Source organism: Anabas testudineus, chromosome 10 (assembly GCF_900324465.2).
Source record: "Anabas testudineus chromosome 10, fAnaTes1.2, whole genome shotgun sequence".
Taxonomy (NCBI): Eukaryota; Metazoa; Chordata; class Actinopteri; order Anabantiformes; family Anabantidae; genus Anabas; species Anabas testudineus.
Genome location: NC_046619.1, coordinates 9,716,439 through 9,837,271, shown reverse-complemented (window position 1 = coordinate 9,837,271; position 120,833 = coordinate 9,716,439). Strand labels below are relative to the sequence as shown.

The following is a 120,833-nucleotide window of genomic DNA, read 5'->3' as shown; positions in this document are numbered from 1 at the left end:
ATGGTTCAGAGATTTGAAATGACAACACAGATTGTCACAAATGCAGGCATGTATGAAATATCGGCGAATGAACCCCGATGCTTATACAAAAGGTATCTTTGTTGTACTTAAATGACAGTTTCACAATTGTTTTAAAAGTTTGTTTTAAACCAATAGGCAAGTGCCTATATGAGCACCGAAACAGGTTCTCTTGCTCTATATTAGTCTGTCTATAGAGAATAGAGTAAGTGACAGGACAAAATCCTCAGTCCTCTCTGTGTAAAATACACGAACAGGTTTATCTCAAAAATAAGTTACAAGCTTTCTGACTCAATAAGGAGCCACTGTTCAGCAAAACACAAAGAGAGAATTGTTAAAGCAAAAAACTATTTAAATTTGGAAGATATCCACGTTTTTATTAAGTTAAGACTGCTGAAACACATTTGAATACAATTTCAAACCACTGTGGATTTTGGCCACCATCTTTTTCATTAAAGGGTCGATCCAGTGTCCATAAGCCTGAAGATTGTAATTATTACCATTGTAGCTACCTTTAAGAAAATCCTCAGATCACCTACAAAAAAATAGGTCATCTTCTTAATGGTGAGGTTTTATTTCACAACAGACAAAGCAATGCTTGTAAATTTTTCAGAGCTTCCTGTTGAAGTCAAAAATTTTGATCAGAGACTGAGGTAAAGCAGCTTCTTGCACAGATGGCACGCGTGTAGGATGCCTTCTACTTCCTCATGTTGACATATGTTGCCTTTTCCAGAACAGGCTGCCAAGCTTGTTTTAACAGACCAGGTTTGCACTGGGTCACTCAGGCATTGGACTTAAATTTAAATTTCAGACACATTTATAGTCATGTAGCAATAAAGCTACATGGACCTGGTTAGTATAAAACACACATGGATGCATCATTGGAAAACTGTTTTAAAATGGAGAGGGGCAGACATCTGTTCTCTTTGCCATGCTCACACTTGAAGGTGTCTATTATGAGTCAAAAAATTAAAACAATTTCCCGTTTCGTCCTTGAACAGCTGACACACGCAGGTGTCTGCTGGCAGCTCAGTGTGTTTTTCCATCACATGCGCGTGCAGCAGGGGAGTGGCGTGATTCAAGTGTGCCAGACTCAACCTCTCACCCGTCCCAGTCGGCTCTGGCTGGGTTTGGCTTGGCTGACACAACGACTGCAGGGTGGCGCAGCTGTGTGTCCACACCGCGTGCACACACACACACACACACACACACACACACACACACACACACACACACACACACACACACACACACACACACACACACACACACACACACACAGACATATAACTCACTTTTGAGAAAAAAAACACACAGGCATTTTTGCATTTCTAATTCCTGCAGTGAGATGGAAACTCTACAAAGCAGAAAGAATGTGGCTTATTTCTCCTCCCAACAACAACAGTATCATTTTTGAAAAGAAGGAAGATGGTGAGAGACAATTTACCGCAAACCGTCTGTGTGTTGTAGTAAGATGATACTGTACATCTGTTCTTCTGAGGAAGAAAAGTAACGTAAAGCTAGATTTTACTGCCAGGAAGAGCCTGAAACAAAGTCCTTGCACTTTATGTTGTGTTGCATCAGCTTTTACAAGTCTTTGCATTTTTAGGTAGTTTTTACAACCAGAAAAATCACACACACACACACACACACACACACACACACACACACACACACACACACACACACACACACACAGAGGCCATGTGCAGTCCTATTCATGGGATGGTTCAGCCTCATCTTTTACACCTGCTATAAAACCCTCTCTACATATTTGAGTTTAAACTATTTAACAAACAAAACATAATGTTCATCAGACATTTCCTTAGGTAAAACATCCTCCGTGTGTTGGTGTCATATTGTGTTCATTCTGTTTCTATTAGTCTATTATTAAACATTACACATTAGTCCCTGATGGAACAAAATCCATTTTTTAAATATACAGTACTTTTACACCATCACATATTCAACAGCATCCATTTAAGGGGTGTAACAGTGGGCAGAGTGCCGTTGGTTTGCTGAGCGAAAGGAGAACATAACATGAGAGGTTGAGGCATGGATGGATGGATGAATTCTTGCTCTTTATTGTCTCCTTTTTATTTGTAGCTGGTGCTTTGGCCCCCGTAGCCAGCAGGCCACAGTTGAGTCCACAAAGTGCATGCATATCTATGGCTCTCTGCATTAATGTCCCCCGAGGCTGGGGCCGGCGCTCAGCCCTGCTCAGACCCCAGTCGAGCCCATCTCAGCACAGACCACCACCGCGGCCTCTCGCTCTGACTACTCTGCCTCTACATCCATTATGCAGCCGACAGTCTCCAGCTGCAGCCTTAGCATCTCTCTGTTCACCCCCACATTTGTTTTTCTGGTTTTTACTACTCTGTCCCTGTGTCTGGTTTAATTGTTCACTCACTCGTTCAGACACTCAGTAATCAGCCCCACATTCATACAGGACACATAAACCTGCCGCCTGTGTATTCTGTTATTGAAGTGATAGACTGAATTGAGTTTAATTTGAATTTAGATACATCTTCATATTTGCTGACAATCATTACACAAGATATTTACAGTCATTATGAAATATTACAATTGGAATTTACAGAAACTTTGTACAAAATATGCCTGACTTCAATGCCTGGATAGTGGGGTCCTTGTTAAGTCGTTTCTGGAGAACAAAACATTGACCCAAAAGTCACTGGTGTCTGGAAGTGCTTTAGCTTCAGCAAGTAGATGCTTTTAGAGTCCATTAAAAAGAAGAAGCGAGAGAAAAAGTCCAAAAAGTACAGAGTCAGCAAAGTTGTGAATTTGTGTTTTCTTTTTTCCTCAGTTAAATTGCTCTTTTATTATTCTGACTGAATGGATCATTTGATCTGTAATTTAACTGCAAAAACAACAACAGAGACCCATTTAAATAGAATAAATCCATAATATTTACACAATAATGTGAGTATAGATGTATAAAAATGATTTATCTCTTTTTCTTTAAACATGATTTATGTTTATCTACAGTTTTTTTTTAAAACAGAAACCTAATCACAATGGAACGCGTCATACTTCTATCATTCAATTCTACTGATAATGAAGATTGTGGATTGCCATATTTATGCAGCAACTCTGGTTGCAATGAAACTCAGCTTGTCTATCAGCAAAGTTCGCACACCAGCTTTTAAAGCCATTCTCCGCCCTCTGAAGCTCCACACACGATGGCAGAAGGTACAGAGGAGTCACATGTTCTCTCTAAAAAATATAACATGTCGTGAAATGGATTTAATTCTCAGCACAGCAAAAAGCGTAAAACAGAAACTTGGCCAAAGCGTCAGAGTCCAACAGTCCCACTCTTTCGCAGGATAATATGAGACCTTCAACAACTGAGGAAGTTTTTTGTAATTTTTTTTTTTTTTTATGTTCAGCATTGGCACCATTAAAGCCCCACAGGGATATCCAGAGAAAAGAGCGCCCCCTGCTGTCCAACAGTTGTCATCCAGAGATGCTCAAACCATCCACTCAGGTGGGCCGAGCTTGGACAAAGCTGCAAAATGGTAACTGACATACTAACGTCAACTAGTAAAACTAAAATGCTTTGCACTCCATCATCAACATGGCTGAGATTCAAATGAAATCAAACAGAAGCATGCTTTTAAAGGATGTTTTTGATATACAGTAATTATAGGAAAATAGACTATCAAGGATGACTCTTTTTAAATCATTAATAAAGCTTTCCTGGATGCAGACAGCTCGGCTACGAAGTAAATAGATACTAAACAAAACAAATCCTTAAAGTATATGCAAACACAAGCATAAATATTTGATCCACAGAGAGTTAAGCTACGAATGACAAATATTAGTGATATATTGAAATTCTGGAACAGGCACCATTTCTGTCTTTTTAAAACTCGCTCTTCTTCTTCTTCGAGTGTTTATAAGTCTTTGTAAGGTGTTTCCCAAATCCTAAAAGAGTCACTGCTGACTGAAGTGTTGGGTGCTGCTGCAGTCCATCCACAAGTCTTTGCATCCTTCCCACATTCTCTAAAATGAACCAGCTCAAAAAGTTGGTGCACTGTTCATGTCTCAATCTCTCTCATACATCCCCTCTCATTCCTCTTTCTTGGTTTCTCTCATCTCCCCTATATCCCCCTTCTCCACCCTCCCTCCCTTCTATATATATGCCTGCCACACGCTGGCCACCAGACGCTGCCGGGTTTAATGGACGTAGTAGAGCCAGTAGACCACATTGAAGAAGGAGAAGACGGTGGGGAAGATCATCCTGGACCACTTGTCGATAGAGTTCACGTCGGACAGGTCTGGGATGTTCACCTTGAGCTGGGAGGCCCGTCTCCGTAGGCGCGACTTCTTCTGGGCATGGCGCTCCAAGGCGCTGTGGCCATAGTTCTGGCGAGCCATGGCTGCTCTGCGGTACTGTAGTGTTGAGCTATCATAGGCCAGCATGGTGTTGCGGGGGTCTCCGGGTGCTCCCAGGCCCCGCGACAGATCCCCGGCACCACCCATCTCATTCTTCATCTCCAGGGTGCTGAACAGGATGTTGTCGTCGGGGGTCATCTGTGTGAGGGTGTAAAAACATGTGGAGCCATGAGAAGTCACTGCCGAAGGGACATTTTAGAGTGTATTTAAATTCAAACTAAGACTATCAGTAAAACTATCATTCAAAGTAGAGCTACAATGATCATTAAGTAATTTACTGTGTAAAAAAATACTGATGAGGTGCTAGAATGGGTAATGCAAATGAGTAAAAACTGTGTTACTTACAGTGAAGAAAGTTTTAAGCACTTTATAAGAACTGAATAAATAGCTGATTATCTGTCAATCAATATCTGAGCAACAATATGGCCACAAGACTATGAGATAACATTCCTGGAAGAGCACAGCGCGCTCCACAAATTAAGTCTCATGGAGAAATCTTCATTGTCATCAGAATTTCAACCAGAGTTTGGTTAAAATTCTGTCGAGTCACAAGACAAACTGAATAAAAAAAGAGAAAAGCAAAGGAAAAAAAAGTGACAGGAGAAGGTTGAGAGAAATAGTAAGGACTTTGCAAAGATGGAGGAGAGGCTAAAAAGGGTTCAGGGCAGTTCAGGAAAGACGTGGGAATTGAATTCGGATCAACATTTCTTCATCCATAGCCTGACTTCTGAGGAAAAACGTACCTATAATCCAATCCTGTCCTGATGTAAATGGAGCTTGTGTTATTTTGTTGTTTTTTTAGTGTAACTCACTTTGAAGCGAAGCCACTTAGTTGGCACCATTCATCAAACTGCAAATGATCTCTCTGTTATCTGACGATCCATTTTTTTCACTTAGTCTTACGAGATTCATCAACTGGCTTCAACTGAGTTTTGAGAGTATTTGTACTTAAATGTTTTCATTTTTTTTGTCATTTTTCTGCAATTTCGATGTACAGCCCAGGTTAAGATTAACCTCGTGTCTGCAGAAATCAAACTGCTAAGCCATGTTTGTCAGGAAAATGCATGAAGAGCAAACCAAGAGAGGGAAAAACACAATGGTGGGAGTGATGATCAAAGTTGCCTTAAAAATCTATAAAAAATCAAAGAAATGCACAAAGACTACAGCATTTTCCTCTGATCTGGATTGATTCAGATTGATGACATAGTTAGTTTTGACTTTCAAAACCTCCAGTACCTTATTTCTTTGCTCGCCTAGTCCTAATGCGGCATCGTCCACAAAGATGGGATCCCACATCGAGTCATATGCGTCAATTTCCCTCTGTTTCATTCTGGCATACAGAGCATCATCTCTCTGAACTACATTTCCCACCAGCCACTGCAAGCATACAAAATCAGCACTGTTACTTGGGGGAAATCGTAGCTTGCAACACTCAGAAGGAAAGGGTGTTTGATTTTTTCCTGCTGTCTTTAGCAGCTGAATAAAGTTTAAAGGGAAGGCTTTGGCACCACAGCCAGTGATTTTTCCTCGGTACCTTGTCCTTTCAGAGACACAGAAATATGGAGATAAAGTAAAATCCAGTCATTGCTTCTGCATTCACACTTTCAGATCCTTGTCTGAGTTATAAAGTTGATATACAAGGCTAAACCATTGAGAAACGCAGAGCTAGAGCAGGAGTAAAAAGTGCTGGTAAAGGACATCAAGCATAGATCACAGCATCACATTGACCTTGAGAGGAGAAGAAGTAATTTGCTGCCACAGAAAGAAACACGCACATTAACCGACAGCACAGATACCTCCAGACAAAGTTTCCCTGCACACCTACCTTGTTGGGGTCAGGCCTCAGCTTCTCGTTATTGGCCGTAGCCGCTTTCTCGGCTGCCTTCTTCTGCCTCTGGGGCCCCTGGCCGAAGAAGATGTAGTTGACAAAGGCGTACTCCAACAGGGCCAGGAAGACAAACACAAAGCAGCCCATCAGGTACATGTCAATAGCCTTCACGTAGGGGATCTTAGGGAGCGTCTCTCGCAAGTGGGTGTTGATTGTGGTCATAGTCAGCACCGTAGTGATCCCTGGAGATCAGCGGAGTCACACGTTTAGAAAGAAAGTGAAGTTGCTGTAAGACAATTTTACCATTTGTACATTTCAAAATTAAAGTGCTCAGTTTGAATAGATTAGATTCTAGCCATGCGAGCAGCACGAATATGAGAGGGCCCTTTTTTTTCAAGCTGAATTACTACAACTACTACAACTCCAAAAGGTTGACATTTGTGGTTTTGACTAAAATGTCTGTAACTGTTGGCTGGATCGCCATGAAATGTTGCATTTTATTTATTTGATTAATAATCAGGTTTAATTAACTGATTGTGTGTAAGTATGTGCCTAATACATGACATGCCTATAGCTTAAGCTGAGCTTTGTCTTAAGTGCAATTACCGTAGTTCGTTTATGCTAATTACACAAACGTGTAATTAGTTAATGTACTGTACCTGGCATGCTAACATGCTAAACTAAATTGATGAACATGTTTCATTCGGCATGTTAGTGTTGTCATTGTGAGCACATTATCATGCTGATGTTAACATTTAGCTCAAAGCACCACTGCTGCACATCCTCACAGAGCCTCTAGCACAGCTGTGGACTCTGTCTGGATTCACAGTGCACAGTTTTTACCATCCACCATTTTATTCGAGTGTCTCTGGAATTTTATCCAATCTTTAGTTCCTAACAGCTCCAGACAGGATAAAGAAAATCTGCCTAAAATCCTACAATGCAAGTTCTGCATTTTATTTATGTGGTAATAACTTTTGTGCATGTGACACAAAAGCAGAATTCACAAGTGTGCACAGATGCTCCCAATGTGTTCTGTGTTTGAGAGCATGTGTTCATTTTTATCGTGTAGAATATACAGTATGTAGCCTATTTAAATATAGCAAACGTTTCTCAAAATGTCCTGAGACCAAGACTGTGTGCGTGTGTGTTTCTCATATGAGTAAGGCTTATGCCCAATCATGTATCCAAATGGACACAAAACAAACTGTAGGCTAAACAAAAAGCACAACATTACCACTGTAAACATCTGCTATTAGTCACAGCACAGTTCACCTTTTAGTCTTTCTTTTTTTTTTTTACATACGCACAGTGTGTTTGATACATTAGTCATCTGCATGCACAATCTGCATTTGGTTAGATTCACATGTATTATAAATAACTCGGCAGGCAGCAGTGTCACTGTCAAGCATCGTCTCTCATTGGCTGCGTTTGCCTGCTGCACATTCTCAGGAAGCTGAGAGCGGGCACATCTTTAAATCACGTTACCCTCCGAACGCACCGTCTAGGGCTCCGACCCGCATGTGTCCCACTTCAGAAAACAAATGGTGTGTGACAAGAAGGACACACATAAAGCTCAAAGCCATTTCCTCTGGTGCTCTGCCCTGTCATACCCAACTTAAACACTAAAGGGAGCTTCGCAGCATCTCTTTGTGGCAGCAGTAGTTTGACATTGGTGCAAAAATATGAACTCTAATGCATTAGATGCATAGTTTGCATCCTTAATTCAGCTGTAATTTAACTGTGATCTGGCGCCGATAAGCTGCTGATGATCTGCAACCAGCGAGAGGCTCCGATAGACAGACAGGCAGAGAGAAAGACAGCACGCTTCAAGGTCGAGCTGCAGTGCTTCTCACTCTGCATGAGTCATGCATATAGTCATCTCTGAACAACAGACATTTAGCCAGGCAGCCTATCGCACACTGCTTTCACTCACATGCTCAGAGCTAATGAGAAAACAAGTAAATGCTGGGAAAATCCGGTAAACAGCCAAAACTGACACCAGGCACATGACACACATACACACAATACTTAAATCAAGCCTGTATGCAAAAGAATTGATGTGTGTGAAATAGGTCTTCATTTAGCTCTGGGTTATTTCCCAGGGTCACTTTTCGGCAGCGGTGAGGCAATCCTACCCAGGGCCACTCTGGCAGCCGAGGCGTCGTAGTTGATCCAAAAGGAGACCCACGAGAGGATGGTAATCAGGATGGAAGGCATGTATGTCTGCAGGATGAAGTAACCAATGTTCCTCTTTAGTTTGAAGCTGAGGGACAGGCGGGGGTAGGAACCTGAAGGAAGCACAGGGACAGAGGAAGTGGGATAGAAATAGATTTTCCTCAATGACGCCCACTAAAAGCTTTATTTTCCTTGACAGTGAAGAGCCTGCCATATCCATATCCAATGCTCCTGTCAAGTTTATATTTTAATCTTAAAAAATGATCCTACGCAACCATATTTTAATTTGTAATAATGGTCTTACAGTGCACATGAAAACCCACAATTAAAAAATTCAAAGGACCAACAAAGGTTGGCTGTTGCATTGTATACCTGTAGAGAAGACCACGTTCTTGGAGATGAGTTTGTAATCGACAATAGAGAACTGAGGCAGCTCTATTCTGTCAACCCCGGAAACTGCACCATCTCCACCTCGCCAGTAAAACTCAATATCGTCTGTGGTGTATCCATCTGCAGAAGAGAAACCAAAGCCTGAACACTTAAAGAAACATTATCATAGTCCATTAAAGCTCTGCAGGACTTCATAATGTAGTGCAGCAAAGTTAAACGATAAATGCATTTTAGCTGATTCACTCCAAATACTGCAAACCATTTTCTGGAGCAGATCCTAACGTCTGATGATGAGATGTCATAAAGAAAAACATTTCTGCTATGTTAAATGATGTTTACTTTTAGGGCTGTCTGTCCTTGCTTTGTTCTCCTGAAATAGTACTGTATAGCTTCTCTGTGGCTCTTTAGTGTGCAGCTGAGCAGTTTTTACATAACTGCACACTGTTTGTAGTAGAGAAAAATCAAGCAACTCATATAACAAACTAATAAATGATTTAGGAGCAAAACACTCTGCACTTGCAGCTCTGTATGTTTAGAACCGGGGCATGTTTCCTTTGTGAAATGTGTTTACAGCATATTGGGACAAACTTGTGCTATTTAAAAAGCCACATAGCAGCAGCAGAGATTTGGAGCATGATGTGTTCGGTGCACATGGATGGAAACCGTTCGGGGACTCCAGTGTTGCAGACTGTCTGTCTCTGACATGAACATTGTTGCAGGCAAACAGGGAGCAGACTAGCACTCAAAATAGATGCAGTGACCTATTCAGATGTGATGAATAATTAAACTCAAAGGCTTTGATTTTTAAAAAAGAACACATAATTCATTTTGGTTGTGGCACTGACATTCAAGGTGAAGTTAGTCATGGTGCTCGTGCTGCATTGTTACTGGTTAGACAGGCAGCTGACTTCAACAGTAGGACATTTGCACAGCAGATATTTTGATTTGTCCTAAATGGAAAAGCAATGGGAAACTTGAACACATCACACGCCCCGTGCAGCTGTGGATCATAATGTTTACGGAGATGAACTCGGACACCAGCAGATAGGCTGTCCCTCCATGTCTGCAATATGAACATCCCAGCCTTGTGCCTCCCTGCACCAACCCAATTAGAGCCAAGTCGACTGTGCAGCTGTTTTGTTGTGAGTCCAGTTTTGATCAGTCATGACAGTCCAGGATGTTGAGTAGTTTGGGTATCATTAAGTATCATTAAAGAAGCATTTCATGACCTGAACATAACTGATCAGCCTGTTTGTCGCTCCATTAGTTCTGGATCATCGCCTCCATGTTTCCTGAAAGATGTCAATGTATAACATCACCAGACTGATCCCGGGCTGTGAGTCTCCCGAGATGAGCAGAGAAACAATTCTCTAAGAGTTCCTAAAGATGCATACACATGTGAGTGTGTGTCTGTGCATGTGTATGTGAGCAATAGATCTTTAAGGTTAGAGGAGTAGAAATCAATTATTGCACAGTGCAGTCCAGTATGTAAGACCACTGGCCTGATCCACAGCAGTGAGCTGCTGATGTATCAGGGGATCCTGTGTCTGTTAAAAATGCATCAAGTTTATCGAGGGGTGTTAGAGTTCTCTGGGCTCATTAGTCTGAATAAAATAGCACGCTCTGGCATGAAGCGATTTCGATGTTAAAACTGTTGCCAGTTAATCCACATGAGAGTAGATATTGCCTGGTGATCAAAACTGGAGCTGTGTGTGTGTGTGTGTGTGTGTGTGTGTGTGTGTGTGTGTGTGTGTGTGTGTGTGTGTGTGGAGGACCACGAGGAAAAAAAGAGTGATGGAGAGAGAGATAAAGAGGCTGGCAGGGGAAAAAAAGAAGAGGATGAGACTGTGCAAAGAAAGGAGATGAGAAACGGAAAGAGGCAGAGATGAGGAAAAAGATGGCGAGCATAATGGGAGAGGTGCAGCGAGAGCCAGTTCTGACCCACACTGTTGTTGTGCTGCTGAGCGCTGCTGGCTACAGTGTGATCAAACCCAGAAAGACTGAGCCCTACACCACATCCCAGCCCATAATCCTTTTCTCCGGGGACCCAGACAAAGCACGGAGAGGACCTTGTCTTTCTCTCTCATGTTTCTCCACGCTCCCCCCGTTGACTCGTACCGTTACAAACTCTATGTGATATGAGCTCTTTGTGCTGCACAAACATGGAGGCCGTTTCTGAAGAAAGCTGCACATACAGTAACATCCACAATCAGCATACCCCTGAAACACTGGACTTAATCAGGCTGCTCCACGCCTTGGGAAGCCACAGCAGTTGAATTAATTAGGCTGGATGTTATCAGTCAGTGAGCTATTAGTGATGTTCTTCTTCTTGATGTGTATCTCTTGATATCTCATCAGCCTTTCTCAGCATTTTACATGCCGCCTTATCAACCTCCCTTCTACCTTACATTAACAGACTGTTCTCAAACCAGATTTTGGAGCTGCATGTGTACGTGGGATCTGTTTAATTCCACGTCTAAGTGTGGGTGCGAGAGCTGGTTGTCAGGGACAACGGTACTTACAGCTTTCAATCTCCAGGGTGCAGTTTTGTTCATCTAGAGGGTAGCGGCGCAGGTCCATCATGCAGGCTGCAGTGGTGGTGATTCTAGAAACAGAGTGGGTCAGAAAACAAAGGCTTCATCATCACAGAGCCTTCAGAGGCAGCCACGACAGGCAGTTCATTTCATTTGACCTTCGGTGCAAAGTACGACACGCATGTCGAATCAGGATGATGATAAACCTGTACAAGTTAACACCACCTGACATGAAGCAAGAGTAAAACAACAGGTTCAAATCGAAAATGTCAGCTAATATCAAGAGTAATTCAAAATAAGGGGCGGAACCAGAGGTGCAGACCGGGCCAACGAATTTAATCATTTTTTTAATAGATTCCAGGTTGAGCCTCAGAACCTACCTGCACTTCAGCTTTACTACAGGATCCTCAGTCCCTACCCCACACGAGGGCACTCAGCCAGCACCCACAAGATGTCCATCTCAACAGATCAGGTGAGGAGAGAGCTGAACAGGCTTCACCCCACAGAGGCAGGGACAGATGGAATCAGCCCAAGGCTGCTAAAAGCCTGTGCTCCCCAGCTATGCAGCGTTCTCCAGCATATTTTCAGTTTTAGCCTGTGTCTGGAGAGAGTTCCCCTTGGGTGGAAAAAGTTGTGCTTAGTCCCCGTGACTAAGAAGTCACGTCCCAGTGTCCTCAATGACTACAGACCTCACAAATTATGAAGGTTTTTGAGAGGCTGATCCTGGAGTTCCTCCGACCTCTGGTCAAACCCTCACTTGACCCCCTCCATCATACATCTGCTCCATCACACCTACACCCACCTGGAGAAGCCTGGGGGCTTAGTGAGGATCATGTTTTTTGATTTCTACAGTGCATTTAACACGATTCGGGCTGCACTGCCTGGAGACAAATTAAAAAACCTGCAGGTTACCCCTACCCTGAGTTCGTTGATCATGGACTACCTAACCACCCGCCCACAGTTGGTCCCCTGCAGAACTGTGTTTCTGAACTGTGAGCTGTAGCAGAGGTGCTTCACACAGTTGTAAGATGTATTCAGGGTTGAGACTTCACAGAGGCCCCTCAGTTTCTGGACTGATGTGGGCTCAACCATCTCACATTTAACAATGGTAAAACAAAGGAGCTGGTGATGGACTTCAGAGTCCTGTCACCCGTCTCTCTCTACAAGGGATGAGGTGTAGGTCATATCAGAGGAACTCATCAGAAAGAACTCATCAGCACTTTACAAAAAGGTTTATGTACTTTCTGAAAAAGTCATGCCAGTGGAACTTTTTTTCACACAGTGGTGACAAAAAAACCACAGATAAATAAATTGATCGTGCAGCAGATTTACTCTTTTGGATTTCTAAAGTGTTATTTCCTGTTTTGAGGGTCTCAGATGAAACCTTGTCTGCTTTTCTAAAACAGTTCTCCTTTTTGCTGTTGTAACCCATCACGTTTGATCCGTGCACTGGGCCCTAGCTCCTGGTCCTCCTACAAAACTTTTAAAAAACAAATCTTTCCACTTCTTTTAGACCAGTTTATTGGTTGTTTGCACCGTAGATTTTAATGTTTGTTAAATGTTAGATTTCTGTTTCAGCCTTCATTATTAGTACCATTGGAACAATCCCTATACATAAAGGTCATGTATAAACAAACTAATTGAATTACAAAGTTAGCATTAGCTGTTTGTTACCAGGAAGTTAGAGCTCTTTAAATCTTGAAATCACTAAAACTAGAATAAAATGTTAAAAATACCTTTATTGATGATAAAGTAACTGTGTGAACAGAATCAACTACAATTAGTACTATATTAACTATAAATGAGAGAGACCACACTAGTTTTACGTTTATCACATACTGTATACAGACAACACAAGAGAAGGGTTCAACCTCTGGTCATATAGTTCCTTAATAAAGACTCGCCAAGTGTGAGCCAGTCACGTCCGACAGGTTCACTCAGAGCGACGCATTACCCACTACACACACGACAAGTTGGCCAGAGCCGAGACGGGCTGGCACCCGGCCGTGCCAGACCCCTGAGGCTGTCTGAGGGAGACTGGACACACAATCGAACTGGAAATGTGAAATGGACTAAAGCTAGCATCCTAGACTTGTAAGACAGAGCAATACACAAACACACACACACACACACACACACACACACTGACTGAAAACGAGATAACTTTATGAAACCATGAATAATAATTGTAGACTGTGGATAAAACATATTTATCAAGACCACTTACTACTATTTTGTGGTTCATTCATTTATGCATGACGGTTAAAACCAGTAGCAGTTAATAGTAGTGAATATTATATTCATTCTATATTATTATAAAAATGTCATTTCACAAAGCAAGTCCAAGTAATGTGTGATCTTTAGTTAAATACTGCTTACTGTTCATTTTCAGCATTGCACACAGTGACCTAACCCTCACAAAGATATCTGCCCTTGTATAAAAATGTGCAGCAAAATCTCAAGCACAAGACAAAGTCATGTCGTTTGGTGGGATATATCATCATAAGAGCCCGGCCTAGATTTCCTGTGATGTATAAACACCTTGCGACGTGGCCACTTTTGAGCCTGTTTTTTCAAAAACTCTTTCCTGCTTAGCAAATAAAGATGAACCGCTGTGCTGCGGAGCGTAAGGATACTGTAGCAGTAAAAACTAAATCACAATATGTTTCCTCTCTTAACTTCAACTACAAACTTATCTTGAAAAGTGCTTTGTCTTTAATAATTAAGAGCAAAAGTTTATTTCACAATCCTTCTGCATAAGTCTTCTTCCACCTCCCCTGGGTCTAGCCAGGCGAGTTTGGGATTTCATTTTTGCGAGACGTAGAGTCTTTCTTTCTTACACACTCAGTCTCTCTGTCTCTCTCTGCCTCCTTTTTCTTGCTCTCTGGGCTCTTATGTAAGAGCTAGTTAGCAGGGCCATGGTGCACTGGGGGATTAACACAGGAGTCCTATTTCTGTCCTAGTTTACCTCTTTTATGGTCACAATTTGCCGGGATGCTGTGTTCACCTGCTTGTCACTCATCACTCACCATCACCACCATCACCACCATTAAATCATCGCTGTGGCAAAAGAAGCACAGGGGAAAAGTGGAAATGAGGCCAAAATGGCAGGAGTAAAAATAACAGCCTATTTATAGCCCACCTACATCATCAGCAGAAGTCTCAAAGCTTTTTTTTGCCTGAGACTCTGCATCACTGATCAAGAGCTGCTTCTGCATCCCCCGGCCCAGCTAGCATGTCCGATACCCGCGCTAACAATTAATAAACAGTTGATAATGAGTAAGGAGGCGAGACGGGCGAGGAGTTCTCTGCAGGATTCCCTCCCCATCTTTGCCTCTCCTCCTCTTCCTCATCGTCATCATCACTGCAGCGAGAGTCTGCTGTGGACCTCTGCAGCAGCAGCAGCAGCAGCAGCAGCAACAGCAGTGATCAAGAAGCACAGGCTTGTTTGCTCTTCATCAACATCAGTACCGGCCCCTCTCTCTTATCCCAACCTGCCGGAGGAGAGGCCAAGCTTCAGCAGATCATGCGGATTCAAACACGCTACATTTGCTCTGCGTCTGAGCTAATAGGACATGGAGTTCTAAAAAAGGGCTGTTTGTTTTTTTTCTCTCTTGTGCATGTTCCCTCACAGTTCAGTCCAGGCTCTATGTGTGTGTGTGTGTGTGTGTGTGTGTGTGTGTATGTGTGTGTGGAACACCCTAAGGCAGCCTGTGCACCTTTATTCCAAATGACCTTGTTTACGGACATAACACAACCACCACAAATTCCCAGACAGAATCTAATTTCGAGGGAGCGTCACGCAGCAGAGACCCAGTGCAGAGAGAGAGAGAAAGATCTTTGCAAGCAGGCTGCAAACCGGGCATAGTATTAGATATTATAATGTTTTCTGGAAGTTAAACTAAGATGGAGAAGCTTCCTCCATTTTGGATTGAGAGCCCATGTTGAGATGAGGAAACATGAAGCACGCAGGACTGTCTCCCCCTGCTCGGGCACTGTTGCCAAATTTAAAAGAAAATGTCTGCAGTGGTTGAACAAAGAGGCTCCTATGTGTGTTAAAGCATGTCAAATCAAAGGAGAGGTCCCTTAATTTTAAAATACAGCCCCATCCAAATGCATACATACATACAGACTAGACATCCTGCCTGATCAGTAGTTCGAGAGAGCGGTGAATAACTTTCAAGGCGATGCTAAGCTTGTTTTGATTTTATTGACAGGAAGAATGGCTTATTTAAAATCCCTCTCTTCCTCCACTCAGCGGCTTTCTCCTCCTGGCCATGCAATGTCATCTATTGAGGCGCAGAGTGCAACACTCCTCGGCCTGACAAAGGAGGAAGTCCGTCTTCATAGCACAAGGATGTGTCCTCTCACAAAAGGAGTTACAAAATTCACAGAGAGAGAGAGAGAGGCAGCAGAGGGGAGGGGGACGAGAGTGAGGGGAGGGAGAATCCTAATAATTTCTCCATTTTGAATGAAGTCTGACCTTCATGTCTTTTTCTCTCTTCTCAGTCCGTCTCTGTGAGAAACATGCATCAGGAGTCATGCACTGAATGTCTTTGCTTCCCCTCTCTCTCTCTTTCTTTCTCTCTTCCTGCATAAAATGAAAAGCTAAGTGGAGTTTGTGTTATTTCCTGTCATTTGTGTATGTGTGTCTCTTTTCTCGCAGCCTGGGCGGCATCCGTGTTATTGGCTGAGCCTTTTCAGGGGCTGGGTAATTAGATCAGACTGCCTCTCCCCGAGAGTCAAACCGAGCTCTAAAGTGACGGGAGCACTGTTGTAATTTTCTGCTCCTCTTGGTAATTGAAGCCCAGGATTTGGCAGGATTGGGATGCACTAAATATCCAGGGAATAAGGAGTAAACAACACCCTAACCCTTTCTCCTCTGCACGAACCCCAAAAATAACACTCGCCCGCTCATACACCCACCCATAGACACGGATCCCACGCACACAAACATCTAATGCCTCCTGCACACTAAACAACACTAATGTGCTGGTGTTCCCCCAGCACCAACTCATCTTCACCTTCAAGGTGTTTACTTATTCCAGTTAATATGCAAGAATTTAGCATTTAGAATTTCTTATAGATAACATATTTATTCATTTAATAACATATTTACTAGTTTTTTATAGAAATATTTTGTGTTTGTGATGTTTGAAGAAAAGGTAACAAGCAATAAAATTATGTAATTTCAAAAAATAGTAGTTGCTTGTACACTCTTAATGGATAATTTAGACAAGCATACAGGAGCCAATGAATACTGCATTTAATACTTATTGTACTTTTTTAGTCATCTTATGTTAAATCACAATATTTTAATTCTAAATCTCAAATGAGCAAAGAGTAAATACTTTTTAACTCTAAATAGATGCAATTGTCCAGAGATAACTAATGTACAGGTGCAACTAAGTACATAAATACAACTTTAAGATACTTAATTGCTTTTTTTATGCTACTGGCATAACTACTTTTTAGAGGTAAAATAAAGTACTTTTACCTGCAGTAGTTACTACAGTTACAATTACATGTAAACAGAAATAGTCAAATTAAGCTCCACCTCAACCGACTACAACAGTAATAATACTAATACTAATACTATTACTATTACTACTACTACTACTACTACTACTACTAATAATAATAATAATAATAATAATAATAATACATATTTTATTGTTGATATTTGAGCTACTTTTGACTGCAGGAGTATTATTACATTGTGGTATTGTGGCAGCCTTCTCTAGAGTTGCAGTACTTTTTCTACCACTGCTGACCTTTACACTGATGATAATGATTCAAATTAATTCATAGCCCAACAGATAATGACACAGTCATGTGTGTCAGACCCTCTGACAGGACGTGCGTTCACATACATCCTGCTTTTCCACTGAATACTCTACGACTCTTCTCAGTTAGCCATCATCTACCAGCCCTGCTGTTGCAACCAGCCGACCCGTCTCCACAGGTATGTGTCAGTGTGCTCAGAGCGCGCAGGCATCTGGCCGGGCTGACTCTGACAGCAGCTTGTGTCTGGACTTGCTAGCATCAAATAAAACCTGGACCAAACCCATGAACCAAATAATGGAGAAGCCGGGAGGCACCGGCACTGACAAGGACAACGTATCTGAGGTAACATCCAATGTCTCGCTGCTGCACGCACACTCTCCTAGCCTCCATTCCTTTTTGGCTGTTATGCAAAAATATGTGTTGGGCTTATATAATTCAGACAGAGCGTTATAAATTGCAATTCTCAAGTGCTGAAACAAAATGGAGTGATGAATAATCTGGTGCAGTGCAGATACTTAAATTTTTTAAGCTGTCTTTGCGCAAGAAGGGCATCTCCGTCTAGAGAGAGAATGACTGAATGCTGCAATATCTTGAATTAGCAACAATAATCTCATCTGTTAAATGTGGACACTAATCTGAGATCCTCTGCGCACACGCACAAACACACAAGCAGACACAAGGAGGAGGTGACAGATCGGTGGAGGCAGTAGCACTGTGATAGACGGGCTGTGCTAGCTTGTGCAGTCAAATTCGCAGCATCAGTACAAATATAGATTCAGTGTTTGTATTGAACTGCTACATTATTGATAATAGGACATCAATTATGCATGGCAGTCTCCTCAGAGGCATCGCAGTCCAACACCACAAAGCAACGTCTTGCGGACGGCCTGAAACACTCTGCACAATCAGACCCAGCACGGCTGTTTGTAGCACGCTGCTTCATTATTGATCACGACCAATTAATTATTGACACTGATGATCAGCAGGGGATGCGAGAGGCCAAAATATGAAGAAATATACTTCATATACACATCTGGTAACAATTCCACTCTATTACAACTATAGTATTATCATAGTTGTGTACTGGTCACGATATTACAGTACCTTCACTGCTGAAAGTCCTGTGTACATGGCGACTTTACAACAACAGTTTATCCAACATTTTACATCCAAACAAAACTGACACAGTCACAGGCCTCGTGTGTTTACTTCAACTACAAAATGCTGCACAAATGACCCTCTAAAAGCAAAAACAAAACCAGATCAGCAATCTTCAGATCTTCAGGACGGCTTTGTACAAATTATTTATTTGGAGAACCATCCAGCTTTTCTGAATTTGGGTCCTGCTTTGCAGCCCCAAACCCGGCAGCATTTGAAAATACAATGTGAAAAACATTTTGTTTCATAACTTATTTAAAGGCTTCAAATGTTTCTGTTTTTGTACTTTTGTAATTCATCTCTTGCACTGAACTGTAACTTGATTGTGGTGTTATACTTAATTTTAACCTCTGTATTTATTACCCTATTAAAATTGTTTAAATGTGTTATGTTTGGCTTGTATTTCTTTTATATATTGTCTTAATGCCTTTTATGTACATCAGGAATTGCTATTAAAAGGACACATATAAATCTTCCTTGCAGTACAGTGTCCTCCTTTCCCCCAATTTTGTGTATTTGAAGCTCTGATCAAAACCTCTTCATTTGTTACACGCATCCAAAATGGCTACAATCATCCCTCCATCTTCTAGAAAAACTATGTGCACATGTATGTAGCACAAGTATGTTAATATCTAGATATTGAAAGTACGGTTGCTAAATGCTTTTGTGACCCAAAGAAGAAAAAGAGACCAAAGCTCTATTAAAGCAGAATTGTGCTTTAAATATTCTCACACACTCACGTTGAACAGTAAATAAAGAACTAACGTAATATTTTGAATTCAAACCTGTTGTTCATTAAGGCTAGTCCAGACATGATGCACCAGGTACAATATCATCCCTCCAGAGCTTATTATGATCAATATATGATGATGGCACACTAAACAGGCAGCTGTAAAAAAAACTTACCTGAGTCCATAAAGCACCGTGCCATCCGGATGCAGACGGATCATCCTGTTCTTGACTGTGACGCCATGAACGAAGGACTTTTTGTCATTGAGGAAGTAGGTGTCTGGGACCCACAGCTGATCGGCCACTCGGTTATCCAGTGTCAGGTTATAGGCAATCTCAGAATAGGACAGACGCTTGTCCCGCCATGCTTGTTGGAAATACATGGTCAAGGTGTAGTCCTGAAGGACAGAGATGGGGAAATCCAGTTAGTGAAGCTAGTAGAGGGCGATAATGCACCACGGTAACAATTACTCTACAAACAGGAGCAGTTTTATTTATCAAGCATCAAGAGCATTCAGTTATTCTGCACTTCCATATGACGAAGACTCCATCGATGTGTCCCAGCACGTTGTACAGGCTGTGCATAATGAGAAGGTCAGCCAAAAGGTCACTGGTGGTCTGAAAGGCCACAGCCTGTACTAGGGGCTATCGTGGTAAGAGTTCAGGGTTAATATTCAACTATCCTTTCTTAATTTTGGGACCATAACCAGAGGGAATCTTTCTCAGCTGGCTGACTATTGTCTTGCTCTAAAAATATCTGCCTTCTGGTTTACAGAGATAGTACTGCCTCTAATCCAAAGAGCCATCAGACTTTTGCAGCTGGGGCTCCCCGGCTGTCTCTTTTCCTCTTGATTTAGCTTCTAATGATTTGTAATCAGACAATCAGAACTACGGAGATATAGGAAAGAGATTTCCAGATTTAACCTCGGTGGAAAAAAACAAAAACGGCGTTTACACTGTACAGTTTGTTTTTACACATGCTCCGAGATGTAGCGGTAAACTGTACCCCGTCCTCTCTCGCTCTCTCTGTCTCGTTTCTCTGCTTCTCGCTCTTAAAAAAAGACTTAACACCCACACAGCAACAGTAAAACACAGCACTGCAGTTGGTGATGTGCTCGGCTGCAGCGTTTTGCAGAGCAATCGATGAGCGAGAAAACAAATGAAAAAATACAGTCTGTGAAACAAGGCCCTTGAGCTTTTACTCCAAGCAGCCATCATCATTACTTATCATTGTGTTTCTATGATTCCAAGCCTTTTTATTTCCACCCTCTTATCATCACACACTGGTGTGACACTGCAAAGAATTTGCCACTTTCACTCTTAAACTCTTATCATTCATTGCATGCGCTGTGAGCAACCGAAACACTGCGTAAAAGGGCATCTAAAAATACATGAGCTGCTGCCATGTTGATTTTTTCAGGAGAGGAAAGTCAAGCGAGGACGGCTGCACTCTTATCCCGCCGTACAAGAGTTCCCACTGAACCTTCCCCTTCCCCTCGCCTCCCTCTCTGTCTCATTATCAGCCTGTCGATCGGACATCTCTATCACCTTCAGAAGCGTTCGTTAGCGGCTGCCTGCAGCCTCAGTGTACATCACCCACTCAGGCAGCATCTCCCGCAACAACACTGCAATCCCTGCCTTCAGAGCGGCCCATCGCCATATTGATGAAGGAACACGGATGCACAATAATGTGGAACAGTGGGAGAGGAGAAGGTGGTATCTCTCTGACTAAATGAGAAAAATTAAGCAAATGACATGAACTAGAGCCCTGTCTGAACAATCTGAGCAGCGCTGCTATTAAAATGTCTCCGTGAGCTGTCAGAGACCTTCCACAACAACGTGTCTGTGTTTTTACTTTCTGCTCTCGCTTTCTACTCTTGTTTTGATGTAAGCGGAGTGAAACGTCCTTTGACATTTGGGTGGATACAAGCGTGAGTGTGTCTGGTGCGTCACACGCTCATTTTGGATTTTTAATATTTGCATCTGTGGCTCTTTATTTGTATATTACGTTAACAAGAAGGCTGCACACAAATGATTATGAGTACTGCCCACTGCTGTAACCAAAATCTGTCCAAATCTCCTCAAAACCACATTGACATATTACAGCTGCAACCAGAAAATCTCTTTCACGAACTGAAGCCAGAGAACAGCAGAGGCACCAAATCTTTGTCGTCATGGCACGAAGCAACTTTTAGGGAAAGATCACTGTTCAGTTTCAACTTCTCCATTACTTTGTTGTCATAGTTACAATAACAAATGTGGTTAAAGTTGTGGAACAGTCATAAATTAAAGGAACAAGAAACACAGGCGTCAGGAATAAAATGAAGCTGCAGGTGGGAATAATGTGTTTGCATAGGGATGATTTTTAGAGGAGGGCAGTGTCCAAACCACAGCCGCTACTAATAACACTGATGATGTTTGTTCTTGCTGAATTAGCTGAGCTTGGATTCCTGCTCTCATTTTGGATTTGTGTGTGTGTGTGTGTGTGTGTGTGTGTGTGTGTGTGTGTGTGTTGCTGTTTAGATTCGGGGTTAAAGAATATAGAGATGCACAGAGAACACCTGGGCCTGCATGCTGCCTCCTGGCTGTGCTGCGAAATGGCAGCGTAATTACGGCCTCGCAGATGGTGCTGTTTACCTTCCCTCGGACATCACTTGAGCTTAGAGAGCAGCACAAATTACAGCTTTATCCTCTCTTCCACATTACTGAAGTTATTTTTCACAGCAAAACAAATCTGCAACATGGTCTACTGTACGTCAGGGACTACATTTGGTTTTTGTTACTGGTGCAGAAAAATCATGTGGATTTCTCACAAACAAGGGAGCTCCTAATCATCTAAATGTTATTTTAAAATCATTTCAAATAAGAATATTGTAGTGTAAATTATTAATTATAGTGTAAAAAAAAAAATCTGTTCATAATATTTATGTAATAAAATTAAGCAAAACTCATCAATATTGTGCAGCATTATTCTCAATATGTGGAGGAAAATGTCTGATTAAAGTATTATGCTGCTATTAAAAGTTGGAGAGTCTTATTTGATTTAACATTTCATCCCATGGATCAAAAGTGATGTTGTGTTAATTGAGGAAACTCTTTTCCTCAAAACACCAAAGATGGAGAAGGAGAAGCAGGTGAGCTGGAGAGAACTGCGAGACGGCGTGTCCTACCAAAGCGACCTTCACTCTCCTTGTCACAAGCAATGCTCAGAAGCAACATTAACATCACACAGACAGCTCGGTGAGCATCAGTGAGGGAGACATCTTGTGGAGAGCACCAACATTTAAAAGAGGGATATATATATAAAAAAAAAAAAAGAAAAAGCAGAGTATGACAGCAATGTAAATGTGACGATACACACAGGCCCCAGCTAGCTTAAGAAACATCATGGCTGGTTGCACAGTGACAGAGTCTCACTACAGAGACAGTGTTTCTGGGCTAACAAACCTCCATTAAGAATCTGACAGAACGACAAGGAGTACATTTGTGTTTGCCTGGGAAATCTGACAAGCTACGGCTGTTACACGACCACCATTACAACTACATCAGCTGTCACAAGCGACATGGGAGGAAGCTGCCAATAGACGAGCTTAACACGACACACGCTGCCGTTTGGAGATTCACGTTTGAAGAAACAGCCGACGTTAATGCATTCACTTTTTGCCAGTGTGAAACTGTCTCGCCAGTTTGATTTGCTGCTCAGTCTGGAAAACACAAAGATCCACCATTATAAACACTCTCATTTGAATTTTCTGTATCTGACTTTAAAAAGTGGTCCCATCGTTGTGCTTGTCACCCTAGGAGTCCCCTTTAGCAGCTTAAAAACATCTCTCATATTGTGTTACAGCTTGACACCTCATGACTTTTCCAAAATGTATGAGAATTCCTTGTAAATACAATTTTAAAAAAATGACCAACAGTAGTATTTCATGCAACGCCACACATCCACTGCTGTCCAATACCTCTGGGATTAACCTGGGATTCCAAACATTATTCATGTCAGGATAATATTTCTTAGTTTAATAAAACAAAATAAAGATGCATTTTATTCGTGTGCATGCAATATGCACAGCAAATATTAACTTTAGGACATCATCAGCTACTAAAGACAACTTGTCAAAATATCTGCATGTATTTGTTCTCTATTAAGAAATACATAAGACAGAGACTAAGATACTTTGTGGAACGTAGTGGCTACAGTTTCAGGAACTTTACTTCATAGTGGTGTTGGTACCACGCTGTGTGTGCGCTTTTGTCTCCTCTGTACAGCTTTACATGACCGGAAAGAGCAGAGACAGGGAAGACGCATGTCTACTGTCCTACAGTGGAGACAATTCAACAAGCTCGTCTGCAGACGTCCCAGTCTGCTGTTGTCTCCAAAGCACATTAACTAGTCAAGCTGAGTTTTGTTGTGCTCATTCTGTGTCTGGTTAAGAACGGGCTTCAAATTAAATGCTAGAGGGGAGTTAGTGTATTCTGAATGAGCTGCTGGACATACACATCCCCAGGGAAGTGACAACATGGGTGCTTTTATTACTCCATTTCCAATGGGTCATTTTTCAGCTACTTAGCTTCAGTGGACAAAGTGCCTGACAGAATCATTAAGGGAACCATCAACACATAAAAAGGCTTTTAATAGAGCGGGCTTAACTTACTCCCTGTTTAAAGACATGCAGCTATTTTGTTCCCATCGCAGCCATAATGAAACAATATTATGACTAATTTAAAGTTGACATTCCTTCGCAAGGCATCACGAACAAGGTACAAACAGGATTACTCTTTCATTATAAATATGATTGAGCTTGATGAAGTGCATTAAAAGTAATGCATTTAGGAATGTGATTCACAAATGTGTAACACAAAATTAACAAATGACTGTCTATACTATACCACTGACTATATGATATGCATATTTTAGGCTCATTTAGTCATGAATACTAATAACCTGTAGTTATTATAAACCTTTCTCCACCAAGTTCTACTTTCTAATATACTGTAATTATGTTTTGTAAAGCTCATTTTCTTCCAGTGACACTGTTTTATCTACAAATGAACCCCACTGCCACACACAAAACATTATGCAGAGAACCCAGTGTGCATGCAAGAAAGCTGCAGGATTAAGTGTTGTTCTTGTGTTGTAATTATGCTGCTGACCATATTAATCTGTTACTCCGTGTGTCCACTCAGCATAACTAATGAGATTGTTCTGGACAACCTGCATTCTTGTCTTAAGCTTTTTGGAAAGCTCTGCGGAGCAAACCGAGCATGCACAATCAAAGCAGCACACGAACACAGAGGCGAAATCTTAAAAAGTGTAACTATAGTGTGTTTCTATAAAAATTTTCAAGTTTTAATTAATATTTTTTGCAACATGAAATATGTAGATAATATTTAAGATCAGAGCTGCAACAACTGGTGAGTTTATTTATTGGCTGAAAATCAATCAGCAGCAATATAATACTTGACTGCTGTTTATTATGCAAACACATTTCATAGAGTAGAAGTTAAAATGACCAAATAATAATAAACATAATTGATGGTTGAAGACTATTTTGAGAAACTAGAACATCTTGGGATGTTTGTTGCATCATCAGCATTTATTAAAAATGCACAACATCAGCAGAAAATAAAAACTAGAAAAGACAGAACACACTTCACCTTGATAACAAATGTAAAAAAAAAAAAAAAAAACCTTGGAAAACTCCCTAGAAAACGAGGCCTCATTTATTTTTCCTTGACTTTCCTAGATTCACCAAAAAAAAAAAAAAAAAAAGAAAGAAGCTGCGTTGTCTTGGCAACACTGAGTAAAAATAACACAAGCTTATTTTCCCACAAACTGAAAATAAAATGGAACGGGATCAGTTTGGACAAACAAGATCAAAATGGTTGCTAATTCACAGACACGAGAAGCAGCTCTCTCGCGGGGGGGGGTGCAGTTTAACGTCGAGGCCTGCGCTCTGTCACCTCTGGTCATCGGCTCCCGTTATCTGACGGCCGGATCCCCTAACTCATGCACAGAATCCAGTGCTTGTCAGGATAATGATCGTAATAAAGGGAACGCTCACGCCCCACTAATTCCTCCATCCCAGAAGCCACCACAGCTGGTTTGTTTAAATCTTTTAATTCACAGCCAGCTAATTAACATTCAGAGAGCAGTATTATAGTACAGGCAGTGCCTCTTAACAACCACCAACCTCAGGTATTTTACATGTAATTAACAAGCAGGATGAAGAAAAAACCAAGAGTGAAAATACTCATTTACCTGTCTCCTTATTCCAGCACAGCTTTACTCAACATAACGCTGAAGACGTTATCATGCAGCACTGATGCATGGTTGAAACAACAGACTCGACTTTTATTTAATCAGCTGCGCTGGATGTGTGCAGAACACTTTTTAATGCACCGCGACTGAGGTTCGGTTCCCGGATCTGTGGTTTCAGCAAAAAGCAAACAGCATTATGCAAATGCAATTTCAGCTGCTAAGTCGGGGAGGTGAGTGACGGAGCGGGATGCCAGCGCTCAAACAGACGGACAGGCAGATGCAAACAGTGCTGCAGCATCAGGATGGGGGTGGGAGGTGTGTGTGTGTGGAGGAGGGGGGGGGGGTATCGACCATGATATCATATCTGTGCCATATTTTGCACTAACCTCTGTGAGTCAGCACAGCCCACCCAGCGAGGATGTGTGGTCACACCTTGGACTCGGAGGACCTCTCAAAATAGCACATTTGTAATGTCATGCAGCCGAGGCTGCAACAACGATGCTGACTGACCTGCACATTTTCATTGCCTGACAACATGACTGACCTTTGAGCCTCGATGGGCTATCTTTGCGAATCACGTAAGAATGCACAAAGATGACTGCACCTTGGCATGCAGACATGTGAGCCCACGTCATGCGTGTGTACATCACATACAGAGAAAAGCTACAAATTCTAGTCCATACTCAAGAACCGCTGCAATGCCACATGCCCTTCATGTCAGCATAGAAAAAAAAATGTCACAATGGCTTCAATCAGCCCCGACCAAAATGCAGAGTTCATTCTCCACCAGGGGCACTTTTATCTTTAATTAGAGGAGTGAGCAGCTGTCTTCAACCCAAACCTGTCACTGCCACGATGGCAGGCCTGCACACAAAACGCTTATTTCAAATCTAGTCGTATTATTTCACTTCTCACAGCCAATTCCTCCATCAAGTCTGAATTCTGTAGATGTCAAAGTCAGCATTCACTTAGAGAGTAACTGTAGTGGATGCTGCGGCGGCTCGTGGGACCATAGAGAAAGGGTTCAGCTGTCTTTAAAAACAGCTCGAGTGAATCTGAATTTAGTTTTTACCATTTCTGCACTGATTAAGTCCAGCGCAAAAAATTAGCTCGACAAAATAAAAGCTCTGGGTGTGACTTCTCTCCTTGATCTGCTCAGGATTGCTTCTCTTTTTCTGTGACCAGCCTTTCATCTTCAAGAGCTCCGAAAGGTTTCAGGGAGAGTGACTCAGCATTTATCTTCTGTGCTCTTTTTTATTAAATTCTTAGTAATTGAAATTGTTTTGTATGCCTCGCTGAATCACCAGAGACCGTTTCACATTTTGAGCAACCGAGTGTTGTTCAAGCCCTCGGTGCGGTGGAGACTGATGGAGGTAACCTTGACCTCTCTCCCACCCTGCTTTTCACTCTCTCCGTGTTGTTTTCCCTCTCAGCACTTTCATCTTAAAAGCAGCTGCCCCTGATGAGGAAGATCAAAGCAGCCACGCACCAACCACAGGCCACCAACCCCGTCCTCGTGATCACGGTGCACAGAGTGATATTATTGATTTCTCTCAGAGGTCAATCTCGTCAGCTGCCGTATCCTCCGTCGTGTCAAAGAGAGATGGACACGAACAAGGAAAAGAGGAAAAGGAGGAGATTCTGTCCTGTTACGTAAGTTGCCGGGGGAATTTTTCACAAGGTAACAACAACATGTGGAACACAAGTCCACTGAGGTCTCGGATGTTTTTTTGTTTTTTACAACTTCATGCCTAAATTTGCACGTCGTGAGACGGCTGCACCGACCTGGCACAGAGGGCTTTTTCGAGAAATGATGGAGATGAATGCTCTCTCATAGCCACAGGGGTTTGCATGACGTCAGTCGCCATTCAATGTTTGTGCACAGTTTTGTGTTTTGTTACACACACACACACACACACACACAGGCTGATGTATGAAGCAGTGTTTTTTTCCAGATGAATGCCTGCATAGATGCCCAGTTCTTAAGTAAGATAACCCTTTGGAGCAAGGCAGAGGTGGATTACATGGCTGCTGAGCCCAGAGTCACAGCCAGGGATCCAGTCAAAGTGGTGGGAGGGAAGGATGGAGGAAGAAGAGAGAGAAAAGGAGAGAGAGAGAGAGACGAAAGCGAGTGAGGGGTTTCTATTTCAAATCTCCCCGGACCCCCAAGGCACTTCCGTTCTAGCTGCATCCTCCACCAAAATAAATAATTTCCATCAAAAGAGAAATTCGGACCATTCAGAGCTTTTCTGTGGCCAAAAACTAAATCACATCTGCTGCTGTATTTGCTAAAAACCGCATTCAGTGCAGATTCAAATGGCCACCAGATACACAGATCTGACGGGCGGCCAAATCACAATCTGACAGGCGACATTAACAAGACATCAAACTAAAACTGGCTCATTTAATAATAGAAAACCCATCTAATTCCATTCCTAGTGGCAAAGTTGTTTTTGTGCTCTTATATAACATCTCTGTTATGTTGGGCTTTGTAAATGATCCTTTTGCACTTTTCTGAGATTCTCTGCTAAAACTGCACCTAATGTGTTTTTTACCCCCCCCCCCCCCAAAAAAAATCCCATGAGCAAAACACGCTCAATGAAGTATATTTAATGCAGCACAGCCACAAAACACCACTGAAGCAGATAACACTGCCGTCAGTTTCATGCCTGCCAGTCCCACAGATCAATAGGTGGTGCTCTTGCATGGGCTGCTGAACTTTTCCCCCTGTACTCTCCATGACGCACATGTCCTTCATCTGTGTGCATCCACTAAAGAAGTTTTTTTTTTTTTTTTTAATGCTGACTGACCAGACATTTATTAGGAACTAATTGTTTACATATATCACAAGGATGTGATTGGACGCCGAATTAAAAATAAATAAATAAATACACAAGATTCCGGTTTGGAAGTCAGCGGGGTGTTTTTATTCATTAAGTAGGTAAGTGCAAGAAGAGGAGGGAGGGTGCGTGTCAACAAAATTACACCACCACCGAGGCTCACACACACACACACACGCACACGCGCACACACACACACACACACACGCACGCACACACACACGCACGCGCGCATGCAGCTCTCCGCTCGCGCAGCCGGGTGCTGTGCGTCCGAGTGCGCCAGTGAGTGTGTGTTTTGAATTCAAATGCAGCAACACACCAGAGCTGCAAATGCGGAGAGAGGAGAGGAGAGGAGAGGAGAGGAGAGGAGAGGAGAGGCAGGATGGCGATGGTGATGTGCTCGGGAGCTGAAGCCTTCATTTTGTTTTACCCGAGTAAAGCGCATTCACAAGATGTCTCAAACCTTTGCTCAGGTTAGCCCGGCTCTCTCTCTCTCTCTCTGTCACACACACACACACACACACACACACACACTGACCCGTGATAAGTAGCCCACTTCAACCGTGCCAGGTGAGATACAGCTGCCAGCATTAAGCGGTGTGATAATCAAGATGCACCTACCATATTGACTTCAGAGACCATGTCTATGCTGGCTATGTCTATGTTCATCCCCACGGCCACCGGCGCACCTGGGAAGGAAAGCAGGCGTTAACAGCAGACACATGAACGACTTTCTCATCATGGACATTTAACAAATTCGTGACGCGCGCACAGGTTCCTCTCTGCTCCCCTCCACCTACAGGAGAGTTGTGCATCATCACCCCCAGAAGCAGAAAATCCTAATGTTTAACACGCAGATGAGCTCCAATGCTGCTAATTAGATTTTTTTAGTGGATTAATCAAACATTGATGAGCGGAATCGATCACGTTAAAAGCCCATCTTATCTCCCCATCAAATGAAATATGCACATCATCATCATCTCTCATAGCCTAATTGAAAAGGCCTATTTGGCTGTGAAGGGACGATTAAGTAAATTCAAGCAGATTAGTCAGTTTATTAAACATGCATTGCACGTAAGGAGGCAGCGAAAACATGACATCCCCGTTTTCAGTTTGCTCATTACCTCCGAAATCTGGCCTCAACCGAATGTCGTATCCTTTCATCAGTCTGTCCACTGTTTCTTTTACCAGAGGCATATTGCTCGGATCTTTGATATCCTTGACGCTGTGAAGAAAAAGATGGTGTAATGCAAAACAGCTTATTAATATCACACGCCAGGCGCGCGTTAACAGAGGCTACATGACAAGCGAGACAGATGACCAGAAGGTGCAAACATTTACCTCTGAGCCCAGACAAAAGTCACTAGTAAGGAAAAAGTCAAAATCCCAAAGTGGTTTTTCCTGATCCTCCCCATCGCAACAGTTTTTGAGGTGGTTTCGGGATGCGAGTGAGGAGAGCGCACATCCAACTTACTCCAGGCAGTGCAGAGGAGCCAATGAGGGGCGCATGCGTACAGCCAGCCCAAGATCAAAGAGTGGAGACTGATGATGGTGGATGAGCAGTTTTCATTGCAGAGGAAAATATTAAAGGGACAAGTGGATGTGCGTAATGAAGAAACAAGCATTTACACAGGGAGTGAAAAGAACAAAAACAATGTCAATTTTAGGATCATTTTATCATTACTTTTATTTATTATATGGAAGATCAGTTTGTCAACATCCTGACAAGGTCAAACTATTGGATACACTTTAAAAAGGACACATCTTCAAGTTAAGACCGAGTTTATTTCTTCTGTCTTTATGCTACTGAACATGTTAAGTAGCTAAAAAGAGACGTTCACACCTTATATACGAATATCTGTGCCCAGCAATCATGCATCATCCATACAGAAATAGAAAATCAGTGTCAACACCCAGTGGTGGCCTTCTTCGCAATGCTTCCACAGAACCTGCCGTAGATCTGCAAATGCAAATGGGGGCGCCACAGCAGAAAGCTGGGATGGAAAACACAGTCCCACGATTCATTTTTACCAGGTTTGGGTATAATTTCGGAAGCAGCTAGTAAGGATGCGAGCCTCCTCTAAATTGTCTTTGATCTTGCTGTAGTGGGAGCTGTGCTTCTGTAGAGGGCAGGCTTCTGATAGCATTGGTTCACTGTTGCATCACCACCAGTTACAGCCAGCATAGATTATATCATCCATTTCTTTTTGATGTGTTTTTTTTTTGGGGGGGGGGGGGTTGTGTGTGTATATCTGAGCGTCATACATACTGCATGCTCTGTGTGGCGCGTGCCTCGTCCCAGGCCCCGAGAAGCGTGTATGCGGCAGGTTTAAAGTGATCGAGGCCCATGAAGGGCAGCTCTTCAGCCACTGATCACAACACAAGTGGGCAGTAGTCACAGCCTGTGAAATGAATAGATGTGCAGCGGGAGAATAAATGAGTTTCTGATTCATTTCCTCTGTCAGATGAGAGCAGATTGAATGCTGAGAGATTGTACATGGACAGAGAGGGAGGGGGTGAGGTGAGGCTGGTTTGCTGGATGCTGAAGGTCTCTCTGGGTGCACATGCCCTTTTCCAGCTCCTCTTAGTTTGTAAGACCCATGTCCCTGCAAGACCAGAATACAGCAGAGCACAAAATGTGAGAGGAGCATACAGAGATTCTCTATCTGCAGTATACCGCACAGCCCAAACAGATACTGTGCTCCCTGTCTTCTCACTGCCTTCATCAAAAGTACCCAGCGAGAGACGTGGCGAAAATACGGAGAGGGAGTCGACGCGATGCAGCTGTTCCCATGCTCTCCATCTTGTCTCTTTCATTATTCCACAGAACATTCTAAACAAAACCACCATAAAAATCTTTGACAGGAACATGAGGAGCTTGATAAGCAGATTTACACTCTCCAGTGTTACATAACGGAGCTCTCTCTCCCCTGTCTCTCTTTTTACACTGTGCCTCGCTTTATTCTTTCTTGGACAGGGAGCTTTCTGTTCTATAAGTGGCTCAGTTAAAAGCACGGAAATTAATAGTCATTTTTTCCATGTGGTTAATGTACACATTAATACATATATATATATATATATATATATTCTTAAGCCTTCTTTGTATTGTAATGTAAGCTATGATGATGATAAAAGCCACAGTGCAGGCATCAATGCAGCAACCACGACACCTAGTATCCTAGTATTCTTCTTCTTCTTCTTTTGTTTCATCCTACAACTCCGGAGACTGTTTCACTATTAGAAATTACTGTAGTCTTTGCTGCCTGTATAAAAGCATTTGCCAAAGACTATGCTTAGTCATTGTTCACTCTCTCCGTGCTGAATTGATCACGATTAAAGCTGAGAGAGACCCAAACTATGTGTGCATAAAGCACCAGGCATCCATTGTCAGATATTTTCATGCTGGATGCTCTCCAACTGTAGCTCAGCTAGTTTTTTACTATTTTGCTTGAAAGGTCATTTGGATCTTCTGCCCTGACATGGATGACACCAAAGGTTGAAGGTTAAACTCCAAAAGGGAATCTTACTGTAAGTTATACAGTAAACAAGGCTACAAAGACTAGTAATGTGTCGTAGTCTGTCCCAAAGCTGTATATAGCTGAGGGTTTTAAAGGAATAAAGCACACAGCATGTCGTCAGTGTTGTTTCTGGCTTCTCCCTAATTTTTCAAACCCTAACAGCTGGCCATTTAACTAAATGTTACTCCAATTTTACTCCAATAGGAGTGAAATTAATGGGGACTATTTTCAGGTGCTGGTTTTAATACACATTTGGTGTTGAAGTGTATATTTATGGCATAACCAGGGCAGAGAACAGTACACTGTATTTCAAAACTGTGCCAACGTTACTCATAATAAAGGAGCATGCCAACCAGTTTGTATTTGCTGATATAATAATGATAATAATAATAAGAAGAGAAATACAGAATTCCACCAGGCCTGTATTACAGAATCAGTTTTTACCTGGCACTCTCCATGGGGTCGCTGGCTAGGTAGGTATACCAGTAGATTAAATTGAAGAGGGCGAAGGTCAGGGGGAACAGTATGCGGGAGTACATGTCGATGGGACTGGTGCCGGCCAGCTGCGGGATCTGGGGAAAAGCTGAGCCCTGCTGGAGGAAAATCAACAGCGGCGGGGCTTCTCCTGGATCACTGCGACACACGGAGTGGTTTCTCCTCTTCAGGCCATCTTGAGGACTGCTGTCCAGCTGGGTGGCAGGGGGTGGTGGGAGGGGTTCGGAGGTAGAGGAAGAGGTGAGGTTAGATTGAGCTTCGTGGTGCACAGTTAGAGATAATAAAAAGGTAGGAGACAGTTAGTTTGTAATTCTAGTTTGATGTCCAACATTCTTATGTTTCTTGGTTTAACATTGGCTTCGATTACAGCATGCATTCACTGCTGCATCGTTTCAATACGGTTGTGTTTTGTCATTTGCAGTTTATTAAATGATGGAAATACCTGCTCATTCGGTACATTCAGTTAGTCAGCTGATCTCACTGAGTTTCCAGCTGATACATATTAATCACTGCAGTAAGTAATGTTTGTTCCCATAGGAACTTTCTCGGGATGGCTTGCCAACATCTCCATAAAACACAGCAGGTCGCTGCTGGATGCCCATAGGATCGTTAACAGATTATGCAGAGAGGAGTGCTGGAGTTGCTCTCTCCTCTCACACTGAGGCTATTTTTAAAGCATTTAACCATGAGCCTTACACGTGAGGCAGATCCCAGGAGGATGCTGGGATAGCTTACTGTATTAGCATAAAGCATATAGCTGGAGATAAGAGCCCTACAACTGCACGTATGTGTGGTGTGTGCTGGATGGTAGGATTCTCTACTCAGAAGTCCATAGAAAAAGATCTCCAATTAGGGGCATGATTTCTTTTTATCTTTATCTGAGTCTGGAGTTGCTGTGTCCTCTTCATCATTAACATCACTCATCTCTCTTCACTGTTATTAGCTATGTACACGCATTTGAGATGCAAGGTGAAAGAAATCACAGACCTTCAAGTGACTGCAAAAACTGAGCAGGTTGCTCTCATACAAACGTTTGGACAAAATCCACTATCCTACAGTCAGTTGTTACAGTAATAACTGTAGTGGTACAGATACAATATTCCTGTTCTGACATGTACAGCTAACTTTTATAACAAATAGTCAGATTTTACAAGAAAGATTTGTGGATTCAAGAAATCTGTCAATTTTAACTTTTAACTTTGGGAAGTGTGTTTATTTACTTTCTTGGTGAGCTTTAGGCAAGAAGATTGATGCTACTGTCATGTCTGTAGCTGCTAAATATATATCTTAACTCATCTTAATATAAAGACATGGGTAAACAGCTATATGATGTTAAAGTATTCATTGAACCTTTAAAATATATCCATGATTCTGGGTTTTGTATTTTTTTGTTTTCAGATAACAGTCCTTCCTTAAAGAATGGACTATTCTCTGAATACAATTTTCATATTTGATTATTCTGTAATTTCACAATCTTCAATGCAGGGGTTGAACCTGTGCTTCTCAAGTGCTGCAGCCCTGCATGTTTTATAACAGTCCTGTCAGAAGCTGGGGATGATGATGGGGGAGAAACAGCTTAAAAGTGGTCATTTTCATATGCACTGACTTTAATTAAAATAAAATACTGCACTGAATTAAGTGATGAACATATTCTGATTCTAATGTTACCTGGTGATAATTACCTGGTTGAATAATGTTTCAAACTAAAGAAACTTTAGTTTGAATTTAACTCACTTTTTGGACACAAAGTCAGCTACTCACCGAAACATTGTCCTCATCATCGCTGCCGGCTGCCAACACTTCAAGCTTGTCTTGTCTAGCTTTCTGCTTCCTCAGTCGGTTGGCCTGGAGGGTGGCAAAGTAGTTCACTGCTGCAAACTCAACAAGAGCCGACGCCACAAAGGCAAAACACACAGCAATGAACCAATCCATGGCGGTTGCATAGGCTACTTTGGGAAGGGACTGACGGGCGCTGATGCTTAATGTGGTCATGGTCAGCACTGTGGTGATGCCTGAAAGAGAATAAAACATGTATACACATAGACGCTGACAAACATGCAGTGCATGCCACATGCTGCATATTGTATGTGTACTGTACTGTATATTGCCTGCTGTTGGTGAAAAAAGGAGCATACCAGCAACTGTGCGTGCAGGAACTGATTCTTTGTTGATCCAAAAAGAGACTTGTGACAGCACCACAACCATAATAAGAGGGATGTAGGTTTGTATGAGATAATAACCAAGCTTCCTCTGGAGGTGGAAATGGACCACCTGCACAGAGTAGCGACCTGCAAGATAAATAGCACGTGTGAGCAGAGCAACCCCAGGGGATGAAGCAGGGCAGCACAGAATGGATGCCCTTGCTTGCCCTTGAAAAAGAATAGTTTCTAAGAGGAACATGTACAGTAGATATGCTGCTGCTGTTAAAACTGGAGTAGTCCAGTAACAGTAAGACACAGATGAGAAAGAGAAAAGAAAGAAAGAGCACAGGACAACAAGGAGGAGTAACGAAGGAGGTATCACATCAGACATTTGGAAATGGGATAAAGGAGGAGGAAGTAGTGAGTGAGGAGGGGGCAAGAAGAGAGCATGCAGTGTCACTATGCGTAACACTGCCCTGCTCTGTCTGAACACATGCATGCAGACATTCACAGACCGAAAACATGCTGCATCATGCACACACACACACACCTACGCACACACCCACACACACACACAGTTTTCTAAATGGATATCATCTCCACAGCCTGCCTTTTCCTCTCTATTCCAGGAATCTGCTGGGTTCACAGCAGGGGGAGCACACGGGAGAAAATACACCCATACAAAGACACACTACTCTATCCTTCATCTTCTCTGTCAGTGCACTGTCAGGGCTTTAAACCCCATAGTTCTTTTTCAAGACACAACATACACATTAGTCTAAGTTAAGCGTCTTAGATAGCTGCTCAAGGAAGCTTTTACATCTGCTCAATTGCAGGGGAGCACTGGACAGTAGTGCAGCATTTGGAGGGACTTGCTTGTCCTGTTTGCACAATTTATCATATCATGAGACAAACTAAATTTTTAAGTGAGGGTACAACTGCAATAGTGTCCCTAAAAGAAAAATAAATGTTGAGAATGAATGTTACCTGTGTTTGATTTGAAAATCTCATTTGACAAAGTCTGTCCCACCAGATCATACTGCAGAAGACTTATGGACTCTTTGGGACACTCAACAGAAGCCACTGGCCCCTTCCTCCAAGTGAAAATGATTTCACTGCTTGTGTAGGCAACTGAAATAGAAAAAAAAAAAAAACATGCACAAATCAAAGGTTGATCACATGTGCAAATTTGGACATGTTTTGAAGACATACTCACAGCTTCCAAACTTGAGAGGACAGGAATGCCCATCCATAGGAAAGTTCATCAGACTCATTGGACATTCTGCATTGATTGTCAATCTAATAACAAGATAGCACACAATTCAGTCTTTTGAACTTTGTCAGAAGACGAAGCATACTTTAATAATAGCTGTATCACCTCATGGTGTACAGGACCGTTCCATTCTTCATTATACGAAAGAGCTTGTTGGGTGTCGTCATGTTATGGGAAATGGACTTCTTGGAGTTTCTGAAGAAAGTGTCTGGGGTCCAGATCTTGTCCACCATACGGTTGTTCAGCCGCAGGATGTCAACGGGACCCTCAAATTTCAACCGCTCATCAACCCACATCTGGCGAAAAAACATGTCCGTGGTGTACTCCTGATGCACAAATATAAGATGTAAGTGGGTATGAATCCTTCTGATCCACAGACCTACAACTCCAAAACACTTTAAATTTAGATCTTTGATCATTTGTAAGTCACTGTCATTCATCATCATGCATATGCTGCTGAGACATTTCAACTTGCAGTAGAAGGTGAGGACAGATGATGAGGCAATGATGGATGCCACTCATCCCAGATAATCATTAACCATTCATTCAGCCATTCCCTCCATCTGACATGTTGTCATATTGATTTAGAGGCCATCAATAATGGAGTTATAGGGCTGGTCAAACAGATTAAAGCTCATTAGATGGTCTCATGGCAGATTGCCCATAAGGCAGGCTTTGAGTGGTCACTAAAGCACTGCTATCTAACTACAGTCAGCACATATACATCTCCTTACAGAATTACTATCTTACCATATCAACATCTGAAACAGGTCCAAAGCTGGTGACAAAAATGTCTGTTTTCACCTCTGTAACACCACCTGTAACAATAATCAGCAAATGTGGGATGTGTACAAAAACAGAAGATGCACAGAAACAGTCTAGATATATACTGTATATTTAGAGGTTGAAGTCTGATTTACCTCCAGATCCAGGTCGCAGTCTGTTGTCATAACCATTCAAAAGCTGATCCAAAATGCGGGTAATGTTGTCTGAGTAACTCTTGTCATGACCACATACACCGTCAAGACTGCAGAGGAAAAAGTAAATTAAACTCAGAGGTTCAATAAGCTCTCATACAAGCTGAAACACAAAACTTACCTTATTAAGCAGATAAAAGCGACTGAAGCAAGCAACAGGTCAGCCATGCTTCACAGCAATGGTCACCGAAGTTTCACTCAAATTTATGAGCAACACCTGCTGTATAAAATAGTGTGAAAGAGGAGTAGAACAAAATGAGGTAGAGTCTAAGTGTGGTTAAAGAGACTGATCAGTACACTTGAGGACACAGGAAGCACTACAGTAATCTAATTAACAGATTAGTAAATCCTCTCCATTTTTATACAAACAGTGTTAGTTTCAGGTCGTAGCCAAATTAAGATAAATAAAGAATTACAAATCGTGAAATCGAGACAACAAATGAAAACAAAAATAACATTTAAATAACTATAAAGTCTGCGACAAAATGCCCATCTCGAGGGTTTTTCCTTGATGTAGTTCATAGTATCAGACGACGGGTGGCGCTGCTGCCACAACGCTGCTTACAACCGGAAGTGCAACACACTGAGGGAAGAAGAAGAAGAAGTTTAGGGGAAAACATACAGTTAACTTAAAAACAATATAAACACCAAATACTTCACTGGGTAGCTGTAATCTAATTATTCTCAAGAATACTCGTTTTCAGTAGCCACTTCATAAATTGTGGTAAAGATAAAAAAAAGTGCTGGGAAAACCTCTCTGCTGGTCACATATAGTAGCTATAGCTTAAAGTTAGTTAGCCGACGCTAGCCGACCTGTCAGCCGGTGTGAAGCCGCAGCATGTCGGTGCACTTCGAAGAGAGGAGCGGTGTCGTGCCCTGCAAAACACCTTGGGGCTCCTGGTACCAGACCATGGAGGAGGTTTTTATCGAAGTCGATGTCCCTCACGGGACGTCTGCTAAAGAAGTCAAGTGCCATTTGGGATCCAGGGACATCGAGCTGCACGTCAAGGGAAAGGAAATATTCAAGGTTAGCATCTGATGTGATCCTCTGCACCTCTCCCTTCTGTTTGTTCTGAATTTGGTTAAAACTGAGATATGAATAATAAAGTCCATTCACTGTTCCTTTTGCTAATCACTATGTGACCAAAAACACATACCACATAATCTTAACTAGCAAAGTGATCTTTGTACAGTACAGACTTAAAGGTTTCTTAAATCTGTTATTACAGGTGTATGTAATAATTTTATTGAAGTGTGTATTTAGTTTGAGTGATCCAGTCCCAAAGTTTGTGTAAAAGGTGTTTTGGGAAAGCGTCCAGATGTGAAACGAGTTTGCTCTCCAGTGATTACAGCACTCCACATTTCTTTTCAGCTGAATAATTGCAACCCAACTCATAATGTTTGCTCTTTTTTTGTGACCCGAAGTTCTCACTTGTCATCACTGACATATGAACAAATAAATTAACTTCTTAATCTTTGTCTCTTTTCATTCTGACAGGGAAAACTGTTTGAGACAACTGTGTCTGACGAGGCTACATGGACTCTGGGTGGGTTTTAGTCCTTGAAGTAAGATACTAAAACTAACTTTAACCTTTTAGTTGCAAAAGTCATCCTTATGTGACGCTTTTATTCGATTTACTTCCACAGAAGATAAGTGTTTAATCCGGATCATTCTGATGAAGACTAATAGAGAGGCAGGGAATTGTTGGTCGTCCCTGTTGGAGGGGGAGTATTGTGCAAATGCCTGGATCCAGGATCAGATGCAAAGGAAGCTCACTCTCGAGAGGTTTCAGCGGGAGGTCGGTTCAGTTTAATGACATGTTAAGGGTTAAGGTGTATGTTTCCAGGACAGTACTATGATACTATACTACATAGTTCAAATGCACACCTGTCTCCTGCTACACAGGGTCAAATCACTACTACCACTTTTGTGTAAGGCACATTTATTAAGGGTTTGTACTGTTTATTGTAACATTTAGCTTTAGTAGTGATTTATTCATCATATGCTAAAGCCTTATTTAGTCATTTAGCAGACGCTTTTATCCAAAGCGACTTACAAGTCATTACAAGGTACAAGGTTAGGCAGGGCAGCGTGAGGAGGTCTTGCCTAAGGCCTTATATGTAGATATGTACTGTAGTTGTAGGGTTGGCAGAATGGTAAAAAAGTACTTAATAAAATATTGCAAGAGTTTCTTGACACACATTGTGTTGGGAAGTGGCACAAGGGTTTCTGCTTATGAATTCATTGTGCTTCTCTTTTTTAGAATCCTGGATTTGACTTCAGCGGTGCAGACATTTCTGGGAATTTTGCTGGTGGTGGTCCGGACTTTTCCAGTCTGCAGAAGTGACCGTTGCCACCAAATGTTCCCTCTCCTTAATGAATACTCCTGAGGACTTTAAGCCATGCAGAGGGACAGTGGATTCCTCAGGTCTCATGTGAGAAGTGAAAGAAAAAGTCTCCACAAGAACTCAAATATTGGTGTGTTTGAAAGACTTGTTTCACACAGCAGCCTGCTACTTGGTCTTTTCTTGATCATGGAGGACTGATGTTATGCTTCATTTGGCTTTTTGCAAGCCCCCATTTTACAGGCAGACCAAGAGCTGCTGGTGACTGTTCATTTTGATCATAAGAAGCCTTTGGGATGTGTTGTCATTTAGTAATTGAACGAAGGCACAGAGCAGTTGCTTTTCAATAAACTTTTATTGAAAGGTACAAGTACATAGGTTAATCAGATGGTGTATTCAATTAGCCATTTTCAATTTTGAGGACACATTTGTCACTAAAGTAAACTTATGCTAGTCAGAGAAGAAACTGGCAAAGAAAATACAAATTGCAATCCACATTTTCACTGCAATGACCTTTTTTCAGTGTTCTCTGTATAATTGACAACTAAAAATCAATCAATACATGTGGTGCTTCACTCACAGTGTCTGCAAATCAGTGAAAACAATTCATCTGTAACCGCTGATGACATTTCAGCTTAAACAGTATGGTTAGCCATACATGATGAGATCGTGGAGAAATCCAGAGCTCCCTCGCCATATCAAAATAAAAATAAAAAATCATCACCTTGGGTAGGAGTGTGCATTCAGGACAGCTTAGCAACCTAGGGTGGGAGTTAAGGATTCCGGGCCCGATTTCTTGGTTCCTTTTTTGTTGTTCACAAAATCCTTCTCCCTCCTCTTCCACATGGTGGACTGAGGACCTAGGTGGTTCTCTACTTATTAGCTTAAAACCAGCAACCCGTTCCAGGAAATACCAAACACCTTGGTACGGATTTAAACAAGAACATACTGTACACTTGTGCAAGCAACTCAACCAGGAAAGTAAAATTTAGCAGGATGGCAGTACATTGACCATTCTGACAAAGCATTACTCCTTGTTACTGGGGAAGATAAGATACAGTGCGCTTGATGACCAACTTGAGGAAAATGGTTATATTTAGCTTTTACTTAAAGAAATCCATCATCACTGATGAAGATCTGTAAGGAAAAATACCTGGAGCTGCATGTCGGTGACCTACTGCAAAAATTACATTCAGAGAACAAATATAATTTTAGGGACAGTTGTAATTTTCCTTTGCGTCTGAGGTCACCCACCCAGGTTTTAACAAGCTGACTCAGGTATGGTGGGAAGATGAGTGATCTTGTAGTAGCTGTGCTTCAGCTGACGTGCAGTTCTTCCCGAAATAATCCAGCGAAGTCTCTGGCTGTTAGGCTTTGAGCACTTTGTTGTGGCATATTCAGCCAGGCATTTTCCAACAAACTCGCGCACACAGAGCAAGTCTCCATCTCTGATCTGCAGAAAAGACAGATGCAAAGAAAATGTACGGTTTATGCAGAACGTCTTTTATATCTTTATCATTTCATATTTTGCATTTAAAGCCAGTTAAAGCCAAATTATTGCTTTTCAGTTTAGTACAGCACACAGATTTAGGATTGTACGAGTCTGTTCTTACGTTCAGCAGCTGCTGCAGACTTATCAAAACCTCTGATATTTTGTCAGTGTATTCAGGGTCATGTTGTTCCTGGACCTCAAAACACAAGAGAGCCATGGCAAGAAGAGAAGGCTGCAGAAAGACAGGAGAATCAGAAAAAAGTTACCAACACAGTGGCCAATTTTTTGTAAGAAAACCAGCAAGACAATTGAACAAATGCCTGAACTTCCATCACAAATGATTACAATGCAGTGTGAAAGCTGTGCAAAATGCTACCTTGGCATTATAAATATATTCTAATTACTACAGTATCATTCTAACGGGGAATACTGCAAGTTATCTTCTAAAGTGTTAGGAGACGTGTTCTTTTGGTATACCTTTATTTTGGAGAAGACAAATGAGCAGTGACAAGCTTTCAGCTGAGACTCCAGTCTCTCAAGGCTCAGTATCTTCTTGCTGCAAAAAGAAAATGCTTTTAGGTTTGTGATTGCCACTTTTATATTGGTTGGATTTAAAGCAGTAGATCAGTAGATTGGAAATTAATCTGCTTTAGTCAATTTAGAGACAGAAAAACAAAATGTATTTTAATAATTTTGAGTACAAAACAATGACCAGGAGATTTTCACATTTGTTTTCTAGCACATTGTCATGTCTAAAAATCATCATGATTTCAAATAGACCTCTGCCTGTTGGCCTTAAAATATTTTTGGCTAGTGTTCTCTTTAAAGCCAAATATGAGAAGACACATTTTAGAAGAGCAAATGTAATTTTGTTGAGTCATGGTTAAGCCCTGCAGGTTGATGTGACCATCTGTCCTTACCTCTCAGCGTCGAGCTGCTCCTGGATGTGGCTGTGAAAAAGGCGGAGAAAGCGAAGAGCTGTGGGGGCCTTCACCTTCCAGTAGAGCTTCTCCATGATGATCTTCTCCATCCTCATCATGTCAGACACAGTGAAGCGATTCTGACTGATGCGGATCAGGTCATTGGCCAAAGGCACGTTCTTCTCCTCTTCTGAGGACTTCACAGCAATGTAGAAACAGCAGAGGCCCACACAGGACAGATGCTTTGGCTGAATCTGAATAGGACAGGAAGGGAAAATAAGATTACAAAACAACTGTTTAAATAATCAAATAGTATACTAGTCAAATGTGTAAATTTGCATCATTACTGCGTACAGACCTTCATTACAGAGAGGAATCGATCTAGCAAGCTGATGGCCAGTGAGAAGGTCTCTGAGCTAAAACCAAAGAACCTGGTGAGAGACAGCAGGTCCTTCACTTCCAGCTCCCTCAGTCTGCTGGTCATCCTAAGGCCATTGTCCTGGGCACTCTCAATGAGCCTCAAGCCACTCAACTTTGGTTGGTATCGGGCCTCAAGATCTGTTAGGGCCTTCAGCTGAACTGCAAAAGACTGTGCTCCGGGTCCTGTGACTGTATCAATCATCTGGGCAAACAGAAAAACAAAACTATTCAATTCAAATTGAATAATACTGACTAAATCACAATATTTTTTGACTACATGTCTCAGTTCTGATAATGACAACACTGTGTACACGTGTGCATGATTGTTGATAACCATATATGTGCAATACTTAATACCTACAGGTATGGCAAATATCTGAAATAGTTGACAATTTGCCTAGAAGCCCAAACCTATTCAGCTATAATGTTAGTGTGTCTATAGGTTCTTTAAAATGTTTGCAGGGTGATGTAACTTTTCATAACAGTCAGATAGGTTACAAATTTTCATTTGTGAACTAAGATGATAGAAGGAAAGCAGTTACACATTTTGATAACCAAATCCCAGACTCTATCCTATCCAGTCTTTTTGATGCACATATTTTTAAAGATAAATCTTCTTCTGCCAATGCAATTTTTATACCACATGGAGAAAAGTATGTATAAAATAATCAATATGGACCCAATATACAGTCTCTTAATAACTACAGTTATTGTGTTGTATTTGTTATACAATTTTCACGTTAGATGCTATTCTCTTAAGGTTAGCCATGGATTAGGCCTGTGTGTTGCTCTGAAGTATCTGAGACATCGTAGTGTTTCCATATTTGTAGGTTATTCAGTAACAAGCCTTCCCCCAACAGCTGTCATTGAACTGGACTCAACTGGACTAGTCAGGGAGTGGTGAAACCCCAATACGTAACTTAAGTTTCACACAATGTGTTATACGTGTTATCATATTTAGTTAAATTAGTAGTCAAATATATGATCCAATATGTTTTATAAACACTAGGCTTCTTATGAAAGCAGAAGGCCGTGTGTGTGTTAGTAGGACAGGACCTGCGTCATGTCGGGACATGTCCCTGCCATACACACTAACGGGGAACGAAGCACAGCCACAAACCCAACAGATAACACTGTTTAACCTGCTAAACTGTGGATAAAACTGTTAGTCACAACACTGTTGTTATTACGTATACGAGCTTTTATAACTTTACTTTAACAAAGTGACGGGGAAATGATAGCTAAACTAATTTGACGTAACGCTAACCGTTAGCTACAAGGGCTAACACTAGCTAACTCAAATTTCCAATGTCGGCGTTAATTCCTGTACTTTTCAGATGACTGGCAACCGCGGAGCAGTGTGTTTTATAGTTATAAACACCACTGTAAGTATAAAATGAGGTTAGTTAATTTGACAAAGAAAGAAGACTGCTTAACTTACCTTGGCTTGAGTTACTGCCTTTAAAATGATCAAAAATCAGAAGTGGGGGGGGAAAGCTTTCACACGCTTTAAATAAGCGAGTGAGAAAAGAAGTAAAATACGGAAAAGTGTAAGTATGAACTTTCACTAAAGAAAGTTTTAAGCATAGGTTAATTTCTGCCTATGCACACCCCCTACCCTTGGTAATAGGCGATGGGGAAAAGGGCAGTTTTCCTTTTAATGGAGGCTTAACACCAAGCCCAGGCACAAAAAGACTGAGCTGTCATTGGCTATCGCGCGATGACGTTCGTAATTCTAAGGCTCAATTGGATGTTTATGCAGCCATTCACGACTAGAGCCCGCCCTTTACACGATGGAGAACCAATCGCATGTGAGCAGGCGGGACGTGACCAAAAGTGTGACTCTAATGTGTTTTTCTAATGTCAATAAAATAATTCACTACACGTTGAAGACATATTTATATCTGCAGCAAGAATAAAGAGCATATACATTTAATATCCATATGAATAGGTTTCCTATTGTTTTAGCTCGTAAATAGAAACAAGCAAGGGACATTTTACACTGCAAGGCAAGGCTGGGAAAGAAAACAAAAGCCAAATAGTACCTTTTCTCAAAAACAGGATTTCTTAAAATTTAATTTACCCAATTTTCACATGCCGTTGTCATAGGCCAGACATGATCACAATATGCTATCCCGCTTTTCTTTTGTTTATGGACACTACTGACAGGTTTCTGGAACAATCTGGAAGAAACCTGAACCTGCTGAAACCACAGCTTACACAGCCTGTTTTCTGTCAAATGGATTTTGAAATTATGGAGAGAACAAGACACATTTTCAATAAAGAAACTCTTTTATTACATCAGGATATACAAATGTGCGAGCAGGCTGATACAGACCCATTATATACCACTGACATTAATGGGTTTAATCCTGAATTGATATATAGTACATCCTGAATTCTTTTTTTCATATGGAAACAGTACATATATTAATAATACTTCTAACTAGTACTTTTAGAGACAACATAGGGGCTGACGTGTAAGTATGACAGGATGCCTTAATAATGTTCAAAGGTACTAGTTTTACTATGATAAAGTGCTTCTAAATCATAATATATATATATATATATATATACTGTATAATGTAAAATCCATACAATCTCCAACAGCAATATTATTTCACTTATAATTTCACAGTGTAAATTGTCATGATTGGAAAACTACAAGCGTTACATGACAGACATTTAGTACAAAAACAGAAATTTGGTAATGGGGATATTTTAATACTTGTTGAAATGAAGGTTAGGATGCAGAGACCATGCTACAGAACACTGTTTAAAACCTTCAAGGTAAGTTTAGTAGACGTGGAAGGCTCCGGGCTGACTCACTTCCAGGGATATTAAATGTATTTCTATAAAATTATCATTTCACACTGTAAAAATAATACACTTGATTATTGGTCTGTGATCTTTTGATGTAGTAGAAAGTCTTCTAATTCAAATTCCTTCCTGAGGTTAAGGAACACGCAGATGGAAGACTAAAGAAGCTAAGAAAAGGAAAGAAAAGCCATGTCATTTGTCTTATCAGCATAAATTCACAAATGCATTACTAACATTTAGTGCAAATGATAAAGTTTTGTTATTAGTTGTGTTTGTTGCCACTGAGTAAATACAAAAGCAAAACTGAAACTTGAATAAACAGTTAACACAAAATCCAGAGCTATCAGAAAACTGTATTGAGCTATGTAGTGATGACAAGAAGTCCAATATGAAATGATACGAGTGATGGATGTTGATGAAGTCTCAATGGGAACGGGAATGGATTCTGCTAACCAAAAGATGAATTGCTACTGTGTTTGGTTTTACATTATCATTCTTTATTTCATTGTAAACTCAGGTAAAATCTCATCTTATTTCCAGACTCACTAAAAATAACATTAGTTCTGTTATTTATAATTTTGCATAGCATGGTGGTTAGACAATTCAATTATCTGACCTCAAACTACCAACAATAACAAAACCTTCTGTACCAAAAAAACCCACAGAAGACCATTGAAACTGGAAACATTTAACAGAAAACCTTCCTTCATATTAATACATGACATTACATGACATTACTTGTAATCATCAGTTAAAGTCAATCAAACTGTCTCCTGTTTCTATTAAGTCTGGGCCTTAAATATATATATTAGAATTTTACAACATGAGATGAACACACATTCATGGAAAGAACATGAAATAACACAAGCTACACGTTATGAAAACAGTCCAAGGATTTGCTATTGTGTGTCTGGCAGAGTCAGCATTAGGGAGAAATTAAATACACTGAGCAAAGCTACCTTTTGATCCATAAAAACACAGTGGCTTACAGCCATCACATTTTTCACACATACGTGCATAGTCACTGTGTCACTGTGTCCACACATACAGTGTCAGTAAGTTATGTCAGATATTCATGCTGATGGCAGACACATTCCTGGTTTCTGGATGTTTGATCTACAAATCAACTGAAAGGGGAAAAGAAATTAGACAACATATGGGGGGGAAAGAAAGAATGCAGGATTTGAAGTATGGTAGAAATTAAAGTAAAAATGAATGAGATGAAAATGCAACAATGTTTGGAGATTCACTTTTATTCTTATGTCCTTCCCGTGGAAATCTATCTGGGTTTTAGTCCACATGAACATGTGGACTGAAACAAGATTACATTTGTAAAGATGTTTCTCAATATGATCACATGGTTTAAACTGTCTTGAAGGTCATATCCAACAAGACGCCCAACACTGACACCATGAAGTAACGTTATAACACCACCAGCATGAAGGGCTGAATACATCATACCTGCAACTAGATTTTTCTATTGTATTAAGAAAGAGTGTCTATTCAATGAGACCTTTTGCACAATCATCACACCTTAAAGTTTAATTATAACATTCAAAGTTATCATATTTTAATGCTGATGAATAATTTAAAAGATGTCTAAATGGATATAGACTTTCAGATTCAAATAAGGCAAAGAAAGAGTTTATGCATTATCACATTTAAATTGTATTACAGCATTACATTTCAAATGTTATATTCCTGTTTGACACATATATTTACCGTAGTTTAATAATCCATTCATTGTTAGGTCTAACACTATAGTCAAAATGATTACTGGCTGCAGAAGAGATGAAGCATAGGCCCCGAGTTGGAATCACAACTAGTGCTCTACACTGGCATACAGTCTTTGTTACCCATAGTATTTTCAGATACATTCGAAAGCCCATTGATACAGACAAGCCCAGGCTTTCATTTCTTAGTGTTTTATCATATTTTATTTAATAAGACAGTTTTGTGACTGCAGATTTCAACAGGTAATTTTGAGCTTCAAATTGTGTATGTGTGTTTTGAGCATGCATATTCCTCACTGATATATAATGTATCTACCTGCAGAAAAGATGACGGTTCTAGGTGGGATGTCTGAGTATCATCTGCGTTACACATGGGGCGAGTATCAGTGAGACAAGTCGAATGTAAACAGAACTGCCCCTGCCTGAGATACAGTCTGGCAGGTGAGCCTGCAGAGATGTAGCAATCAGGCTGTGTCATGCAAGCTGTGACCCTTCCCACTGTGTTTGGGCACACAGTGTCAGTCTAAATCTGTCCCTGCATCATTTTCTGAGCCAACATAACTTCTGTGAAGACAACACTATGTTATTAATCACATTGTACTGGTTTGGAGAATACGCGTCTGTGACCTGTGACCTGTGACTATGCTGCATGTGTGATATTTAACCAGTTATCCATCAGTCATTTGAGAGAATTTAGTACTAGCCCTATTAAGTGGCACGGACACTTGCTCTGACAACGATAGTGCATGAAGGAACCCAGAATAGAAATCAAATTCACACACAGAGAAGCAGACTTACTTCTTTTTGTCCTTGTCCTTCTTGAATGGCTGTTGTGAGCAGCCTTGAAGTGCCTGTCCCATCAGTGTCTCAGCTGCAACCTTTCTCCTGTTGAAGGCGTTCATCTCCTCCTCTAGTTCTCGCCTTTTCTCCTCCAAATTCCTTTTTTCGTCCTGGTGCATCCGCTTGAGCTGCTCAAACCTGTCATGAAGCTAGAGATGGTGATGTGACAGGACACAATGTCAGACAAATTAAATGTGTTATATTAGCAGTGACTAGGGTTTTATGCTGATGTCAGTCTTCACCTCTTTTTCCTTTTCTTTCAGCTCAGCTTCTGTTTCCTTCACTTTGTTGACAAACATCTGCCTCATTTCTTCCTCCTTGCGCTGTAGCTCCAGAAGGAACTCCTTCCTCTTGGATTCATATGTTTCCTGGAGGCTGAAAATCAGGGGAAAACAATGTTAAGCTCATTGTGAAGCCCTGAAGTAGCATAACATGCCCTGAAGGAATTACACTCATCTGTACAGAAATATCATCAACTCAAACAAACATGGATTATAAGGTTCCAATAAGTCATTTTATCAGCACAGTTTTTTTTTTCACTAAAATGAATTGCCATGATACATTACACCGCTGCTATCCCTAATTTCACCTGAATGACTGGCTGTCTGGGTCTGTGTCCTTGAAGCCCATCTCTTCCAGCTTGCAGCGACGGTAGAGTTCATAGTGTCGAGCGTGTGTTTGCTCCCGGAGATCCTCCATGTTCACACGCAATAGCATCTCCCTGAGCTTTACAAAATCACAATGGTTTTCATTCTCCACTGGAAAAAAAGGACAAGGCGTTTAGTCTTCCTGAATATCATAACTGACCACCACTGCTCATAAATGAGCATGAATTATACAATGAATTATATAATATTTAAACACCATGGATCTAACTTAGCACCTCCACTGTTTAGAAGACTTATATGATGCTTGTCAAATACAGTTCAGCGCACTCACCCTGTACTGATCCCCAGGGGTACAGTCTTGCTTTCACCATCTTATTTCCTACTTTAATGTCTTCTAAGCTCCCAACTACAGCAAAGGGCAGATGACTCTGGAACAATATTGTTACAATATGGTCAAATATATGGTTAAATACTACTTTTGTTAATGCCTGTATATGTGTCTTTGTAGATCTCACATTCATGGAGGAGTTGATTTCTGCAACAGCTTCGTCCTCTGTTGGGAACTGATAAATCTGCACTCCATTGCTGACCAGCTCACTCATAATCTTGATCTTTAATTTGTCCAGTTCACTCTTGGATACCGTGTCTGCCTTTGCAATAACAGGGATAATGTTCACCTGCATGGAAAAGCACAATGAGTGACGCGAGAGACTGTGGAACAAGTAACATTAAATACTGAAACATACAGTGCCAAATTCTTGCTTGTCACCTTGCTGTCCAGTTTCTTCATTGTGACCAGATCCAGAGACTTCAGAGAGTGTCCAGTGGGAGCAATGAAATACAGGCAGATGTGGATTCTTGTGTCGTGGTAATTAAATAGGGAGCGTTTTATTTTTAGCTCCTCTTCAAGGTAACTTTCAAACTGGGCATCAATATACTCAAGAATAGGTTTATAGCTGCGCAAAAAAAGCAAAATACACAAATTACCCATTAAAAACTTTGTTATTTTATCCATACATGTATAAACATTATACTTTACATTGCTTTTCTAGTTGTTTGGGAGTCGCATTGGCATCCTGGTTACAAACTCTGCCCCTCTGCTCTAGTCAAGAATCTCCAGTTTTTATACTCCCTGCTGCTGGAGCACACAAATGTCTATTGAGATTGCATTCGTTCTACCAGTCATTCCCTTATTTCCTTTCATCCCTTCCAATTCACATGCCAACAACAGGCAAGATCTCTTTCAGAATTTCATAAGTGTGTAGGCTGAACTACCACAAGCAAGGGAGAGAAAAGATTCATTGTTGGTGTTGTGCTGATATACCCATAAGAAATGTCAACTGCCAGCTCTGACTTTTTAAATATTGTATCGGTATTAAAGCCACTTGGAAATTCCTTTTGACAGGTTTCCAACAACACCAATCCATGTTGTATTTTTTGCAGCACTGTTTCGAAGTATATTCTTCTCATTTTCACCATGTATAGCTCATTAAAACTAAAAGAATGAGCATAAACAGGATTCAGTACCTTTGTTCTCTGTTGATCTGGTCTCCAAACCCTACAGTGTGCACAATGGTCAGCTTGAGGTTGACGTTGCTCTCCTGCAGATCATACGTTTGAGGGCGTAGGTGTACCTCACTCTCATAGTGGCTGGCTTCCTCATTTTCAAATGTTGTATTGAAAAGTGTGTTCATTAATGTGGATTTGCCTATCCCTGTCTCACCTGAGAAAAATAAATGAAAGTGAACAGAGATGAAGGAAAAACTGTATGACTCATTGACAATCCAAATTTTAAATGATTATATGTTTCATTATTACTGCTCATACTTTAAATCATGAATTCTTCATATGTTCAGACATACCTACACAGAGGATGTTGAAGCAGAATCCCTGCGCAACAGATTTGCTGACCAGCTGATCTGGAAGACTGTCAAAGCCAACATGCCCCCCGAGCTCCAGGTTTCGCTTTTCTTCATTCTGAGGTATTTGGAAACAGGCAGGACAAAGACTAAATTAGGCCAAATGACTTGTCTTACATTATTATTTCAGTATAGCGGCCTGGGCAGTAAATATCAGATGAAAAAGAAAAATCAATAAAAGGAATAAGTTTGAAACGTCTTTCTGCCAGGTCCCTTCACCACCGTCTCCTCCTTTCAAGCCTAAAAGCATTCTTTGCAAATGAGGTCATCGCTCTCTTCCACTTAGCACGGAGAATAGTCCAACCTATGAAAAGTGTCTGTCTGAGCATCACAAATCAAATTCCTCTAGTTAACGTATACAAAACTAGGTAGAATTTTTTCTTTGATGCAGATAGTCAGGGCTTGTGTCACATTATTGTGAGTACTCTGTGAGTTACTTTTTTCTTAAATCATTGCGTGCCAGAAAACATTAACATTAACACTCTAACACAGTTGACTTTTGTTCAAACAACTACACAGTGTTTAAAAAAGCAAAAAAAACAAACAAAAGAAAAAACATTAATTTTGTAAAGATGTGGCCAAAACATATTTATTTAAAGCAATTATTGATTATCAAAATATCATTTGGTTATTTAAATATTATTTTAGAGATTCGTCGATGAAGTAATCGATTGTGGACATTGAGTTAAACAATAAAGCACAGATTTCCCCATCATGATGTTATTTGGACTTTGATGTAAATTAGCATAATGCTGAAAAAATCTAAACTATTTGAGCTGGGAGATGGTTCATTCCTCCTATAGAGAACACACCCCGGGATGCTGGCATCTTTTCAAAGGGTTCAACATGAGGACCAGGATGTGTTCAGTGCAACAATCATCAGTTTCTGTCTCCCTCTCTTCACACACACACACACACACACACACACACACACACACACACACACACACACACACACACACACACACACACACACACACAAAGAGCTCTTTATCTAGATGTTATTTCACAGGGTGAGGGGACGTCCAGGCTGCTAGCTGCCCTGGTACCCACAGCCCACCTTCACAACTATACAAACAGTTTTCCAGACTTGGCAATGTCACCTGTAAATAATAAACTCGACGCCAAACACGTTATGATGGCTTTTTAATCACCGCAATGTCACAAATCACAAATCACACCCTTGAATGACACACGCTGGGATTTTCTCTGAGCTATGAGATGGTGTATGTGGAGGATCTAGGAGCCAAGACTTGAAGAGGCTGCTACTTTTGTTTATCCTCTTAACTTAGTCTCCTGCTGCTCCGTGTTTATTCTGATGCATGGCCCTGTTTCAGCACCTGTCAGAGGAGCTGACATGTAAACACCGGAGTGTTGATGCACAGATTTCATGCTGCTCCATGCACGACAGCTAAAGTGCGCTTTTTCTAACACGTCTCCACAGATTGTTCATCAAAACTGAATTATCATTATTATATATCTATCTATATATATTATAATAAAGCACAGCTGAAAACCCGCTCTCATCCAACGTAACAAGCTTTCTCATCACCGCATCGATGTTGCTGCATTCCTGACACATATCCCAGCATCATCATCACCATCATCATCACCATCACCTTGCTCTTGCGCACACCTCTACACACGCAGCTTGTCGGGTTCCTATTTACAGCCCGGTCTGAGGACGTCAAATCAGGCAGTAGATCATCGTACTTACTGCGAACACATCCATCTCATTGGCCGCCATCGTCAGAAGTGGCTGTGTGGAGGAATGATGCGTCTTCACCCAGACCTGCTCTCCACATCACGCAGACACCGACTCACACTCTTTTCAATATGGCCACTTGGAGGCAACACCCCCTCGGTGCTGGAGGGCGACATTACAGCTCTAAATAGCCTGTTTAACATTCTGGTTTTGTGTTTTGTTTTGTTTTTTGTTCACGTTTATTAATTTCGTTATTGCTTTAAGACAGTCCATATGTCTAGATTACTTCAACTTCAGCATTAAAACAGTGAATTTTTGTTTTCTATTTTCAGAGGCTGCAAGTTCATTCAATAGTTGGACACCAGCTGTCTCCTAGCAATGAAGTTCAATGACCATGAACTTGATGTAAAGTACACTGAAGTACTTTAGTACACTGAAGTACTTTAGTACACTGTAGTAGCCTACTTTAGTACATGTGCTGTACTAGAGTAATACTTAGGTGCCCTTACTCTGTTATATTTATTTGACAATTATTTGATCATCTCAATTTTATTAACATAAGTGTGTGAACATGCAAACTATGTAGTCATAAACCACCTTACTGAAGTATCCAGTCAAATGAAGGGTGCAAGACATGATGGGGAGCATTACACTGAGATTTAGCTGTTTTCAATAAGGCAAAGACACTTTCAGTGCATAAGAGCAAATAAAAAGACATGTTAAAGGTTGACAAATCCTGTAGAATATTATTATTGCTGTGTTTGTTATGCTCGAGATGTCTCATAAATATATTCAAATGTATTTTTAGCCTTCAAAATAAGGTTTGGGAGTATATGAATGACAGAAGGTTGGTGCAGCTCGGGCTTAAAGTGGATATACTCAACCAGACTGAAATAATAATTAAAGTAACATCATAAAGATATGCATTCAACTAACTTATAGTGTTATTTCCTTAAATAACCGGTTGGATCTCAAGGAATGTTATAGTGGAAGATTTAAGATTTGCAAAATCTAACTGTATAGAGATATAAATCTACGGATATAAATTACATTCGTGTTATATTTGTTTAACCACATTGATCCACAGTGACTTTACAGTCAGTCTGCAGTGTCCTTGCAGCTCCTCTTACCGGGGAGTGCCAGAATGAAAACCGGCTGAATTGATTTGGAGAGGCGCCGGAAGCAGCAGGTTGGTGGAGGACAACAGAGAAGAGAGCACGGAGAGCCAGGAGATTATCCCCCGGGCGTCACAGAGGAGACCTGTTTGTCTGCAGCACAAAATGGATTTAACCCAAGAATCGGTTTTGTCTTTTTTACTCGAGCGCGGAGGCAAAGTGAAAAACTCGGAGCTGCTGAACAATTTCAGGAGTCAGATCAACAGCAGTGATCCCGCGGAAAAGCAGCACAATAGGGAGCTTTTCAAGAAGCTGGTCAACAGCGTCGCTGTGGTCAAACAGATCGACGGGGTGAAGTTTGTAGTGGTGAAGAAAAGGTATCAGGACTTTGTTAAGGAGGTGGCACATGATGCGTCGCAGAAAACGCAGACGGATGACAGCTTCTCGAGCCAAAACACCAGCTTTTCGTTCACATCTCCTCATCGAGCCGAGGCAGCCAGGGTGATTTATTCAGACTTGGAAAACAACAACATGTGCTATGCATCAAACATAAATGAGAATTATTATGGTGGTGCTAAACTCGTGGCTTTGGGAAGGACGCAGGACGCGAGGCCGTCATCGGTGAACCCCAATGTGGACACGGGCACTGTCAAAGTCCTCCTGAATATCCCTGGAGATCAGACGAGCAGAGCTAGGAAGTCTGGAGCTGTGTTCGCTGTGGTGGCAGTAAAATCCCCACCGAGAGACACAACACAGGATGGATTGCGTCTCCAAGTGAATCAGCATAAAACCTCAGACAAGCCTGTCACGTTGGGAGCTGAAGTTTCTACACCATCTGTGCCAAGCCTGAACTGTGACTTTCAAGCTTGTAGGGAGGATGCATTAACAAGTGCCAAACAAAATGGGAAAAACAGCCAAACAGAGTGCATGCAACCCCCAGGATTTCCACATGCCAGACCCCAAAACAAGAGCACAAGGCAGGCAGATGATGTGAGGTACTCGGAGTCTGTGCCTTTGGAGCCTTTAGCCCACCAGTGGTTGGTAAAGTGTGCTGCTGGACTGTGGGGGCAAATCTATGCTTTACTGCTGCTGGACACTCGCTTAGCACAGAGAAAAGACTTCATGTCAGGTTTCACAGCACTGCACTGGGCTGCCAAGGACGGCAACAGCGAGATGATACACAAGCTTATAGAAATCTCAAGGAAAAGAGGCACTTATATCAACATCAACAGTAAAGCACATGGAGGATACACACCTTTGCACATCGCAGCCATACACGGCCACACCGAGGTAATGGCTTTGCTTGTGCAAGACTATGGAGCAGATGTTAATGCAAGAGACAATGGTGGCAAGAAGGCGTTCCACTATCTGGACAATGGTGCATCAGCCGAGATCAGAGCACTTCTGGGAGGACTGCAACAGAGTAAGTGCAGGGAGAAGACAGAAGACGAGGAGTACAGAGACCACCTGAAGGGCTTCAACACTATTAGTAAATTGTTCCAGCCTCACATAGGGAAGAAACAAAAGGCATCAGCTAAGTATGCACATGACTGGTGAGAATGACATAGCTCACTGTGAGATGGACAATATTAAAATCGTAAGAGATAGCACTGTCCTAATATAAAACAACATAAACTGTTGTTAATGATAGATAACTTAAACTGTATAACCGAATTACAAATGTGTAGCCACTCACTACACACAGTACGACAAAGTTCAAGTTGTCCCGTTCAGTGTATCATTGTTGGATGGACTATAAACTGTATTTATAATTTTAGTTGAATTCTGAGTATTAACAGAAAATGGTATATTTTGCATCATTTGTAATTTATTCTAACACAACCTGTAATAGCAATCAGCTGACTTTTATTACCAAATGTGTAATAAATCTGTTTCAATTCTTCATTCATGAGTTCAGAGTCTGGGGAAGATATGAAATCAGACCACACCTGAGACGAGTTACTATAAGAACTGGTGTGAAAAGTATCATTGTGTTGCTAGCATGGAATACTACCAACAGACCACATATGTATGACAATTTGATCATTAAAATTAAATCAGTTGAAGTCGTTTAAAGCAAACATAATACAGAGACAAGATTTTGTGGTGTTGTTCCAAAACAAAAACACAAAAAAAACTCTGGTAGATAATATGTTATATTTCACTCTGTCAGTTACCTCTGTAAAAGCAAAGGGGACCTCTGTGGGTCTGGTTATGCAAAGCAGGCATATAACCGGGGTATAGGAATGTCTCCTTTATCAAATTCTTTGTGAATTTGACTTGTAATGGAAAGCAGGGGCCTTTTGTGGGTTGTACGGGCCCCATTTCTGAACTGCTGCATTTAAAAAAAGACACAAGTTGGACAACATGGCCCCGAAAACACATAACTGTAATTAAAATTCAAGATTGTGTCTCCAGAGCTGTTCAGCTTGTTTGATAAGTTATTGAGGTAAAAATACAAATGATTTTTGTCACTCTTTGTCTAAATTGACATAACTTGCATTACACAACAATTAGTAAGCACAATGATCTGTGTGATCTGTGACATTGGCTCATAAGGCATAATCAAACCGATAAAAACTAAATCTAAGCTAAAAACACTTTTTCCCAGCTCACACAAGCATGAAAATACCATTCAGTCTTTTTTTGTGCAGTACAAAACACTGTTTCTATCGTAATGTGACCTAGAGAAAAACGGTCCCTAATGACGTGAAAAGAGTTTACACAATGGAGCCACAACTAAAACAGTGCTAGAACAATGTCCTTTGTCTTGTAGTCTGGAAAAGAAGCAGTCTGCATAATGAAGCTGAAAAGGGGCAACTGCAGCAGCAACTATTGAGCACAGTTTTTATTCATCCCACCTTCTTTAATACTGCAAGAGAACTAAATGATTCCAAAAGGAAATCGACCACAGAAAGGCTTCCTGTGTCTATTCTCTGATGGCTGACACAAAATTTCCAATCATCAAACAATCTCAAACAATAGTGTGCTGTGGTCCAGGTGTTGTAGAGTTTCCTGTTAGTACAAAAAGCTGATGTACATACATTTCTTGTCCAGTAACAGTCGCTTTAAATTGAATAAACATTTAGTACATATTTACTGTTAATCTGTGAAACTAGGCCACAGCTACAACTGTCTAGTTTTCAGCCACTGATAGTTACAATTAGATAATTACAATTTTAGTCTTTTAATGTCACCAGAGTTAAAGTTGATCCTGCTGACAAATTTAAATAATACAATCTTTGTGAATCTGCTTTCGACAATTGCTGAGCAGACCAAGTAGTAGGTAATTTGTTAATTTGTTAATGACTTCTTAGTTTGTTCTATGGACAATTGTCTTAGTATTTTTAGTTACAGTTTACATTTTAGCCCAGTAGAGGGCATTTTTTTATTACAGTGAAAAATACTACAACATCTCTCAGAACATGAAACTAAATTATAGGCTGCTTACCACATCATCTGCCAAGGACAGAACACAACAAAATATAAACCTTCACTTGGCCGTGGCTTGGCACAAATTTTAAATTTTACATGCTCCATGCACAAAACACTCAACTTACTACAACTTATATGTTATAATAAATCAGTCATGTTGAATATGTATGTGTAGGTAAAACATGATATAGTAGTGTGCATACAGTCCATGATCCTTTTTGTTTGTTTTGGAGCACACACTTTGTCCTCTAGTGGCCAGAGCTTTAAAATAGCTGCCTTTACTTTGTATTTTGTCCCCTTGTGAAATGCTGAGTAGTCCCTTGTTACCTATTTTAAGTGACCCAATGTGAATTAAAATAGGCTGCTTGGAAAAAACACAATTAATCAATGGAAGCCTAAGGTATGCATTTTGATTATGGGTCCATCAGCAAATTTATACTGTCAGGGCTGAGCTGTGCAGATGCTATTTTAGAGATCTGTCACTTAATAGTCTAGTTTGAAACTAAGATCAGCTTTTCTCATAATATATATTCTGTAAACAAATCATCGTTCATAGTGAAATCTCGGACTAATTCAATCAAAACAAGTCGAGTTAATAAAAGAGGAAACGTAGTGTCGTCGAGCCAACACCTGGACCAATCAGATCTGCGATCAGGTGAGCTCCGGGCGTTTCCCGTCATGCTTTGAGCTCGACGGACAGTCAGGCTCCAACACCTGCTGACGCAGACATGACGTCAGAGCAGGTCGGGGACCAGGTCGGACCGCGGGTCCTGTGTCGCGTGAGCCTGATGACTCATAAAGTTGATTGCCAACACCTGCGCGTGTTGATCAGCGGCGGCACGTGCGTGATGCTGTCGACCTCGAGCGCTCAGCGGGGAGTCTCTCTACGTTTTGACTGGTTTCGTTGTTTCTAATGGAAAACCAAATGCTGATGTCAGCCGTCCTTCGTTGTTTTCGCACAGCTCTCCTGCTGCTGCTGATCACCTGCTGCTGTCCGCTGGTTCGATCCTCTCTGGCCGCCTCCGGTGCGCTGCACAGCCTGGGCGACTTCACGTACCCGTACGGCAGCATCTTCTCGCCGCTGCTCAAAGGTCTGTCAGAGCACGGAGGCTCGAGGTGGAACCCAGGCTTGAAGAAGAAGATGAAACCCGAGCACAGGTACATGACGTATCTGACGCAAGTTTACCAGACGTCCTCCAGAGTGCAGAGGAGTTTGGATGGGAGTAAAGTCTACAACACAGTCCGACTGATCAAGCCGCAAGATGAATGTGTGGCAAAAAGTATTAAAGGTGAGCGACTGCAACAGACCCTGACAGCCCAGCTAACAATATGGACAGCATACACCTTCACAGAACTGGGGATTGTTGGAATATTAAACTATTATATTAAGTTTTGTAGAAACACATGATGCTATTCAGTAGCACCCAAAAGCAAAAATAACCCCTTAGGCTGTAATATTGAGCTCCCATGTTTCGGGTTTGGTTTACAGCACCATAATTGATGTGGGGCAATGTTAAATTAGCTGGAGGGCTATGGCTCCACGAACCCCAGATTCATTCAGTGGATGGATGGATGGATGGAGATGGATGGAGTCCTGTTAACCTGCCCAATGTTTTTGTTGCTTGTTGTTTTTTGTTGCCTGTTGTTCTTTTCTCTCTCTTCTTTCCACTGACCCAACTGGTCGAGGCAGATGGCCGTCCACCATGAGCCTGGTTCAGCTTGAGGTTTCTTTCTCTAAAGGCAGTTTTTTTTCTCCACTAAAACTTGCTCAAATGGGATTGTTGGGTCTTGAGATGCCTTCTGTTGTGATGTGGCACTATACAAATAAGATTGAATTGAAATGAACAAACAGCAAAACTATTCTCAACTATGCTGAGATGAATGTTCAGTACCAAGAAAGAAATGCATCCAATGCAATATAATGAAGTTTATAACTGCCAATAGGTAAACTGTTTGAGCAGAGCTCTCCACTGTCTGAATATAGTCATCATACAGGGTGATGGCCGTCGGCAGGAATGACTTCCTATACTTTTATCTTATTACAGCAAAGTTGGAGAAGTCTCTGACTAAAACTGCTCTGTTGTTTGACTAGCTGGCTGTGGAGAGGATGCAACCTGCTCTTCATGATGTTCAGCAGTTTGCTCAGCATCCTCCTCTCCACAACCTGCTCCAAGAGTTCCAGTGAAGTCCCAAGCACAGAGCCAGGATGGAAACGGCGTTCATTTAAACTGTGTCCAGTGTCTTTGGATTGCTGTTTACTTGAAGACCTTGCTGACTGAATTATTGTCAGCACAGTCATTTGACAATATATGCTAACCAATTAAATTTCATATTGTCATGAGCTCATAGACATTTGACATTTCTCTTTTACGAGTTTTACACACTGAATGATAGTGACTCGGTGTCTAATGCTTTCTCATTCTCCTTCAGAAAGTTTTATGCAGGATCTTTCCTACAGCCTTGATCAAGTAAGAAGAAAAGAGCAGCTTCTGAAGTCAGCCCTGCTGTATTACTTTGACCATGACCACCCAGCACCTGGGAGCTCTGTGTGCTACCTGAGTATCAAGAAGCAGGAGCTGTCAAATCAGTGTCAGCTGTGTCCTGGGGTCCACCACGCTGTGAACTTTACGGCCAGTGCTGATAAGAGGAGGAGAAGGAGGAACTGGGTGGAAGTTGATGTCACCTCATTTCTCCAACCTCTCTTTAAGTTTCAGAAGACGAAAATACACCTGCTCGTTAATGTCACCTGCCCAGAGGAGCAAAGAGCCAAAGGAGATGGTAGCAGAGGTCCACTCGAGTTCACCCTAAGGTCCCCTCCTCTGCTGCTTTATCTCAATGACACCAGCAAACCTGCCCACCAGAGGTTAACCATCAATGCCAAAGCAGGTCAGAGGCCATTCAGTGCAGCGAGCACTTTTCACAAGCAGATGGTGTTCAAACCAGAGAAGAGGTTGGGGCGCAAGAGGAGATGGAAGAGAGAATCTCAGAAGAGCAAACGAGGTGATAAAGGCCTGGATATCCACCTGCCTGAGCTTCTTCCCAGCTCTGAATTCCCAACAAGTGACTGTGCCTTGTATGATTTCAGGGTGCGATTCAGCCAGCTCAAACTGGATCACTGGATTGTTTTTCCACCAAAGTACAACCCCAGGTACTGCAGAGGGATCTGCCCGAGGACCATGGGCTTCATCTACGGTTCACCTGTTCACACCATGGTGCAAAACATCATCTATGAGAAGCTTGACTCCTCTGTGCCCAGGCCATCGTGTATCCCCTCCCATTACAGTCCCCTGAGTGTCATGATCTTTGAAGAGGATGGCTCCTACGTCTACAAGGAGTTTGAAGACATGGTTGCTACCAGGTGCACATGTCGCTAAGCCAGCTACCAGCATGTCTGTTGTTTAGTTTTTTTTTTCCCTCTTTTACAGGCTGAAGAGAACATTGCCCACAACCCTGGATTCGTCCTCCGAGTGTCTCCTCATCATCCAAGTATCAGATATTCTGACCAGGCTCAGTGATTTCATGAATTTATAAAATTGTTGTGCATGATCTGGAGCAGGTGTGTTTACTTAAAGTATTTTATCCTAATGAAAAATGTGGAAACGTGAAATTAATTTCCTTTTTGTTAAGGTATGAAAAGAATAGATGCAAATGCATCTTGTTCTTCAACTTACTGTTGCAATATAGCCCTGAATCTAACACACTTGAAGAGGAAAATGTGTGATGTATGATTTGTATTATTTATTTTAAGTTATTTTTTGTTAACTTATTTTTTGGTGGGTGGTCTGTCATTATTCTTTAATTTAACACAATTGCCAAGTTTTAAGTAGCCCTGTTCTGCACAAAAGATGGAAAAAAGCTGCCAAAAACTCTTATCAAACCTTTTACATATCGTTTTATTCATGGCAATTACAGGCAGCTGTCTGAACGGTAGCTGTCTTCATAATGTCCAGAATGAAGTTGTCAAGGTTTCAGTGTATATTTATTACTTCTGGTCACTGAGTGACTGCATTTGTATGAATTGACTGCATACGTATGGATTTGTACTGGTTGAATGTGACTAAATGCATGTCATGTCTGTTTATACAAATTGAATGAATTCAGCGTGTGTCTTGCTCAGCATAAAGAAAAGAAAATGAAAATATGTAGACATGTTCTCTGAAAAGTTGGAAAATAAAAAAAACATAGCAGGCATAAATGTTTCTTTGTCTGCATACAGCTGGTGGAAGTCCTAATGCATCATTTAGAAAACGTGCACTAAAGAAGTGAGAAACATTTTGATCCTGGAATGTTGTCTCTGTCCTGTGAGTGTCCTCATCAAGTACCTTTCGTACTTGTTAAGTTACGTGCATATAAATTTCTAAAAGAATGAGTCCAGAACCTTATTAGAGAAAAGAGATGGAGTTATGTGACATTTGCCGTACTGAAAGAAGTACCAATACACCAATCTAGACGTGATTATAAGTATAGTTCTGGCATTTAAATACTACTAAAGAGAAAGTACAGTAAGTATTATCAACTAAATGTAATCGTAAGAGTACTTGTTTAGCAGAAAATCAGTTCTGATATTTCAGTGTTTCCCAAATAAGGGTGCTAGTTGTGAACTTGATTACAGTTAACCTACAGCATGGTGTGTTTAGGTTTGGTGTCTAAATATGGTGTCAGTGTGTGTGGCTTTAAACAGTGTTTGCTACTAAAAAAAAAAGTTTAGTTGACCACCATGACAATCACTGGCCTCTAACCAGCCTTAATGTTTGTATAAATAAGTGTGTATCACACACTTTTAAGGAATGGAGAGTGCCATAACCTGAATTCTGTCTAATTTCATTATAAAAACTATGCTTTTGGTGATGATGAGCATACAGTGGACAGTAGAAATGGTGGACTTGCTCATTTAAGAAAACTGAGCCAGGCTGTAACACTGACAGGAGTCATTGTTTGTGGAGTCTGAACTCCAGTTCGCCAGGTGGCGCTGTTTCTCTGAGGGCTTCAGACAAGCGAGGTTTGGATAAGACGGAAGGACACCGGAACTTCATTACGGAACATCGTTAGGAGCAGCTCGGTAAGCCTCAATGTCACCGTTTTACCACTTGGCGTTACTTTCATTAACCCTCACAATCTAATGAGAAGTGCTGGGGAACGTGTTTGCTTTATTCTGTTGGAAGTTTGATTTGTTTGAATCGAGCGATTGCGCTGAAGTTACTAATAAAATAAGTGTTTGAAGGGCTGTTGGTACCTTAGCAGCTAACAGCTAGCTTACTGCAGCCGCTAGTTGATAAAGCTACTATTTAGCTAACATGCACAACACGCTTTTTTTTTTATTTAGACGCAACTCTACAGTGTTTCAACCTTAAAATAGTAGCTGCACGTATGATATTAAGCTGTTAAGTATCCATGTATTGTCACGTAACGTTAACACTAATGAGGGAAATTGGTTTATAGGGGGTTTGACTATTGTTACGTTGACAAACCATATTTTTCTAAATAAGAAATGGGGGCAGCTATTGTAAATAATATATTTAACTACATCATATGTTCACGTGATTACGTAACATCCAGCCGACCGTGCAAAGTAAAATACGGCCTGTCGCCCCTGCAGATTATAGCTATATATAACTGCTAGGTAAGGTGTACACTTGCGAAATGTTGATGGTGGACCACACAAGTCATATTTGTGATCCAAACACCGAAAATATTTCTGGATTTCTGTTATATATGACATTTTAGGTGGTTCTCACCTACAGTACCTTACGTACTGTTTTACATTCTCTCCAACTGTCTAACAACCTCTATAACTGAATAGCAGTCTCTTGTATATTTTGATTTGTCACAGTCAGAAAGTTAACAACATTTGATAACTGTTTAAAGTTACACATGTTACTGGTAATTGTATTTTTTATAGTAAAAATACTGCAACATTATTAACTAAGTGATCATACTCATTCTGGAAAAAGTGAAAAACCAGAACCACAGCTGGAAAAAAGGGGCTGTTTAATACTCTTACAGTGGAAACACAAGGCCAGCACTTATCTATCAATCTCTACATTTCTGGTTCTTTCAGATCAGCCCTCTGGAGAACATGGGTCTTCACTTTGGAGATTTGGCCAGGATCAGGCATATTATTACATACAGCCTGTCCCCTTTTGAACAGAGAGCGTTCGCCAACTACTTCTCCAAGGGAATCCCTAATGTGTGGAGAAGATTCTCTTCCTCATTCTTCAGAGTTGCTCCCCGTGAGTTATCATTTACACTATATAAATATTTTACATTTAAAGGTGGTCCAGATTATGCATTCAGTAATTGACACCTTTCATGCTTAGTCATGATTTTAACATGAAAATGACTAAGCACTATTTTGTAGTTTCAGAACATAGAAAATGTGTTTAGATTTTTGGGTTTCAGAGAAATTGCTTTTTAGTCTGTATTGTCTTCAGTTTTTATCAAACTGTCTCAAAATATCATATAATTTTTTTGACTAATAGATTTAACCCTACTTCAGCTCACTTTGAAATTCAGGTAGCAAAAATCATTTTTATTTATTTTTTAATAGCTGAAAAAATATTATGGACAAAATGCTGTATATAATTTTATTTTGTCTTTTTTCATATGCACATAACAAAATAAATACAATATTCCAAACAGCACTTTATTGAGTTGCAATATTTCAGTGTTGTATGATATAACCTCCAGTATTTCCATACTCTGTGTAGCCTAATGCTGATACAATAGAGAGAGCCATTCTAAAAAAATATGTGTGAGGAGTCTGTGGGCCAGGTCGGACTGTTTCCAAACTGTTTGTTTTGGATCTGAGGATCTTGCGTTTTATCTGTAGTGCTAATTTGTTTTGTGATCTTTCTTTCTCCAGCAATGATCGCCATGTACGTGACATATACCTGGGGCAACAATGTCCACGAGCAGAGCAAGAGAAAGAACCCTGCAGACTATGAGAACAATGAATAAACTCCTGCCACCTTTCTGCAAGCTGCTATTGTTAATTCCAATGTCTGTTTAACCAATAAAGATGACAACATTTATGTGAAACCAGCCTTGGTTGATTTAATTCAGCCATCATTTCCTGGTTAGATTAATATTTCTTGTTAGGTTTTGCACTGTTTGCACGGGTTGAAAAAAAAACAAACAAAGAAGGCATCAGCAAAATTACATTAGGCTCTGGTGAAGTGTGATGTCATCTTTTCTGACAATAAACATTAAAGATTAACACTAATGGACAGATTAATCAGTAATGAACCTGATTTTATACATATAGGTGGAAGAAAGCAACTCGTTTAGTGTATACTTAAGACTTTTATTTGGTGAGAAGGCTCAAGTCAAACATTCAGGACAATTATAAAGAATTTTTATTTATCTACAGCAGATGTAACTTGGGGCTTTTATAGGAAGAAGCCTACTGATGTTGGGATAGCACAGCCCATGCACGATCACAGCAGCAGGTTTAGATCATTTTATTATTTTACCTGGCTATGATATAACTGAGGAACTGGAACTTTTTTAAAATCTAAATTGATAGCAAACCCAGAAATGATTGACTGCAACAATGATTATTACATTAAAAAATGGAAGCAATGATGTTAGTGCATGTGATTGTAGAACCCTGTAGTTGGTGCATTACTGCATATGTATGTGAGCTTATTAAAAAAGTCAAAATGTTGAACTGTGCTTAAGACAAATTCACTGACAGCTGGCGAAATAAGAATGAAAAAGTAGTTTGTCATTTCTAGGCTGTCAGGTTGACATTTATGCCATTAGAAATTAAAAAAAAAGATCTGTGTATTGTTTGCAGCTATTTGCAATTACAAATAGCGTTTTTGGTTAGGGTTAGGGTAGGTATGTCTTACATGTAATAAACACTTAAATATGAATAACTCGCAGTTTAAAGCAGAACCAATTCAAAAATCTTCTTAATATTGTAGAATAAGGTATAGAAATAGGACAAGCCTTGTATGCGAAGACCCAAACCTAAAGCGGTTGCAATGATCGCTTGTGGCCGGTGGGAGGCGCATGCTCTCGGGCTCCAGCTCTGCAGTCGGACGCTATTGGTCGGTGAGACAGAGAGAAGATTCCTGAACGCTCTCACGCATCAGCCGGCGTACCTACCGCATGCTGTTACTCAGCTACATGGAACAAGAACAAGGGTGGATCACCGTCTGCTGACTGAAACCCACTGTAGCTACTGCCGTCACTTTTATCACTGAGCCGTCTTTTTGTTCTTCCTCATACTTACAGCCATCGCCGTTGCTCAGTTAGCTAGTGAAGATGTCAGTTATCGGATTTGACGTCGGGTTTATGAACTGCTATGTAGCGGTAGCCAGAGCCGGAGGGATTGAAACTGTCGCCAATGAATACAGCGATCGATGTACACCGTAAGTAGGATTAGTCACATGTTTGCGTGCGATTTCTGTCATATTGTCTGATTGATAACAGGACCTTAACATGAATGAATCCAGTTTTGTTCATCATATTTCTGGCTGAAGCTAGCATTGCTAACTAGCTACTTAGCAGGCTAGCTAGCATGCTAACAGATTTCACAACAGGAAACAGCATGTGAGTAGTGGAGCTAATGTTAGCTGAAATGAAATCATTGCGGGCAAAAAGAAACTGCGGCCCTACTACACATAAATATATCTTTCAAGTGGTGTGTTACAACAACAATGTCGTCGAGATAATTTAGATAGTGTAATAAATCATCTGCTTAGTCAGGTGATGATTTTTTTTTTTACTGCAGCCATGAATTCGCACATAATGGAAGAAGGCCGGTGGATCCCGGCTGTCAAAACGGCTTGAGCAATTCACTGAAGTTCATTTCCACACCCGCAGTTCATAGAAGAAACCAATAACTGAACATGGATGATATATTTATAAACGTATAAAGTTATCATTATGTGGAATATCATGATTACCAACAGTTGCCATTTTGTTACCTTGCACACCAGCTCTGTACAGTACGGAGCTGCATCTCTGGAAAAATTGTTATGGAAGAGAGATCCGAGTTGAGTTTTATGTTTTGTTTTGTTTGTTTGTTTTTTTTAGAGCATGTGTTTCTTTTGGACCCCGGAATCGATCAATTGGTGCAGCTGCAAAAAGCCAGGTATGTTTGAGATGCCTTACCTAACATAGAGGTCCCAGTGTTCAGCAAAGTGAATCGAGATGAGCATGAACAGTACTAGACCTGGATACAGCAAACATACCATTAAGCACCATTATAGAACAAGCTTGCAGATCATTAATAGACAGTTACCTTTGGTCTCATAGGATTTAATTGTGTTTTTCTTTTTTTTTTTGTTGTTGAACAGGTCGTCACAAATTGCAAGAACACAGTCCAGGGGTTCAAGAGGTTTCATGGCAGGGCGTTTTCAGACCCATATGTGCAAAAACTTAAAAACAGTTTGGTCTATGATATTGCACAAATGCCTACAGGAACAGCTGGTATTAAGGTAAGAGAAGAGTGAACAAGAGACTAAAGATTAATTACAGCCAAGATGCACTAAATATACAAAATAATTAAATTACATCAATGAATGACTGACAGACATTGGCATGTGATTTAAGACCATGCTTTGTGAGCCCATTATCATTCTGTCACTTGTTGTACAGAGAACTCAGTTTGAGCCATCCCAGTAATGTAGTATCCTTCTTTTATATGACATTTGCAACGTTTAGGTGATGTACATGGAGGAGGAGAAGGTGTTCAGCATTGAACAGGTCACCGCCATGCTGCTGACCAAGCTGAAGGAGACAGCAGAGAATGCACTGAAGAAGCCTGTGGCTGACTGTGTCATATCTGTAAGTATCTAATCCTCTCCTTTTACAATTTATGCAGGGGTGCAAAATAATTTTGCACTTCTACCAGCATATAAAACCTTTAACACTTTATCCATGCAAGTGTTTTCATCTTTTATTACCAGGTACCCTGCTACTACACTGACCCTGAGAGGAGATCGGTAGTAGATGCTGCTCAGATTGCTGGACTCAACTGCCTGAGGCTCATGAATGAGACAACTGCAGGTCTGTACTAGGGCTTTGGTTAAAGGGGGCAGGTCTTGGGTAACAATGCAAAAGTTAATGATTATTAGACAGACTGTGACTCAGATCAGCAGGTGTCATGCAATACATATTCAGTGCTGTGATGTGTACTATAATAAAAATGAAACACTTTTCCTTACAGTTGCATTGGCCTATGGGATCTATAAACAGGATCTCCCTGCTCCTGAGGAAAAGGCCAGGAATGTAGTGTTTGTGGACCTGGGCCATTCTGGATACCAGACATCAGTGTGTGCCTTTAACAAGGGCAAACTCAAGGTGTGTGTTAATTCAACATAGTCTGCATTTCTTCATCCTAGGTCTTAAAAACTTAAATTTTTACTTATCAAATTTCTTCCCCTGTGTCTCAGGTCCTCGCGACAGCTTGTGACCCAGAGTTGGGAGGAAAGGACTTCGATGAGGTACTTGTCAATTATTTCTGTGAGGAATTCGGCAAGAAGTACAAGCTTGATGTCAAGTCAAAACCCAGGGCTCTTGTCAGGCTCTACCAGGAGTGTGAAAAACTGAAAAAGCTGATGAGCGCCAACTCCTCAGACTTGCCACTTAACATTGAGTGCTTCATGAATGACATCGATGTATCTGGGAAACTGAACAGGTAGATAAGCAGAAAGAAATTTTGTTGTTTTTTTCCCTACTTATATCTACTGTGTCATGCTGTGAAGGTTTCTGTCAGATCTTAAGTAATGTCTCCTTCTTCTCCTGCAAAAGGGGTCAGTTTGAAGAGATGTGTACTGATATTTTGGCCCGAGTAGAGCCTCCACTGCAGAGTCTGCTGGAAAACACCAGTGAGTATTTATTTATCCAATAGGGTATATACCTTTTTTATATACCCATTCATTTATAGTGGCCACTATTTGCAAGATTCTGCTGCTGTACTCTAATGAAACTTTTGAAATTTTTTTTTTTTCATTAAGAACTGAAAAAGGACGACATCTATGCAGTAGAGATAGTCGGTGGAGCTTCCAGGATCCCGGCCATCAAAGAGAGAATCAGCAGATTCTTTGGGAAGGAGCTCAGCACCACTCTGAATGCTGATGAAGCTGTGGCCAGAGGATGTGCTCTGCAGGTATATCACACTTATGTTTTAAAGCTGGCCTTCACCAGAAAATAATCAGTTGTCAGCATCTCAAAAACCTAAGTGTCAGTTGGTGTCAGTCTCATGAAATGCTGTTGTATGTTGTGTGTCTCCACAGTGTGCAATACTGTCACCTGCCTTCAAAGTTCGTGAATTCTCCATCACAGACATCGTTCCCTATCCCGTCTCCTTAAAGTGGCACTCTGCTGCAGAGGAAGGTATCAGGTAAATGTTTTTGATCATTTCTGTTATTTGTTTCTAACTATCTTTGCTTATGATTACCAAGTGTAATAATTAATATGTGGTATTGATTTTGCAGTGATTGTGAGGTCTTTCCTAAGAACCATGCAGCACCTTTCTCCAAAGTGCTGACCTTCTACCGGAAAGAGCCGTTCTCTTTGGAGGCATACTACAATTGCCCTAAAGAGCTGCCCTACCCTGACCCCACTATAGGTAAGCAACTACAACCTCTTGAACCTGGAGACAAACCTACCAACTGTTGTGTCAATTATGAAAAAAATTATTTAGGTCAAAACAACAATCCTTTTTTTTTTTTCCTGTACAGGTCAGTTTCTGATCCAGAAAGTTGTTCCACAAGCATCTGGGGAGAGCTCCAAGGTGAAAGTCAAGGTGCGGGTGAACATTCATGGTATCTTTAGTGTGTCCAGCGCCTCCCTGGTTGAAGTGCAGAAGTCTGATGAGACAGAAGAACCCATGGAAACTGAACAGGCCAATGAGAAAGATGGAGAGGTACTTCAAATGATGCCCATTTTTGTTTTATCATAAAGCATCCTTTTTAATTGAACAGATTGTATGTACACCACTCTTTGTGCTTATGTTGTGAAAGAAAACAATTTTTTTTTTTAATTATTCTTCTACAGAGCAAGATGCAGACTGATCAGGATGAGCCACCGAGTCAGGGAGATGGCCAGAAAGAAACAGAGGAGAAGACGCCACGTGAAAATGAAGAGATGGAGGTAAGATGCTCAGTATTACAAAGGTTGTTTATCAAGTTTATCAAATTGTTTTTACTAGAGAATTCAGTACAATACATACTGTGACTATGACTTTCAGAAACAACGGTACATGTTTTTTTTGTTTTTTTTTCTTGTCTGACACAGTGCAAACAAAACCTTAACTGTGTTTGTTTTTCAAAGCTAGGGTTAGTACAGAGCTAATGTCCCAGATAATATTGGATTGTGATGTTGTAATAAACTGGTCGTTGTGTGCCTTCGTTTGTTTCAAGTGACATTATGGACTATAATCTTTCATCTCTTACCTTTAGACAACTACAGAGGAGAACAAAGGTGAGAAGAAGTCAGACCAGCCTCCACAAGCCAAAAAGCCCAAAGTCAAAACAAAGGTGCTGGAGCTTCCAATTGAAAACAGTCCACAGTGGCAGCTAGCAGACGACATGCTCAATCTTTTTGTAGAAAATGAGGTAACTAAACTTTTAGCCATCACAAACACACATTATCAAATCCATCCATCAAGCTGTCTACTTTAATTACTTGATCCATTTAATAGTATTTAATAGTTACAAATGCTGTTTGGGATCTCCTCAGGGTAAGATGATCATGCAAGACAAGCTGGAGAAGGAGAGGAATGACGCCAAGAACAATGTAGAGGAGTATGTGTACGAGATGAGGGACAAACTGCATGGGATGCTGGAGAAGTTTGTCAGTGAATCCGTGAGTATGGCTGCACTAGTGACTGAAATAAATAATAAAGTTTGTGGCTATATACAACTGCATATTTGGGATCCCTTTGCTTATTGTGAAATTACCTTTCTACTTTTAGGATCGTGATGCTTTGTCATTAAAGCTGGAGGACACTGAAAACTGGTTGTATGAAGATGGAGAGGACCAACCCAAACAGGTGTACATTGACAAACTGGCAGAGCTAAAGGTAATTCTTGCTGTGATACCATTTTCTCCTGCCCCGAGTCTCTCGCATTTTGATTTGTATATCTTACATGTGTACTATGCTTGTTACAGAAACTGGGCCAGCCCATCCAGGAGAGGTATGCAGAGGCTGAGGAGAGACCCAAAGCTTTTGAGGAGCTGGGGAAACAAATTCAGCAGTACATGAAATTTGTTGAAGCATACAAAATGAAGGTAAACCTAATGTTTTTCTCAAGAGAGAATTTTAGTAGTGTTTCACTCCCCATAACTGACTTTAGTTCAAATACTGTTAATCTCATATCTCATATACACACTGAGGGCAATTAGTAACAATGCTACTTTTCCCCCCCAGGAGGAGCAGTACGACCATTTAGATGAGGCTGATGTCACAAAAGTGGATAAACTGACCAATGATGCGATGATCTGGATGAACAGTGCCATGAACCAGCAGAGCAAACAGAGCTTGACGTTGGATCCTTCTGTCAAAGTCAAAGACATTAGAGCAAAAACAAGGGTGAGGATCTAAATATGAAATTATTATAAAATAAAAGTAACAGCAGACTTCACAATACAGGGCGAAAATAACTGTGCTACTTTTTTCACCACATAATGGTCACTGAGGTCAACCATCTACCTCAGATGCAAAAATAAATACAAGCATATTTTGCCAGGAGCAATTGGAAGGTCTTCCACACAGTTGTTTCTTTTAATAACTTCATTTCATGTTGTGACCTTGGTGTAATTTCCCAGGAGCTGTTTTCCAGTTGTAATCCAATTGTGACCAAGCCCAAACCCAAGGTGGAGCTTCCCAAAGAGGAGACGCCCGCAGAGCAGAACGGGCCTGTGAACGGCCAGGACAAACCCCAAGAAGAAACTACAGACAAGGGAACGACCGAGAACACAGGCAATCCCAATTCAGAAACTACAGAAAACAAGCCCGACATGGACCTTGATTAAAGCAGCGTTAAACCCTTCCTAAGCAAAGCTGAACAGGAGCTGGTTGCTTCAGATTGAGATATAGCTTGGGTGTAAATCAGAGCAGGTGAAGGGTTTCAGCAACTGCACTCCACAGTCAAAAGCGGGCAGGGTGATTAGCACACTGAGCCCAGCTCCTGGTGGTATCTCTGTCTGATGACATAGCATGCCCTCTCTCTTTCTGGATGACATAATTCAAAAGCCAGCCGCAATAAGCCTGTTTGACAATGAGCGCTGTACACATGATGGTATTTATTTCTGTTGTGTGCTCTGTAAGTGTTCTGGTCTGTGTCACAATATGGTTTTAATAAAGTTATTGGAAATCATGTGTACAATCAGTATTACTCTGGGTTAACATTGCAGGGTGAGCTTTCGTTAGGGGCATCCGTCATATTTTAGGATTGTGAAAACTTTATGTTCAACTATTAAACAAATATTACATGTGATCATTTTTTAAATGGGTGAATTTCTTTTATAGACAGAATTATTTCTTGTCAATCTTTTATGCAAAGAAATTGAAATACTTTTAATTTTTATGATTAATGCCAGAAATGGTTCTTAAAATGAACTGGTGATAACCTAATAAGTGTATTTTATAGGTATTAGGAAAATTTGGACTGATGGCTTTGTCGTGATAATTTAGTGTTACATCAATTTATTTAATTAGATATTAATTTGTTAATTGTAAAATATAATAGTTTAACGTTTAAAAAGTTGTTTTACGACATAAACACCCGGAAGTTGTGTTTAAGTCGCCTAGCAACGACTGTTATCATTTGCTAGGCATCTAACCACTTTAAAAGACTCCTGAAATAAGGTCATGTTAACACACACACATTCTTCACATACGACTGAAGTATTTTTAGCTGTAAACTAGTCGACATGACAGTTTTCGATTGTTTCAAAGCGCATCGAGTATTAGTGCTTTTATTATTTCAAGTCAAAGCTACCAAGTTAGCTTGCTAGCTAGCGTAGCAGTGCCATTTAAACGTCACCTCCGCGGTGTGCGCTGTTTTGGCTCACGCTGCAGGAATCACATGATCCATCCAGATCCTGCCTGTGCCGAATAAAGACCGCAGATAGCCTAAGGTATCGCTGTATTTAATTACTATATTTTTTTATGTTTATCAGGACACCACACTGAAAGTTGATGCCTCATTGTATGGTTGCGTCAACGCTGTCATAGTCGTTCGTCAGTTTGTTTAACAAAGAATTACCAGTGATCCCATGTTACTGTGAACTGATGATATAGTTGTCTTGATGAGTCTAAAGTCTGATTTAGGTGTGTTTTGTAGTGAACTCCTTCGAGGCTATGCTCCTCCACAAAGGTAACTCGTTGATCTTTTCTTGTTTTTCTCTCCAGGAAGATGAAGCTGATCATCCTCAACGACTATGACCAGGCAAGCGAGTGGGCTGCAAAGTACATTAGAAACAAGATTTTAAGGTTCAATCCCGGACCAGACAAATATTTCACCCTGGGCCTCCCCACAGGTAATTAGCAAACTCTGTATCTATGTGTTTATTTTATTCAGGATGTAATGCTGGAGTGAAAAGTTTGTTAAACTGATACCATATTGCCCAACACATCTGCTGATTCAGTGTTCTAGCAGAAACAGCTCTCAGTCACTGTACTTATACAACCTATTCACAGAAACATGCTAGCATTACACTAAAAAAGTAATATAAAAGTAATTTAATGGAGTAAAAGAAATATTCAGATAAGTAATTGTATGAGGTTTCCTAAAATGGAAAAGCTCAAGTGCTATGACTCAGAACACAAGCACTGGACTAAATGCTGAATGTTAGTTTTCCCTTTGTACCTTTGGTCATGTTCTGTGTAATTGTAAGCTTTCTTTGCTTGCTTGCTTCAGGAAGTACGCCTTTGGGGTGTTACAAGAAGCTGATCGAGTACTACAAAAGCGGAGACATCTCATTCCAATATGTAAAGACATTCAACATGGATGAATATGTAGGTAAGTTGTCACCATTTCTTCTCCTCATATATAACATTTGGTCATTTTGACACATTCTTGAGAGCTGTGGTCATGCATAAGAAACTGACATAAGAATCTGTCATGAATAGGCCTTCCCAGAGATCATCCTGAGAGCTACCACTCCTTCATGTGGAATAACTTCTTCAAGCACATAGACATAAAAGCAGAAAACGCCCACATCCTTGATGGCAATGCCCCTGACCTGCAAGCAGAGTGTGAAACCTTTGAGAAAAAGATAACAGCCGCTGGAGGAATTGAGCTGTTTGTCGGAGGTCAGCAGTTCAGTGTTGATAAGGACTATACCATAACCACTTTTGCAATTACAGCACATTTCCGATTTGTGATCAGTCATTTACTGTTATCCAAGGATGTTGCCGTCATTGTTGGTGCTGTGGTAAAATTCAAAGTAGTCTTGCTGTCTTGTGTCAGGTATTGGACCCGATGGCCACATTGCCTTTAATGAGCCTGGTTCCAGCTTGGTTTCCAGGACCAGGGTAAAGACCTTGGCAAAGGACACAATCATGGCTAATGCTCGATTCTTTGATGGGGATCTTTCAAAGGTGCCCACCATGGCTCTGACTGTGGGGGTAGGCACGGTCATGGATGCAAAAGAGGTTAGGAGCCTATATGTCAACTGATTTTTGTCTTGTCTTGCTGTCACACCAAAAATAACCAATTTCATGTTGCTCCAACTCCATCGTCAAGACCACAGATCATATTTTAAATTTCTTCTCAGGTTATGATCCTCATCACTGGTGCACACAAGGCATTCGCTTTGTATAAAGCAATAGAGGAAGGCGTGAATCATATGTGGACAGTGTCTGCGTTTCAGCAGCACCCACAGACTGTATTTGTATGTGATGAAGATGCCACCCTGGAACTGCGGGTCAAAACTGTGAAGTACTTCAAAGGTGAGACTAAATCACCAAGCAACAATACATATTTTAGTTGCAATACATTAAAACTGGGTTAAGTTAAAATTTGAAGACCAGACATGAATGATTGCAGCAGTACTGATTATTACTCTTTCTTTAGGGATGATGCATGTGCACAACAAGCTGGTGGAGACACTTCCTGAGTCTAAGAAGAACTGATCTAAGGAGATCTAACTTTGAGTGGGTTTATGAGGCATTTTCAAATGTTAACACTTAAATAATTCCTTTATCTTCTGGTGGAAATACGCTGGTGGATATCAAGAAGATTAATTGCTTGGACTCAACTAATCTCCATAGAAATAATCAGGTGTCAGTATAGCATTCAGGTGATTGTTGATACAGCTTTGCTATTCATTTGTTCTTTGTAATAAAGTCTGTCTAATTTTCATATCTTGTGTGTATTGTGGCTGAGTGGTATTCAGTCTGTTTCTCCTGTCATATGACAACATGGAACAACCGGGGTTGCCTTTAAGTGCTCTTTGTTAGCTTCAAATTCTAGATTTGTACTAGAGCTGTACTAGAATGGCAAAATTGACTTTTCTGATATCACTATATATTCAAAAATACTTTATAGTACTAAAATACTTTAGTGAAGTGTTGAGGCCCAAAATACTTATATGACTGTCATTTCTGCTAATTTTCATTTCATTTTTCCATGCAGATATAAACATTTTAAAAGCTAAGTCACTGATCCCCTCTTAAAATATGTTTTTAATGTAATGTTCTACGTTTAAGTGTAGTATTAAAACGCTTCAGTATTGGTAATGTAATGTGTACAATAGGATACTGAAAGTGAAAAGAGCCATTGTGGCCTTAAGTAAATACATATTAGCAGCCAGTAACCGGTTGTGCAAACTTTCCGACAAAACCTGAAGGCAGCATCAGTCGGCTACAGTCAGTCGAGAGTGGTAAAGGAAGGAGATGGCCGACTAAGAGGAAACATTACGTTTGTTACTTCGTCGGTCAGATTCCCTTTATATAACACATTTTTTACGACTGAAGTGGGAAGAGGACGTTTTAATATTCCGCTCCTCTTCCACAATGGCAGAACCAAACAGCAACGTGAGATATCAAGAGGTAGGTAACCATTTGCTGTCACGCTAAAATGCAGCTAATAACTAGCTAGCTGCTATCTAAGCTAACACCAGTCAACATTAGCCTGTCACTGAGGAAAACAACGAGCCCGACGTTTGTTTATGGGCGTACCAGAGTGGTCCTTATATATCTTGAGCTTATATAATAACAATTTCACATACTAACGTGATGTATTATGTATACAGCCTTGTTTTTACACATACAGCACGACGCCTATGTGACCCCTTTTCGTTGAGCAGCTAACGCTAGTTAAAGCTGACACTCGTAACGTTAATGTTAGTGAGTGCTGGCTGGCCTGGACGGGAGACTGTATGACTGAATGTAGTGTCACTATGTCTACCCACCATCAATCATTTTACCTGACTGCCTTGATTAGTATCAGTTTCATTAACCTATTAGTAAATCAGTCTCAACAGACAGAACATGATCAAAATACCGATTAAACAAGTGCAGCTGATCTGTCCTACCTTCGAAAGAAATGGTTGCAGACATGTCCACGATGGACACTTGTTGCACAGTATATTACACAAGTCTGACCTTTCTCCTGTGAAAATTAAACACAGTTGCGTTTTTGGCAGAAAATAATGTCAGACAAGTTGAGAGACTCCCTCACAAAATTTTCCATAGACACAATGACTTGCAACATTGCCTTTAATGGCCTAGCTCTGGTACAACCAGAAATTTGACAGTGACTGCCAACTCAGTATAAATACGTATAAACAACTGCTGACAAATAAATATTGACTTGCAATATATAAATGTTGTCATGAAGTGTGGCTCTGTTATAATAACTGTATTTCATGCCACAGTGTTTTATTCTTTCCTAAATACTGTCTTAGTTTGCATCTATAATAGCCTACAGGTCTGGTTTACCTTAAAGGATATCATTTAAATTTGACCAAGGTTCTTTCGTTTTTTTATTAACATTTCTGCAGCTGGTTAACGAGGAGGAGCCAGCTCAGCTATCCCAGGAGGGTCCTGCCCAGGATGCACCCCCACCCTACAGCAGCATTGCTGCAGCAAATGCAGGTTAGAAAGCTCCACATACTGTGAAATGCTGTACCATCACTTAATACCAGTTAACTCTGAACCAAAAGTAAAAGAAATATTCTTTAGCTAGATGAAGGTGTCAGCACCACTTTATATAAAGGGCAAAGTCACCAATTTTCCACCAAGGCACCTAGTCTGGGAAGGACGTGTATACATATGGTATTAATCTTGCCTCATTATATTATGTCATCTTAAGGAGCAGCCAAATTATATCATCAGAACTGAGTTTTTAATACAGGGGAGGCAAAGGGATGTTTAATACCATTCATGTACATAGACTCCCTATACTAGAACCATAGGAGGCAGATTCCCTTATATAGAGTATTTTAATTATCTGCCTGGTCAAAAGCAACTATAGACTGATGGTTATGTTATTCTCGTACATTGTCTCAAATTTTAAGGGCTCATCCTTTATTTTGTCTAATACAAATACCCAAAAAATACACATTCCTGAAATTCCACAATAGAAATACTAAAGAAATCTAATACACATCACTGTACTGAAAATATTTGAATACATGTTTTTAATTTTGTCAGACCTTTAATTTGACCAAGTGTGTGTGAATTTTGTAGAGAGGACTTTTGTTGCCTTTATTTAGGTCTGATGTTTCTAATCTCACTTCTTAACGAGGGCAAAGGTCAACGTGTTGCATAAGTGGGTGCAGCCTCAAGCTCTTTCCTGTGTGAGTCCATTGATCTGGTTTAATGTTGCTAGTGTTTGAAGAACATAAAGGATGTTTCTGGATAGCTGCCAAATGACCCAGATAAAGTCTTGGCTTGTATGGGGCAGAACGTAAACATTAATGGACAGTTACATTACTAATGACTCTCTTCCTGTTTTAACTCACCCATCCTTCATCTGCTTATGTATTTCTTTGCTGTTGCTGCTCTCCTTTTAAAGGGAAGTGAAAGGAGCAGTTTGCCTGTTAGCAGCCTACTCTTATTGACAGCTACTGGTCCAGTTAGCTTTAAATAATTTGGATTTGGCTGACACCATTGGCACTTTTTAGATACAAATGTAAATCTACAATAAAAACAAAATTATTTTCTTTTCCTTTAATTATATAGATTTAATAGACATTTGCTTGTTATCTCCACAGCTTTCTTTGAATATAAGGAAGATGGAGGAAGATTTCCCAATCCCCCATCTTACAGTGTTGCCACCACTTTGCCCTCCTATGATGAAGCTGAGAGAAGCAAAGCAGAGGCTGCCATCCCTCTGGTCACTGGAAGAGTCACGGTACCTCTTTATTATAATAATTATTGTCATCACAAGCTAACACACACTGACAAAAGCAGCATGTTTTGATATAAACACAAATTGATGTAATGTGTCGCCATTAATGCAGGAGGACGACTTTGTCGCTAGAGATGACTTCGAAGATGCTGACCAGCTGCGGATAGGAAATGACGGCATCTTCATGCTCACGTTCTTCAGTAAGTGCTCTTTAGGATTTCAACATATTTTTCAATTTCACTTGTGGAAGATTCTTCTAACCAAATAGGCTGAATTTTAAATGGATAAAACTGGCATTTAGATTCACATTGATTATATTCAGTAATTCATAATAAGAAACTGAAAACATAATTGTAGATATTAAACCAATTTATTAACAAAACAAACTAAAAATCTCTCTTACAACATTATTATACAAGTGTAGTCAGGTGCATCCTGTTTGCTTTCATTTTATGTCAGAAGGGTGCAGTAGTTGAGCTCAGCTGTGTTAAATTGAATTGAATGGACATAGGTTGTGTTTGTGTGTGTGTGTGTGAAACGTCACACAAACCAAGCTGTGAACTCTGTCCACCTCCACAATAACATTTTGTGGTAAGGCACAGATCAGGACAAGGGAATAAAGCCATTTCTAAAGCTTTCAGTGTTCCCAAGAGAACTGTGGCCTCAATAACTGTATCCACCAGGACTCTTCCTAGAGTTACGAGACAAGAGGGATTTTGTTCAGGGATGTGAACAATACCTCACCAAATACACATTTGTTGTGTCTTGAAAAACAGCTCTTGTTTACTACACTGCTCAAAAAAAATCAGAGGAACACTTTTTAATCCGGGCATCAAGCCAGTTAAACTTCTGGGATATTGATCTGGTCGGTTAAGTAGCAGAGAGTGTTGTTAATAAGTTTCTGCTGCTTTGGTGTTAATGAAATTGATAACAGGTGAACTAGTGGGGCAACAGTGAGACCACCCCCAAAACAGGAATGTTTTTACAGATGGAGGACAGTGACAGTTTTTCTCTCCTCACCTTAATGACTATTATGTTTTTTCACTGGTCTTGCATTTGGCTAGGGTCAGTTCAACAGAGGTTGAACAGGCAGTCCAACTCTTCCAGGATGGCACATCAGTACGTGCCATTGTTAGGTTTGCTGTGTGTCTCAGCACAGTCTCAAGAACACAGACAGTTACTCTAGGAGAGCTGGACAGGGCCGTAGAAGGTCTTTAATCCACCAACAGGACCGGTACCTGCTCCTTTGTTCAAGGAGGAACAGGAATTGCACTGTCAGAGCCCTACAGAATGACCTCCAGCAGGCCACTGGTGTGAATGTCTCTAACCAAACAATCAAAAACAGACTTCATGATGGTGGCCTGGGGGCCATATATCCTCTTGTGGGCCCTGTGCTCGCTGCCTGGCACCGTGGAGCTTGATTGGCATTTGTCAGACCAGAATTGTCAGGTCTGCTACTGATTTCCATGAAATGATTTGGCATCTTTTTGTTCCTAACACATCACTCAGTCTATGTTAGTATAAATATCAAGCATGATTTATTTCCCCATTGAAATCTGATGTGTTTTGAAAGTGTCCCTTTAATTTGTTTGAACAGTGTATTTTCCAAATGTGTGTTCATGGTCTAAGCCCACTTTATGTTCTTTAAATAATTGAGGCATTTTCTGTCACCAGTGGCATTCCTCTTCAACTGGATTGGCTTCTTCTTGTCGTTCTGTTTGACCACATCAGCTGCTGGCCGATACGGGGCCATCTCTGGCTTTGGCCTGTCCCTCATCAAATGGGTTCTCATTGTCAGGGTGAGAGTTCTCTTCTTCTATTGACCACACATCAGTGATGTGAAGATGAAGGATTACTAGTTCTTTTATGTATTATTCAACAGGAAGACTAAACGTCTGAACAGGAGTTAAGGTTACTCTCCAGGACTGTGTGTAATACTTTATGGATGGTTGGAAAACATGTTTTATTATGTTTTTTTTATTATACAGTTTTCTACCTACTTCCCTGGTTACTTTGATGGGCAGTACTGGTTGTGGTGGGTGTTTCTGGCACTGGGTACGTGAGACAAACCATTTTATAAACAAATATCATTTCCTACAATTCTGTTTTGGTAATTGTCCTGTGTTATATAATTTTAACTTGTTGCATATTACATCTTCTATTTGGACTTTAGGCTTCATGCTGTTCATCAGAGGCTTCGTTAACTACTCCAGAGTGCGTAAATTGGCTGATCCCACCTATGCCACTCTCCCCCGAACAAGGGTACTCTTCATCTATTAAAGGTAAGCCAAGTTTTTGCTGGATAAGGCGGAGGTGAGCTGTTAACTGAGAAACAGAAGTTGCACGTTATCAAACATTGGTTGAGTGTCAAAGTGTGCTAATTATATAATTATTAGAGGCGGTGAGCTTTGCATGTGCCAGTTATACTGACATGTATTCATGAATCTAATAAAAAAGAACTGTACTGTTAGCACCAATACTCACTGTGAAATGATTAGTGTACCTGCACATTTCCCACTTGCTGATGTTTGACTACTAACTGGCAGCTCACTCTCTATTTAAGTGTTTTTTTTCTTTTGTTTTTTTTTTTTGTAAGTGTTAAACCGACTGAAAAGATGTTGTAAATCACCCATAACAAACTTGATAAACTCCTCTCTCTGTCATCAGTTGATTATTTAACAAACAAGATACGATTTTAAATATATTGTGTAATCTTCCAGAAATGTCATCTAAGGGTAAATCTACTTTAACTTACACAACATCCTCGTGTATTCTGACTAATCAAAGCCACTCGCACCACACAGTCTGAACTGATTCTGCTGAAGACAGTGAAATTTGATTTTTAAATGTAATTTTCACGTCTTCCCACAACTCAAATTTAGGAAGTTGAAAGTAGAAGAACTGGACACGACGAACACAAGCAGCAAGTCTGTGAAGAGTTTGAAATTAAGTTGAAGACACTTAACCAGGAATCAGCCAGGCGAGTTATAGATGAAGACAACTCCCAATGAAATATTCAGGAATTATATCACTTGCTTTTCTTTTGGAACTTTATTAATGAAAATGTTAACAGTAATAGTCCCTCAGTGTACTCATTAGTGGCAAATGTTAAGTGCTATTTACATTTCTGTCTGTAATGTATAAGTAATGCCTTATATCATTTGATGGTAGCATACAAGCATGCATCTGCCCTTAAAGGAAAATAAATAGGGAGAGTTTCATGTTGGTGACTCTTGAAGCCAACAGGTCATAGACCGTAGACTTGCTATAGCATGCAACACACTTTGTAATCTGCACAAATCTGACTTCATGGTTTTATTGTGTCTATTATAAGATGTTTTTTAGATAGCACACACACTTAAAAAGCAAGCTTTCATTAGGCTGTAAATGCTAATACAGTATATGCATTACCACTTCTTTCACTCACCTGTTGGCTTTAAGTAGTGTTGCCCTTCTGTTCCAGGAGGGGGCAGTGTTGTCTGCTGCTTTTAATAATCAGAAACTTTTCACTAAGGGCATTGTCATAATGAAATGTACAGGTTTGTGATTCAGATGCAGTGTCAAAGTTCCATCCATGTGTCAGAATTTCTGATTGTACTATGATGGTTTGTTCTATGTTAAATTGGGTAAAACTACCAACAATGGAAATAGAGTTGAAGTTAAAGATGTGATCTTAGATGATGCTGCATTGTTTAAAGAAAAATAAGCTGCAGCTAAAAGCCAGATGGCCACAAATGTCAAGTGACAAATCCAGGAGCAGCTCGGTTGACAGTTAGGGGACACCACATTTTTGGACGGTGACGGCAACAGTTTTCACGGCTGTATGAGCAGATTTTCTGGTTCACATCCTAATTGAGATGTAAGAACGTGACCTTTTCCTGACTCCTAAGTGAGTCAGTGGAGCCAGCGTCACGTTCACTGTCTGTGGGAAAGCTCTGTGAAAACAGATTCTTGGCTGCCTCTGTGTCTCAGACATTTGCATCAATTTATCTAAGACATAAAAATAACTCAAATTATATTTCTGGGTGGGGTTTACCTTAAAATTTAATTGACATATAGGGAAGGCGATTTATTTTCTCACAAGGTTTAAATTGATAGGTATATTGTGAGTACTGAAACTTTATCAAAGAATGTTGTTTGCAGTTGCACTTTTAGAAACAACCAATAAAACACAGGTTTCCCCATTAAAGTCCCAGACATATAAAACAAGGAACGAGTGATGTTGGAGTTTGTTTTTTGTTTTGTTTTATAACCTGGAGTCAAAGTAATGCAGTTTTTTGATCTTATCACTTTTGTCAAAGGAACAAGTTAATATGGATTTTAATGTGGTCCAGCAAACTGTTTGCCTTATCAGTTCACTACATGCTTCCATCATGGCTTTGATACAGACCCATTGTGATGTGTGATGTAGAGCTGCAACCTTGGGGTTTGTGTTGTTATGAAACTGTACAGAAAATGTTTAGTGTTAAATAAATGTAACCTTTAATGCGTCACGTCTCAGTTGTCTGGATTTGTGATTGCTGTTACTGAGCCAGTAATATGTACATGCAAAACCACAAATACTGCATTTGTTTCCACATAATCAAAATCTAAGGAGAGTGTTTTTTAGTGTATTGTTTACATCCCACTGAGGTTGTAACAAAAGAAATCCATAGATATATACTTCATTATCGGTGGCTCCAGGTGGCAGAAATACAAACCAGCATCCTGGTTAAAGCCAATAACTGTGGTATATGCAGAACAGTGAATGACTCAATCACATTTTCAAGCTTTTTAATTGTTTAAATCTGCTGAGAGGTTAGTTCTCCAACTGAAATTCTGAACACATGGGTTTAATGTGTCATTTTTAACATTTTTCTTAGGTCACGTTGATCCTCTAAACCAATTCCTGGATTAAAACCTGGACCCAGACCCACATGAAAAATGAGTTACTTGTTCCTGCCTCTGACCTCACTCTCGAAGAAATTTTACTGCCATCTGGAAACAATTTGACAATAATAAAAGTATTAAGTATTAAGTTGCTATTTAGGAGCATAAAGGATATTTTATATTAGTACAATTTGTTTTTCTGTAATATTCTTCCCCATCTTGCAAAATAATTCTTAGATACACTAGTAACTGAGTAAAATAACCACAGACTGAACCTCAGTTTGGCCCAGTTGATGCTGTTTTCTAGTTTGCTATCAGTCAAAGTACCAACATCAGATTGTCTGCAAGTTTGGACAAAGAATCAATGCAGACTTAATTAAAATGGGACGCTGTGCTACTTGACAGAGAAGATGAAGTGCATAGTGTCTCTGCTCTGCTGCATTTTTATTAGGATAAAAACAAAGATTTCAATAAAGCTGCAGCTGGTTCTCATCCTAATAAATATGCATCAGAGGTAAAAAGACATGACTTTTTTAATGCGAGCTAGCATATTCACAACACGTCTTCACAACTGGCCCCAACCTAATATGTGTATGTATGAAACCAAAGCCCCCCTTGAGCAGCTTCCGCTTCATTCTGGTGATGTGTCGAGAAGTCTTCACTCTCCAGAATCGTCCAGCTGGCGGGGTAGAAAAAAGATGGCCTTCTGTCCGATGTGAGTCCTTGGACCCAGTTTAGGTTTTCCGTTCTTTTTCAGACCTACGTACCAGTTCCTCTCCTGATATTTCTGAGGCTGGTATGTGTTGTAGTGGTTCTCTTCCAGTTTCTCCAGGAAGTAACAATCATCAGTGACTGTGGGCTGAGATGCAAACACAAAACAAGCACCAACAGCTGACAGCACTTTTGGAAGGACTTGAGTTGTCTGGTTTGAGATTAAATGTCAAAGTGAGTTTTTATGATGATGACTGTTTAAGTATTTAAAACATCTAACATGAAAGATGTATCTGCAGCATCAAGTCTGATCTACAACCCACTTTATACCTGAAGATTTATGTCATACAGGTCAGATACTCACTGAACTGCACAAATGCCCCTCGTCGCTCATGGCCAGATAGCGTCCGGCCTCTGTTCCTTGGACGACCACAACCCCTCTGTCCACAGCTTTTATCTTTAAAACAGCTGAAATGAGAAATAATACAGTTGGCATTCAGGAGGAGATAAGAAAGAACGTGTCATCTTTTTTTCCAGTAAGATAAAAGTGTCAAGGACAAGTCTTGAGATCACTGTGTCCATTTGAAGCAAGTATTCCGCTACAGTCAGCTGGCAGCAACATTCAGAAATACTTCCTGTTGAGTCAATAAAAGAATTTAGATAAGAAGTGGAACCTAAAGAATTTTAGAGCATCTTTGTTAATCTGTCTTTATCAGTTTAAATTAAATACTGTTTGAAATAAGTAACAAGGATATATGGCAACATACAGTATGTGAACACCATGGACATGAACCAGTTTATCCCATATCCTAGATGCTCTCAAGGACAGTCTTAGACTTGTCCCACAGACACTCCACTTCAGCTCATTGCCACGCAGAAAGATAACCCCAGTTTGAGGTCTCGTGATTCTAAAGCAGGTTTTCAAGAACTGTATTCATCCTTCCCTCTACTCTGACCAGTTTGCTGTCCCATAACATGACACTGCCACCACCGTGATTCACAGATGACATAGTTTTAGCAGGTGATGAACAGTTCTTCTTCTTTTTTACTGTGCTCTCAGACTCTTTAAATGCTGTTAGCATCTAATCAGTCAAACAGCTGCAGGTGAGAGCAGTTTGCTCCTCAACACTTAAGAAATGGCTTTAGACCCTTGTCCTGATCTATGCCTCATTAAAATCTAATCTCTCATTACGATCTATGCTCTTTGAATATATTCTAAGTTCCCTGGAGTTCAAGGCTTAATCTTTGTACTGACGAGAAGTGAATTGTGGGATCTTATATTACATCTTTTTAAAATATGTTGAGCTGATTAGTTTGCTACAGCTGGAATCTGTGGAGGGCCACGAGCCAAGGGTCTCTTATTTATTCTGTATCTGAATCTCTTCTACACATAGACATATCACACAAAGCACAGTGGTATCTTAATAAGGACAAAATAAAACTTAATAATAAACCACGACAATGCGGATTTCCTAAGGTTGTTGTGTTGTGGTATGTTTGTGGCCTGACTTTACATATTTGATGTTAAAAGCTCTGTTTTATCTCTGTATTTTTTTCAAAGAGCAAAAAGATTAGCCCTCGAACATAAAAGCTCTTCACTTATGTATAAAATACAGGATTTGTCTTGTGATGATTTAGTCTGACTCCTAACTAACATGTGTCCCAGTCTATCACCCACCTGTTTCTGAACCATACCGAGAACAAAGTCAAAGCAACTGGGAAAACGAGCAGCACATTTAAAATGTCAGCCCTCAGACAGGAGCTGCAGTTTTAAAGGATGCTCTGGGAGTGGGGCTCCTTCTCTGCTCTTTAAAGCAGACACACCCACAGTGAGCAAGAAGAGGAAGTGAACACACACACACACACATCACATCACAGTGCGTGGGAACTGTGCTGTGTGCTGCAGTCTTACTGTGCACGTCCCTGTCATCCCTCTGGCCCTGCACCGTCCCATCGGGGAGGATCTGGAGGTGATGTCCGCCATTCATGCAGTACAGCCGAGTCAGCCGCCTGTAGTCCCGCAGCGGAGGGCCGCTGTTCCCGGTCTGATCCTCCACTACAAACATCTCTTCATCCGCCATCCTGCTCAGGGGAAACCCCCTCTGTGTGGTCGGCAGGGGGGCTTTGCAGTAGAGCCGAGGTTTTCCTTGTTACAACAAGCAGCGGGCTCAGTCCCCTGCAGCGGTCAGGTGTCTGCATGCTCGTGCACCGACAGCTCGGTGCGCGTCCCCGCCTCCCGGCCTCCACCACCTCCATCTGGGACCGAGTGCGACCAGAGCACTGCCAGTTTGTTTTACACTCGTTGAAAAGCATCAGCAGGTGTAGCATGATGAGTAAAACAACACCAGATACAATAAAGAAGAGGAGGAGGAGGAGTCCACCGGGCTCATATCAGATCACATCCTGTCTGGATAGGACTGAGATCAAAGACTCATGCAGTCTCACAGTAAATCCTGACTTTGTGGAGGTGATGGTGTTGAATTTATGTTTCCCAGGTGTGGATGTTAAACTGTTCTGCATCACACAGTGAGGTCGTCTCGCTGATGCACTGCTGAGTTCAAAACCTGCCCGAGTTTCATTTTACAAACACGCTCTATGACCAATAAAAGCTTTTTTTTTTTTTTAAACTCCACTCCTCTTTAACTTATTTGACTCTGATTATCTGCAGCCTCCAACACCTTCATTAAGTCAATGAAGCCGGCATAAGAATGGAAAAGCGTATTTATTTGATGATGTGCTTGCTGTGATCATGAAGAGTGGCTTACATTTAGCTGTTTCCATTGTTCAGAATCATGGAGTTAACATCATGTCAAACACCAGCATACAGTTGCTGTTTTGATAAGTACCACACAAACACATACAGTTCGACCTTTAATCAATGGAGGAAAAGATCAACAGGTGTCACACTATAGAGGAGAAATAATACAGAGGGTACGTATAGAAAATTATCTGAAGACAAATACACCACATTTTCTTTACAGTGGATTATATGTACATATTCAGTTTTTAAGCAAAACAAAGCTTCTCAGAGAAAGCATACACCAGTCAAACATGATCTGCCCTTTATTCTCAAAAGTTAATGTCTGCATATGTTTATACAAAATAGATTTTAAAACAATTTCTGGGTAGTGCAAATCTTTTTAGTTTTTTTTTTTTTTTTTGTCGATTCAAGCTGGTTGATTACTTTCACAAACAGTTTGTGTGTGTGTGAAACAGACTGACTCCTATCCTATTCACAGTATTACACAATTTGACCAAAGTCGTCACGTTCGAGTAAAAAAGAAAAATGAAAAAAAAAAAAAAAAAAAAAAAGATAATGTCTTTAAAAATGTGTCTTCTAGAAGCTACGTCTTTGTCACTGACGTGTTGAATTTGTCTGTACTTGCTTTGGTCACTTTATAGTCAAACGACGAATAGGTTTTTTTTTTTGTTTGTTTGTTTGTTTTCCTGCAGTCTGGGTGGACTGATTACTGAGTATGTTTTTTTTTTTCTTTTCCTGAAAATCTGGCCTGCAGAGAAAATGTTATGTGTAAATCTCCTGTGCGCAATATTATAGCTTATATTAGGAAAAAAGGAAAAATAAAAGGAAGCAACCACATATTGTTATGTGATGGTGATATATTATCTGTCGTTTCTATTGCATAATCAAGTGTCTGCCTCAGAAAAAACTTAGTAAAAAGTAGTAAGCAGGGATATATTTTTGAATGAGGTTATATATGTGTGTGTTTATATTTAAATGAAGAGCAGCAGCAGCAGCAGCAGCAGAGAGTTGGATACACTGAATGTGAAAGTAACCCTGGACTAACCCCGATAAAAATGGTTTTTAACTAGATCAAATGAACCTCAGAAAGAAAAATAAGCATCTTTTTCTGAGCCTGGGTGTGAAAAACAACAACGGCAGCACATTCCTGAAACTTTTCAATCTTTCAAGTCCATTTCTTTCCCTGACAAAAACACCTAAGCCAGACTGAATGTTTTTGGTTCTTATCGGGACATGAATGACGAAACGTGGAAAACCTCAAACTGTGAATCAGACATCAAACCTGAGCGTGCGATCGCTTCAAAATGTGGGAGCGTTTTTATATTTGATGGTGGGTTTAGTTCAGCAGGAGAACAATTTGACATTTTTCAGCTTTATATGCACCGGTGAGCCCTCTGTAGTCATTCACTTGACACATTTATCCAATTATTTCTAGCGGATGGCGTTATCTTTAAACTGTCAACACTTCCTTTAAGCTAAATGGATTCCTTTTTTAAGGTTCACATTCACGTCAGAACCTGGATGATATTAAAAACAACATGTCAGGGTTATGAAACCAAGTAGACAATCTCAACTGAATGAAAATGTTGCAACATGTTTCAAATTCTGACTTTTAAAAATATATATATGGATACTGACAGACCCTAATGCAGGGGACTAGAGCTCAGATAATTATATACTTCTCCTCTTTTCACAAGACAAATTAATAAGCTTCAATGCTGGGACTCTTTTCTCTTCTGCTAAAAATACTGACCAACTTTCAGCATCACTGAAAACAGACAAAACAGGAGTTTGGCACTGAAATAGTTCCCAGAGAATAAAAGGATCCATTTTGCCTGCCTCCTAAGTCAGTGATGCTCCACTTTCCACAGCAACACAACTCTGTGAGGTGACTAATGCTAAGTGCTTTCAAACATTGGGGCATGACTACCAAACAGACACAGAAATAAACGTGCAAAAGTACTCGAGACTCACAAACATTAAGACAAGGTGGCTACATAACATGAAAGAAGCAGGGGGGTCATAGGTTACAGCAACTGTGGGAGGTTCACAGGATGATGTATCTGCTGGCGCCTGATCCAAAGTGCTGTGTACACGTCATCGTCAAACAGACTGTTCATTTTAAAAGGAACAGTTTGACTGTTTGGAAAGTGGACTATCCGCTTTCTTGTCGAGAGTCTGACGAGAAGACCGACACCAACACGTGTGTACTGTCAATGTAAAACAGCAAATGGTGGTAAATAAAGAAAAAAACTAATACAAAGACATTTCCCAAAATGTTAAACTATTCCTTTCACAAATATAGCAAAGCAACAATGCATAGGCCTTCAAAAACCTGTTACCCACAGCAGGTGCTTATGGAGAGTGTGGATATACTGTCGCAGAAGAATCATCAGTGGCAGAATGACGTCTGCATCTTTGTCAGTTTTACAAAACAGTTAACAATTGGGGTATGGTTACTGTCCAGGACCTTCGAGCAGTGGTAGAACAACTTGTCATTTCCCGATGAATGAGAAATGACAATCTTACTTTAAAAAAATGTAAAAAATAAAAGAATAAAAAAAAAAAAAAAAAAAAAAACATACCCTCTCATTTCTGATTGGTAGACGCACATGTCCATTGCATTCCATTATTACACTACAGGGCAGGGCAGGGGGCTAAAGTAAAAACCCCAAAAGGCTATTTCCTAATAAAAAAAGAAAAGCTCTCCATCAGAAGTCATATAGAAATGACTCGTACAACATAACAGTCTTTTTTCCACAGTCTTTTAAAGCCTTTTGCAGGATACAAAGTGCTTGAATCACACTTTTGGGGGGGGGAGGGGGGCGGGCTGCTGTGTGCAAGAGAATGTGTGAAAGAAAGCCGACTTTGAATAATCTGTTTTAAACATAAGGATCATTTCTTAACACAAAAGATGGACTGAGCTGCCACTTCTAAAGATAAACACAGCCAGAAAAAAACCAAAAACAAACAAGAGGTAAACTTGCAACTGCGTGTAATATAAAAAGTACAATCAGCATATGATGAAGGTAGACCATAATGGGTTAAAAAAACAAAACAAACAAACAAACAAACAAAAAAAAAACACACACCTCGAACAAGAAGGAAGAAAATGGCTAAGATGATATCTGAAGCAAAAAAGGCACATATTTTTTCCCTTTTATAATCGATGTGTGTAAACCTGGAAGAGGTCGGCTTGTGGGAGAAATCATCCTTATATCATAATAATCTGTTAACTATCCTGCAGAATGTCCTCTTATGTATCTATTAAAGCAGTAAAATATGCTTTTTAAATGACATGAAAACATATTTATCTCCACATGACTGATAATCATTTTGTTACAACCTCCTATAAAAGCTAAAAGAGGAACGTACAGTCTAAAAGCCTACTTAAAGAGCATGTTATTACTTATACTTTGTTACCTGCCAGGCAACAACAAAAACCTGGAAAACGGTATAAACTGTTAGACTTTGAAAACATAGAAAATACTATTAGAACCTGTACATAGATATTTGTCTCATCTACTTTTAGATATCACTCTATATTTGAAGGTAGGAAACCTGAGACGACATGGATAGCCTGTTATCCTATTTCTCTTTGCGATTATCTCTTATCTTACAAACATGTCCTACGTTTTGTTACACTCTACATCTGAGACTGCCCAATAAAACATGCTCTCTGTGCTTGCTGTCTGGTTTCCACATTAAAATCTCCAGTCTGACTCCTTCCAGACGTGTAAGCCACTACACAAAGTTGCATAGTCGCCCTCGAAAACAAACAAACAAACAAACAACAACAACAACAACAACAAAAACCTCATTCACTCCTCATCCCACGTCTCAAATCCTCAGTGCTTTCATCGTCGCTTTTCGGGAGGGGATGGTCAGGGGATGTTGTAGGGGTTTTTAAGGCATTCTGTCTGTTTCGGGGGACAGTCATCTCTGGTGGAAGAGGAGAGGTTTGACGCTCCCGGCCCGGAATTTTGGTAACTGATTGCTGATGATCTCTGCCAACATCTCTGGAAACTCCACACTCAGGGATTTATTCACAAAGGTATAGAAGCAGAAGTTGAGCAGTCCTCCGACCAACTGCAAACACACAGAGGAGAACGTATTAGTGGATGACACAATACAAAAGGTTCATACTACGGAAACCTGCTACATATACAGTCAGTCCAAATGTACAGTAGCTTCGTTTGGGTTTAGCATGAGCGTTAAAGTTATTACTTAGGAAAAACAGGCTGCACCGTGCAAGGTGGTTGCCACATAAAGTTAACATGCACCTTAAAATGTAAAAACTACTGTGAGCAGGTATCAGTTATCCCTCAATTTTACCAGATGAATAATGTTTTTGATATCTAGTCCAAGACTTCGGGCTGGGTGACAAAGAAAACCTCTATCATAATATAAAGTGAGATTCTACTCGCTTAGAGATTCCTCATGTCTTCTAATCCATCTAAACCTGAAAAATGACTAAAGAGTTTTTAAGCTACAGACTGTATCGATTTAAAATAAATAAATTACCCAAAAAACAAACATCACTCTTAAAAATCTCGCAGTGTGAATTCCATACACTAGACAGCGCTGACACATTCGGTTAGTTTGTGATGTGACAGCTTGTTAAAATGTTGTCAAGCAAGTTTTTAATATTTATAGTTTCTAGCCCAGCCCTATGAGAGGACAATACCTGCGACAGGGTACCATTACTAAACTAACATCCACACTCAGTGTTATGATGCACTTTTATATTGTTTAGATTACATTAGGATACAAAAGATGGGAATTACCACAATTACACTTTCTTTGACAGGGCCTTTTTATGTGACACTCCTGCACAATCTCTTGCACTAGAAAAGTTTCCACAGATAACCGTTAATGTTTTTATGATGATACTAAATAATAGGTTGCACACTGAGTGGTCAAACTACTGGTGCACACTTGGTGTTTAAAGAACCTTCATGAGCATATTAGTTTGGTACAAGCATCTTCACCTTGACGTTTAGAAAGGAGCCTTCTGGTTTAAGAAAGCACTAGAACATATGATCTCAGTTGTTGCAGCTAAATGTAAAAATGCTGTGTTAGTGGAAAAAACGTTTCTTTAAACTATGTAAACAATTTAATTTATAAATGAAGAAATGAATTATTGGACTAATCACAGAATCTGTTTAAGGATTCACATGACACGTTATCAGCCACTCCTGATAACATGCTGACGTCACTGGCTCTCCGTACCTCATGCATGGAGTCCAGCAGCTTGGTGAGCTGATAAAAACGCTGCCAATTCTGGCTGGAGTTCTCCTCACGCTTCACAATGGCTTTCCCAAGCTCCTTGATGTACGACATCCGAATCTCATCGAACACCGTCTGGCTCTTCAGGCCGTCTTTTGGCACTGCAGGAAAAAGGAAAGCTAAGGTCAACACCTGGGATGGAGATAAAGATGTTCTGTACTTTACCAATGAGCAAGAGTTAGTACCAGCATTCACACTGCACCTGTAACAAGTATAGTACAAAGCACAAAGGGTATATTTTACATTTTAAATCACAGCCAATGTTAAAAATGTGAAGGACAAAAAAAAACAGGTCTAATAGGTCATATCCAGGTCTCCAGGTCTCTGAGTCTGGCTACGTGCAGTTATAGTTGAAAATACATACTTCATCAGCTTGATTTTAAATCGTTAACTCTTGTTTACACCTTTAATTCCCTGAACCACATTATTAGCTTTGTTACTGTGGGTCTGTATGCAGGTGCTCTGACAGATTTAATACTTCAAGATAACTTCACGCCCTGTGCATATATCAACATTATCTTCAGTATCTGTTGACAGTATTGAATTGCAGTAATGGGCTGTATAATGGCTGCATGCAACACAGCACCACATTCAGTGTTTGGAAGGAGGTGAGTGCTGTAAGGTAAAAAATATAAAGGTGAAAAGTCTGACCTGTGCTGAGCAGCAGCAGGACCTTCATGCACAAATACTCGTCATGAGAGACCTGCAGTCGGACAAACTCGCTGGAAATCTTCAGCATCTGCTCACACTGGTCGGCCATATAGGGCAGTTTCATCCGCTCCCTGGTGCAATAAGAAAGGAGTAACGCGCACAGTTAAACAGGATTTACTTGTTTTTAACTTTAACAACTTTTACTTGAGTTGTTACAGCCTCACTCAAGGAGTTGAAGCAGTTCCCTATAATATCACTGGAGATTAAGTGTTCATGGACTTCTGGCTAACAATTTGTGGATCCTATGTTAAATCAATCTTCCAGAAACAAGCTAGTTATCTGTTGAAGCAGAAAGTTAAGAATGCACACTTCAGATGAGTTAATGTCTTCTCAGTGATCAATTTATATTATGTGTAAAAATGAGGTCAAACTGATGCAAAAAGTCTTGAAAGTTATGAGGTAGGTCTTTTTTTTTTTAATTGAGTCAAAGTAGAAAATATAATAAAAATAATAAATAATACAAATATGCACATAGCTACACATCAGAGAAAAAACCTTTGTCCTTTTTGAAAATTTGAAGAAAGAAAACAGGCTGAATTTGAGCTTGGCAGCTGACTCACCTATGAGAAAATGACCTCATCAGATATTAAATATGATCACATTAACTTTCAGCTTATGAAATAATGAAAAAAGAAAAGGCTTAATAAAGCTTTAAGCGTGGTGCCTGTGCCAACTGTGCTCAGTGCTTCTGCAGTGCTGTTTACAAATCAAGTCTGTAAGTAATCAAGTCTATAAAAAGGATGAAACACTCATTACTGATGACAGCTGACAGACACTGATTCTCGGGAGATATGACACGGCAGAGAGCTGCACTGATAGACATAAACAAACAGATGTATGCGTTGGTAGACTGATGGAAAGAAAAAATCACACAGAGAGAAATAAACCATCAGAGCTCGATTTATCTGAGGTAAGTGAAGACTCCATTCAGCTCTCTCCACGGACCAATTGTTAAGCACAAGTGTGGTACTACTTTTGGTAACAAACCAAGCAACGAGCTTCATACACAGACTGAAAATAGACGGATACATACTCGTTGATGACGAGGTCTGGTGCAAAGCAGAGCATGTTGCCGTTGCACTGTTGGTAAGACCTCCAGCCCAGACTGAAAGACATGAGGAAGAGCCAGGAGCACTGCAGCAGGGTCATCTGATCATCCAGGTGCAGGTTCCTGAAACCTAAGGGGAAGAACATGGAAACTTAAAACACTGTAAAGTGCCTTCAGATGACTTCTGTTGTGACTTGGCACTAGACAAATAAAACTGAAATGAACTGTATTGAAATACTTTAACTGAACAGTCTCAGTGTGTGAGAGGCTGTGATGGTAAAGAGTAGTGTGGTTGTCAGTGTTTGTTTGCCCAAATCCAAACTCAAATCTACCTCAAGCAATAAATTCCTAAAATAAACTCCTGCTTTTAGCTCACGTGTCAATTATTCATGCTTTTTGTGTTGTGCACTGGGAAAATAAAATGTGATGTGTTCTGAACAATGAAAACATGGACATATACGTTTTTTCTCCACGTGATATGTTAAGTGCAACACCAGTTTACATGTGCACACATCTTTACAGAAGAAAATCATGGCAATATGCTTATCTTACAGAGTAATACAGGTTAAAAACAAATGCAGATTAGCCTAAATGCACCAGATCATTAATTGTGCTGCATATGAACTAGTGGAGTTTCCATTCCTGTAAACTATTAACCTGGCAGTGCCTTGGCCCACTTCACGGCAGAGATGACCTGTCGGCCACCCAGCCTGTTGAGTGTTGTCATGAGGCGGGTGGAGGTGTCGGGCAGGGTGCTGTCGTAGCCGGCGTAGATGGTGTCGGGCTCGATGGCTTTCAGCAGAGACAACATTGTGGGAACGAGTTGAGGCATGCACTTGGGTACAAGTGAGCGAGTCTCAACAGGTGGAGGAGCAACCATCTCGGGCGGGTTGCTATGCTGAATCTTTAAGCGGTTCAACTTCTTGGTTTTACGTGCTGCAGAAGACAAAACAGGCACGAACACGCATGAATGAGTTAGGTGATACAAAGAGAAAACAGCAGCAATTAGACCAGCTCATGGGTAAGCTATTTGGTTTGATCCGTGTGACTGACGCGTACCTTCCAGGTTCATGCCTGCCATGAGACACTTGCGGAACCGACAGGCCGGGCAGTTCTTCCTCCTAATCTTGTCTATTATGCAGTCATTCCTCCCAGCACACAGGTAATTATGTTGCCCTGAGACACACAGAAGAGGAAGATTAATCTGTTATTTACTTTCATAGCCGTCGAAGGCACTCCAGGGGGAGAAACCAATTAGCTGCATCACAGTCCTTTACCACGTAATGACCAAGACTCCATCTTCAAATCATTAAGAATGTAGCATTGAGTACACTAGTGTGACATGATGAAAAAAAAAACCTGTGGGAAAATAATGATGTCATATGGCTTTATACCTTCCACTGCTCTCTTGAAGAAGACCTTGCAACTGCCGCAGGTGAGGACGCCATAGTGGCAGCCTGAAGCCTCATCGGAGCACACCAAGCAGATTTTATGAGTCCTGCTCTTTCCCTGTGCCGTGGATGTAGCGAGGCCTCCATCCTGTCTGATGGCGGAACTGGAGGGAGAGTGTGGAGAAACATCAGCGATATACAGTCTCTCTTCACCATAAAAACTATCTACTCTGTGCTTTATGATGACTGTACCGTCTCTTATCCTGGCACTTGCTTTGAGAGTTTAACAATAATTTATATTTGCAACTCTGCATTTCAAGTTTAAATAAACTACTCAGACAAACTGCACATACAGAACTTCCCATCACATTCACAACATTTTCTTCGACTTTGCCTTCACCAATATGTAAGAAAAAAAGAGTCTTACACAGTCTTTTTGGGCCTTTAAAGTCTAAATTATCTAAAGATTTGTGGCCACATCCTAAATCCAGTGGTTTTCGTAAAACAGCCCTTCTTCCTTTGAATCAGCCACAAATGTTTCCAGATCCAGTCACTACCTCAAAACAACCACTAGAGGTCATCTGGCTTTGCTGCATCCCTGCGCCAGAAGCCTACACCCCCTTTTTAACCTACTGGTCTCAGCAACAACAACACCCACAAGTAGAGGATACTGAGCCAGAGACCTGCAACCACTGGCTGTCCATGTGTCCACACGTCTGCCACTATAATGAAAACAATATATATGACGTATATGATAAAGGTGGAAAAAAAATAATGAAATGAAAAATAACAATTAAAATCTTAGTTATACAACATGAGAGAATTAGCATGAAAGCAGGACAGGCCCCAGCAGTCAGTGGGTGCTGCACGTTGGGAAATCTGAGTGAAACATCAAAGCATCAAGTTCAGAAGCATCAGGCAGAAAACTCAGAGGAGGCCGTCTAAGCCATGATTGGACTGAAAGTTTTCTCAGCGCCACTGACAGCTTGCTGTTTACGTGTTACTGCCAGTTTTCAATATAACTCTGTGTTAGTTTAGTTAGTTAGTTTGCGTGCTTTCGTTCCTTGCATGTGTATAATTGCTATCCTCTGACATTCAAACCTTGGCATCATTAAAGCAGACTCCTGTGGTTGGTTTTAGGAGATGACACCTGTCACCTGGTCCAGCTGTGAGAGCTGAATCCTGGGACAGATTAAACTGAGAACACATGTGGCTAGAGGCATTTATTAATGAATAAACTGGACTGCCTCTCACATCTTGCTGACACATTCAACCACAAGTTTCAAAGAACAAAAGGTTCATTTCAGATTAATACAGCCAAGATGTTTGACAAGGATCACTAAATGAATTATGCTCCATATTGTCACTGTTAAAAAGTGAACAACCTGGTCAGAAAAATGACTCATCACTCAAACTCAAACAAAGCCCAACCTATGCAACTACATTAATCTAACACCTGCATTTATCGCTCATTTGCAGGAGTTGAAACAGGAAATCTGAAATTAAATACAACAAACAAACAAACAGAAGTTCAATCAACTACTCCAATCCTTATTTGTTATTATAACCAAAATCCTTTGTCCGGACCACCACACAACCATAAATCAGCAATGATTTTAAAAATTAATAATGAAGCTAAACAATGTTGTAGTTTCAAAATCATTTGATTTATATATTAATATATTCCTACACTGTAGCAGTTTGACAGTGAATAATAATTGAAAGTGCACTGTCTGTGTATGACTTGCATGTAACTGTTATACTAAACTTATTCCTAATGCTACACTATAAGTATCTGAATAATGTATCTCAGTTCTTCATTCCACTCTCGACTGGCACGTCTTAACATGAAAAACATCTGGGTCACAGCCAAGAGTCTACATGCAACAGCAGCAACCTCGGTGAACTGTCATCCACGTGGTTAATGCAATTCATATAAAAGAGGTGTTGCAGCTATGATGTAAGCGCCATCTGTCTCGCTCAGATTTATGTGGGGTTTCCTTAACGTGCTGCCACTGAAAACACAATCACATGCACGCAGACATTTTTGTATGGCAGTCATTGTGAGGACACTCATTGACATAATGCATTTCCTAGCCCCCTACTGTTGCATAGGCCATGTTAATCTACTCTGTATTGACTTTTAATTCATTACGTTTACCGCCTTAAACTAATAGTCACAACTAATTGCCTAAATTTTATCCTAACCAAAACCGAAGTCTAACCCTAAAACCTAGTGTTACCTCCATATAACTCTCTAAACAAACTTCTCATTGTGAGGACGACCTATGTCCTCAGTCCTATGGTTAAAAATTCATGCTGGCACACACACACACACACACACACACACACACACACACACACACACACACACACACACACACACACACACACACACACACACACACACACACACACACACACGACCTTCAAGCCTCAAAAGGAGGGTGGGGTGTTCAGCAGGGTGGGTGGAGGTGGCTAATCCAGGGTGATGATGATGATGTCATGAGGGTGCGGAGAAGTACCCAGCTTGTCCTTCAGTGGTCTACTGGAATAGTGTCAGCAGGACAGCTTTACTATTAAGCTTTGGGTTACTAGTCCAAATCCAATTACTGCAGCAGCTAGGCCTCCATGTGTCCAACAACACACCAAGTCTAAAGTGATGTTACAGCTTAAGAGCAGTTTCTTAAAACTCTATATTCAATTAGTTTCTGAAAATATAATTATGCCATAAAACAAGGTACAAGACTATTTTTGTTAGTCAAAAAACAATCAAAGCTGCACAGCGATGTGAGGAGAGTGAATTTCCTCTTTTTGAAGGCATCTGTTAAAGTGCATGCACACCATAGACAGGAAGTTGTTCCATTCTCTCATAGGTTTATTGTCGGTCAAAGCTCAATCGCTATGCACATGCAGATACACCCTGACATGGGCCTTGATTTCAACAAGAGCAGTGTTAAGAAAGTTAACTGCTTGTGTCTGTAGGACAGATCCATCAGCATGGCTCGTAATGAGGCAAGCCCCTTCACAAACTTACAATAATACTGATGGCCCACTGCCCTGCTTAGGAAATTCATAATCCCCTTTTAGCTTCAGAAGTAGCTTGGCAGGCCCCTGCTCTATATTCCCTGTTAGAGCTATATCACTGCTGAGCCATTTTCTTAAGAGAGTGATGGATCATTTTCTGTTTGTGCATTTATTCCACATATTAGTCTACGTCAACTTACAGTTCTTGACCTACTTCATACCCAGCACTGCAAATGAGTCATCCCAGACTCAAATTATGAACAATCATTTTGCTCGCCTGGATGTCTCTGGCTCATGTGGCGAGGTCAAAGCCTCTAAATAGAACGAAAAATGACAGAGTAAGGATCTGCACAGAAATCTGACTGAGTGGCAGCATGCTTAAAATACAATCTCTGTGTGACTACTCATTAGCGCTGATACTGATATGGAACAACGCTTCACAAAATTCTCAATTTCAGTAAAGCTGTGAGTGTGAAGAGGAGAGCAGAGGAGGGGCAGAAGGAAGTGCTGTTCTATGAGGTAAGAGCCAACAAAAAAGGGGAACTGGTCTGCACGCTCTGAATCATTCTCACAAGCAGAACAACAACACAGCCTCTACGAGGGAGTGGAGAGACTAGTTTGTTTGGCCAAAGTCTGGGCTGGACGCCTTGAAAATATCTGCCTCCTGTGCCCTCCAATGAAAATAGACCATGTATCTTTATTAAAGCATTAACATTAGTTTAATATCCTCACTAAACTTAAGTCATGTTGTCACAGCTAATGAAGACAATGGAGATACATTTCCCGCTGGAGAAATGTCATGCTCACTTTTTTAAGCTGTTGTTTTGGTTGATGACACAGGATGTTAGAGAGATGCTCTTACGTGTGATATTCAGGATGGTCTCTTATTTTAACTGCCGTCAAGGAGCCAATGTCTCCTGCTGGCTGTACTGACAAAACGGTTCAATAACAGCTGAATGTTGTAGCCCCAAGCAACAACTACTGCCTAACTTTCAACACAACAGGAATAAACTAAATCTAACCCATGTCTGAGCACAAGAAAAATAACCTCAAAGGATTTAAGTTTCCATATTAGTTTCCATAATAGGAGCCATTAGTGACTGTGGTGGGAGGTGGCTTCCTGGCCTGTAAAATGAATTGGAGGCTTGCCTCTGCTACTGTGCGCATAACTGTAATACCTTTAGCTGTACAGCACTAGATGTAGGAGGAACCCACTCCCAGAGTTTGAATTTGCTGACTTGACACAGAACACAAAAGTAAGAAGAGCACAAACACCACACAGACTTACAGCTATATCCTCTTAACCTCAATATGGGGAATTTCTATAAGCCTATTCAGTGTCAAAACATAACAAAAACTAAATGCAGAAAAATCTGAACTGTGGTTACAGGAGAATGCAGTAATAACATGAAAGTAAATGGAATGGCTGGCATTTGATCTGATGTGTTCATTTGGCGCCAGCTGTGGGGAGGCGGGAGGGAAAGTAGGTCATGAGAGTGAGAGAGCTTCACGGCGGCACTCTGTAGTCCACCTGACAGCAGACACACCCACATGCATACACATATGCACACCTACACATTCACGTACAGTACACAAAGCTAACAGACACGCATCACACACAAGCTAAGTAAAAGAAAAAAAAAAAAAAAGTAATTCACACCTGCTGAAATGTCTGCTGACACTTAAAGTCTCACTCACACTAAAGGGAGGCAAGAGAGAGAGAAAGTGTGAGGGGTGTGTCAGAGCAAAGCTGTGCAATGCAACACAACTCTGACCAAAGATTACTATCAAACACAGAGTCAAGACATGTGGCTATGCATACACTAAATATAAACGTCATACAAATACATATAGCTATATATAAACTACCAGACATCAGATCACAGCTGACACCATTTCTACATTTTTAGCCACAGCTGAATCTATGGTCTGGACATGGCTATGAAATCAAGGTTTCAGTAAAACACTGAAATGTGACTAGATAACCTGGTTATTACCAAACTCTACTACTAACTTCAGTTAGTCATAAAGAATCACCTTCAACCTTGTTGCTACAAAGTTCAGCAGGAATCACAGCTGTCAAACACAACCTGACAACAGGAGTCATACATTTTAACAATAGCGTACAAAGATAACTGATGTAGTTTTGCATCCAAAGTATGTTAGTTTCATTCTTATTCAGGATTCAAAGAAACAAAGCAGAGCAGAGACTACAATCATTTGTTGTGAAAGAGGAGTCATTTAACTGCTATAACACAGACCAGTGTTGGTTGAGAAGCTATTTTCATGTGCTTTATTCAGCAGTGAGTCATAGACGGCTTGTAAAGCTGACTCAATATTCCCACATGTGAAATTCTCCTGAGTTTTACCACCTTGGTGAAGATGCTGTTAGATTTGCTGTTCAACTTGCTCAAGCAGTGCTTCATTCAGGCTGCCTCCATCTGCACAGATTACGGGCCAGCAAATGACAAATACAGCAGAACTCTATGCATTATTACAAATCAGGTGCTATAAGGGTCATGATACAAGACATGCTATGATGAATGATTATGTCTTTTTAATAAAAAAAGAACATAAATCCTTAACTTATGATTCATGGATTTTATGATTTTTCTTCAGTTAAAGATAAATGAGCAATTCTAAACCGTACATTACTTACAAACATGTATAAATAGAAACCATATGCTGAAGCTTAACAACACAGTTTTGCCTACACGTGAGAACAGTGCTATTTTGTAAACCGGTTTTATTACTTTCTGCAAACAATGTCCCTTCATTAACATACAGTGTTATCTATAAAAAATACTTTTATAGATAATTTAGTACACAACGTCTAAAGCTCAAATTAGCAGCAGGATATATGGCTAAGTCATTACATCTGACCCACAAACTGAACTTTACACTATGGCCCAGGCGAAGGAGGAAATGCCAAACTAAAAACAAAGGTTGTATAATAAAACTGAAGAAGCCTTTTAGATGAAAACAACAAGCAAGTCCAGCTGCCACAAAACAGTCCTTCGGGGAGTTACATAACACAGGCCTTCAACAGGAGCTGTGAGATTATCTTCCAGAGCAATTATGTTCCTGCACTTTTCTTCCATTCAGTGCATGTATTTCCTTTCAGTGCAACTGAGTTTCAATCAAGTCATGCCACATCAAAATCAGTCATCATATCATGAGGGTGTGTATTTCCCAAAATAGGAACAAAGGGGAGCAATTTTCAAGGTGAAGCATTCTTCTTTTTGTATGAGAACCGGTTGCTGAATCAGACTAAAACTGAGTCATTTTGTAAAAACTGTGATGCAGTAAAAGAACAGAGACGTTATGGAACATTTAAGCACGGGTGGAGTGAGAGAAAACTGCTTCGGTTAGAGGACCTGCACAGAGCAATGCAGTGAACTCTACAGCAGATCGGTGTTGGAGCTGGAGCAGGAAGCAGACGCAGCAACAGCACCGTTGCGTGAGAAGCTGGAGGACATGGTGACCTGATGCCAACCGCCTGACAACCACAGATCCACCGCAGCCAAGCATTCAGTTGATTTCAAGCCCCTAAATGTCACACAGGTTGAAGCGGATAGCCGCCACACACACAAAAAAAAAAAACTCCCACAGACTGGAGAGAAATACACAGAGAAATGCTAAGTTTACACATCGATAAGCCAATACTTAAACAGCCACACACCTATACACAAACACAATTATCTGGGTTCACACCACATGCACATAATCCTATCCTAAACACGCACACAGACACACAAACCTGCTAAATAAGACAAGGATGGGATGATTCAAGCCACATGTGAAATGTAAATGAGGTGTACTTTACGTCTCTCTCATCTGCTCCTGACCAGACTTTAGAACAAAGGTCAAATTGTGAAGACAACAACATTTGAACAAAGACTAAAAACACAACCACATTTGCGCATTGACATGACGCTCTTCTGTGTGGCTGTCTTTGAGCTGATCACCACCGCTGCGTACTGTGCATTTAAGAGGTGGGAACATAAAAGAGAAACAAGTTAAAAAGTCCCCAAGATGTTTGATTCTATCACACAACTGTTAGTGAAGGACTTTTTATTGAGCTTCTCTATGACTGGGCCTCAAAGCCACGATCCCAGCTGAACCCATAAAACTATACAGGGCAGCAAAGTAATAAATGAACAAAAGACATTTTGTGTGGCCAGGTGGAGACGAAACAGTGTGACACACATTCATTTAAAAAATTATAATCTAAGGAAAAAATAAGATCATAAGAAAATCACGTGATTCAGTCAGTGAACAGGCAGATTCTTTCCACTTTTCTCTACACAGGAAGAATTTCCTCCGCACAGCCTGACCACTCTGTAAAAGCCACAATTCATTCATCCCTGTTGTTGAATGAGCTGCCTCCACAGCTCCTCGGGGACAAATGTGCTTCAAGTGAAGACAGTGCTCATATCAAATGTATTTTTGGCAAATCCAAAATGTCCTCATTAACCAGTATTGTGTGGATACTGCCGTGAGAGATGCAGATTTGGTTTAGAAGAAAAACTGCTGTCTTGCTATCGTACGGGTTAACCCAGATATCGGTTTCACGCCAATGGCTTGATGGCTTGCATTTCTGAGTAAACTGACGACACAACCGAAACCTGTAAGGAGCAGTTTTTGTTCAGCCTTATCAAAACATAAACTGTCCACCTTCTCATCCATCAACTGTGAGGGGAAAAAACACATTCCTGCAGAACCACAGAAAAAATATCAGCCCAGAGCTGCATATTCACTACAACATCTTTATTTGTAATTAAAACAATCCTCTATTTAGGTTTAAAATCTAGTTTGACTTGTTTTGAGCATTGACTGGACTAACTGGTGCTGACTATGCACAGCCATATGACTTAATTCAAGTTAATGTCCCTTGTCCTGCACAGTATGTGCACAAGTTACAGATTTCCAGATACAGATTATTATTGCAAATATATTTGTCAATCATGGTCTTGTGGTACAAGAGTGGACAGAATAAAACAAAGGTGGAAACAACTGATAAATATCTTACTTGAGTTACTGAGAGTAAAATGAAAGTCCAGGGCACACTACGCAGTTGCCTAGATATCTTACCTGGCAAAGGGGGTGGGGTAAGATGGAGAAGTTGAGAAAGCCTCAGTGGCCCTCTGCATCATTGCGTTGTCACCCACACCTTGGCCTCCGTTATAGGCCCCACCAATGGTTGTAACTGGCAGGTACAGGTTGGAAACTGGCTTCTGATCCTTAGGCTGCTCAACTTCACTGCTGCTTGTGTTGACTCCGAAGTGATAGGTCTGCCCTCCTGAAGTGCTGACCCCACAGATGGAAATGGGGTTAGAAGTGGGCATGGAGGACGTGCTGCTCATCTGGCAATAGCTATGGCCTGCAGACGTTTTCTCCTGCTTGATTACACCTGGGGTGCAGAGCTGAATGAAGCCTGGATCTTTTTCTTTCTTTACCAATGCAGAAAAGGTGGTTGTAGGGGATAGAGAGGAAGCTGTGGATATCCCAGAGCTGGACTGATGTGGACTTATCATATTGCTACCATTGAGAACAACTGAGACCGCCCCACTGCCATTACTGCTCTCAAACCTCTCTGAGGTAACCTCCCCAAGAAGAGAATCATCTGCCAGAGTGGAAAGGAAGGCATCATCACCTACATAAAAATCTGAGGGAGACCCTGTGAGCTCAAAATCCTGGAGCAGGTCTAAACTGTTGTCGTTAACCAATTTCTGGTTCCCACCAACATCTTTCTCAATCTGGTCAAAGTCGTGATCGAGGCCAATTGGCTCCTCGTTTTTCATGGGGAAGAAGTTGGGATCTGATCCCCCAGTTAGAGAATCCATGGCAGATTGGGTAATGTCTCCGAGACTGGCCTCAAAACTTTCCGATAAGGTTTGATGCCCAAATGTAGTGGATGAAGGTGTCTGAAGAAACTGCTGAGGCCTCTGAATGTTGGTAAGGCCTCTGAGATCTGGGTCTTCCAACAAGGAGCCAACTGTGGCAGTGTTGGAAGTGAGCTCCTCTAGGAGGGGACTGTCGATGAGGCCGTTAGGTACCTGTCCAGGCTGCATCAACGGGCTGGATGGAAGAACTACAGAGCTGGCAGAGGTGATGGACGTGGCATTATGAGGAGCCACTTTCAACAGACCCCCCACCTCAGGGCTTTCAGTGTAGACCAATTTGCTTAAATGGTCATCTCTTCTATAGGTTATCTTCTTCACTCCGCTTTTATCCATCTTTTGGTGGAGAGAAACACAGAAAGCATTACCAGACATGGACAGAGTGCAAAGCAACCACATTATTCCGCACTAATAAGAGATGAGCACATGTGTTTACAGCTGGTGCAGCCACGCTGTAACGTAATTACGATTTCAGGATGTGCACATAGAGAAAGAAACTAACTAACAATAGGTCAACATAACCCAGGGTGCAGCTGCCAGGCATGCCACCCTGCGCCCTTGATGGCCAACGCCGCTACACAGAGCTAACTGCGTTAGCCAAAGCTATCCGTTTTTCCAAAATGTTTACACCAACTTATCGACAGCCGTGGCAGCAGGCCAACACATACTATGCAGATTAGACTAGAAAAGCCAGCTACAAACAGAGCTGTAAAGCTCGCCCTAAATTAATATATGGTGCCGTTGCCTGCTGTTGACATGCTGTGCTAGCTCACACTTAGCAGTGTGGCTAACTGGTAAAGTGGCTACGTTCCTACATTTCACACGAACGTCGTTGGCAGCAACGTTAGCCTGCTAGCTAACAGCCCCTTTAACTGCACGGATAACATTAACGTTAAACATGCTACGTTACTGGGTCGATCTTTAACTAATACACGTATGAACTCAACATGAGTAAAAACTCATATTTACCCTTGAAACGGCCGATTGTTGATAGGTGTCCATAGGTCGTCTGTCAACATTGTTTTGGTTGAAAGTGGTCGTCAACAACACAACACAGCTCGACTCAGTGTTGACCAACCTCACGCTTCACGCGTCGTCTCCGAGCTGCATGTGTCAACAACAACAAAACACGAAACGGAGTCGACTCAAGACTTTTCAGTCATCCAGGTCGATCCAGCTGGAAGTAGTCATGCAAACTGCGTTAAACTGGCTGAGCTATGGTGACTCGCAGCTAGCCATTAGGAAAGTAGGCGCTAACCTCCAGGAAAAACATACAAAATGGAGAACAGGGGAGGCCAGCCCCATGGCTGATCTGTTTACAACGTGCAGCGCCACCTGCTGGTCGTGTCCTGCGAGTGCAGCTCGTCATGAGCTGAAGGATTTAAAACCAAAAACACATGGCAATTAAAAAAAAAAAAACACCTGCATGTTGCTGATTGCATGAGACATATTCACAAACCTTTGGCAAACATCCATTTTAGTGCAATTTAATAAACCAGTCATATTTACCAGGACTCAAACTATCAAGTATGAAGGTTGGAGCATACAACATGTACATTGGCAGTGTACAACTGGTGCTCATCTTAGGTCAGCATTTGTCTCCTCTTACAGGACTGTCCATACAGCTGCTCAGTGTCGGGCTCCACTGCATCACAGCTGTTCATGGAGCTGACAGACAGACAGACAGGTGGCAGTGAGAGTAATATACAGTAGCTGGTGGAGCATACACCACCAAATAATGGTACGTTGAGTTAAAATGATAAAGACTGAGTACACTGCTGCTATGTGCTATGATTTCACTTTTGCTGTATGCAAATAAAAGAAGATGACTCATTGTGGACTAACAAAGGCTAAGAATGTGTTGCAGTGCGATGTTGGGTATAAACATAGATTCAGGGACATTTCTTTTGTGCTCCTATACATCACTTATTTCTATGTTAGTCTGCAGTAAATTTCTTTTTATATGGTCCCAAAATTTTATACGACACAACTGACTTATGCAAAACTCGGTGGTGATGTATTGATGTAAATGCCATGCAATAATATAACACTGCTTTGCAATCTAAACTGCAATGTAATGTTTGAAACAGCATGATGTAAAAATAGTTGCTAATCAAAAAGTTTTTTTTCTTATCAAAGTTTATTTATTAACTATGTTTATTTAAAAAAAAAACATGGTAAAAGCCATTCATTATATACTGACACAACAGTCTTCTTATCTGCCTACTTAGTGCACGGCCCTCTAGGTGCGCAGGAGGACACCCTTTGTCACTGAAAAGGCTGCATTCTTTATTATTAACCAGTGACCTGTGATTAATGGATGACTTTTTCACTGCAATGCTGTTAAAATGAATGCTCTTTTTCAGTGGTATGAGGTAAAGAACATTTTATTTAACGAGTCTGAGCTATTTTAAAAAATGCTAAACTTAATTTACGATTTTATGAAAGCCAAAAACTGATCCTTTGACCACAGGTAAAATGTAAAATGAACATTTCATCATAAACCATGTACATCTTTTGAATAAAAAAATGAAAATGTATGACAAATGCAGCTGTCAAACCCACACTGAACTTACTGAATAATTCCAGAGTTCACAAAAACCCATGATTGTCAGTTTAATGTTATTAAAGATACAGATTTTCTTACTTCACGCTCAGATGAGAACCCACGTTGCCTTACATTATTCATGCTGAAGTTGCATGAAATTCAACCCCATCCAAAAGATAGAATCTAACCTGGGAGTAGCGCATGAACAGGAAATAAAGCAAAGGCAGGAGGCAGGGAAATTGGCTCTAATGGAACGATAAGTGAGATGAATAAGACACAGGGTTTATAGCACATATGGAGAGAGACTCTTTCCTAAGCAATGGCTACTCCGAGTTATTCTGTCATACTAGATACCAGGGAAATACCCATCAGCAGGAATTTAATGATGCAAACTGAGCCCATAGAATAATCTAGATTATCAACACCTAATGATATTAGATGTTATTCCTTATCTGCACAGGTGTCTGCTTTAATGTTAAGTTTATAGGATCCACAACGCGTAACAATATCATGTATAACCTGAGCAGCAAAACCTCACATCACAGAAAAAGAGATCAGTGGTATGCTCACTGTAGCTCTAAATCCCCACTGTTTGAATCCCACTCAGTCCCATGTGGCTGCTTAGCAACCCCTCTCCAGCACAATACACTCTGAATTAACAGGGTAAAGCGTGACCGCTGCCTCCTCAAAACCACAAGTCAAGGGTGCTCTCCCATCATCAACGCCTTCTCTCAGCACTGCAGCAATAAAAACCTCTGTTTTGCTACAACAGGGCTTCAACACATACACACACACACACACACACACACACACACAACCAAGGTGAAAAACAAATAAAAGCTGCAAAATTGTCTGAAACCCAGATCAGTTTCAGTGTTGCTGCCTCCATGTGATGTGAGCAGTGGACATAAGGGACCCAATATGATCATGAGCCTCTGAATGCATATTATCAACTTACTCCACTCCCACATATATCTGCTCACACAGTCTAAACAACGCAAGCTGCTGACCTACATATAACTGTATAGATGATATGTATGTGAGGGCATTGTCAAGCGTTAAATTCACTCTAGCATCTCATTCCTGCAAACGGGATTTTCCACCCTTCAGTCCTACTTGGCGTCAGTGTGGAGTGTACTGATGGCTCTATGACAAATTCACTGAGCGGGCCCTGAGCAATAATGTAGAAGTCCCAAACCACCCCCCCACCCCCCTATAATCCAGAATAAAATGAGTCAGTAATGACGGTTTCATCTTGGCGACTTGCTCTGCATTAAGGATGAACAACACATGCATTAATTAATTTAGTACTATAACACGTTACTACAGGAGCAGGATCAAGCAACTGAGAATAGAAGTGGACCAAGATCTCTCCATGGTGCTGAAATAGGAATGAACTCGGTCAAATCGATGGGATCAATGGAGGGATACATTTACATCTTCAGTCACAGCGGGACTGGGGGAAGAAGTGATTCTGGTGCCTGCAGGTTCAGTCGGCTGCAAAAGAGCGCAGCTGCCCACTTAATTTCAGCTAAATGTCCATGATGTTGGAGCCATCACGGACATTTAGATGCAGGAGGATTGAAAGTGTTATTATAGTATCCCGTTCACGTGTACTGTACTGTAGCTGTCACTGCCGACGAGTCTTTGAGCAAGACACCGACTGCATGGGACCTAACCTCATCCCCGCCTCTCGGGATAAGCGCGTCAGCAAAAAAAAAAAAAAAAAAAAAAAAAAGCGTTAAATGTAAATGTGAAAGCCTCTGTGGAGACTTAGAGGAAGGGATTAAAATCCGCAACGCTGGGATGTTAAAACTGCATTAGACCTGAATCCTCTCTGCCAGCAGCACGTCGCCTGTGGCAAGATCCGAAATTCATGAAATAAAAAAAAAAACAAAACAAAAACCAGCACAGATGCACCCACATCAGCCCGCTTCATGTCCATCGTCTGTAAATGTCATTTTCCTTTAAGATGATGTAAGACATTACTTCATGGGATGGTTTTTTTTTTTTCTCTCTCTTGTGCACAGCTTGGAGCAGAAATGATCTTAAACCTTCTGCTGGACCGAGCGTTTCCGCACTCAGCAGTTTGGAGAGATGTGCGCACAGGAGTCCCGCTTCCCTCCTCCTCTCTGCGGAGCACGTTTCAGCATCCCAGCTGTCAGGAGCGACACTCAGTAGCAGAATGACGGGACGCACGCACGTACTTCAGTTGATCTCGGAGTAACGTGTTTGAACTAGAAGTCAGGCGCAAGACGGGGAAGCTTTCCTCAGCAAACTTGCGAGAAAAATGTTTTTACTTCTTTTTTTTTTTTTATGGTGGGAAATTTCAGAGTGAAATGAGGATTACATTTCTTTGAAGTCCCAGTAATAACCCATCGCAGTGGATGTCTGTAATATGATGCTGGTTCTGATAATCGATTGTGTTCAAAAGGGATGCAACGTGGGCAGGCATTTTTACGCATGGCGTTAAAGGATATACTGTAGGCACACCTTGGGATTGTTTGTCATGACAGTAGATGCGAGGACTACAGCTTGAGTCGAGATCACGCTTTTTGGTCTGAGTGCATCAGCGCCATGCATCTACAGCCGACAAGCTGAACTTCTGGGACGTCGGCGCTCCGCGATCGAGACTTGAGATTAAATGCAAGATCTGAAGAAAATGAGCGAAAACTGCAAAACGCAACCGGCAAAGGAGCAAGACTCAGTGCAAAACCCTCCATCAGATGTTATTGAGCTCAATGTGGGGGGACAGGTGTATTACACTCGTCATGCCACCTTAACGAGCTTTCCAAATTCCCTACTTGGGAAACTGTTCTCTAACAAGAAGGGGTCTTCAAATGACTTGTCCCGGGACCTTAGAGGACGCTATTTTATTGACAGAGATGGCTTTCTGTTTCGGTATGTATTGGATTACCTTAGAGACAAGCAAGTTGTCCTTCCTGACCACTTCCCCGAGAGAGGAAGGTTGAAACGAGAGGCGGAATATTTTCAGCTGCCAGAATTGGCCAAACTTTTGTCATCAGATGATTCCAAACTATTTCCAGACGACTTGTACTGCAGTGATTTCGATGATGCGTCGCAGGGCAGTGACCAGAGGTTTTACCCTCCTTACTCCCTGGACAGGAGGTATGGCTACATCACGGTCGCTTTCAAGGGTGTTTGCGCTGCGGGAGGCAGAGAAAGTCAAACTGATGCCAAGGCCAAAAAGTCACCAAGGATCTTTATCAGCAGCAGGATTGGTTTGGCGAAAGAGGTTTTTGGAGACGCCCTGAATGAGAACAGGGACACGGACAGACCACCGGATCGATACACTTGCAGGTTTTACCTCAAGTTCAAGCACCTGGAGAGAGCTTTTGACATGCTGTCAGAGAGCGGCTTTCACATTGTGGCCTGTAATTCGTCCCTAACTGCGTCCTCCATCGGCCATTACGCGGATGACAGGGTCTGGTCCAATTACGCACAATACATCTTCTATCGTGAGTGATGGTTTATTACTACTACTTTCCGAAGTGATGTGTGAAGTGATGCGAGTTAAACTAGTGGCTTTGACTTTCAGAGGTCATGTAAACAACAGCCAAGTTACACAGAAACAACGCCCAGTGGACACTGAAAAGCGCCACACCCTCCCCCACATAATCACACCCAGTCCATGCAGAAACATCAGTATGTTTTTGGCTGAAGGGTGTTTTTGTCATTGAAAAGGTTTATCGACATAGTTTCCCATAAGGAAATAATTTTTAATCAACATCTTTATATAACTGAATTAAAAGGCGTTGTACAGAAACCGGTGTGTGTTTGCTCACATCACCAGGAGGCATGGTCGGGTTACAGCGCACCACCCCTGAATCTTTGCATGCCTTGCAGTGGCATTAAACTTCTGTTATGGGTCTGAGATAAGACGCAGACTTGCCCATGGGGTTCAAGGGAGTTGAGTCACAATGATGCTACACTTGAAGCGCCCATGCGTCATGCGTAAACATGGGTTGGCGTTCAGATTCTGCCAGCCCATGGGTTATGAATAATATAGCACTAGTGGGCAGCAACATCTGACATGGATTTGGCTGCATTGTCTTGAAAACTCTTGAATTCATAGTTTCATTAGTTGAAAATATGGTGCATTCCACTTTTTCCACAGGGAGGGGTTGGACCATATGGCTAATTAAAAAGCACTTTGGCACTGATTGGTTACTTTTAGATAAACTGAAGAAAACCCAGTTGGTGGGTCAAGGTTGGAGATGCACACCGGTGGGCTGGAGATAATATGACATATGGTTTGCTAACGATTTACCAAAAGCGTTGTCAATACAGGTTAATTATAACCGTGGGGTCTATATTGACCCGTAATAACTTCCAGCCAGGTAGTATTTTCCTGAGCCACTCAACTTTTTCGAGCAGCATATGGTGTAGTTGTTTACCCCGTTCCCCATTAACAGACACTGCCCTAGGACAAAGACATGGGACAGCAGGGGGAGGAGGAGAAGGAGGAAAGAGACAAGAGACTGCAATAAGTACAGCATTGAAGGATAAAAGATGCAGAGTCAGAAGAGCACACAGAGGGAAGGAAAAGAGATGGGGACTTTAAAGAAGCGTGCTGAAAGGAAGTGAAGAAGAGGGAGATGAGCAGATGGAGGAGAGAGCAGCAAAGCAGGAGGGATGAGGGAGTAAAAGTTGCATGAGACCTGGCCATGGGGAGAAAGAACTGAGGCAGAAAGAGGAGAACAGGAGCGAGGAGCAAAAATAGATTAAAGTATCAGACGGGAAAGTTCATCGGGTCTAAGGGGGCAGAGAGGAAAACATTTTGGGTGGTAAGACACAGAAGAAGAGGAGAGTTTTCATTAAAAGAGAGCAGACAAGGTGAGGCTGAAAGGAAATGCACACACACACATACACATCGAACATTAGGAGAGAGAGGCCTAGTCAGGATGATGGATAGACACATCAAAGGCAGACAGGCGTGAGAGCCCTTGCTTCACAGCCGCACAGCAGCCTGCATCCACTTTCAAAACTAATACTGTAACCTGATTCTGAATGTGGGACACTGGCTGGCCTAGGGCAGGTAGTCCTAAACTAAGAATGCATGTAGACAAGTGTACCTTAGGGGAGGCATGAAACAGATGTTCGTTATTGTTGTTTGTTGTTTTCAGGAGAACGTTTCACTGCTCTCTTTCAGCCCCCTTCCCTCCAATCACGTATGGAGTGAATCAGGGAGGCCGGCTTTGTGGAGAGTGTAAAAAGAGCAAGTCAGCAAAGTAAACAAATCGAGAGACTTTCTTCCAGCCCGTCGATTCCTTAGTGTCATTGATGCTGCTCTTCTTGGTAAATCTGTGAGCTGTTTTCTACAGACTCCACTGACTCAGTATTAGTGTGGATTTTCAAGACTGATCATTTTACTGCTCAGTATCATCTGTATTATTAGTCAAGGGTCTCATTCCCTCATTAATTTAAGATACTCTAAGACTAGAACGAATGGTACTCTCAGCAAAAGGGCGCTCTCCTCATGATGCTGCAGTGTCTGAGCAAGAGTTTTTGCACCTGATGGCAATGATGAATAATTCACATTTAACCAGGTATGACTCTTTCTCACTTTGAATAAACAATTCAGCCAGAGGGAAATATATCAAACCTGTGACCAGCACACGTTGGAGTGAATGTGAGTGAAAACAGGAGTTGGTTTAGACAAAAAAAAAAAAAGCAGAAAAGTACGTCAGATCAATTAAAATGAATTAGTATGCACTGTGCAGGTCATTTGAGTAAATCAGAACCAACCAATCATAAATAACTGTGAATTGTTTTCCTCTTAGACTTCATCTATAGCCGATCCTCTCCGGTTATTTGTCTAGAAAAATGTAGGTCATTTAGCATGATAGGGACATTTGCTTTTTTGATTGGCAGTGACACTGACATTATTGATGCAGTGATAACATCCCAGTTGGCGTTCGGGGCTGGTCTCCTTATTGCTAATTATCTCTGGGGAAAGATGAGAGTGCTGGCTAATTAAAAAGCAATCTGTGATCCTAAAATATTTCCTTGTCTGCAGTCATCCACTGAAGATTCAATTTAGATATATAAATGCTGACCTATTTTAAGGGCCATTTAAATACAAGTTATATTTTACAATAGGAAAAGATTCTTTCTGTCAGTATATACATGAAAATTACAATCGTCATGGGCAAAATAACATCAGAACCTACTTTGATATCACAGTGGCAGAGCACATTATCCTTGAACATTAGGTCTGGTAACATCAGAGACGGTTTCATCTTTCCACATCTGAACCAGCCGCGCAGCAGTGCATTGTCAAAATGGGACACACATACAGTAAAGTTGAAGAATGATTACGTTCGCCAGGTGTGCTCTGTTAATATAACGGCGCAGTCTTCATTTGGGTGCTGAATGAGGTGATATGTGCGATAAAAGCTCCTGAACAATGGCCACAAGGCAGCAGGGAGAGAAAGGGGAAAGTAATCAGTTGCTTGGGGTTTAATGGAGGCAGAGATTGGACTGTTCCCAGAGAGACTGGTCTGATTCTGGATGGATCTACAATGCCCACAAGAGATGGATGGTGCTCCCATGAATAACTCACATATATCTTACAGAGCACTGGGGCAGAAAAATGTCCAGATTTAGAGTATAGGCGCTTTCTTGGGTCATTTTTTTTCACTATAGTTGCAGAACCTTGTGCACTACCAGCAATACTGATGTCAGTTCAAGTAGACAACCTGGCTGACCTTGAGAGTAAATCTGAGTTTGTTGAAAGGATGCAAAAAGAAAAAAAAAAAACAGTTTCTAAAAATCACTCCTCTCTTCTTCATGTTTTTGTATGGATTTCTTCTTGCTGCTTGTTCACCACAGTATTAAAATGATCTCGCAAAGACTTATCTAGAGTGGAAGGATTGCAGCATTTCTGGTTAGGGACCCCCTCGTATAAAAAGTATGCTAATTTACACTAAAACTTGTCTGCGCTTATTTATTGGTTGGATTTCCCTGTAAAATACCGTAGAACCGCTGACTCACAAATCACAGATGCTGGGTGTGCCCTTGAACACACCAGGAAGGTGAGTTTACAAATGAGTCCCTGCTAGTTACTTAATTACTGAGAGATGATTGTGCACATATGACATATAAAAACACAACATATAGACATGGATGGGTGAACTGTGTTAGGCAATTTTATTTTAGGTCTCGTAATAAAATGAATGGAATCCAATTGGTAAAAGAAGAAATAATCTTAAAACCCGGTTTACAGAATTGTTCAGGCAGATTTTGAATTCGGGGATTTTGGTCCCTGTTCTGCTGTTGCTGCACAGTGTAGCTGTTTGAGAACAGGTATATTGGCTCTCTCTGTCTGACATCTAACACTTTAATGATCCCCCCAGAGGTACTTAATGGCTACTTGCATGGTGAAAGTCCTCAAATTGTGGGCAGTGTTGAAGACAGGGGGTTCCCCTGAAACTGAAGGGAAGGCTTTTTAAAGTAGTGGCTGTTTCGCTTTGACTCTGTTTGAGGGTTTGCGGCAAATGCACTGTATGCATGTGATTAGAGGTGAAAACGTTTCTCCCAAACAACTGAAAATGGATCCACGTTTGTCATTCTTTAAATATCACCTACTCTGTTCTTTCCTGCAGCTTCTTGAAGCATCATTTACGTGATGACAAGAGCTCTGCAAATGCTCAGGACAGCTCATCCTGCTTCATCGATGCTTGTGCAGTGCAGGGGTGTGTTGCTGGGTCACGGGACAGGCCTATAGGGAGAGGCTGATATAGACATTTCAATCTGTCTGTGCTGCTTGTTCACCTCCCTGTCAGGGAGACACTCAGCAGGCAGCCACCCTCCAACTCTAGAAAGAGACAGTGGCCCTTTGCTATTAACAATAAGTCAGTGAAGCTGTCAGTGCCGTCTTGGGAAGCAGATAATTTGGGCTGGGGCAGTCTGTGAGAAACTGTAAGAGATGCTCTGTGTCCTTAAATTAGGTCACGTAAAGCTTGTTAGGGCTCCGTGTCTTATTTCCCAACAGCTCCTTGTTATCACTGCTGCCGATGACGGTTGTTTCAGCAAAGTGGAGGTAATTCATACTGACAAATTCAAATATATGCAGATATAACTGAAAATATGATCTGTAAAAAGGATGGCTGGATTTCCCTCTTCTTGTAAGAAGGGCCACTGCTTTTTCACAGGCCTTTTTTCTACTGCAAGGACACGCTGGCCTAATTTGTGAGCTAACAAGCATGTAAACTACACTCTTCCTCGGGCAGTGGCAAAGTAAAAATTTGTGTCTCCACTCGTAAAAGCTCAACTCCCTTAATGGCTGCATGACACATGACTACATTTTTAACCTCTTAACCAAACTAACAACCATATACAGCATATATAGCAACATTTTGTTTATTTCCCAACTAAAGTCTTGGCCAGAAAGTATGTTTGTACCAAAACCATGCAGCACCCGAAGCACTTAAAGATAGGACCTTAAAGTGTTTGGGAAAATGCAAGACAGTAATGAAAGTGAAAAAAAGCATATGTTTATTTCATAAATTCAGATAGGAAGTGCATTTTTTTATTTTATTTCTGGTCTGAGTCAGACAGCTTGGATGCAAAATGCGGCTTTGCGTTCAAAACTTATTTTCATTTGTTTAGACTGAGGGCACAGTTCGCATCACTGCTTAGATTCAAATTTGAAAGGCAGACAGCTTTGGGTCACTCAAGTCTGAACGTGAAGTAAATTGCATTATTGCCTCTTGGATATATTCAATAACAACATGAAATTGCTGAGTGATATATTTTTCTTGTTCCTCTTCATTTATTCATTTTTGGCCTCTCAATTTTCAGCATATGATCGAGCCTCTCTCAGATTACATGAGAGGAGCACAGGGCTGCTCTGCTGCTAAAGAAATAATCATCAGGCACCCTTGATGAGTCATTTCAGGAGCACAGAGAAGAACAAACACACTAATATCTGGCAAGAAACCCACTGACATTTGGATTTGAGTTCGTCACAGCTCCCCTGCCTTCAATCCCCTTAACGTCCTACTTTTCTGCCATTTAAAACCTTTAAAACGTGTAATTTTATTCTAATATCCAGGATGAGACTCAACCGTCTCAGGAAGGAGCACAAACATCAGTGTTTCATTAGAGATGAATGGTTTGAAGATGCCCCGTGTGACACACCTGTATGTCTTTGAACAGAACTCGACTCCCTCGCTGTGTGGGTTATTTATGAGAAGTGCAGACGCAGCTCCAGTCTGGTTTGAGGGCCGAGCCAGGCCCAGCCTTTTACTGTGGTTAAAACGTGATCTCTTATACAGGCTGTATGGATCTGAGAAAAACACAATACAATCAATGCCTTCCCTGAAAAGATACCAGAGTGTATTAAACACACCCACTTGTTTAAATGTACCTGGGGATGACTGTGTCCTGACAAGGCTCTTGCCTCTGACCTGCCTTTTAAGGCTTGACACCAAACTAGTTTATCTAAAACACACATCTTGTGGTCGCCCTCTTTCAAGCACAGATGTGATTTCAAATTATACAATACATGGCAACATCATTTCCATGTCCACAAACCATCTCGACAAATTATTGTATACAACATAATGAAAGGTTCCTCAGCCTGTCAGTGGCTTTAATACAATTCATTCTCCTGCGTGGCCTGAAAATTTTATGATGCTATTATTGGGTGTTGGCTAGTTTCCTAAACGGGTTGCCCCTGTAGACCATAGCATCCATCCATTTAGAAACAATGTTCAGCCTCCCTCCTCCTGATTCTCCTCCCTAAAGCGCCTGCATCCATTTGCCTGGTGCTGCTCGTCTAGTGGATTCAGCTAGATTCATTTTCTGTGGGGGGAAATTGGTGCACTGATTGGCCTCTTTACTCATGGATTAGCCATTAAAAAGCTGTTAGCGACTCTCTCACTATCAGCCCGATGCAATCATCGCACCAGAGATAAGGTCATTATTACAGTATGTGCCAAGAGGTTAAAATGCCCCTTGAACTCTGTTCAGCATAAATTGGTGCATGCAGTGGAAGTAGGTAATGGACAAATTATTGCTTCCTCTGAGATATCAATGATATTGAGTCTTTATTATCATATTGGAAAAAGCCATTAGGAGGGTTTTAGAGTCTGTGTGCATGACTTTATATCTCTTACGCTGTTGTTTATATTACAGGGAGCACAGGTGTTTTCAACACCACATATTTTCTACCTGTTAGTATACAATATCTAAAGCAAGTAGAACAAGAAGACCATAGTTCTGGGCTATATTTGGAAATGAAAGACAGCTACAGTGTTTACTGTCTTTACTTGAACACTTCACAAGCCAGCGGGCTGTACAATACAGTATTTCTGGTTCATAATTAGCAGTGTAGGAGGATGTGAGGTGAGACAAGAGGTAGGTACAGAAGGAAAGAAGAAAACACTGCTAAAGTATTCTGCTTGTACCAGATTCACTGCTCATCCAAACTTCCTGATAGGAGGTCACGACACCTGCTGAGCTGCAAGTACACACCCAGTCACTGACCCGGTACTGTCACCACCCAAGATAAATTATTTCCAAATTATTTCTTGCGCCAAACTCCTTTTTCGACCGGGTTGCCTTCCTAAAGGTGGAAAGAACATTCCTAGACTTATTTGACTGAATGATCTGAAAACAGAAAATAATACGCCACCTCGTCGGCAGCCAGGTTACAGCTCTAATAAGAAACTGCCACAGCAAAGCAGATTGCTTTGGCTCCGAGACAAGCTTTGGAAAATGGGAAAGGTCTTTAAAGGAGCTGCACTGAGCTCGGTGGTTTTCCTTTTAGGCTCAAAGCAATATGTGCAGCCCACCAACACATACATAAAAATGTCTTTAAATACAATAGTATGACGCTGACATGGTTGTGTCATGGTTTGTTAGCTTGATCAGTAAAATTGTGTATTTTGATTAGTGCTGAAATCTGTCGACTGGGACTATTTAGAAGTGTTTTTGTGAAGTAGGGTCTTGCTGCAAGAGTAAATTTACTGCCTGTGGTTAAAACAACTGACCCGTGTGTCTGTGGGTGTGTGTTTTCTAGGTGGTCCCTCCAGGTGGTCTTCCTCCCACTGTGACTGCTGTTGCAAGAGTCACAAAAGTGAGCGTGAGGGAGAGAGTGGCACTTCCTTCAACGACCTCTCCACTTCCTGTTCTGAGACCCAGTCGGAGGCCAGTTCCCCTCAAGGAACCGTGATCTGTGGCCCCGTGAGAAGGCAGGCCAACATCCAGACGCTGGACCGCCCGATGCCTAAAGGTCAGGTTCACATGCTGCAGCAGGCAGAGATGCGTCGCAAGACCGACATGCTTCGTGTCAGAACCTTTGGGGTCCGGGAACGAGAAGCTGCAAAGAGGAAAGGGAACAAGGAGAAGATGACCCCCGAGCAGGAGTTGGAGAAATGCATCCAGGACTTCCGGCGCATTAGGATTCCTGATCACTTTCCAGAGAGGAAGTACATGTGGCAATCAGAGCTCCTGAGAAAGTATCGTCTTTAAATAGGAGTGTCAAGAAGGAGAGGAAAGGAGGAAGAAAGAGAGATGGCACTGTGGTATCGTGTTGCCATCTGTGAACAGTATTAAACTACATAGGCAATAGACTGCACCCTCTAAGACACATACTGTACTACAAAAAGAAACTATGGCCACTTTCCCGCCAGCATGACTAGCGGAGCACACACAGTACCAGGCAGCGTGTCATTGATCTGTAAAGTATGCACAGTGTTGTGTATGATATGCACATGTGTAAATCAGGTTCCTCCTGTTGGGGCTTAAATCACTAACCCTGCTCTCACCTCAGAGGGCTGGGAGCCAGGTGTACTAAAGGCTACTACATCACTAGTTGAAAGCAACAAAGCAACCTCAGGGGCAACATCATCTCAATTCATCAACCTATCACATACTGTATGTGCATTTGCCCACAATAGCTGTTTTTTAATGGATGTACCCAGATGGTGCTGTGAGTTAACAATGGAATACTATACTCCACTGATAACACATATACTTATAGTAAGCTTTGATAACGGCACTGCATGTCATTTCACCCCTAGCATAATTATGCAATATCAAACAAACTCTCAATTGTTTTGTAGAATGGGTATAAATGGTACGTTTCGACTGAGGCTAACTTAAATGTGGAAAACACTGCCTACGTGTGTTTGCCATTGTAAAACTTTTTGTCCAATGTTGTCATGTGTTGGATAGATGATGTTGTGTAGGTAGAGTGTAATGCCAATGGATATTGATCTAATCCTTGATTGTAAGTGTGCAAAAAAAGCTAATAAATGGGTTAGAATTGTAATCTCTAAAAGTGGATCTTCTTATGACCTTCAGCACTTTTTGGTTTAAAGGGACATTCCACTTTTTTTCAATGAGGTCTTACTCACATAAAACAGAAGACTTAAATGTGTTCTTCTCAAGATCAAGGTGCATGTCCAATAAATTAGCTTACTGTCAAACCTAATATATGATATGTCAAAGGGTTACAGACTCTTGAGATTTAATTTGGTTCATTTTAGCTGAGGTTGACAGTATTTGGACGTTTAGGAGACTCGTTCAACTTGTCCAGATGCAGTGATACAGAGATAACTGTATTTTGCACAAAACCTGGTCTGGGATTTTTCTTTTTTTCTGATACTGTGCTGAAAACTAAATTGTGTTGTCATTTTGTTGCAGTGTCTGTCAGCAGCCCACCCCACACAAAACTGGTTCTATTTAAGAATTGAAATAGATCCCTCATTGTTGACATTTTAATATGTGCTTCATCCTCTCGAGAGGATCTCAAGGAAATGTGAAGAAAGCCATAGCTGTGCATCACAAGCACAGTTTTTAGAGAGCACTATTTTTAGCAAACAGATTTCTGCAGCAGTGCCACATTGGATCTGTAAAGTGTGCGAGCGAGGCTTGGGGACTGTATTGCTGCAACCCCAAAAACAGCCCATGTGATGATAGATGAAGAACTGCCTCCCTCTTGGGACAGTGAGTGTCCTCTACCACAAGTTCAAAAAGAAAAAGCTTTGTTAGGGCTTAGAGATACATTTTGCTCTATCTGCAGAAATACATGTGACAATAGCCAGATTATGAGTATAAGAAGAATATCCTTGCTGCCCTTCTACGCTTGTCAGGCATTAAATCAACCAAAACCTTTAATCCTGGTCGAAAAGACATCAGCCTTCACCCATGTGGCACCAAAGAGAAAGTTAAAAATCTCTATTTAACTCCAAGATGAGACAGGGGTTGAGATGTGAATGGACAACAAAGGGTATTACATTCTTTAAACCCCAACAGAGGATAAAATAGCAAAAACCTGGAAGAGTAAGACTGTAACATAATGAATTTGTCAGGGATATAGTGGCCATTCTTCCTCTCCTCCGCTGTGACCTGGACCCGTATCTTTTCCCCTCAGCCTTCATTCAATAGGAACACAGCACGAAATCTCTCAGTTTGAAATCCAATGCCCCTTTCTCCGTCTTTCAGGACCAGACCCGCTTTGGATGGCGTTTCGCCTCGCACTTAGCACAATCTGAATTCTAATACCCCAATGAAAAATCCATGAATCTGTTTTTGCACATCAGACACACAGAGTGTCACAACACACTGGCCTGGCCTGGCCTGGCCTGGCCTGGCCCTGCCTTTTCCGGCCTATCCCACAGAACTACCTGAACACGGCTGCTGTCGCTCTACTTTCCTCACAGATCAATAGCCTCGGATCCTGGCCTGGTCTTTATTGAGGTCAATAACAACATCTTCCTCTAGGTTGCAAAGTAACATAAAAATCCTCAATCAGAAAACATCATCGTCATTATCTGCCCTCAATTATCCAGCGGGGCTGCCTGCAAACCCTGCATTTCCTACAACAGCTTTCTTTAGCCTGAGACAGGTCTGACGGCATGATTACAGCCTTTGTATTAGAAAATTACTGCAAAGCCCGTGTGGAATCTAGAGTGGGAGTATTGCCCTGCTTATCAGATATTAGGCGACCAGACAAGACTGTTATTCAGACATGGAATAATAGAGGCATGATGTAAAACCAAGCAAACAGGATTACGTTTTCTTACAATGAACATAGGGATTAGACTCTGTAATATACGATGTTTGGAAGAGGCTGTAATTCGCTTTCACTAACGTTATAAATCTAAGATGATAACTGGTGTTATTGTTGCGATGTGGAAGATGGAGCCATCAAGACAGGTGCAGGGTAATTTCTGCCAAGTTTGACATCTGGAAAAGAGAGATGAAACATGATATTTATCTCTTTCATCTGGAAGAGACTCTTACCAGGAGACATTTTGTTGCCTACAGCACATCTCCATAATTATCACATGTTTCTGCTTACTCATCTAATTTTAGATGATTGACATCTTCTAGTTTTCTAAACACTGCGGAAGTTGATGGAAATGTGTCTGACTCACTGAGAGACTGAAGATCTTTTCTCCTGAGGTTCACATCTTTGTTGTTTGCATGTTTGTACATCTTGGGAGGAAAATACACAAAATAAATAAAATAAAATAAAATACTTCTGGCTGGGATGAATGCTATGGTATGCTTTTCATGATAAAAGACATTTAATGATAATGTGGAAAAGCTGAACATTTTAGAGCCTGGTTTGCACATAAGATCTTTTATAAAGTGAACTGAGTCACAGAAATGCATTTACTTCATAGTGTTTCAAAAGGTTCCCCGCTACCGTTGCTACTTATTTGTGAAAAATGTGTATTTCATGGCCTTTTCTCACTATTAAAAGGGCAAATTTCCCCTTTTCAAGCCGCATTGTGCCTTAAGCTGTGATTATACTAAACGAACTGTGTGCTCTGTCATGGGGAACCTGCTGGGACATTGTTGGAGAAATGGGAGCCAATTTACAGTCTCAGAGTACATTTGAGGTCTTACTCTGGCCTGATTCTGCCATGTCCAATGTGTGCAAATACCAGTGGAACCGATCACATATGAATACAGTGAGAAAAATACAGAAGCAAAATCCAAGTGAATGTCATCACCATCACCCTCCTGCAGGAAAACCGGGGGCAATACCCTGGATGGTGGAACTTCTTAATTGTGTTGCAAATGCAGATGTGAACACGGGGATACAGACACAAGAAATGAACAGGAAACTGTAATATGCACCCGCACAACTGATCAGTTGATGCATTGTTGAAATTTTGGCTTTTAAACACTTAAACTGACACCACTAAGTGACTTCCATTACCATGCTCTCTTCTACAATCTGTGTAGGAAAAATGTCAATTTACATGCGCGCGCATTCCAAACTCTGACCGTGCAAGTCAAGTTTTATTTTCCCCAGTTTTGAGATAACCATAAAGTTTTTCTCTAGTACAACAAAGATAAACAGACTTTTGTTTCTGTTGCTTAAAGCATTGAAAAAATATAGTTAAAAATGCAGTAGCAGCATCTTTTTTTTCCAAAAACAGTGGCCTAGTTACTTTGAAAACTCAAGACTCTGCTGTTGCAGAAGCAGGGAGGAGTTTCTACTGAAGATAGGTGTGTGAAATTTTCCAGATATCGAGGGACTGACCTGTGAAAACAAATGTGATATTGATCTGTGGTGGTTTGAAAACTACAAACAAATGGATGGATGGAAGTGATTGCTCCATAACAATACAGGTAAGTGCAAGATTAGGTTCACACATGAGCACGAGTGTGATTTCACTGTATTTGAAAAAATCTATAGAAATACTGTGTTTAGGAGTTTCACAGGTATGGATACATATGCTCATATGACATATGCTGTTAGTTTATTATGCACATAAACCAATGCAGTCTAATACAACACTGCTGCAGTAGTGTAGTAGCCTTCCTCACGAAACCAATGAGCAGTTTTAATGAAACAATTTGACAGAGGTGTTGATTAAACATTGTAATCATTCTGGAGGCTGCAGTTTCTACTGTTGTTGAGTTATACTGAGGTATTCTAAGAGGTATTTCTAAAATTTTGTCCATTCCATACATATAAAAAAGGAAAAACAACAGCACGTCAAAAGGTTGGATTGATTGAAGTAATGTATTTCTTTATTTATGAATGATTGGCCCCTTGAGGCACAAAACCTTCCCTCAGCTCAAGCCCTGAGTAGCCAGAAGCTCTGTTACACACACACACACACACACACACACACACACACACACACACACACACACACACACACACACACACACACACACACACACACACACAGGCCGCAGTGACATGTGTCAGTCAATAGTGCTGACTTAAGCAGGGACTGAGTCTACTTTTGCACTTCTTCGGTGCCGTATCGCCTCCCTCACCTCGCTGCTCTGGCGCCAGCGCGGAGGTACAACAATGGACACACAGGCTTTCACCTCCTCAGACAACCAGGCA

General features: G+C 41.0%; 14 protein-coding genes across 19 annotated transcripts; 8 read left to right on the top strand and 6 right to left on the bottom strand.

Moving 5' to 3' along the window:
• Window positions 1-2,499: 2,499 nt before the first annotated feature.
• gabrb2a (gamma-aminobutyric acid type A receptor subunit beta2a) lies at window positions 2,500-29,614 on the bottom strand. 2 transcript variants are annotated; one of them, XM_026357659.1, is made up of 10 exons: window positions 29,482-29,614; window positions 29,265-29,365; window positions 28,762-28,829; window positions 19,216-19,436; window positions 11,353-11,435; window positions 8,813-8,950; window positions 8,401-8,553; window positions 6,260-6,504; window positions 5,671-5,811; window positions 2,500-4,572 (listed from the first exon to the last, which is right to left on the bottom strand). In XM_026357659.1, exons 1-10 carry the CDS (start codon window positions 29,553-29,555, stop codon window positions 4,216-4,218), a joined length of 1,581 nt encoding a protein of 526 aa, XP_026213444.1. In that variant the 5' UTR covers window positions 29,556-29,614; the 3' UTR covers window positions 2,500-4,215. The 2 variants fall into 2 exon arrangements, with proteins under 2 accessions (XP_026213444.1, XP_026213445.1); XM_026357660.1 differs by lacking the exon at window positions 5,671-5,811 and having other exon boundaries at window positions 4,216-4,572.
• Window positions 29,615-30,379: 765 nt separating this feature from the next.
• Window positions 30,380-37,029, bottom strand: gabra6a (gamma-aminobutyric acid type A receptor subunit alpha6a). The gene is made up of 10 exons (XM_026357662.1): window positions 36,666-37,029; window positions 36,488-36,594; window positions 36,318-36,385; window positions 35,673-35,893; window positions 35,511-35,593; window positions 35,282-35,425; window positions 34,289-34,441; window positions 33,915-34,165; window positions 32,103-32,347; window positions 30,380-30,746 (listed from the first exon to the last, which is right to left on the bottom strand). Exons 1-10 carry the CDS (start codon window positions 36,710-36,712, stop codon window positions 30,725-30,727), a joined length of 1,341 nt encoding a protein of 446 aa, XP_026213447.1. The 5' UTR covers window positions 36,713-37,029; the 3' UTR covers window positions 30,380-30,724.
• A 116-nt stretch (window positions 37,030-37,145) lies between these two features.
• On the top strand, window positions 37,146-39,812 carry nudcd2 (NudC domain containing 2). The gene is made up of 4 exons (XM_026357665.1): window positions 37,146-37,571; window positions 38,043-38,091; window positions 38,192-38,343; window positions 38,809-39,812. The coding sequence occupies exons 1-4, from the start codon at window positions 37,383-37,385 to the stop codon at window positions 38,890-38,892; spliced, it is 474 nt and encodes a 157-aa protein (XP_026213450.1). The 5' UTR covers window positions 37,146-37,382; the 3' UTR covers window positions 38,893-39,812.
• Window positions 39,227-43,381, bottom strand: ccng1 (cyclin G1). 2 transcript variants are annotated; one of them, XM_026357663.1, is made up of 6 exons: window positions 43,164-43,381; window positions 41,661-41,924; window positions 41,303-41,556; window positions 40,860-40,938; window positions 40,504-40,614; window positions 40,152-40,343 (listed from the first exon to the last, which is right to left on the bottom strand). In XM_026357663.1, exons 2-6 carry the CDS (start codon window positions 41,922-41,924, stop codon window positions 40,152-40,154), a joined length of 900 nt encoding a protein of 299 aa, XP_026213448.1. In that variant the 5' UTR covers window positions 43,164-43,381. The 2 variants fall into 2 exon arrangements, with proteins under 2 accessions (XP_026213449.1, XP_026213448.1); XM_026357664.1 differs by lacking the exon at window positions 43,164-43,381 and having other exon boundaries at window positions 39,227-40,343.
• A 635-nt stretch (window positions 43,382-44,016) lies between these two features.
• On the bottom strand, window positions 44,017-51,466 carry LOC113160550 (septin-8-A-like). Of its 3 annotated transcripts, none has more exons than XM_026357860.1 (10): window positions 51,360-51,466; window positions 49,586-49,700; window positions 49,251-49,446; window positions 48,493-48,679; window positions 48,239-48,400; window positions 48,055-48,151; window positions 47,705-47,873; window positions 47,358-47,490; window positions 47,074-47,264; window positions 44,017-44,709 (listed from the first exon to the last, which is right to left on the bottom strand). In XM_026357860.1, the coding sequence occupies exons 1-10, from the start codon at window positions 51,387-51,389 to the stop codon at window positions 44,655-44,657; spliced, it is 1,335 nt and encodes a 444-aa protein (XP_026213645.1). In that variant the 5' UTR covers window positions 51,390-51,466; the 3' UTR covers window positions 44,017-44,654. The 3 variants fall into 3 exon arrangements, with proteins under 3 accessions (XP_026213645.1, XP_026213647.1, XP_026213646.1); XM_026357861.1 differs by lacking the exon at window positions 44,017-44,709 and adding an exon at window positions 45,579-45,669; XM_026357862.1 differs by lacking the exon at window positions 51,360-51,466 and having other exon boundaries at window positions 49,590-49,668.
• Window positions 51,467-52,601: 1,135 nt separating this feature from the next.
• sowahab (sosondowah ankyrin repeat domain family member Ab) lies at window positions 52,602-54,098 on the top strand. The gene has a single exon (XM_026358367.1). It carries the CDS (start codon window positions 52,628-52,630, stop codon window positions 54,017-54,019), a length of 1,392 nt encoding a protein of 463 aa, XP_026214152.1. The 5' UTR covers window positions 52,602-52,627; the 3' UTR covers window positions 54,020-54,098.
• A 2,605-nt stretch (window positions 54,099-56,703) lies between these two features.
• On the top strand, window positions 56,704-60,079 carry gdf9 (growth differentiation factor 9). 2 transcript variants are annotated; one of them, XM_026357216.1, is made up of 3 exons: window positions 56,704-57,186; window positions 58,328-58,897; window positions 58,983-60,079. In XM_026357216.1, exons 1-3 carry the CDS (start codon window positions 56,811-56,813, stop codon window positions 59,186-59,188), a joined length of 1,152 nt encoding a protein of 383 aa, XP_026213001.1. In that variant the 5' UTR covers window positions 56,704-56,810; the 3' UTR covers window positions 59,189-60,079. The 2 variants fall into 2 exon arrangements, with proteins under 2 accessions (XP_026213001.1, XP_026213000.1); XM_026357215.1 differs by having other exon boundaries at window positions 58,328-60,079.
• Window positions 60,080-60,902: 823 nt separating this feature from the next.
• LOC113160089 (cytochrome b-c1 complex subunit 8) lies at window positions 60,903-62,938 on the top strand. Its single transcript, XM_026357146.1, has 3 exons — window positions 60,903-60,956; window positions 61,956-62,127; window positions 62,760-62,938. Exons 2-3 carry the CDS (start codon window positions 61,974-61,976, stop codon window positions 62,852-62,854), a joined length of 249 nt encoding a protein of 82 aa, XP_026212931.1. The 5' UTR covers window positions 60,903-60,956; window positions 61,956-61,973; the 3' UTR covers window positions 62,855-62,938.
• Window positions 62,939-63,955: 1,017 nt separating this feature from the next.
• hspa4b (heat shock protein 4b) lies at window positions 63,956-70,233 on the top strand. The gene is made up of 19 exons (XM_026358142.1): window positions 63,956-64,275; window positions 64,943-65,000; window positions 65,206-65,346; window positions 65,573-65,695; window positions 65,818-65,917; window positions 66,078-66,211; window positions 66,304-66,548; window positions 66,662-66,738; window positions 66,868-67,019; window positions 67,147-67,253; window positions 67,348-67,481; window positions 67,594-67,778; window positions 67,910-68,005; window positions 68,314-68,469; window positions 68,594-68,719; window positions 68,829-68,936; window positions 69,026-69,145; window positions 69,285-69,446; window positions 69,683-70,233. Exons 1-19 carry the CDS (start codon window positions 64,169-64,171, stop codon window positions 69,887-69,889), a joined length of 2,538 nt encoding a protein of 845 aa, XP_026213927.1. The 5' UTR covers window positions 63,956-64,168; the 3' UTR covers window positions 69,890-70,233.
• Window positions 70,234-70,722: 489 nt separating this feature from the next.
• gnpda1 (glucosamine-6-phosphate deaminase 1) lies at window positions 70,723-73,224 on the top strand. The gene is made up of 7 exons (XM_026357085.1): window positions 70,723-70,996; window positions 71,271-71,398; window positions 71,779-71,880; window positions 71,991-72,173; window positions 72,331-72,515; window positions 72,638-72,812; window positions 72,937-73,224. The coding sequence occupies exons 2-7, from the start codon at window positions 71,275-71,277 to the stop codon at window positions 72,993-72,995; spliced, it is 828 nt and encodes a 275-aa protein (XP_026212870.1). The 5' UTR covers window positions 70,723-70,996; window positions 71,271-71,274; the 3' UTR covers window positions 72,996-73,224.
• A 497-nt stretch (window positions 73,225-73,721) lies between these two features.
• Window positions 73,722-80,708, top strand: LOC113160548 (NEDD4 family-interacting protein 1-like). Its single transcript, XM_026357858.1, has 8 exons — window positions 73,722-73,913; window positions 74,867-74,960; window positions 76,082-76,221; window positions 76,331-76,418; window positions 77,893-78,017; window positions 78,207-78,273; window positions 78,392-78,500; window positions 79,101-80,708. The coding sequence occupies exons 1-7, from the start codon at window positions 73,878-73,880 to the stop codon at window positions 78,496-78,498; spliced, it is 657 nt and encodes a 218-aa protein (XP_026213643.1). The 5' UTR covers window positions 73,722-73,877; the 3' UTR covers window positions 78,499-78,500; window positions 79,101-80,708.
• fgf1a (fibroblast growth factor 1a) lies at window positions 80,021-84,172 on the bottom strand. Its single transcript, XM_026357859.1, has 3 exons — window positions 83,711-84,172; window positions 82,163-82,266; window positions 80,021-81,946 (listed from the first exon to the last, which is right to left on the bottom strand). The coding sequence occupies exons 1-3, from the start codon at window positions 83,877-83,879 to the stop codon at window positions 81,746-81,748; spliced, it is 474 nt and encodes a 157-aa protein (XP_026213644.1). The 5' UTR covers window positions 83,880-84,172; the 3' UTR covers window positions 80,021-81,745.
• A 329-nt stretch (window positions 84,173-84,501) lies between these two features.
• Window positions 84,502-102,930, bottom strand: nr3c1 (nuclear receptor subfamily 3, group C, member 1 (glucocorticoid receptor)). Its single transcript, XM_026357336.1, has 9 exons — window positions 102,898-102,930; window positions 101,120-102,264; window positions 93,002-93,162; window positions 92,667-92,783; window positions 92,265-92,543; window positions 91,593-91,737; window positions 90,500-90,630; window positions 89,792-89,949; window positions 84,502-88,648 (listed from the first exon to the last, which is right to left on the bottom strand). The coding sequence occupies exons 1-9, from the start codon at window positions 102,928-102,930 to the stop codon at window positions 88,496-88,498; spliced, it is 2,322 nt and encodes a 773-aa protein (XP_026213121.1). The 3' UTR covers window positions 84,502-88,495.
• Window positions 102,931-107,097: 4,167 nt separating this feature from the next.
• Window positions 107,098-116,241, top strand: LOC113160701 (BTB/POZ domain-containing protein KCTD16-like). Its single transcript, XM_026358086.1, has 2 exons — window positions 107,098-107,955; window positions 115,527-116,241. The coding sequence occupies exons 1-2, from the start codon at window positions 107,121-107,123 to the stop codon at window positions 115,976-115,978; spliced, it is 1,287 nt and encodes a 428-aa protein (XP_026213871.1). The 5' UTR covers window positions 107,098-107,120; the 3' UTR covers window positions 115,979-116,241.
• Window positions 116,242-120,833: the final 4,592 nt, after the last annotated feature.

Excerpts from the sequence above, each read along its gene's own strand:
- gabrb2a (XM_026357659.1), bottom strand. The coding sequence starts at position 29,555 with ATGGGGAGGATCAGGAAAAACCACTTTGGGATTTTGACTTTTTCCTTA. Across the intron at positions 28,830-29,264 it reads GTTGAGGCCAGATTTCGGAG|GTGCGCCGGTGGCCGTGGGG; the intron begins GTAATGAGCAAA and ends TTTCCTTCCCAG. Across the intron at positions 8,554-8,812 it reads GAACGTGGTCTTCTCTACAG|GTTCCTACCCCCGCCTGTCC; the intron begins GTATACAATGCA and ends TGCTTCCTTCAG.
- gabra6a (XM_026357662.1), bottom strand. The coding sequence starts at position 36,712 with ATGGCTGACCTGTTGCTTGCTTCAGTCGCTTTTATCTGCTTAATAAG. Across the intron at positions 36,595-36,665 it reads GCTTTTATCTGCTTAATAAG|TCTTGACGGTGTATGTGGTC; the intron begins GTAAGTTTTGTG and ends TTTCCTCTGCAG. Across the intron at positions 35,426-35,510 it reads TCCTCTCAAGTTTGGAAGCT|TTGCCTACACAAGCAGTGAA; the intron begins GTGAGTATGTCT and ends TTTCTATTTCAG.
- nudcd2 (XM_026357665.1), top strand. The coding sequence starts at position 37,383 with ATGTCGGTGCACTTCGAAGAGAGGAGCGGTGTCGTGCCCTGCAAAACA. Across the intron at positions 38,092-38,191 it reads CGAGGCTACATGGACTCTGG|AAGATAAGTGTTTAATCCGG; the intron begins GTGGGTTTTAGT and ends TTACTTCCACAG. Across the intron at positions 38,344-38,808 it reads TCGAGAGGTTTCAGCGGGAG|AATCCTGGATTTGACTTCAG; the intron begins GTCGGTTCAGTT and ends TCTCTTTTTTAG.
- ccng1 (XM_026357663.1), bottom strand. The coding sequence starts at position 41,924 with ATGATTGATACAGTCACAGGACCCGGAGCACAGTCTTTTGCAGTTCAG. Across the intron at positions 41,557-41,660 it reads GATTCCTCTCTGTAATGAAG|ATTCAGCCAAAGCATCTGTC; the intron begins GTCTGTACGCAG and ends TGTCCTATTCAG. Across the intron at positions 40,939-41,302 it reads GAGCAGCTCGACGCTGAGAG|CAAGAAGATACTGAGCCTTG; the intron begins GTAAGGACAGAT and ends TTCTTTTTGCAG.
- LOC113160550 (XM_026357860.1), bottom strand. The coding sequence starts at position 51,389 with ATGGCGGCCAATGAGATGGATGTGTTCGCA. Across the intron at positions 48,680-49,250 it reads CAGATCAACAGAGAACAAAG|CTATAAACCTATTCTTGAGT; the intron begins GTACTGAATCCT and ends TTTTTTGCGCAG. Across the intron at positions 47,265-47,357 it reads TGAAAGAAAAGGAAAAAGAG|CTTCATGACAGGTTTGAGCA; the intron begins GTGAAGACTGAC and ends CACCATCTCTAG.
- sowahab (XM_026358367.1), top strand. The coding sequence starts at position 52,628 with ATGGATTTAACCCAAGAATCGGTTTTGTCTTTTTTACTCGAGCGCGGA.
- gdf9 (XM_026357215.1), top strand. The coding sequence starts at position 56,811 with ATGGAAAACCAAATGCTGATGTCAGCCGTCCTTCGTTGTTTTCGCACA. Across the intron at positions 57,187-58,327 it reads TGTGGCAAAAAGTATTAAAG|AAAGTTTTATGCAGGATCTT; the intron begins GTGAGCGACTGC and ends ATTCTCCTTCAG.
- LOC113160089 (XM_026357146.1), top strand. The coding sequence starts at position 61,974 with ATGGGTCTTCACTTTGGAGATTTGGCCAGGATCAGGCATATTATTACA. Across the intron at positions 62,128-62,759 it reads ATTCTTCAGAGTTGCTCCCC|CAATGATCGCCATGTACGTG; the intron begins GTGAGTTATCAT and ends TTCTTTCTCCAG.
- hspa4b (XM_026358142.1), top strand. The coding sequence starts at position 64,169 with ATGTCAGTTATCGGATTTGACGTCGGGTTTATGAACTGCTATGTAGCG. Across the intron at positions 66,212-66,303 it reads TTAACAAGGGCAAACTCAAG|GTCCTCGCGACAGCTTGTGA; the intron begins GTGTGTGTTAAT and ends CCTGTGTCTCAG. Across the intron at positions 69,146-69,284 it reads TTGAAGCATACAAAATGAAG|GAGGAGCAGTACGACCATTT; the intron begins GTAAACCTAATG and ends TTTCCCCCCCAG.
- gnpda1 (XM_026357085.1), top strand. The coding sequence starts at position 71,275 with ATGAAGCTGATCATCCTCAACGACTATGACCAGGCAAGCGAGTGGGCT. Across the intron at positions 71,399-71,778 it reads CACCCTGGGCCTCCCCACAG|GAAGTACGCCTTTGGGGTGT; the intron begins GTAATTAGCAAA and ends TGCTTGCTTCAG. Across the intron at positions 71,881-71,990 it reads CAACATGGATGAATATGTAG|GCCTTCCCAGAGATCATCCT; the intron begins GTAAGTTGTCAC and ends TGTCATGAATAG.
- LOC113160548 (XM_026357858.1), top strand. The coding sequence starts at position 73,878 with ATGGCAGAACCAAACAGCAACGTGAGATATCAAGAG. Across the intron at positions 74,961-76,081 it reads CATTGCTGCAGCAAATGCAG|CTTTCTTTGAATATAAGGAA; the intron begins GTTAGAAAGCTC and ends TTATCTCCACAG. Across the intron at positions 78,274-78,391 it reads GTGGGTGTTTCTGGCACTGG|GCTTCATGCTGTTCATCAGA; the intron begins GTACGTGAGACA and ends TTTGGACTTTAG.
- fgf1a (XM_026357859.1), bottom strand. The coding sequence starts at position 83,879 with ATGGCGGATGAAGAGATGTTTGTAGTGGAGGATCAGACCGGGAACAGC. Across the intron at positions 82,267-83,710 it reads GGATGACAGGGACGTGCACA|CTGTTTTAAAGATAAAAGCT; the intron begins GTAAGACTGCAG and ends TTCTCATTTCAG. Across the intron at positions 81,947-82,162 it reads AGGGGCATTTGTGCAGTTCA|CCCACAGTCACTGATGATTG; the intron begins GTGAGTATCTGA and ends TTTGCATCTCAG.
- nr3c1 (XM_026357336.1), bottom strand. The coding sequence starts at position 102,930 with ATGGACACCTATCAACAATCGGCCGTTTCAAGG. Across the intron at positions 92,784-93,001 it reads CTTCAAGAGAGCAGTGGAAG|GGCAACATAATTACCTGTGT; the intron begins GTATAAAGCCAT and ends TGTGTGTCTCAG. Across the intron at positions 91,738-92,264 it reads GTGGGCCAAGGCACTGCCAG|GTTTCAGGAACCTGCACCTG; the intron begins GTTAATAGTTTA and ends TCTTCCCCTTAG.
- LOC113160701 (XM_026358086.1), top strand. The coding sequence starts at position 107,121 with ATGCAAGATCTGAAGAAAATGAGCGAAAACTGCAAAACGCAACCGGCA. Across the intron at positions 107,956-115,526 it reads CGCACAATACATCTTCTATC|GTGGTCCCTCCAGGTGGTCT; the intron begins GTGAGTGATGGT and ends TGTGTTTTCTAG.